The sequence below is a fragment of the Juglans microcarpa x Juglans regia genome, chromosome 4S (genome assembly GCF_004785595.1).
Source record: "Juglans microcarpa x Juglans regia isolate MS1-56 chromosome 4S, Jm3101_v1.0, whole genome shotgun sequence".
Classification (NCBI taxonomy): Eukaryota; Viridiplantae; Streptophyta; class Magnoliopsida; order Fagales; family Juglandaceae; genus Juglans; species Juglans microcarpa x Juglans regia.
The window spans coordinates 6,005,133-6,127,836 of NC_054601.1; the positions used below are offsets into that span (position 1 = coordinate 6,005,133).

General features: G+C 35.1%; 15 protein-coding genes and 1 pseudogene across 22 annotated transcripts; 8 read left to right on the forward strand and 8 right to left on the reverse strand.

Annotated features, from left to right (window-relative positions):
• Nucleotides 1-1,914: 1,914 nt before the first annotated feature.
• Nucleotides 1,915-6,514, forward strand: LOC121262996 (auxin-responsive protein IAA9-like). 2 transcript variants are annotated; one of them, XM_041165750.1, is made up of 7 exons: nucleotides 1,915-2,098; nucleotides 3,096-3,592; nucleotides 3,678-3,904; nucleotides 3,980-4,206; nucleotides 4,351-4,492; nucleotides 5,364-5,425; nucleotides 6,086-6,514. In XM_041165750.1, the coding sequence occupies exons 2-7, from the start codon at nucleotides 3,179-3,181 to the stop codon at nucleotides 6,121-6,123; spliced, it is 1,110 nt and encodes a 369-aa protein (XP_041021684.1). In that variant the 5' UTR covers nucleotides 1,915-2,098; nucleotides 3,096-3,178; the 3' UTR covers nucleotides 6,124-6,514. The 2 variants fall into 2 exon arrangements, with proteins under 2 accessions (XP_041021684.1, XP_041021685.1); XM_041165751.1 differs by lacking the exon at nucleotides 1,915-2,098 and adding an exon at nucleotides 2,120-2,285.
• A 2,938-nt stretch (nucleotides 6,515-9,452) lies between these two features.
• Nucleotides 9,453-12,774, reverse strand: LOC121262905 (glutamyl-tRNA reductase 1, chloroplastic-like). The gene is made up of 3 exons (XM_041165598.1): nucleotides 12,341-12,774; nucleotides 11,456-11,697; nucleotides 9,453-11,013 (listed from the first exon to the last, which is right to left on the reverse strand). The coding sequence occupies exons 1-3, from the start codon at nucleotides 12,573-12,575 to the stop codon at nucleotides 9,886-9,888; spliced, it is 1,605 nt and encodes a 534-aa protein (XP_041021532.1). The 5' UTR covers nucleotides 12,576-12,774; the 3' UTR covers nucleotides 9,453-9,885.
• A 6,299-nt stretch (nucleotides 12,775-19,073) lies between these two features.
• On the forward strand, nucleotides 19,074-23,767 carry LOC121262974 (alpha-(1,4)-fucosyltransferase-like). Its single transcript, XM_041165703.1, has 3 exons — nucleotides 19,074-19,914; nucleotides 22,687-22,860; nucleotides 22,961-23,767. The coding sequence occupies exons 1-3, from the start codon at nucleotides 19,441-19,443 to the stop codon at nucleotides 23,528-23,530; spliced, it is 1,218 nt and encodes a 405-aa protein (XP_041021637.1). The 5' UTR covers nucleotides 19,074-19,440; the 3' UTR covers nucleotides 23,531-23,767.
• Nucleotides 23,768-23,861: 94 nt separating this feature from the next.
• LOC121263192 lies at nucleotides 23,862-25,098 on the reverse strand. The gene is made up of 3 exons (XM_041166019.1): nucleotides 24,774-25,098; nucleotides 24,297-24,404; nucleotides 23,862-24,218 (listed from the first exon to the last, which is right to left on the reverse strand). Exons 1-3 carry the CDS (start codon nucleotides 24,909-24,911, stop codon nucleotides 24,108-24,110), a joined length of 357 nt encoding a protein of 118 aa, XP_041021953.1. The 5' UTR covers nucleotides 24,912-25,098; the 3' UTR covers nucleotides 23,862-24,107.
• Nucleotides 25,099-25,561: 463 nt separating this feature from the next.
• LOC121262952 (protein disulfide-isomerase 5-2-like) lies at nucleotides 25,562-36,482 on the forward strand. The gene is made up of 5 exons (XM_041165664.1): nucleotides 25,562-25,874; nucleotides 27,741-27,844; nucleotides 28,135-28,505; nucleotides 34,395-34,702; nucleotides 35,917-36,482. Exons 1-5 carry the CDS (start codon nucleotides 25,662-25,664, stop codon nucleotides 36,232-36,234), a joined length of 1,314 nt encoding a protein of 437 aa, XP_041021598.1. The 5' UTR covers nucleotides 25,562-25,661; the 3' UTR covers nucleotides 36,235-36,482.
• On the forward strand, nucleotides 27,198-27,336 carry LOC121263906 (annotated as a pseudogene).
• A 298-nt stretch (nucleotides 36,483-36,780) lies between the features above and the next one.
• Nucleotides 36,781-41,333, reverse strand: LOC121262947 (receptor homology region, transmembrane domain- and RING domain-containing protein 2-like). Its single transcript, XM_041165655.1, has 4 exons — nucleotides 40,887-41,333; nucleotides 40,099-40,329; nucleotides 38,571-38,975; nucleotides 36,781-37,675 (listed from the first exon to the last, which is right to left on the reverse strand). Exons 1-4 carry the CDS (start codon nucleotides 41,008-41,010, stop codon nucleotides 37,104-37,106), a joined length of 1,332 nt encoding a protein of 443 aa, XP_041021589.1. The 5' UTR covers nucleotides 41,011-41,333; the 3' UTR covers nucleotides 36,781-37,103.
• A 6,096-nt stretch (nucleotides 41,334-47,429) lies between these two features.
• Nucleotides 47,430-48,560, reverse strand: LOC121263131. The gene has a single exon (XM_041165933.1). The coding sequence runs from the start codon at nucleotides 48,466-48,468 to the stop codon at nucleotides 47,836-47,838; it is 633 nt and encodes a 210-aa protein (XP_041021867.1). The 5' UTR covers nucleotides 48,469-48,560; the 3' UTR covers nucleotides 47,430-47,835.
• A 4,533-nt stretch (nucleotides 48,561-53,093) lies between these two features.
• Nucleotides 53,094-61,676, forward strand: LOC121262801. Its single transcript, XM_041165407.1, is given in 11 exon segments — nucleotides 53,094-53,286; nucleotides 53,329-53,517; nucleotides 53,643-53,764; nucleotides 55,940-56,147; nucleotides 56,571-56,740; nucleotides 56,743-57,095; nucleotides 57,171-57,422; nucleotides 58,036-58,227; nucleotides 58,314-58,388; nucleotides 58,507-61,038; nucleotides 61,139-61,676. Coding segments are annotated over 10 exon segments (4,368 nt in total). The 5' UTR covers nucleotides 53,094-53,286; nucleotides 53,329-53,359; the 3' UTR covers nucleotides 61,445-61,676.
• A 547-nt stretch (nucleotides 61,677-62,223) lies between these two features.
• On the reverse strand, nucleotides 62,224-63,410 carry LOC121263111 (glutathione S-transferase U9-like). The gene is given in 3 exon segments (XM_041165904.1): nucleotides 62,224-62,787; nucleotides 62,955-63,137; nucleotides 63,140-63,410. Coding segments are annotated over 3 exon segments (702 nt in total). The 5' UTR covers nucleotides 63,290-63,410; the 3' UTR covers nucleotides 62,224-62,418.
• A 2,220-nt stretch (nucleotides 63,411-65,630) lies between these two features.
• Nucleotides 65,631-72,945, forward strand: LOC121262921 (calcium-dependent protein kinase 11-like). Of its 2 annotated transcripts, none has more exons than XM_041165622.1 (7): nucleotides 65,631-66,498; nucleotides 68,616-68,759; nucleotides 68,918-69,070; nucleotides 69,190-69,305; nucleotides 70,718-70,885; nucleotides 70,992-71,216; nucleotides 72,309-72,945. In XM_041165622.1, exons 1-7 carry the CDS (start codon nucleotides 65,943-65,945, stop codon nucleotides 72,444-72,446), a joined length of 1,500 nt encoding a protein of 499 aa, XP_041021556.1. In that variant the 5' UTR covers nucleotides 65,631-65,942; the 3' UTR covers nucleotides 72,447-72,945. The 2 variants fall into 2 exon arrangements, with proteins under 2 accessions (XP_041021556.1, XP_041021557.1); XM_041165623.1 differs by having other exon boundaries at nucleotides 66,461-66,593.
• A 2,126-nt stretch (nucleotides 72,946-75,071) lies between these two features.
• LOC121263122 (50S ribosomal protein L21, chloroplastic-like) lies at nucleotides 75,072-77,956 on the forward strand. 4 transcript variants are annotated; one of them, XM_041165918.1, is made up of 6 exons: nucleotides 75,080-75,519; nucleotides 75,876-75,956; nucleotides 76,618-76,719; nucleotides 76,811-76,885; nucleotides 77,403-77,514; nucleotides 77,657-77,685. In XM_041165918.1, exons 1-5 carry the CDS (start codon nucleotides 75,208-75,210, stop codon nucleotides 77,499-77,501), a joined length of 669 nt encoding a protein of 222 aa, XP_041021852.1. In that variant the 5' UTR covers nucleotides 75,080-75,207; the 3' UTR covers nucleotides 77,502-77,514; nucleotides 77,657-77,685. The 4 variants fall into 4 exon arrangements, 3 of the variants coding, with proteins under 3 accessions (XP_041021854.1, XP_041021852.1, XP_041021853.1); XR_005940189.1 differs by having other exon boundaries at nucleotides 75,082-75,519; nucleotides 77,362-77,514; nucleotides 77,657-77,956; XM_041165920.1 differs by lacking the exon at nucleotides 75,876-75,956 and having other exon boundaries at nucleotides 75,072-75,519.
• Nucleotides 77,957-79,639: 1,683 nt separating this feature from the next.
• LOC121263072 (uncharacterized membrane protein At4g09580-like) lies at nucleotides 79,640-83,041 on the reverse strand. Its single transcript, XM_041165860.1, has 4 exons — nucleotides 82,518-83,041; nucleotides 81,539-81,809; nucleotides 81,281-81,451; nucleotides 79,640-80,169 (listed from the first exon to the last, which is right to left on the reverse strand). Exons 1-4 carry the CDS (start codon nucleotides 82,775-82,777, stop codon nucleotides 80,038-80,040), a joined length of 834 nt encoding a protein of 277 aa, XP_041021794.1. The 5' UTR covers nucleotides 82,778-83,041; the 3' UTR covers nucleotides 79,640-80,037.
• Nucleotides 83,042-95,543: 12,502 nt separating this feature from the next.
• Nucleotides 95,544-102,513, forward strand: LOC121263217 (auxilin-like protein 1). The gene is given in 9 exon segments (XM_041166048.1): nucleotides 95,544-96,071; nucleotides 96,829-98,017; nucleotides 98,020-99,912; nucleotides 100,015-100,093; nucleotides 100,225-100,322; nucleotides 100,411-100,476; nucleotides 100,576-100,665; nucleotides 101,193-101,369; nucleotides 101,927-102,513. Coding segments are annotated over 9 exon segments (3,993 nt in total). The 5' UTR covers nucleotides 95,544-95,706; the 3' UTR covers nucleotides 101,963-102,513.
• LOC121262907 (glucose-1-phosphate adenylyltransferase large subunit, chloroplastic/amyloplastic-like) lies at nucleotides 102,391-106,893 on the reverse strand. 3 transcript variants are annotated; one of them, XM_041165601.1, is made up of 14 exons: nucleotides 106,002-106,893; nucleotides 105,772-105,885; nucleotides 105,365-105,538; nucleotides 105,093-105,185; nucleotides 104,928-105,011; nucleotides 104,783-104,838; nucleotides 104,575-104,668; nucleotides 104,284-104,469; nucleotides 104,053-104,139; nucleotides 103,569-103,655; nucleotides 103,388-103,492; nucleotides 103,051-103,157; nucleotides 102,809-102,869; nucleotides 102,391-102,686 (listed from the first exon to the last, which is right to left on the reverse strand). In XM_041165601.1, the coding sequence occupies exons 1-14, from the start codon at nucleotides 106,236-106,238 to the stop codon at nucleotides 102,585-102,587; spliced, it is 1,587 nt and encodes a 528-aa protein (XP_041021535.1). In that variant the 5' UTR covers nucleotides 106,239-106,893; the 3' UTR covers nucleotides 102,391-102,584. The 3 variants fall into 3 exon arrangements, with proteins under 3 accessions (XP_041021535.1, XP_041021536.1, XP_041021534.1); XM_041165602.1 differs by having other exon boundaries at nucleotides 103,388-103,453; nucleotides 105,772-105,894; XM_041165600.1 differs by having other exon boundaries at nucleotides 105,772-105,894; nucleotides 106,002-106,892.
• Nucleotides 106,894-112,887: 5,994 nt separating this feature from the next.
• On the reverse strand, nucleotides 112,888-113,236 carry LOC121263224 (defensin-like protein 19). Its single transcript, XM_041166055.1, has 2 exons — nucleotides 113,158-113,236; nucleotides 112,888-113,054 (listed from the first exon to the last, which is right to left on the reverse strand). Exons 1-2 carry the CDS (start codon nucleotides 113,234-113,236, stop codon nucleotides 112,888-112,890), a joined length of 246 nt encoding a protein of 81 aa, XP_041021989.1.
• Between the last annotated feature and the right edge of the window lie 9,468 nt (nucleotides 113,237-122,704).

A 122,704-nucleotide genomic window follows, 5' to 3' on the forward strand; every position in this document is an offset into this window, starting at 1 on the left:
ATTGATAACATGTTTTCAAATTTCTAAAATTTATTCCACCACAAAAAATAAGAATTTATTGATAAAATTAGGGTCATGCTGTTTTCAAAAATGTAAATTTCTAAATTTTATTCGTTATGAGAGATATTAGAGTTGGATGCTACATAAACATCCTCACTACTTAACACATAATCAAGAATATCCCATTCTTAATATAAACAGTATCTCAAAAAATCTTATATTGAAAATTTTGAATAATATAAGATACAATTTTATAACCTACAAATCTTATGCAAACCTTTTAAAAAAGTACAATCCGACTTAAGAAGTAAAGTTTTTAAAATAGATTTTACTTTTTTCTCAAATGGCTTGTTAGTAATTTGCAAATAATAAATTTAGTTAGAGCACTTCAAGCATTTCATTAGAGGTGCTACGTACACTATTAGGGGTGCCCTTGTCCCGCCTCTTGCCCCCGCATGGGTGCAGGGGACAATATGGACCCATGTACCTCGGCACCATCCTTGGTGGGTGAGTGCCCTTGTCTAATGTTGGGGGTTGGATTGGCCCCCACGACCATTTGTCCCGCCCTGCCCACCGTTTTTTCATGGTGAAAAAATAATTGAAAAATACCAAGACAACTGAAAAATAATAACAAAATCACATATCCATTCACAACAAATAAAAAAATTATAAACAACAACAAATATGAATCAAATAATCGCATTATGGTTGTGGGTCTCTTCTCAAATCCACATTCCACGACCATTTGTGACCATGGTTCCAGATAAGAGTGTACAAGAACCGCGTAAACCGATTAGACCGACCACCAAAGTAAGAAACTAATTGAAACTGACAAGGAACTAGTCGGGGGCCGGCAAGAATTGATGAAAACCGATAGCGGCCGGTTCGGCTTTAGTTTGAACCCTTGAAAAATTGCTGAATCGACTGACCCTATATATATATATATATATATAAAACGACGTCGTTTTGCTGCTGGAAGTTAAAAAAAAGTATGGAAAGGCAGGTATCGTTTCAAAATAGATTAATAAACCCCTGGCCCCTCTTATTCTTCTTCCTCGCGTCTTCTTTTTCCTCAGAACGTCGTTTCCTCCTCTGCAACTTCCTTCTACTCTCTCATGGTAGATGACGCGACATCCCTCTTCTGTCATAGAGACACCAACGACAGACTCAAGAACTGAACCGCGCCATGTCGAGACTGATAATATTGGTTTTCTCTCTCCCAATCGATTGGTTTCGGCCAGTTCTATGCTCTCATGGCAGAAGTCGGTGTGGCGTTGGTTTGGCACTAAAACCGCGATGCGGCGTTGGTTTGGCATTGAAACCGCGCCGAACCCATCTATTTTCAACCCTAGTTCCAAAGTCATTTGTGCTACAAAAAAGAAAAGAAAAAGTGAAAGAGGAGGAAGAGAAGAAGAAGAGGAGAGTAGACTCAAGAGAGAAGGGGGTGATGCCGCGTCGACGGGAGGGGGAGAGTGAGTGATAGTGATGGGGGAGGAGAGAGAGAGAGAGAGAGAGAGAGAGAGAGAGAGAGAGAGGGGGGGGGGTTGTTTCGCGTCCGCCGCCCAGCCCTACACTTCAAGACGAGGTCCTAGGTTTATTTGCCTTCGTGCCCTCGCAAACGTCACTGACCTTCGAAATTCCCACGCAAATAACAAACTTTCGCTTTTAAAAGGGCAGTTTACTTCACTGTCGAACAAAAAATCAACGGCCTGCGTTCAACCATCCATATACATCAGCAGCAGCCATTCATGCGTTCCTTGAAGTCGTTCGGCGGATTAGAAAAGGTGAAAAGAATATAATTTAGTAAAAAATATAATCTTTAATATATTATTATTAAAAAGAAAAAGACTTTTTTTCAGACAAAACTCTCTTTTGTTTGTCTAATTTAATGCATAGAGTTTCACATTGGACAGCAAAGAAGCTTTTGTTACTTTGTGCCAAATGGAGGGTCCTTAGCTCTCTCTCTCTAGACTCTATCCGCCCTCTCACTCTCTCTCTCTCTCTGTGTCTCCGAGCTTCTTCTCTCTCCCAAACCAAACCCAGCAAATCGATTTTTTTTTTCGGTAGCCACTGCCTCACAAATTATAAGTTTCTTCAGGTAAAAAAAATTCAGCTCTACAATTTACAAGACATGCTTCCAATACTTGTTCTTTTTGTTTTCTTTGCCAGTTTTTGTTGTCCTTAATTTTCTAGTGACTCTACTTTCTGTTGTTACATCTCCGGCTTTCGTTTTTGTGCTGCTGAGGAATTGAAGGAATGACAGATGGTTGTAATATAAATTTGAGGTCATATTTATTGTGTTGTTGTTGTTTTTGCTGCTGCTTTTCCTTTTGCTTCCTGTATAATGAACATCGCATTTAGAATGCTGTGGTTAGTGGAAGTTCTCTTTTTCTTTTTTCCTGCCAAGAACCCGCATACCGAAAACTTTTAATAAATTCTTCCTTATTTTTCTGCCTTAAAAAGCATAAAATTTTGATTTTCTTTACTCTCATTTTTGGGTTTTCCCTCTCTCAGATTATATATTTATTTTCCTTTTATGCATTTAAATTTTTTGGCCACATTTAGTTCAAGTACGCCTCTGCTTTTTAGATTTATAGGTTGCGGTTCGATCTGCTGTGTAATTACTTTTTTTTTTTTTTTTTTTGAAATTATTCTCTTACGAATTTTTGGTCAACTTTCTGGACGTAGTTTAGTCCCTGAAGCTCTTTAGAATTTCTGTTCATTCCTCCCTGGATATTACGCAGCTTCTGTGCCCAAGTGGTCGCTATAAACTTCGGTTTCAAGTTATTTTAAACTAGCATTTCCTGTAACTACAGTGGGATCTCAACTACATGCTCAACTTTTTGTTATTAGTATAATATACGTTGAACATGTTGCTTGTACCTAGTTTTTGGGCAAAAAAAAACAGACAATTGTTTGTGATTAAAGGGATGCTTGATTAGATAAAGGAAAGTTTGCAGTTGATCATTGGATTACCTTCTATTTGTTTGCCTATTAAGGGTGCCAGCTGTTGTTTCATGTATTGGTGTTTACTCCTTTATCTGTTCAAAGATTCATGATTTCTCATATTTCTGATACATTTCTTTGATTATCAGATTAAAAAAAGAATTTCGGTATTTTGGGTTTTGCAAAATTTGGCAGGGTAAAATAAAATTGGAGATTTTCAGTGTAAGTTCCAATGTCTCCTCCACTGCTTGGTGTTGGGGAGGAGGAGGGCCGGGGCAATGTCACTTTAATGGCTTCCTCCTCCTCGCTTGACAGCTTATGCCGCAATAGCTATGAATTGAAAGAGCGCAACTACATGGGTTTATCTGATTGTTCCTCAGTGGACAGCTCAGTGGTATCCGCTGTGGCTGATGAGACTAAAAGTAGTAGTCTCAATGTGAAGGCTACAGAACTGAGGCTTGGGCTTCCTGGATCCCCATCTCCTGAAAGAGATCCAGAACACTGCTTGCCGAGTTCAACTCAACTAGATGAGAAACCCCTCTTCCCATTGCATCCTTTGAACGATGGCCACTACTCTTCTACACAGAAGAGTGTTGCTTCAGGCAGCAAAAGAGGGTTCTCCGATGCTATGGATGGATTCTCAGAGGTGAAAGTCACAGCTTTACTGAAGAGAATTGGATCTTGCTTACTGTTGGATCTATCTCTGATTTACCGCCACATGTTTGTTGCAGGGGAAATATCTTGCTAATTCAGAGGTAAAAGTGATGCTGTCTCCAAGGCCTTCTTCAAAATTGGGACTTAAAGCTGGTTCTGTTCTCGAGAACCTTGGGACTCAACCAGCAAACACAAAAGAGGTAGCACCACCAAAAATAGTACAAGAGAGGCCTCACGCTGCTATTGAACCCCGAGCAAGTCATAATGGTTCTGCAAATAGTAATAGCTGTGCTCCTGCTACCAAGTAAGTGCAAAGAGGGTTGTGACCATACTGTTGGGCTTAACCATGAGAATTATATTTCATATCCCCGTGTGGCAGGGCACAGGTTGTGGGTTGGCCACCTATAAGATCATTTAGGAAGAACTCATTGACTATTACTTCAAAGAACAATGATGAAGTAGATGGAAAAGTGGTGCCTGGAGCTCTGTTTATCAAGGTCAGCATGGATGGTGCTCCTTATTTGAGGAAAGTGGACTTAAAAAATTACTCTGCATACCGGGACCTGTCTTCTGCACTTGAAAAGATGTTCAGCTGTTTTACCATTGGTGAGTCGGTCCAAAGTTTTAGTTAATTTCAAAGATCATGGTTGACTTATTATATGATGTAGTTTTTTCGGAGCTTATATATTTTTGCACTTTAATGCTACATACTGTGGTTTGCATGGGCATGCTGCTGTTGTGATGTGTCAGGTCAATATGGATCTCATGGAACTCTGGGCAGGGAGGTGCTGAGTGAGAGCAAACTGAAGGATCTGCTTCATGGCTCCGAATATGTTCTTACATACGAAGATAAAGATGGTGACTGGATGCTTGTGGGTGATGTCCCCTGGGAGTAAGCTCGGATTCTCCTTATTTGTTTTCATTGCTTATCGAACTGTTATATAATGAAACTTTTTTATTTAAAAATTTAAAACTGCTGGGGTTATGATGTTGTTCTAAGGATGCTATTGTGTATTGGAATGATATCTAATGTTAATGATAGTTGAGAATTTGCTGAAAAATACTTAGAAGCCAGTGAAGTGGCAATTTATATGGATAGGTATTGGAACACATGCATGGGATGTGAGTTCATAGTATGCATGGTATACCCTATTGGCATGTCAAACAGTGCAGCAAGCTGTTGGCCTGCAATTGAGCTGACAAGTAGTAGTTAGTTTGGTCCAGTTTTACTTTTATAGATACATATGCTTAATCATTTTTGTAAAATTATGGAAAAGATCTGATATATTCTACTCCTTTGTTTTATATGTAAAGAATAGGCTAGGTGTTCTCTCTTTTATATATCCAGTGTACTTGGTTATGCCTATTGATATTAATAAATTTTTACTTATAAAAAAAAATGTAAAGAATACTTTCTGTTGTCCAGGACTCAGACCTTATTATACTCCTTAAGTTGAATAGCTTTTAATTTAGAAAATGAACTGTCAGCCATAGCAATAGAGAGAAGATTACCGGTATTGGATTGGGCGAAGAAAGGGAAAAAATGATTAAAAGATCTTCTTTTATATATTACTATCGAAGGTTCTGAGATGCTGGCATTTTGGTCAATTAGTTATGAGCTGAACCTTTACTTAAGGAGTAAGATTCTCTACATTGGGGTTCATCTCTAATTAATTGCTGCTTGCATCACACGTTTTATTACCCAGAATAGCTGTCTACTAAATTCCTAGGTGGAATATAATGTAACGTTTTACTTCTTGCAGGATGTTTATTGGTACATGCAAGAGGCTGAGAATCATGAAGAGTTCTGATGCTATTGGCCTAGGTGTGTATATCATGCATCCATAAAACTCTCTTATGTTTGCCCACCTCAGTAAATATTCAAACCACCCGTCCTTATTCAAACAGTTTTACACTCGAACATTGCATAAAGAAGTTGAACCCAGATCAGAGTCAGTGTGACTCTTAACAAAAAGTTGTTCATATTCTATTCATGGCAACTATACAACTGCTTAGCTTTTGAACTGATGCCTTTTCGATACCTTTAAATAATTGCTTTAGTACTTGAAACATTTAATGACAAATGCATTCCGCATGAATGGTTTGTAGTAAAGTTAATGCTGCAATGTAGGAAGTCGCCCAGAAACTTAACCCGGTCTAGCCATGTTAAGACTGCATTTTTTATTTATGGCATGGTGGTTGCTATCCAACCTGATCTCCTGCTTAGTATCTTAAAAAACATAATTTTATTCTTAAAAAATGAGAGCTATGGGATGGAATGGAACCGAGTGATGGGCCTGAAAAGATCTGGGTCCCAAGTTTCACACAAGGTATAACTTGACCATGATTCTTAATGCTGGCTTCTGCCTAAATTACATATGAAGATACTTCGGGCGATACTTGTTCATGAGTTGCATTTTAGCACCCGCATTTTACATGTCAGATTCAGTTCTCATGACCCCCATTTTTTTTTTTTTGTGCACAGCTCCAAGGGCCGTAGAGAAGTGCAGGAACAGGAACTAACTAGCTCTGGACATGATTAATCCTATCCTTCCAGCAGCCCACCAGAAGATGAGAAGGTAAAGAAGCAAATCAAGCAGATTTTAGTTGGAGGATGAGTCAATGAAGAATGGTAGGTTGTTGGACTGGGTAGGAGATCTTGCCTTGGCTGCTTTTACTATGTTACCTTATTTATGTTTTTCTTCGCCATGGAATTAATATTCTTGTGGGCAATTTCAAATTTGTTATATTTGTAGGACTCCCAAGACGTTATGTATGTGGGAGTACGTTTGTTGTTCTTCTATCTGTGCAAGTCCTGTTCCGGTACAGAATGCTTAGTATGTAAAGTGCGTTGGTCTGTGAACTCTACTCTGTTATGTATGCGTGTATGATCAAAGACCTCCAAGTTTTCTTTCGGCCTGACTTCCTTTTCAAGTTGTTTGCGCCTGTGTATGATCATGATTCCCTTAAGTTATAAGAACTTGGGGTCAATAGGAGAAATAGACACACGAAATAGGCCTGATAGCATTTATTGGGCATTTAATACTCTCCTAGTTGAGTTACTTAAAAAAAAAAAAACTCTCCTAGTTGAGTTATTGATAAAAACAAAAAATACTCTCCTAGTTGAGTCTCAAGTTTAGACAAGAATTTGAGAAATTTTTGTTCATGTTAGGGGTGGGCGACTGGTGGCTGGCCACCACATCCGGCCCCTCCGCCCCCACATGGGGCAATCGGGGGCATCTGCCCACACATCGTTGGCATGTGAAAGGACCCCTAAACGGTTTTGGGAGTTGGGGGTCGGGGTTGGGTTGGGCCCAAAAGGTTTCTCGCATTTGCCCAGCCTAAATAAATATATATATTAAAAAAATAATAATAAAACTATGTTTAAACATATGTAATTATTGTCGTCATCCCGTTCAGTTGTTGTAATCTCTCTCTCCCTCTCGTCGTTGCCTCCAGCCTTAGTATCTCTTTCTTTGTGGAAGCGCTCTTACTCTCTGATATTTATCGTGGCTCGTGGGTGGGTGGTGGTGGACGGCCATGGGGTCAATCCGCCCTCGGCATTCAAATGGGGGCACCCGCCCACGGGGTCGGGGCAGGGCCAGTGGTGACCCGTTTGGGGGTGCGGGTAGCAGCCTATTTCACGTATATGCATAACAGACAATTAACATACATTTGGCATTGACATGCGTGCGATATATTATATTGAATTAAAGTCTCAAACTTTCACAATTGAAAAAGGGTTTGTGTAGTCTGTTCTTAAACAAAATGAGAAACTGCCAGCCCTTTGGATATGGTTGTCGGAGAAAACACGAGGCATGCATGTGCTGCTCTGCTCCCTGGTTGCATTATTGATGTCATTGCTCAGTATTTAAGTTATTAGTGCAGTCGGTTGTAGGAAGGGGGCCATACATAGCCAGAACCATTGATCTTGAATTGATTGAGGTACGACATTGTCCTGCGGTCTATATATGCAAGGTAATTGTCAGTAACTTAAGGTAAAATGGCATAAACGAGGTTGATGTTTGTCCACCAATCGAGGAATTTTAAACAGCGTTGCCACTGTAGGGTGTAAAAACTTACAAGTGAACATGATAAAAATCGAGGTAAATATATCTCAATAAAAAATGGAGAGTTTGTTATTTTAATAGAATAAAAATGTCAAAATTAATATTTTAATAGAATAATAATAAATTTAGAGATTTTGTTATTTGATGTTATTGAAAAATAGTTAGTTAAATTTATAAAAGTGGATTTTCTAATTAAAATTTGGCTAAACTTTAGTTAGGCAACTATTGGTGCACTCAGATCTTGTCTTTTTAACTTTCATATTTTACTATCTATTACTAAATATTCATTAAGAATTGTAAGATATATTTTTCAGGTTTAAGTCATAAAATTAAACAAATTCTAAATATTTTAATAAAATTTTGTGATAATTTCTGCTTTAAACTGCCATGATTAATCATCATAGGCTGTCCAAACCCAGTTCTAGATAAATCTTAGTAGATTGGGAGAGAGAAGTGCAAATAAAGTGAAATAAACTGGGAATTACTTTAGTTTAGATGGTGAAAGTATTTTATTTAATATTATCTCATTATTATAATTTTTTTAAATTTTTATATAAAATATAATAAATAATTTAATTTTAAATTTTAAAATAATAATAATATTAAAAAATAATATTTTATTATATTTTTAACTTTTATTTTAATCCATCTCATTTTAATTCAATTCAATTCATCATCCAAACGGACTCGGTATCAGAACGTTCAGTAATAAATCCTGAGGTCAATGGATCGGTTCCTTAAGTATAATCATATATCCTTTACGGTCATTTTTAATGAGCATCTTTAGACGGTTAGATATAGGTAAGACTGGTCTAAAGAATTCTCTCTTCCTTCCTCCAGGTAATGTGTGGGAAAAAAGTGGGCCCCATTTTGAGTTTATTTATTTTTATTTTTTTTATAAACATTTTGAGTTTATTAGTCGGACCTAAATGTATGATTATTCCTTCTTTATCCAACTGCCATTTTTTCCTGCGGCGAGGGAGTTATGTTTTAGATAGGAAAAATAATATTTGTACTTCTTTTGAAATAAATGAATAAACCTAAAATTTAAATGAAATTTTATTTAGTAGTAAATCTTATTTTTTTTAAAAAGAATGCACACTGCTCGGATATCTTAAAATTATATATAATATTATTCTTTAGACAATTGTAAGTGAGACGGCCTTGTCTCTCTCTCAGGTGTATTGAAAATGGTGTATGCATGGGACATAACATATACAAAAATGCTTAATTCGGAACCCAAATAAATAGTGTCTCGAATAAGTTTTTTTTTAACTTAGTGGTTAAGAAAATATTTTTTAATGATGTCGTGATTGTTTTTTCAAAAAAAATGTTTATGATGATTAAAAAAATACATGAAAAAAAAAAGAAAAGAAAAATGAAAAATTGAAATACACTATTCGGTAACTATTCGGGACACAATTTCGGTGACTGTAGCACCGCTCTAACATATAATAGCACGATTAATGATAGAAACAATTTTTTTACAATGCCATTACAAAAGGAGAGCAGGTTTTTTTTTTTTTTTTTTTTCAATCAAATCTTATTACTATTTTATAATTTATTTCAGTAAATAGCCCCCATTTGAAAAAACCAAAAAACAAAAAAGTGAAAAGTATTGTGACTATTGTCTATTCGTCATTTTCCTCAAGAGGGTTGCTATGGAACAAAGAGCGGTAGTTTGGGAATAGCCTTGCTCCTCTCGAGCACACCTTAATTTCAACGACAATAATGAAATGATATTATCATCTGATGAACAACATTTTCTAATCGAGGACCATCTAGTCTAGAAGGCTTAGTTCATTGCGAGGTTATTACAAGATTTATGATTGACCAAAAACCATATGTTTCTAGTCATACATATAACAAGATATAGTCACATACACTGATCATAAGCTAAAAGGAGGAGAAGTCGATCGTTACAGGTATTAAGCTCAATTTATAATCCCTCAATTTGTGTATCCTACAAGCCAAATGGCCACTAAAATCAGGCTGAGACACATGAAGGAAAGACAAAATAAAAGTTAGCCGGAAGTGTCCGACACTGATGAATGAATTGAAAGAAATTCCCCAACAGGAACCAGCACTGATTTATGTATCCGATTGGACATTACGACAGTGCCAGCATTATAATGACAAGGTGAGAAAAATCTCCTCTTATTCAAATTTGAGGAAGAAAAAGATGCGTGCCATGAATGAAATCTGAGAAAGGTGCTTACTTTTGGCTTTCTACTTTGGCTCGAAACTTCTGTTCTAACACAGATATCTCTGTCTCGAGGCTGAACATTCTATTAAGAGCATGCATATTCTCGAGGGTCTCGCTCAGTGTCCGGCTGTCACTCCCATCACATCTCAGATGCTGCATGGGACCATGAAGGAGCTTGTTCACTATACCACGGCTAAGATCCTCCACAGCTTTCCTTGTTTTTTTTGGAATGTCGTCACCCATCTTTGACAAGCATTTTTCTAGCTCCGCCATTCTTATTCTTTCAGCATAAGCCCTCAATTTCTTAATGGTAGGAACAGTCTCCAATGAATCCCTCCACGCTTCAAATTGTTTTGATTCCTCAGCAATAATTGCTTGCGCTTCCATTGCTTTCCGAAGGCGATCCTCTTTATTGGCAGCAACAACCTCCTTTAGGTCATCGACATTGTAAACTCGCACAGTTTCAATATCTGCAACACATGAGCTGACATTTCGAGGAACAGAGATATCAACGAAGAGCCTTAAACCCCCAACTTCTGGGCCAACAGGGGGAAGATCCTCAACATGCTCTTTCAAAAGTAATGGGGCTTTGGACGCGGTGCTGGTGAACACGACATCAGCTTCAGCAGCACAAGTTAGCATTTCTTCAAGGGGTTTGTATGTTATCTCAACATTCGTTAACTCTTCACGGATGGCTGCAACTCTCTCCTCAGTTCTATTTACAACCACCATCTTTGTGCAACCTTTTGCTGCCAAGTGTTTGATCACAAGCTTCCCCATCTTACCTGCTCCAATAACCAACATTTTTGCTGTAGCATGTGAGGATTCAGGAAGCTTCATTAAGGCAAGCTCAACAGCAGCAGAACTAACAGAAACTGCCCCGGCAGCAATGTTAGTTTCAGTCCTAACACGCTTTCCCACTGTTATTGCATGCTTGAACAGCCCACTAATGTTCCTCCCAAATCCAACAACTCCTTGCCCAACTTTGACAACTTGTTTAACCTGAGCAAGAATTTGACCTTCCCCAAGGACAAGAGAGTCGAGACCTGCTGAAACTTCAAAAATATGCTGGGTAGCATCTTTGTTATAAAGCAGAAACTGATGTTGACAGAGCTCTGAAACAGGGATCCCACTGGTCTGCCAAGGAGAAGCAAGAATATTTTTTTCAAATATAATCAAATTCATGATCATGAAAATGCAATAGGGTAGGACACACTCCTTCTAAACAGTGTCACACACCAATCACTGTGTTAACCCTCTATCTCAATCCATGAAAAGTCCGCAAACAACATGGATGAACAGTAAGTCACTAATGGGAAGGTGAAAAAACAGCAGGTCAATAATAAGAGGAAAATCATTGCAAAAAAGAAACCACTGGGACAGATTGATTAAAAAATGGTCCAAAAGTTTTTGCATGACAGATCTTGATCAGAAGGCTATCTACAACACGTTTTTCATTAGCAGCATTTTAAATTGACCAATCCATTTGTGTTTGTCACTACCAAACCAGGATATTTACAATTTCGGTGGTCTTCACTCTATAAACCAATCCTAGTATTGATCAAGAGAGGGATAGGACCTTTGACATCCATTCAGTCACTTCTTTGACACCGCGATGCTGTGAAAGGGCTAAAACATATATCTCCATTCTATTGCAGGTGCTAAGGACAGCAGCTTCTTCTATATGATTTAAACTACACAGCTCCCCAATGGCTCTAGGCCACTCTGCTTCTGGAATGGCAAGTTTCTCACGCATCTCAACTGGGGTAGTGTGAACACTAAGTCCAATTACCACAATGCTACTCCTTTCTTTTGTATATCCTGAAAAAACAATTGCACAGTTCAGAAAAGCCATATTTCTTAAAGCTTTTAACGAATTTTATTCCCAAAAGCACTGCGAAATTCTCAATAGAACATTAAAAAATAAAAGAATAAGCGATCTCATTTCTGGCATAAGTAGAAATCATGCACTGAGAGTTACACACATATCCCGCATTAATCACTGAAAATATATCATATATAAGTTTACATGACACTCGAACTCAACCGATCACATGATCAAAACTTTGTGAATTGAGACCTATATTTACTGAATCTTAATTCTTATCACAAATGCTTGGAAGTGCTTACAAAAAAATTCTTGGATTTTGAAACTTATTTGTGCACAGCCCCCGTCCTGAACGTTTAATGTTACCAGTAACTGAAAAGGATGCAGAAGAAAACTCTATTTAATTGGCTAAGCTATTAACATTTCTCGACATCTAATTAAATCATCCATGACTTAGCAACTGTATCATCAACATTCTGATGATTTCTCCACATGTAATAAAATCATCAATTTCCATATGCAAAGACAGGTGGTTATGTCCTAATAATCGAAAGCTTACAAATCATAAAGGAACATTAAACTCTTTCGAAGCTATTACGGTAAAAAAAGAAGAAAGAGATGAACGGGAGCTATTACTGTCAGCAGCAGAGATCTTGAGCTGTTCAAGAGCGGACAGCTTATCGGTCTGAACAAAAGCATCTGAGGCAGCAACCTCGCACCTAACTCCTCTCTGAATCAAGGTTTTTCTGCTCCAAATGGGCTTACAAAGAATGGGAAGCTTAGAGGAAGGCGAGGCCCTTGAAGACAGCGCAGATTTCAGGAACGGAGCCTCCAATTTGGCACCGGCAAAGCTGGTCGTCGAGAAAGCCATCGCGTCAGCCTCCAAGAGCCAAAACCCAAACCCTAGAACTCTGAACTCAGAGAGAGAGAGCGTGAGATGGAGATAAAAGATTGAGCCCTTCAGAAGAAGAGAATGTGATCGTTGAAACAGGGCGGGGGGCTTTGGTTAGTTGGGGGTAGAAAAAGTGAACATGGGGCGTCTCTGACCATCTTGTCTGGTCCGGAATAATTTATTTATTTACTTATTTATTTAATTTAGGAGAAATTATGATATGGGGTTATATAATTCATTATCTTCTCGTCATATATAATATTAGGCGATAAGTTTATAAATAAAATATAATAAATAATTTTTAATTCTTTAATATCTCGTTATAAAATAATAAAAAAGTAATAATAATTAAAATGATGAATACGCATTACTCGGATTATATCATATGGGAGGTGAATGGCAGCAAGGAGTCTGGGAGTTTGTCGTCTCTTTGACTTCTCATTGATCCATGCACCACACGGTTTTTTCCACACGGCACACTCCTTTCCCACGCTCTCTTTTAAGATTATTAATGTGACAAAAATTATATTCATCTTAATTCTCATAATGTTTCCATCCTTCGGTATAAGATGATAAGTTCATAAATAAAATGTAATAAATAATTTTCAATCACATAATACCATATTATATAATGATAGAAGTTGAGATGATGAGTAACATTACTCTTAATATTATTATGCACTTCATTTATATAATTATTCTATTAATATGTCATTATCGTGGGATTTATTTAAATATATATTCAAAACAAAATATTCCTTTTATATTTGCATTTTTTATTATTTTTTTTAATAAGACGCGTGGTATCACATGGTAGTTCGATATCAATATAACAAAATGAGTGGTATAACTGAGAAGACATAGTATCATTTTTCTTTTCTTAAAATATGTTCCAATTACATATAGGGTGTTGCTGCTCAGCTTGAACATTTTACCTCTTCAAAATTATCACTAGTGCAATTGTATTTTTTTTCAAACATTTTTTAATCATTTTTAAACATTTTAAAAAAAATACACAAATTCACTAATAGTTACTTTCTTAATTATTAAGAAATAAAATACATAAACGGTCAAAATGAGGGAACCACTTAGCATTTTTCTTACATATAACTTGAAAATTTCTATTTTACCTCACATTTATAGAATGAGATGAAAATAAGATGCAGTATAGTATATAACATTAATGGATCTGATATAACGTAGATCTTCTTTTTCGAATAAATGATCTCGAGCATCTGCCCAAAAGCAGTTGGGGTTCATCATCTTCTCACAAATCTTACTTAAAGTTTGTTTGTCTTGTAAATTAAGGTATAACACTTTAGATGATCTTTATTTTTTGGACAAAAAAAAGTCCTTAAAAATATGAAAAATGATATAAGAACAATTATACTATGATTTGTTTACTACTAACTATATAAAAAAAAATTATTATTTTATTTATTTTGAACTGCTGCAAGTACAGAAAATTTTGAATTAAAGTAGAAAATATTAATATTTTAATGTATAGGTGTAAATTAAATTGTAATATAATTAGTGGTATATCATTGTCCTTCTTTTATTTAGACTGGATTAAGGCCGGTAAATCATAAATGTAGTAAAATTTGAAATTCATAGTCGGTGTTCAAAATTCCCTTCCATGGATAGGGACAAACCTCGACAATGATAGGAACTGGTGCTACAACCAAAAGAGAGTATCAAACTATCAATGTTCCTTTGATTCTTCTAACTTGTCCGGATGCCCTTCCTTTTTAAAGGGCATGGACAAACTTTCACACCAAGTTAAATAAAAATAAAAATTATTAGATACAGTAATAAAGTATGTAAAACGTCACTCACTCTCATTTTAAAAAAATAAATAAATATAAAATTTATATAAAAAATTAATTTTTAATAATATTTTTTTTCAAATAAAATATATATTACTTGTACACTATATGATTGTATTTAATATTATTCTTTTAATTTTATAATGAATGATGTCCATTGGATTAGTTGCAGGGATCGAGACAAACCCAAATCTAGTGGTCGTGAGAGGTGCCACGGCTAATATTAGTAAAGAAAGTCAGAGACATCATTTGCAGGGAAATATAGAACACCCAAAAAGTGAAGGAAATCACATAAAAAGATAAGGTGGAAAGAGAAGTGCATGGGGGACATGAGTTTGTGATGGAGATTGGCTGTTAAGATTTCAGGGCTTCTGTTCGCCACAGCTTTAAGGAGATGGTCGTGGAGAATAAATATACCCCACATCTTAGGGCATGTATCTTTATGATCTTTTAGGTACCAATGCAGTATAGTTATTCTATTTTTAAATTAATTTGTAGAAAATATCATCCATATAATTTAAATAGTAAAAATTGATTTATAAGATTTAAATTTTAAAATTTATCTTTCAAATCAAATTATGTCATGTAATCATTTTATTATGTATGTTCTACGCAACGGCATGATAATAGAATTTTTCATAGAGACAACGTGGCATGCAATGTTATCATTCTCAATAGTATAAATTAGTGCGACACACTTTAAGTGCATTTATAGGACAATAATTTATATGAAAAGTCAATCCAAATGCGATGTATCAATTAGTATGATTAACAATGACAAAATTCATGATGCGGAATTTCTACGGTATCATGTGATATAATTCTTATAGAAAAATAAGGACTTCTAGAAATAAAAATGTGATTAACAATAGACAAGTACATGATATGAGACCTGCATGCATGGTACTGTTAATTAGTTATATGACTGAAAGATCATATTTGGAATGTTAATAAGAAATCGATCGAGATGTTCACATACATATATATATATGTAATTGAAAGTGATCAAAGACAATATTATAGTTATAAATACAAGGATTCAAAGAAAGCTGAAACCCCATCTGAACTAATCACATCTAAACTCTAATTATGGTCATAATTAATAGATCAGTTCTTTGAAATCAATATAAATTGTAGGAAATTTTCCTCTCAAATAATATTATATCTCATTCATTGTATAATGGATGATGCTACTGGGACCGATATTTTTACCGATAAGTGCATTCTTTTTTTCTAAAGAATACATAAACTCAATAATATTCACTTACTTAATCACTAAGAAAAAAGATTAAAAAAAAAAAAATCCGTCTCGGTCATCTATCAGTTCAAACAACATCATCCTTGTATAATAGTTCATACTCAATGCAGGGTATTACAATAAAATTATACAAATGATCTGTGTCTATACAAAACGAATTTTCTTATTTTGTATAATAATAAATTACGTATTAAAATTAATATCGATTTTTTCATAACCTTAAAAGCAATTAATATTATCGATCGTTACAATAAAATTAAATAAAATCCCAACATTCTTGCCGTGATGCTGAAGAGTGCATGCATGCATGCCTATCTACAATTACATTCATTAATGTCAGCCTAATTAAGTGCACTTTTAAAATTCAATTTTATGGTACTGCATGCATCTAATCCAATATTGTGATATATCTGAATAGAAAATTTATTTATAAATCTTATTTTTTATGCACTCTCTTGATATAGAAATTTTTAGCATCAGCTATATTAAAATATGACCGGTGTTTTATTTTCTTAAAATTATAACAAATCCCATGTGTGTTAACATATCGACTTATGAATAACAAAACTTATATCTGAATGATGAATAATTCTTACATGTGTCAATGCAATGAAAATTAATTACGGTTTTCAACTTTCAACGCTTATTTAAAACTATTTCATTTCATCTCACCATCCAAACCGCACCTAAAACTTTCCCATTTCCATATCTCAGTACATGAATGGTGCATTCCAAGATAAGTGCACAACTTGCTCCCTACATTAGTTTTGGGCAAATCTTTTCTTTTGTTTCAAACATAAACCATATTCAAGAAAGGAATTATTCATGACTTTCGGGCATAAACCTACTTTTTCCAATTCATCGATCATGGGGACATTGTGTTTGGTGTATAACGTCTGAACATTGGAAAATCTCTACATTTCTGCAAAATGAACATGAAAGATCATTGCCATGTTGTTTTTACTTATACATATATATATATAGAGAGTAATGCTGCATACATTTATCATATATATAACCATACGTACGTGTATTTTAATACTTTCTTTGGGTGACTTTAGGCAGTTCCTCACGTATATGCATGAATATAGCCTTGGAGTATGGATTCAGTCATCTTTAGATTTATTTATTTTTTCAAGGGTTTGATGCATAATTGGCAAAGGACACTCAATATTTATGCTTCGTTTGTTTTCACCGACAATATTAGATGAATTGAGATTAAAGTTAAAAATTGAATAAAATATTATTAGAATTTATATTTTTAATATTATTTTTATTTTAGAATTTAAAAAAATTAAATTATTTATTTTATTTTATATAAAAAATTGAAAACGTTGTAACGACTATACTGTCAATTGTTTTAACTAAGGCTGCTGTTAGGGTTTCATGTGTTCCTAGTTTAGGCTCTTGCAAGGTTGTTGTGTACGTGTCCTCTGTTGGTAGAGGAGTTTGATGTAATTAATTACTAAAAAGACTACTCTATCGCCTCAAATGTACCGCTCGGTTTGATCGTTCGGTATTTTTTTTTTATTTAATGATAAAGGAAGTGATTTTAAATGTATTGATATATTTTTTTATTTTTTAAAAATATTTAAATACATTAAATAAGGGGAATAGAAAAATGAAAAAAAATTGCTTTTGCAACTAATGATAATGTTAAAGAATAATCTCATATTGCCTGTAGATAAGGTCTTGTGCATGTTTATAAGAAATGAACAATCATCTCTTGTAGAACCAGTTTTAATGAGGTGAGTTAAATCCATGAATTTTTTCATGGTATCAGAGCCTGACACAGGACGAATGGGAGCCCACACTACTTACTCCGTGACAAGAACCAGGAAAAATACTGACCTGCACGTGAGGGAGGGTGTTAAAGAATAATCTCACTTGTGGATAAGGTCTTGGACAGGTTTATAAGGAATGGACAATCTTTTCTTGTAGAACCGGTTTTATGAGATGAATTAAACTCATGAATTTCTTTAAGTAACACCGAGTGGTGCTACTCGGGCGACAAAGTAGCACCGCTCAATTAATTACATTGTATTATACTAGTACTATTTTCTGGACTAATACATATATTGTCTTGTCCCAAAAAAAAAAAAAAAAAAAATTCTAACCTCCAAATATATACTGAAAGTAAAATTATGGAGAATAGGTTGAACGAATGTTACAGCTGTTAAATAAGATTTATGTGACACTAATTGTAAATTGACGATACGAGGATTGTGTCTGACTATTGGAAGTCAGAGATTTATCTTGAAAATGGTGGATTCTAAGAGAAAATATACCGTACACACTACTACTATGACAATATTTGATTTTCATACCAAGTTTAAAATTAAATTCTCTTAAAAATAAAATCTTGTCCAGTTAGTAATGTGAAAAGTGTGGCTTACAAATATAAGTTTTCTTAATTCAAACAAACACATACACTCCATTTAATATGTTGTCAAAAAGCGGCCTCATTTGTTTTCAAGAAATTTTTCAACTTATCTCATTTCAATTCATCTTATTATTATAATTTTTTTAAATTCTCATACAAAATAAAATAAATAATTTAATTTTTTCAAATTTTAAATTTCAAATAATATTAAAAAAATATATTTTAATAATATTTTATTCAATTTTTTAATTTTAATTTTAATTCATCTTATCTTATCTCATCTGTAAAAACAAACAATGTAAGTAGTAAAACATCACATAAAGGTGTGTCAAAATAAACACCACACAACTAGAATTCGCCATATTATATTATGAAGTATCGGGCCCAAGCCCAAACATAATTAAAGGCTAGGCTACCACATATCTGACTTGAGCTGGGCCCTTTAGAAGATAGTATGAATATCACTATTGAAGTGGCTCACACGCAACATGAACCCAGCCCAAGCCCAATAAGGTTTCTATTTCTCTATATATATATTTAAAATAAATTATTAACTTATCTCACTCTTTATATATTTTACTAAAAAATTACAAAAAAAAAAAAAGTTATTTCTCTATGTGTCAGTTATTAATATACTAAAAATTATAAAATTTTAAATTTTAAAAAAATCTTTCTCGTTAATCAATTCGCCTCTGCTCTATAAAAAGGTCTCCGTTCCGACTGCGATTTTGTCGACAAACGCGTCTTGGGCCATTAATAAAATAAATTTTATAAATAAAATTATAAATAAAATGTAAATATATGTAACGCACTCTTTACCAATAAGGGTTAGAATTAACTATCATTAAAATGAGTAATATTATAAACTAAGGCATGCTATATTGATATTACTATTAAATCAGACGAACAAAGATTTTGGTTGAGATGCTGATGGAAGAGCGGCGTAGTTTTTATATATTTTTTTAAAATTTTAGAAAATATATAAATTTTGGGATGCGTGTACTTTTTTATGACGTTGGCTTCCTTCGGTGGTGGGCAGAAGAAACCGGTGGGTTGTAGCCAAGTACTGTTCTGTTGGCTTGAGTTTGGGATATTGGTTTGGCGGTGAAAGACGGAGATGGCCGGGTGCTCAGTGACGGAGATTTAGGAAAATTATGGAATTAGGTGGGAGAAATCTACACAGAGTGCGGAGAGAAAAGAAGAGAGAGAGAGATAGATGGTCCCTCTTCTCAATTAGAAGACACCCGAACTAGATCGTTCAAACTTCTAACTTCAAAGTTCAAACCCATTGACTCTCTCTCTCTCTCTCTCTCGGTGTCCTTCTCTCTTCAAAAGATAGAGATAGAGAGCACCCAAACCGTGAGATCAGTGCCCACGATGCCATTCAAGCCCCTCAATACAATCACCGTCGCATTCATGTTGGCCTTCACGTTCTTAATCCTCTTCTTTTCTGGATTTCTTGAATTCCCGTCCGTAGTGAACTCCATTCAACCCATCTCCCAGACCGCTTCGTCGGAGACCAAATCCGAACCCGATCCGTTTACCGATTTGATCAGCGCCTTCCGGAAGTGGGACTCTCAGGTGGGTTGCGCCCTTTTCGAGGAGAAGCACAAAGCGTTGCTCCCAATTCAGTCAAATGGGTCCTCGTCTTTGCAAGATCATGTACTTGAATGCCGTGAGCTGAAAATGGAGCATGTTAGTGTTTTGGTGAAAGGTTGGACGTGGATTCCTGATAATCTTGACGATCTCTACTCCTGCCGATGCGGATTGAGCTGTTTGTGGACTAAATCTTCTGTTCTTGCTGACAGGCCTGATGCCTTGTTGTTCGAGACCACTACTCCTCCCCTTCAGGTAATATTTTGCTCATTTTTAGCGCAATCTATTGGTTTTGGGAACTTCAATTTTTTTATTTTATAATTATAGTCGGCTGATTAGGTTGCTAATAATTTGGTGAATGTGGTATCGTTAAGAAGGGGATCGCCTGCACGTATTTTACATTGAACAGTAGTTACTGTCTTTAGTATTCTTCATTAAAGTGGGCTATGCCTTTTGCCTTTTCAAAGGAAATCTTTGATTACTTCTAAGAAAATCATTGGAAACTGTGTAATCGCTCTCCAAAACATTTGGAGTTTCAAAATATTGCTTAGTTTCTCGAAACATTTGAGATGAACCGGATAAAGGCATTTTAGAGTTTAGATTATGGTAGAGCTAACAGGTGGAATTTGGAAATCAGTCTAAGGAACAGTGTTCATTGAAATCAAACAATTAAAGGGGCACCATATAATAAGTAATCTTTTCTTTTGAACAAGCTGTTTTAAGATATTTCGTATCAATTGTGTCTACAGACTCGTTAAAGTTTTATGTACTAGCTGAGTTCTCTATGTAATAGCTTAAGCTTTTAGGTTGATACTTTAACATGAAATGGGAGTGTGCGTGATGTGTTCGTAGACTCCATGTGTCAAGGTCTTCGTTTGGTTTTCTGTTTGTTTCTGGTGGGTCATTAGGTTTATTTGTCTGTGTTTCTGATTTATTGGGGCTCCTCATCAATATGGTTTTGGACTTGATGAGTATATGTTTTTTTTTTTTTTCGGATTTTATGTACTAGTTGAGCCTCCCTATCTACTTGCTTAAAGCTTTTGGGTTAAGTGTATTAATTCAAGAAAAAATATACTGTTGTTTCTTCATTCTCAATGTATGCTGCGGAAATCAAATTTCAAAGGCAAGAAAGTGGTGGGAGGGTTTAGCTTGGGAAGGAAAGAAGAATAAATGAAGAAGAAATAGAAAAAAATTTGCTTGCATGTTTTTTGGTTGCATTATGTGATGATTCCTAATTAGTAGACTTCTCTGTTTTTCAAATCTGAAATAACTTAGGCCCTGTTTGGATGTTGAGCTGAGTTGAGATGAGTTGAGTTCTTTATGAATAGTAGTGAGTTTTGTAGGGCCCACCTAAGATGAATTTGGATGTTAAGATGAGTTTAGTTGTATTTATGAGAAGTTGAAAAAGGTTGTGGGTCCCGCATGTAGAGAAGTGTTGAGTTGAAAAAGGTTGTGGGTCCCACGTGTAAAGAGGTTTTTGAGTTGAGATGAGTTTAGTGATATCAGAGTTAGGTGTTTGGATATTAGACTCAGTTTAAAATTAGTCTGAATTGAGTCTAAGTTCCAAACGTGGCCTTAAACTGTATATGCACAGTAGCTATGAAAAAACTTAATCATGGGGATATATAATGCAGGTCTCATTATTATCCAGACCTGAAGCCTTTTTTTTTTTTTTACAAGTAGACCTGCAGCCTTTTAAAAGATCTTTATATTGCTACTCATTATGAACAATTCTATTCTAAGGCCTTTATGCCACATACCATCCACATGGCATAATTTGATTTGGAAGATAAGTTTTAAAATTTGAATCTTACAAATCAAATTATGTCATGTGGATGGTGTGAGGTGTAAAGACTTTAGAATAGCAGTACCCATTGCTTATAACACAGTTATAAAACTTGATCACGACCTAGAAACAGAAAAGTTTTGCACTAAAGGACATCCAGAGTTCCATTCTATTCTTTTATCAGTTCTGCCAAACTGATTTAAAGTCATACATAAAATATTTTTAACCTTGACATGGGGGCCACTTTGGGTGCTTTTTGCATTATCTGGTTATAAGAAAAAACAGTGTTGCAATGAATGTTTTTAATATATTCCTTTCATTAACTACTTATTTAATTATGTTAATTTTTATAAACATCTACCATGGTCCATGATGAAACAATGGGTAGGAGAGGGACTTTTTATGTGTAAACCATACTTCTGCCTTGTGTAAATGGGACTGGGAGCAGGATAGAAGAATTGAGTCAATCTTTGGAGATGCTGATTAATGTTGTACTTGCTCGTTAGCAGTCCTTCTGTAAGTATATACCTCAAGTGGACCATCATGGAAGTTTGCTTGCGAAGGATGGTTGTCATACGTGACTGATCACAACATAAGTGGAGATAAAGCAGGATCTGAGATTTTTTATCTTAAAATAAATAAATAAAATTGAGATATACTATTATAATCCTACACAAATTCCAGGTCTCGGTGTTAGAGAGAGCAACAGAGAAATTAAGGTTTTAGGCAAATGTTGACTCCTTGTTTCCTGATAGTTGTCAAGTTGATTGCCTTTGTATCTTTTTTGTTTCATGTGATGGTTGTAGTTATTGTCCTGATGATTTGCAAACTCTGTCTAAAAACATTGTTGCTTGTTTCTGTGCTTAGATATGTTGTTGTGCTTGTTGCCTGGAAACCTTTACTCTATTATTAGTTTTCCTGTTTGATTGTTATTTCTTTATCTTTATCATTTTGGTCACAATGTACAATTTGCTTGTGTAAAATTAGACTCCTCTTTTTTAGATTATAATTGTATAGGTGGACAAGCTAATGATCAGTCTATCTGCATTTTTTACATGAGCATTATCCATGGTAAATTTGGACGCACACACACACACACACATATTAGTGTGCACTTTCAACTCCCTGTTTAGGATCTACTGTTTCATTCTGCAATATTCTTCTTTGCCTCGTTCTTCCCTGTTGGGGGTTTAACACTCATGTTGACCTGCTTCATTGTGACTTTTTCTTATGTTTGTCAGAGACGTGCTGGAGATCCGCTTCGTGTATACATGGATCTTGAGGCTGGCAGAAAGCGGTCAGGGGTAGAGGATTTATTTATAAGTTATCACGCCAAAGATGATGTTCAGTCTACCTATGCCGGTGCGCTCTTTCATAATGGTCGAAATTATCACGTATCTTCTTTGAAGAACAATGTAAGTATATTTTCCTTCCATATAATTTTGTGAAGGGGTAAAAAAAAAAGAAATCATGGTAACTTGACATGGTTTTTTTTTTTTTTTTTTTTGTTTCAAGGATACACTTGTATATTGGTCTTCATCACGTTGTCTTCCTCAAAGAAATTGGCTTGCCAAGCGGCTTCTCAGTTTGCTGCCTCACCATTCATTTGGCAAGTGTTTGAACAATGTTGGCGGCGCAAACATGGCCCTATCTTTCTACCCTAAATGTGCCAATGATGCCAGCGTCATCCCAAAATGGTGGGATCATTTACATTGTGCAATGTCTCACTACAAGTTTGTTCTTGCCATTGAAAACACCATGACAGAGAGTTACGTGACAGAGAAGCTATTTTATGCCCTAGACTCTGGTGCCGTGCCTATCTACTTTGGTGCACCCAACGTCTGGGACTTTGTCCCTCCACATTCAATAATAGATGGCTCTAAATTCAACTCCTTGGAGGAATTGGCTTCTTACATAAAGGCCCTTGCCAATGACCCTGTAGCCTATGCAGAGTACCATGCTTGGAGAAGATGCGGTGTCCTGGGTAACTATGGAAAGACCCGTGCAACGAGCCTTGACACATTGCCGTGCCGGTTGTGTGAGGCTGTCAGCAGAAAAGGTGGGAGGAATGCGAGAGCATATTGAATTTTGGAGGCCGGTATTTTCTGTGTCCGTTCTCATAGTGGTCCTAGTTGATCATAGGATTGAGTCCTAATACGATGTGTTATTCTTAGGTGTGTATAGGGTCAAGAATGAGTTTGACATCTTTTTATTATTAGAATTCGAATACTGATAGATTATACCATTGAAAAACAAAGCTCATGTTAACCCAAAACCAACCAGAATATATTAAATTTTTAGCTCTTTGCTTTCCTCTTTTTAGGCATCCCTTCTATTTCTGAGTTGGATTTTGTTCTTTTATTTACTCCTTGGATTTTTTTCGTTAATATTATAATAATCCTATATTTCCCAACGAAGTGCCTACCAAATGCTCTCTCTACCTCTCCTTTACATCTTCTGGAAAAATGCTAGAAGTTTACATTACAGTGCTACTCCTCTTTGGCTTTAGATCGAAAACTAGTTTAGACAACACAATGAAAAGGAATGCCACAACTAATTCAATGATAGGTTCGGCATTTGTAAGAGGGGATCTGGCTTTTGATAAAGCTACTTACATGCTACAATACCATGCCAAATCAATAGAGCACTACTACTTTAATATTTAGACATTAGACCCACTTTTGAATTCATCATCATCTTCCTTGTGGAACTTCCATACCGAAGCCAAAATGCCATTAGAAGTAGAAGGTTTAGATTTCTCACCTCTTTGGACCTGCACTAGGAACATGACCATCGTTAAAACCATAAAGAACAGGGGAAACTCAAGCCTGTTATTAACTCTGTATCTTACTCTTTGCCTTGGTTTGCCTTTTTGGATCTTCACAGTCTTTAGTTCGTGGGGTCTGTTATATAGATACTCCTTTTTCTGCTCATCATTCATGGAATCCATCATTTCAGCCTGTCAAACAGAGTAAACGAAGTACTGAATTAACCGAGTATCCATAATAATGTTTTAGCCCTTTTTTATTTCAAAAAGAACTTGGGCTCGTTGGGCTCATTTGGATGATGAGATGAGATAGTTTCAGATGAGTTGAATAAACTATTATTAAAATATTATTATTATTTTGATATTTAAAAAAGTTGAATTGTTTATTATATGTTGTATAAAAATTTGATAAAGTTGTAATGATGAGATGAGTTGATATGATTTTTATATCCAAACGAGCCCTAAGTCATTCCCTTCCTTTCATACCCTCTGAGGGTTTGCTTACAAACTTTAGAAGTGCAAAGCTACGAAATGCAATGGGAAGAACTGAAGGGAACTTACCCATATTCCAAGATCTTCTATTTCTTTCTGCAGGACTTCTTCCTCCTTATCTGCAAGGCTTTTCTTCTCTTGCCAAGAAACTGCCTTGGCCTTTGCAGTTCCTTTCTTTTTCTGGTTCCCTTCCCTTGTAGTAGACATTAATATCTCTTCTAATCCACAAAATAACTCACGATAGACAAAATGTGCAATGCAAGTACTGCAGAGAATATGGAGGGAGAGATTTAAGGGGAAAAAAGAAGAAGAAAATATGTAACGGCTGGTCAAATGCAACACATGATAGACAATGGGGTTGCATGATTAATGTTAAAAGGAGTAGCAGAGAGTGGAAACGTTAAAGGGAAAAAACCACCCTATGCAATTCATCGAGAAAAATTCTATTTATAAGTCAGTGTAGATAACATAATAAATGAGAAGTATTTTTATTCTTACCGAAGTGGAAACGTTAGAGAGGAATAGATACATATGCAATTCATAAAGAAAAATTCTATTTATAATCCGGATAATATAATAAAAAATTAAATTTTAATGAGAAATATTCTTCTCTTACCTAATATTATAATTGTCAATCACATCAATTAATATCTCACATTTTATATTTTTTATAGGAACACTTGAATTGTTAATTTATAAAATTAATTAATATGTGATATAATTATTGGAAATGATATTTTTAAAGATAAAAAGTAGTATTGGTGATGTGAATTTAATTTTAAAAACTAAAAAAATATTTTATCAGAATAGCATTATTTAAATTAAAAATAAAACCAAGGTTGACATGGGCCCATTGGGCCGTGGCCAACCCAGCGCCTCGTAGCCCCTTATTTTATAAAGAACAGAGAAACGTATGTCAGATTCTTCAGATCGTCGTCGTCGCAGTCGTAATAAGACATGGCGAATCGCGTTTCAACGATGTTGTTGTGTTCGCTGGTGGCTATAATACCGTTATTGTATTCTGTTGGTGCGGAGCAGTCGCTGTCGGCGAATGGGAAGGTATTGGAACTGGACGAGTCGAACTTCGATTCGGCCATCTCTACCTTCGACTTTATCCTCGTCGACTTCTACGCCCCATGGTGCGGCCACTGCAAGCGTCTCTCTCCCCAGGTCCCTATCTTTCTCTCTCTATAGATTTCCTTTTCGAGAAATTGCTTGGGTAAACGCTAAAATTCATCGGTGGTAATTCTAGAGGTACATTTTTTAATATTAGCCGTGACAATCTTTAACGATCATTCACCAGAAGGCATAGAATTTGAATACCCATATATGAACCTGACAGTATGGTCTAAAATGATTTCAGTAGAAGCCTATTTGTTTAACATTTTTAAAGAAAATCATCTAAGAACAGGAGGATATATCACTTCGTACTGTTGCCAGTCTTATTAATACAGTTGAGTCATGGTATATTTTGGGAAGGTTACCCATGTTGATCTTTCACTTTGCAAACTCTATGGAGAATGAATATATGGTAGATTGCGAATCTTGCCCCATTTTATAAGGATGTTCTTATTTTATTAGATTTCAGAGAAATGATCCGATACTTGTGAAAAGGGGTTCTGGGATTTACTGTTATGATTATTATTTTTTAAGTGAAAAGAACTTTTATTAATACAAATATAGGCATAGCCTATTTACTGTTATGATTCTCGAGCAACTCACACACCCCATGGGACTTGAACTAATGATATCACCCAAGTCCCCAATCTTCTTAGTAATAACCATGATTGAGTCTAGAAGGGTGGTGAATTGGGATCTCACTTTGTTTGGAGGGAGAAATTGTTTCTGTTTATAATGATTCTAAGCGGTTCCAATTGAAATCTCTACTAATCTTTTCAGTATAAGCCCATACGTGACTTGGGCTTTCTTTGGATTGTTACAAATGGTTTTAGTATCAATCATAAATTAGAAATATGAGGCTTGGACCTTGCCACTAAGAATGAAATGGCCTGTCGAGAACATCAGGGAATAAAGGAGTAGATTTTCATACCATAGATGATAGATTGAATATAGAAAACTGGTGAATGAGATCCTACATACATTGCTTGAGAATGAGAAGTTGTGGCAGTTTATAATGATTTTAAGGGCTCCAATTGTAACCTTGACTTAGTCCTTTTGGAGTTTTCTTTGAGTCGTTACAAGTATATAAAAACCAATCAAGTTGTTCTTAGAATGTATTTACGTGTTCTTTTGTATACTTCTTGTGTGCATGGGCTAGGCCTATTTCATTCATATCAATAAATTTACTCTTACTTATAAAAAAAAAAAAAAAACCAATCAAGTTGTTATCATATAAAGTAGTCAGTTTGAAGAAACAAATATGAGATACCATGTATGGAGTACTTGCCCATCATGGCTCGAGATAGGTGTCAGGTTTATTGTGATGCACTCTCAGCTTAGGAATTTGAATTTTTGCTGGCATAAGTTGTTCTTATCTTTGAGCTTGGGGCAATGACGCAGCTAGTGAGGTTCTAACCGAAGCGCCTCTTTTGCTTGTTGAAGACTATTTCAAATCCCCTCTTAGACCCAGGTTTGGCCCTGGCCTTTGAGAAATTCTGGAACCCTTTGGGGGCAAAGCCCTTGAAAAAAAAAAGAAGAAGAAGAAGAAGAAGAAGAAGAAGTTGTTCTTATGTAAAACCCAGTCAGCTTTTGAGTTATGGAGGGAGACCAACTTTGCACTTGCTTTTTCTGTTTTAAATTTGCTCAGGAAATGATCAAATCATGGAGAAGGATATATGTTTTGAATATGCCTCTTCTGTAGTACAGCTCTACCTTTACGGTACAGTTGTTAGAGTCCTTTGTAATTTTCTGTTTATTTGGAGTGGTTAGTTTCAAAATTCAAAGATCTCTTTTAGCTTAGAATGGTTTTTTTACAATTCCTTTCAGCATTATTTTTTTCATTTAGATATTAGAACTTATGTTTCCAACTTGTATATTGAAGTTAGAACACTAACAGATTTAATTGTTACATTACAGTTGGATGAAGCTGCCCCCATACTTTCCAGCTTGAAAGAACCCATAGTCATAGCAAAAGTAAATGCTGACAAATTTACCCGCCTGGCTCGTAAATATGATATTGAGTACGCTTCTGGGGTTTTCATCCCAATCCCTTTTAATGTTAATTACACTTGTCTATTTGTTGGTCTATTTGTTGGATATTTGGGCTTCCTTTTGCGGTTGACTTGAACAAGAATATTAGGACTCAGCTCCAAGACACCATATTGATGGTTTCAGTGTGATCATAATCATAATTCCTACTAAGAATATGTTTCTCAGTGTGTTCTCTAGAATATCATTATTTTCAGAAAGCAAATCTTGCTACTTAATGATTCTGATGGAACTGTGAACTATTTATTTTTCTGTGATGTAGTGGTTATCCCACCCTCAAAGTCTTTATGCATGGCGTCCCTGTGGAGTATAGGGGGCCAAGGAAAGCAGATTTACTTGTTCGTTATATGAAAAAATTTGTCGCTCCTGATGTTTCGGTTCTTGATTCAGACTCTGCTATTAGTAATTTTGTTGAAGCAGTGGGCCTGCACTTCCCTATATTTATAGGCTTTGGCTTGAACGAGTCAATGATATCAAAGTTAGCTGAAAAGTATAAGAAAAAAGCATGGTTTTCTGTGGCAAAGGATTTCTCTGAGGACATCATGGTATCATATGATTTTGACAAGGTTCCTGCTTTAGTATCCCTTCATCCAAGTTACAATGAGCAGAGCATCTTTTATGGTCCATTTGAAGGTAAGTTTTTACTACGATAGCTATCCCCATTCATTTCTAAAACCATGTTAAGTCTGTATTTAGTACCTCATATGAAATGTCTAATTCATAAAAGTGAAAGATATTTTAGACTGCCGTGCTTTTGAGATCTTGTTTCCATAACATTTGATGGCTTGATGATGTAACTTTAATCCTAAAGGGTGGAATAGCGGTCTTGGGGTGAGCTGTATAAAGCAGACTAAGGCTTCGTTTGGATCCTTAACTCCTCTCAACTCATCTCAACTCATCATTACAACTTTTTCAAATTCCAACACAAAATATAATAAACAATTCAATTTTTTCAAATCCTAAAATAATAATAATATTAAAAAATAATATTCTAACAATATTTTATCATCTCAACTCAACTCAACTCACTTCAACATCCAAACGCAACCTTACTGGGTTCGAAATTCCAGCATTCACATTCTTGGGGCCATTGGAGTGGGAGAATTTCCCCTTGAATTATCCGAGGTGTACTTGAGGTAAATTGTTTGCCTAGGGCCTGTGCACTCTCAAGATTAGTCGGCACTTTGTACCAAACACCAAGTGTCAATATTAAAAAAAAAAAAAAAAAAAAAAAAAAAAAAAAAAAAAAAAAAAAAACCTTTCATGTCTCATACACTTGGCAGTTCCTTCCCTCTCTCAAATTAAAATTAAAAATTCCTCCCCCTTCCCCTTGTGAGAATTTGCGTTATATTTAACCCCGTCTGTTCCTATGGAGGATTTCCACTGCAAAAAAAATCTACCTGGTTAGATAGGTGCATATGATTGTGATTGTGTTTCCATCTTCCTTCCATTTGATACCTGGGAATTACTTTTTATATTGGGTAAAACGCACAAGTGTGCACCAACAGAGGATAGACCCTGACCTCAAATCATTTGAATCGGGCTGGCCAAAGTTGATCTAAAATTAGCTAAAAGGTTATTCTTTTTCTGTTTTAGCTACCCACTTTTCCAAAATCACCATACATCCCAATACATTTTTAAGAAATTATCATTTCCTATCAGTTCCTTTTTTTCATAAATTCTTCTCTTACCAATGATTATATTTTCAAAATATTTGTTTTTCCCAAACGGTAATATGCAATATACATAAGACCATTTTCTCTCCAATTTTTATCCACCTCAATCCAAGTTTCTTTTTTTTATTTTAGTGCTTGTTTGGCATTGTAGTAGGAAATAGAGCTTTTCATAGTAGCGCTTTTTATTGTAGAGTTTTACTAAAAAGCTCTGTTATTAAAAAGTTCTTTACTGTTTGGGAAACATGCGCCTAAAGTGTTTTTAAAGTTATTTACGGTGGTTTTGTAAAAATATAGCATTATCTGAATGAGCTTTTCAATAAAAGCTTCAATTTGGTGTTTTTAAAAAAAGTAGATTTTCAGTTTTTTTTAGGTGCTTAAAGCGCTTTTTATAAATTTACCAAACATACTATTTTTTTCTTTAAAAGAGCTTTTAGGCTATTAAAAGCACTTTTTAAACCTCCAAAATCAAACCCAAACATGCACTTAGAGAAAGAAATGAACTGCATTTGAGAGGAGATGGAAGGGGGAGTGGCCTTACAAACTGAAGAGCCGGATGTGATCCTCTTTTTGATGATTTTTTTTGGCTGTAGGTTGAGCTCACTTTAATTTGTCTAGCCCATTGTGAATGCTCTTACCCTTCATCCTTTTTTTTTTTTATAAGTAATAAGTTCATTCATTGATAAGAAGGTAGGCATAGCCCAGGTACATTAGAAGTATACATGTGATTACACCTATTTAAGAACTAAGAACAGTTACGAGGAAATCATGGAAGCTGCGACCATTCCAATCAAGAGCAATGGCCCACAAAAACAAAGTCTTCCAGAAGAAGCTCTTCAACTCTTCCAAGGAGCGTTCATGATCCTCAAAGAGTCTTTCGTTTCTTTCATTCCAAATACACCAGAAAATACAAATAGGAACCATCTTTCACACGGCTGCAATCTGTGGTGTCCCTGTGATCCTTCTCCAGCTTGCTAACAAATCAACCACCCTACCTGACATCACCCATGCTATACCCATTCTATTGAGAAAATAAGTCCAAATATCTCCGGCAAACTCACAGTGTAAAAGTAGATGGTCCGCCGTTTCACCATTCTTTCTGCACAAAAAACACCAGTCCATAATAATAAGGCCGCGTCTTCTAAGATTCTCAATGGTCGTAATCTTCCCTAGAGTTGCCATCCATACAAAAAATGCGGCCTTTGTAGGTGCTTTAGTCCTCCATATATTCTTCCAAGGGAAATTGTGCCTTTGATGCATAGTAATAGAGTCATAAAAAGAGCATACCGAAAATTTCCCTTTTCTAGAATGTCGCCATACCATCATGTCTTCCATTGTGGCAGCAGCAGAAATATTGTACAGCATGTTCAGAAATTCCATTAGCACAGTTACTTCCCAATCTTGTGCATCTCGAGTAAGGCTAATGTTCCACTCCTGTAAACCTTGATTAATTACCCGCAAATCAGCCACCATGGCTTCTTTCTCCCGTGCAATTATGAAAATCATAGGATAAGTATCCTTCAAGGCCGTGTCTCCCACCCACACATCTTGCCAGAAGCTAATCCTACTACCATCCCCCAAACGCAGCCGAGTATTACTAGCAAAAGAGTGCCAACCTTTTCGTATATACTTCCATAGCCCCACTCCATACGTCCCCCTACCCTCTTTAGAACACCAACCCCCCATTTCACTTCCATACTTCATGTCAACCACCACTTTCCATAAAGCTCCCCTCTCATGGTTGTAACGCCACAACCATTTACCTAACAATGCCTTATTGAACGCCCTCACATTCCGAACCCCCAACCCACCGTCTCTCAGAGGAGAGCATACCTTATCCCACCCTACTAAGTGAAACTTGAACTCCTCTCCTATCCCACTCCACAGAAAATCACGTTGGAGCTTCTCTATTCTAGAAGCAATACTAGCAGGTAGGGGAAATAAGGATTAGTAATATGTGGGGAGATTGGATAAGGTACTCTTAATGAGTGTGATTTTCCCCCCTTTAGAAAGATACAACCTTTTCCACCTGGCCAACCTACGCTCAAATTTTTCCAGCACCACCTCCCAAATTCTCTTAGCCTTGAACGAAGCCCCAAACGGGAGTCCAAGGTACTTCAATGGCAATAAAGAAACCCCACATCCCAAAATATTCGCCAACCCTCTTATATTGCTAACATCACCAACTGCAACCATCTCCGTCTTAGCAAGATTAATCTTTAAACCAAATACCGCTTCAAAACAAAGTAGGATGGCCTTCAAAGATTGTATATGTCCTGCATTTGCCTCACAAAATAACAAAGTGTCATCTGCAAACAAAATGTGAGAAATAATGGTGGATCCGTGGATATCTCCCACCGAGAACCCTGAAAAAAATCCTCCTTCTACTGCCGCCGTCACCATTCGACTTAAAGCCTCCATTACTAGGACAAATAAAAGAGGTGATAGTGGGTCACCTTGTCGTAGACCCCGCGAGCTATTAAAGAAATCCACAGGATCGCCATTAACCAGAATCGAAAAGCGAGCCGTTGACACACAATACCTCGTCCACTTCCTCCATTTTTCCCCAAACCCACATCTACTCAACATATATATCAGAAAATCCCAGTTAACATGATCATAGGCCTTCTTCATATCAAGTTTGCATAAAATACCAGGAGCTCCCGACTTGATCCTACTATCCAAGCATTCATTAGCTATAAGAACCGAGTCCAAAATTTGCCTCCCTCTCACAAAGGCATTTTGGGACTTTGAGATAATCTTCTCCATAACCGTGCTCATCCTATTAGCAAGAACTTTGGCGAGTATCTTATACACGCTGCCCACAAGACTAATCGGCCTACCTCTCTTGCACCCGCCTTTTTAGGGACTAATACAATAAAAGTAGCATTTAAGCTTTTCTCGAATCTACCATAAGTGAAGAATTCCTGTAAAACCAGCATTACTTCCTCACGCACCACCTCCCAACACTTCTGAAAAAAAGCCATAGTGAAACCATCCGGTTCTGGAGCCTTATCTTTATTCATTTTCTTGATTACTTGATGTACCTCTTCCTCTTCGAATGGTCTCTCCACCCAAGCCATACCATTTTGATCAATGACCTCAAAGGCTAGTCCATCTACGGAAGGCCTCCATGCATATGGTTCCGACAACAAATGTTCAAAATGCCCAACCACATGCTCCTTTATCTCCACCTGATCTGAGGATACATTTCCATCTATGTTTAAGGACTCTATGGAGTTAAACCTCCTATGTGCGTTGGCAATGCGGTGAAAGAACTTTGTGCTTTTATCCCCCTCCCGAAGCCACAAAGCCCTTGACTTTTGTCTCCATGAAATCTCCTCCATTAGAGTCAGCCTTTCTAAATCAGCAACTACTTGGACTTTTCTATTGTTTTCATCCCCTACACCTTCCAAGCCTTGTAACTCTTGAAACAAACACTTCTTCTGTGAGATTACATTATCAACTACCTGTTCATTCCAAGTCTTCAAATCCTTGTTCAAAGCTTTCAACTTTCCAGCTAATACATAACTCGGATTACCCTCAATAAGGTATGAATTCCACCATTGTCTGACCAAGTCCACAAACCCATCCATCTTTAACCACATATTCTCAAACTTGAACGGCCTTCTACCCCCTTGAACACCACCGCAGTCTAACAGTATAGGAAAATGATCAGAGCATAACCTTGGAAGCCTTGTCTGACTTACATATGGATATTGTATCTCCCACATGGGAGAAATGAGAAATCTATCCAGTCTTGACCATGTTTGATTATTAGACCAAGTGTAATCTCCTCTCATTAACGGTAAGTCCATCAGACCTACCTCAAAAATAAAATCCGAAAAATCCACCATGGCTTGATTTTGTCGTCCCTCCCCTGATCTTTCGCTGGAAAATCTTGTAACGTTAAAATCCCCGCCAATACACCATGGGACCTCCCACCAAGAACATAGGCCAGCAAGTTCATCCCAAAGCAACCTCCTCTCACTATCCAAGTTAGGACCATATACCCCAACAAACGCTCATAAAAAATCATCTTCAGAATTTTTAAAAGAACATCCCACCAAGTATTCTCCCACAAATTCATCAATCTTCTCCACCACCCTCTTATCCCACATGATCAAAATACCACCCGAGGCCCCTTTCGAGGGTAAATGTAACCAGCCTACATATTGACAACTCCATAAGCTCCGAATAATTCTTCTAGTGATAAGCTTCAACTTTGTTTCCTGGAGGCAAATGATGTCCACTTTCCATAGCCTGAATAAAGCTCTTATTCGAAGACGTTTATTTATTTCATTCAGCCCCCTAACATTCCAACACAAAATTCTGGGCTTCATTTATCAACTGTTCCAGCCCTCCCCTTGTTTCTTCCACGACTTGCACTCCCCTCCTTCCCATCATAATTAATGGACCACGTCAACCTCTTCAACTCCCTATCTCTTTTTGCTCCTTGCCCCCTGTTGTCTTGCCTCAATGGCTATAATCAAAGCCTTAAACTGATCTTCATAGCCTTATGGTGTAGGAGATACCATTTCATCCAAAGACCATTGGCTGGTTAACCCCTTTCTTAAGGAAATATTCTATTGAGGCCTCAGTTTTGGATCTGAAGCTAGACAGACTCAGAACTATGCCTGGATGGAAGCCACACATTGCTTGAATTTTTCAAAATATGCTCGATTTTTAGATTGAAAAACTTCATAATTTTTTTTTCTTGTATGGGTCTATTCTACATTATGTCTAATTATAATTGTTAAATGGTTTTAATTTTCATTCATCACCTGTGAATCTATTATCAGTAGTGAAGAAAAAAGGTTGTTTATAGCTTCCTGTTTCCAACATGCAGCGGAATTTTTGGAGGATTTTATCAAACAAAACTTGTTCCCTCTTGTCTTACCAATCAACCAAGACACACTAAAGACACTGAAAGATGATGAGAGGAAAATTGTCCTGACATTTGTGGAGGATGAGACAGAAGAGAACTCAAAGAAAATAATCAAGTTATTGAAGGCTGCTGCATCTGCAAATCGTGACTTAGTATTCGGTTATGTTGGCATCAAACAGTGGGAAGACTTTACCGAAACATTTGAGGCTAACAAAAAGACACCATTGCCAAAAATGGTTATTTGGGATGGAGATGAGGAGTACTTTTCAGTAAGTTTTAGTTTTTTTGGAAGAACTTGTCAGATTCTGGTGCTAATTTTAGCTTGCAGATGATATTTGGGTAAATATTTTTTATAGTAATTATTAACAAATGACAAATTTTAAGTGAAGATATTGCTCATCATGTTTTTACTTATATTGCATGGGCATGAGATTGTAAATGTATTTATAGTATGGAAGTGTGGGTTTGCTCCAGAGTACACAAGAAAATAAAAAGAAATGGAAAAATTCTTTGTACGAGATTGGTGGGGGGGGGGTTGTGTGTGTGTGGCGTACAAGGGTCTACAATACAATATAGAAAGGATCAGGAGTAGAATGGTCGCATGGGGGAAATTAGATTTGTCAAGGGGGGCTGATCATACTTTTTGCTAACTACTCATTTGTAACTTCCTATATTTCTTTTCACTCTTCGCCTTGTGGCAATTAAAACTCCTGGTAGTATGGAACTATGGGTTCATAATAAATTAGGAAGTGGTTTCTTCTCCTATTTTGAGCTTGGTACTTTTAACCATCTTGGGAAGTGATTGTACTGTTAAAGGAGAGGGATCATCTGTGTATGGTGAAGAGTGGGAGTCAGTTGTCTGCATCTATCTTGAGTTCTTTATTGCAGTCTTTTATTCATGATCATATTCTGTATAAGTGCTGCTTTTCCTAGGAATGTATTCTATGTGCTCGGCACATTACCCTTTCCATTTTGCATCTCACATAGAAGTTTGCCGTATTATTGCCTATTGTGGTATTTTTATGCTCTATCATCATCACCACCCTCATTATTTTTATTAAATTAATTCTTTACCACTCACACCCATTTCAGGGGGGAAAATGACAACTTTATGGATATTTTGGATTTTGACATCTTTATTGGTCTTTGTGTTTTTGTTGATGCTAATATTTTCTATTTGCCCAAGACACTTCACCACAACTGTTTGGGTCACTTCTAGAATTTTGACATGTTAGTCATGTCAGTAAGTTCTCTCTACACTTATTTCTAGTGGCTAAAGTGTGAATTTAATAGCTAATGGATTACAATTATTGGATAAATCCTTTTACTACCTGTACTATATAATTTGTTGAACATCTGTGTGACATCATCTGGGATATTTTCATCATCCTTAATAAGTATGTTCATTTCATGTTGCCACTTAGAAGTTGGTTTCTGTCCCTTCATTGCCTTCATAGACACCAATTTTCCATTTTTTCATTAGGTTATTGGTTCCGAAAGGATTGATGAAGAGGATCAGGCAACTCAAATTTCACAATTTCTTGAAGGATATAGGGAGGGAAAAACAATTAAGAAACGAATCAGTGGTCCATCCTTTCTTGGTTTCATCAATTCGTTAATCGGCATCAGAACTGTGTACATGATTGTTTTTATTGTTGCGGTTGTGATGATGATCCAAACCATCAATAAAGGCGACGAGGAACCTCCCAGGATTGGTACTCGAGAACAAGGGGATCATGCTACCAGCTCTGTCTCCGAGGCTGAAAGCAAAGAATACAGATCTGGAGAGAAGGAAGATTGAAGAGTAGGGAATAGGGAATTCGATGCCTTTCTAACTGACAATCTATTCGTGGATGTGCTTATATACAAATCTACAGCATTGAGTATTCACGAAAATATGAGAGTCGAGGTTATGTTACACCTACATGCTTTTGTAGAGAAATCTTATTTATATGCATACCTTGGTCAGTTCATTTTTTCCAGACTTCTTATTAAGCATTGTAAGTTTAGTTACTTTATCAATCTCAGAAGAAAAGCAAGTTTGTTCTCCTTTATATATATAAGTAAAATCCTCTTCATTCAAGAGAGAAGTCTTGAACCACTGCAATTAGTATGTAGAGATTAATAGGGATAGAAGACTTGCAACGCTGCATGGTTAAGTCCTCCCTGAAGAATGTTGAGATAAAACCTTTGCATTCACAATTCTTTGTGAGCCTTGCCATCTTTTTGCCTGTGCCCAAAATATAAAAATACAAACTTCTTCGATTGCCCCATTGTTCTTAGTAAAATACCCAAGTCCCAAGCCTCACAAAAAAGCAATTATAGCAACAGTTCCACATCAATCAACTTTAAGAAATTAGTTCCACTCAAAATCTCAATGAAGGTGTTTGTGAGTCTGACAGACCTCAAATGTAAAAGCCACAACTATCACTTGAAATTTGAAAGAGATGACATAACCTTATACTACAATGTACATGTGAGCAGGTAACAGGTAACGCTCCAGAGATGAAATCTGGAAAGCCACGGTGTAAAAGTAAAACCCAATTATGATGCAGCAACTTTGAGGTTCAAGCCAGAGGTAAAAATGATCCAGGGGTGTCAGTTCAACTCCCTCTGATGAGCTCTCTTGGCCGCACCCAGCTTCCCAGTCATATGCTAAATTATATTGGTTCAGCATTCCGGAAGAGATTGGGCAGAATTAAAGGGAGAAAAACTTGCAGCCGACTCACTGCAATGCAGTGGGTGCTCCTGATAACCAGATGAACTGACAAAGCTCTGTGGCACATAGCTTGAGCTTGGGATAAATGGGGACATGTATCTCGAGTTATGTGGTGAAAAAGATGGGTAACCCAATGAATGTTGTGAAACCAGATAGGAAGCATGCGATCTTAGGGATGATCCATTCCTGAAATCTGCTGAGCTTCGGCTTACACTCAGGGGAGGGGATTGGCGGTAGGATCTGAGAGAATGCTGAACATGAGGAGTGCTAGCAACAGAATGAATTCGAGAAACTGAAGGGGAGTGAGACGACACTGGTGCTATTTGTATGGCTGATGATGATGCTAATGACGATCTAACAGATAACAAAACAGAAGAAGCCACAGAGGCTGGGCTAGATGAAAGCAATGGCGTTGATTCAGAAGCTGGTGGATCACCGGTGTTAGTTCGTGCATCGCGCTTGCAAACTGGACAGAAGGTTCTCCAGGCAGTAAGCCAGGAGTCCACACAGAAGGCATGAAACTCTGTTGAATTTCAAAAATTATCATAATTATATTGCACAAAAGCTGACTAATATATGATAATGTATTTAAAGAATTTAATGAGCAACAACAAAAGAATCACTGAAAATAGTATGCCTGCAACAAACATACATAAACTCGCCCTGAATGACAAAAGCCTGCAGCAACAATCCCACAGGTGCAACCTTCAAATCAACACAAATAATTTCCCTCTCTTACATCCCTATGTCACTATCTCTAATAAATACGTTCTCACTAAAGATAATTTTCTCATCAACAAAATTATAGACAATAAGAAGGACAAGAGCACACAAAACCCTTACTCTTTCCCTTCTCGCTGCAAAACACACGTGCACACAGCACATAATGTCCCTCCTTTTACCCTTCTTGCTACAAAGACACACGTTACTATTTTCCCTCTGTGATTCTTTTTTTATGGCACCGGGTATCTGAGAACAACATCCCGACTAATCCTAGGGGTGCACAGGCCCCTCGGCAAGGAGTTTTCCGCAAGTGCATTCCGGGTAATTCAATGAGAAAATCCCTCCAATACGATGGTCCCTAGAGATTGTTTGCACCAAGATGATTTGAACCTTAGACCTTGGAGGGATCATACCACCAAGACCAAGGCCTTTACCACTTGAGCCAACCCCAATGGGTAAATAGTTTGGTCACCAGCCTCTCTCTCTCTCTCTCTCTCTCTCTCTCTCTCTCTCTCTCTCTCTCTCTCTCCACACAAAGGAACAATAAAGAGATTACTACCTGGAGAGACAATTTCTTCATATTAATTTACAAACAATGTCATGTAAAGGAAAAGCCATTTCGTGGATAAACATACATGCAGTTATTAAATTAATTTACAAATGTCATCATATTTGCTACTGCAAGAAAGACTTACTGTGACGACAAGGTAGAATCCTGAGCTTATCTCCAACACTATAGTCTTCAAGGCATATGGCACATGTTATTGAAGTACAATTATCCTCCAAAACAGTTGTAAATATCAAACTTGGCATTGCTTTCACAAATCGACTACTCATCCCATGGAATTCCCGGGCATGAGAAGCTTGTGGTCTTTCATGTCTTATGCGATGCCTGCGAACGAAGAAACAAGTAGCCAGCACTGCAGACATGGCAAGTAGGGAAAGGAAAGAGATTGCCATGATTGACCATGCCGAGTTTTCAAAACTTGGGACAATCCATAGCTTCTTGTCCCTTAAGCCGGTGTATTTTGTCAGAATTTCTCCAGAAGCTTTAGAAACAAATACAGCATGTATTTTAATGCCAGCTGAATTTCCTGCCACTGCATTGTCCACATGAGTGCAATTAGGGACTCTCACAATAACAAAGTTCCTTGCTATTAACTAAAAGAATAGCACATAAGAAAAAAACCAATTAAAGAGAGACCTATAATATTAATCTAGAAAAACAGACTATACAAGTAAAACAATTAGATTCCAAATATCACGCATTACATTTTAAAACAAACACGAGAATGACCACATGACCTTAACTCTTTTTCAGTGCGCACTATATTCTCTCTCTTATCCTTTGACTCTCTTTTCAAAGTCCTTTTCACATTTCCCTTGAGGTACTTGAATCCTATCAGTCTCAGGCTCATATTTAGCCTTGGATGGGACTTACTGCATAATTGGGGCCACATTCCCTAACAACCTGACTTGCTAACAATGCCTCATGATGCAGCAAGCTCAAGGCACAACGGGGCTCTCATCCTCTCCAATGCCCCCTTCCAAGCAATTTACGTTTGAAGGATGATGAGGGGAGGGGATTGGCAACATGATCAAGGTGGTGGCCTCATTCATAAACAGAGATAGAGAGTAAAGTGGACAATATGGCAGTAAAGCATGTGGACCATGTCAACTAGCTGGAAAGTCATTTCCAGACAATTATTCACTGGTTGTTACTACCAGTACACACAATGTTCTTGATAAAAATATTTCATTTTTATCCAACATTTTTTAAAGAGAAGTAATGATGCTGAAAGTAATCAAAACCTGATCTTACACAATGCTTGTCAATTTCCAACTACAACTTGCAAGCATTCTACCAGACAACTTGAGTTACATTCACAATTTGAACAATTACATGTTTAACAATTTACTTTTTATTTTCTGCATTAAAATATCTTCATTAAGCTTCAAACACAAAGTCCTGGAGACAAACGCATTAAATGTTCACAAATACATAGGAAGTGAATCTAGAATATATCCCTCACTAGACTTATAAAGATGCTTTGCATCATTTGTCTGAGTTCTTGCTTGGTAAGCTGTAAAATCTCCTTTAGTACTCAGTGGAATACATGTGAGAACTCACATTTTCAAAAGTATCAGACTTCGAGTGAAGAGTAATTTAATTAACCATAGGCATGATATAGAAAAAAATGATTATGCAGGAAAAGCTCGTACTTGTGACCAAGATGCCCCTGTCTTCATCGTCATAGACAATTGCAGCTTTGAATCCAGCATTTTGTGCTCTTCTGACTTTATCCTCAAAACTACATCCTCCCCTAATAATTATAACAAATGGGGAATTAGCATATGAAGCTGGTTCGACTTTATTGGTCAATGTTGAGCATGCATCAAGAGGCTCTGCCTCATATAATATCCCACATTCCCCTGAACCTTTAACCGGTGGAGCTGAAAAATACAACATAAGACAAACCACGAAAATGTACAAATAAGTGCACGCTCAAGTTGGCCCAGATGCACACAATCCAAACTTTCAACAATGGCATGTAAACATATGAATATGTAAAAAATGGGCAATATAACATAAACCGTAATCACTGCACAGATTCAGTAAAATAAAAAGTTTTCAGCTTTGTCACCAGAACCAACAACCTAATGCAGTTTTTAATCTTTTCCCAATTATGTCTAGTGAAGTTGCTCTTCTCTGCCAAAAAGAGAAAACGAAACAGCTCAACTCAACTAGGCCAACAAAATTAATAATCTAACCTGAGTGAAAATTGCAAAATACCCAGGCCCCGGATAGTCAAAATTTAAATACCCTTTATATACCCAAAAACAATGTATAATTACCCCGCTGACAAGTCCCTTACTACTTCCCAAATTTTCTCACCACAAACATAAAAGTTTAAGCTAACCCCCCCAAACCCCCCCCCCCCCCCCCCCCCCCCCCCCCCCCCCCCCCCCCCCCAAAAAAAAAAAAAAAGAAAAAGAAAAAGAAATCTCACCGAAATTAGCTTCGATATCATCGAAAGAGAGAGTGACGTTGTCCCCAACGAGCACCACAGTCGCTGCTGTCATCCAACAGGCTGCCAATAGAGAGAGCAACCAGAAAACTAAAGCCAGATTCATGGCCTTCCCCAAGATTAAACTCTAAAATCTCCAGAAAATAAAAAGAAACCCTAGTTCCTCGGCGAGACAAACGTTAGAGATAAAAATTTAGGGTTTTGCAAAAAATATCATGATAGGAGGAATAGACACATCCGCTTCCATTTGAGACCAAGAATAATAAATCAGAATCTTCTTGTTAATTCTTTGATGCTCTTCAAGTTTGGGGGATTTGTATTAGAACGTGAAAATCGAACAATAAAATCTAGATTGCCTGTTTGGCTAAGAATTTCTTTTTGGCAATGATTGTTATTTATGAATGAATGAAATAAAGAGAAGTATTATTATCAATGTTATCTTCTTACGGAGAGTATGGGCCTGGTGCGCATGCGTACGATGACGTGGCCCAATGTGTCGTGCCTCTCTGCTCCTGATCTGATGTGTCTTTTAAATTTTTTTTACATGCTCGTCACTTTTATCAATTCAATATTTTTTTAATACAAAATCTATAATTTTTTTTTAAATTTTTATAAATTTATTTAAACTCATCTTCATATCTAAATTTATTTTAAATAAGTTCTATAAAACTTATTTTATCATTTTAATTTATTATTATTTATAAAAAATTTAATTCATCTCAACTTCACTCAACATTAAACGGACCCTAATCTTTTTGGTGACCGAAACCATTTCAAAATCCACTGCATGTACGTGAATTATTTGTACTCCACGATTCCATCCCAAATCAAAATCTAAACCTTTTTGTCACTTGACTCACAAAATCTATAATGCCCATTTCATATAACTCTCTATTTTTTTGCACTTGTAAACCTTTTTGCAAGCACTCGTATTGGATTAATTAAAAGATAAATTTATTAAAAATTTAGCTATTAAACTATGAAATATGATTACATTAAAATAGCTAAATTTAGTTACAATTATTTCTAAAATTATTTTTAAATTTGAAAGGAACTATTCATTCATCAAATACATTTTATATTAATTATTTCTCTCTTATTTTTATATAAATTATTTCTCTCTTTTAAATGACAATTGAAAAAATATAATTAGAATATGATTACTAATTAATATATAATATTATGAATAATAAAATATGATAAAATAAAATAAATTCATAATTAAAAAATTTAAAATATTTTTAAAATTATTAATTACTCCTTACTATATAATGAAAAGATGAATAATCTAATGTGGAGATTTGATATGAATAGTCAAAGCCAAATTCATCTTATATTATTTTATTGTCATATAATGAAAAAATGACTATTCTAATGTAGAGATTTATATGAATAAAATAGTTAAAAGTTAAATTCATCTTAGTGCATCGTCATTGGCTTGGCCAAATGAGGAGGTTAGCTAAAATTTAGATAATTTATACCAAAAAGACTCTCTATTGGATTGGTCATCTCCAAAATAATTTGGATTTCTGCTATAGTGATTGGCCAAATACAGACAACCACAATTGGTGCACCAAATATTAAAATATTAATTTCTCACTCCAAACAAACATTAAAATATTAGTTTCTCACTCAAAGCAAAAATACTATTTGATTTGTAATTAAGAAATTTAGATATAAATTTAGATGAGTTTAATCAAATATTTTTTATTATTAGCATTAAATGACTTTTGAAAATATGATTTTTTTAATATTAATTTAATTAGAATATAATTATTATTAACATTTAATTGGTAGAGATACAAAATGTGATAAAAATAAATTAAATAAAAAAATTATTAAAATAATAATATTTATTATTATATAGAGAGTGAATGGATAATTCAATATGGTGGTTGAATTTAAATTGAATAGCCAAATGTAAAAAAGTGTGATATTGGTTAAATTTTAAAAATGAATTTGGCCAAGCCAATAAGGATGCTCTTACATTCATAAAAAAAATGTACTTTAGCTTTAGCTAATCCAATGAGAGTGCTCTAAGTTGTTATATTTTGATTTGTGTGATTTTTTGAAAATGAATAAATATCTCAATTTTTGTGAGAATAAAAAAATATAAATAAAGCATGAAAATAGTTTTTTTAATGAAATAGAGATCAATATGAGCGGTTTGGATTCATAGATGAGTGGAAATGGTTTGTGAATAGTAAAATAAAAGTTAAATTGATTATTATATTTTGTGTGGAAATTTAGAAAAGTTGTTTTGGGATTTAAAAAATTTAAATTGTTTATTATATTTTATGTAAAAATTTGAGAAACTTGTAATAATGAGATGAGATAAATTAAGATGAGTTTTGAATTCAAACAAGGCTTAATGAAAAAACTGAATTCTCTTGCTAAAGCTTGATAAAAATTTAGCCACTTTACTGCTAATGCTCATATTACATTAAAATTATAACAAGAAGAGGTGGGATTTTTAAAACAACCCCCCCCCAAAAAAAAAAATTTATGTTAGTAAATAAATTAAGACTTCATTTAGATGTTGAGAAGGTCTCAACCCATTTTAGATTTTCATCTCACCTTAACATCTAAATATTACTCAAATATAAACACTTTTCAAATTTAAATTTTTAGTTTTTTAACTTTTTTATCTAATCATTACCTAATCATTATAATTTTTTAAAACTTTTAAATAAATACAAAAAACAATTTAACTTTATCAAATCCTAAAACAAAAACTAGATTAAAAAATTATATTTTAACAATATTTTAACTTTATAATTTTTTTATTCAATTTTTTTCTCTCATTTCTCAAATTCGCATAAAACATCATAACTCAAACTATTTTACTACTATTCACATATTATTTTACTACTATTTATAAATTTCTCATCTCATCTCAACCTTAGAGTATATTTGGACAATAAGATGATATAATAATTTTTTAAATAGTGATGAAATACTTTAAATTAAGATTTTTTTTTTTTTGTTTTGAGAAATGAGAAAAAAAAATTAAATTAAAAAGTTAAATTTATTTTAAAATTTGAAAAATTTGTATTATTTTTTATATTTTGTCTAAAAGTTAAGAAAATTATAATAATTAAATAAAAAAATAAAAAATTTCAAATTTAAAAGTATTTTATACCTGCGATGGTCGAGAAGGATGGTCATGAAAAATTTTGAGATCGGATTCTCTCAATTCCAGTACTTTCGGGTAAATTAAACACAAGTCCCTTACAAATTAATTTGTAGTACCCTGCGATGAGATCTAAAAAGAGAGGAAAAACAATAAAGCAAGTACCGTCAAAGAAAACGAACACGAACAGGGCAGGAGACATGATCAAATCAAATGACTCTTTCTTTTGTCATGCTGATCATGATGTTCTTGCCAAAAGAAAACATGATATGTGTGACAGCCGCGCGCGAAGGGATGCACGAGTGAGAAGGGGTGAAGAAAGAAAATAGAGTGACGATGATGTATATGCTTTGTCTTCAACGTTAAGCAAACTTAGATGGTCATCATCACCCGGCCATAAGGTCCCATATGTTTCACTCTTTTCCAATACATGCATAGATCCCTGTAATATGCTGTGTCGGCGTCGGCGGTGGAGTTGCTCATGTTGGTGTTTGAGTCGTGATCATGAAATTAATTATGTTAATTACATATAAAATGTTTTCAACTTGCAAGTGGGATACACTTCTCCAAGTAGCACTAATATTGTTAAGAATGATAAAGAGAATAAAATTATAATCAATCACGCACGATATAAAATTTACATAGTTTCATAATATGCTTTCGTCTATAAAATTGTAGAAAATTTTATTTAAATAACAATAAAAAATACAATACGACAATTGTATAAAAATTTATTATAATATAAAATAAATCTTTAAGTAGTAGTCATCAAAAGAAATAATAATTGCAGTCGTGAGTGTGCAAATGTCGTATAATTATTTTAAAAAAATTGAATAAATACGGGACTCATATAAAAAAATAATATTTTTTAATAGTATACATCATTCTTTTTTAAAATGACCGTATAATACTTACACACTCTATAACTATATATAATATTACTCACTCATCAAACTACCACAAAAACAACCAAACTCTACTAAACGTAAAAAATACTTGGGTAGTAATTGATATAATAGAGTTATTAAATTGAGAGCGTTGACTCTCCTACTGTAAACTATATTTTTATGTTTTATTTGTATTATATTGCATGTATGACTAATCCTAGAGCCGGCTCTAACCTGTATTTTTTTATGTTATTTTTATATAGATTTTTTTAATAATTTTAAATATTTTAAAAAAATAAAAAAAAAAGTTTACAATATTATTAAAACATACTTCCTTAATCATGAAATAAAATAAAAAATATTTTTTTATAATTTTTTATTTTACTTCTTGATTAAGAAAGTATTTTTTAATGATTTTATTTTTACTATCTAATTAAGGAAGTGTTTTTAATAATATTCTAAATTTATTTTATTTTTAAAAATTATTAAAAAATTTTATATAAAAAATAATTTAAAAAAACACATAAAAACATATAAAAACACATGCTATAGCTCCAGCGGAAGCTGTAGCATCGTCCTTGCATGTATAGATATCTTGTATCACTTGTCAGAGTGTAATCTAATCAATACTGATAAATATCATTAGTTTGATTTTCCATTAATAAAAATGATATTTGCAGTGCATGCGTAATTTAAAAAATTAAATTTTTAATAATAAATTTAACTCTTTTATAAGATATATGTATTATATTTATATATTTTATGATTATATCTAAAATTATTATTATCGTCAAAATAAATTGTTTATATTTCTCTCTGAATTATTGAATTTTTTTTATATAAAAGTCTTAAATTACATTATTTACTTAATCAATATATGATTTATCATTTTTATTTTTCTATACTAATATTTAAACATGTTATCTGTTAAATAAAAGGATAAAAATAATAAATTATATGTTAATTTTATATTAATTAAATAAATGTGTGTAATATAAGACTTGTCAGAGGTGTCGAGTGCGCATAGTAATATTTTCCGTGTATTATATTGCATGTATAGTTATCTTGTATCACTTGTCAGAGTATAGTCTAATCAATACCGATAAACATCTTTAGTTTGATTTTGCATTAATAAAAAAATAAATCTTCACAACTTCCATACATTTTATATTTTATATTTTTTTAATTTTTTTCTTTTATAAAATATTTATTATATAAATAATGAATAGAAAATTTGAAATAATTTTAAAAAAATAAACTCAAAAATTTTTTTAAAAATATATTTAAAAATTTAAAAATTTAAAAAAATGTGGAGTGTGGAGTGTGGTGAAAATTATATAACAAAACTCTAATAAAAATGATATTTGCATCGCGTAATTTAAAAAATTAAATTTTTAATAATAAATTTAATTCTTTTTTAAGATGTGTGTAATGCACTTTCATATTTTATAATTGTATCTAAAATTATTATTTATAGTCAAAATAAATTGTTTATATTTCTCTCCAAATTATTGAATTTTTTTTATATAAAAGTCTTACAATATACACATTCACTTAATCAACATGTAATTTATTATTTTTATCTTTTAATTTTAATAAAAGGATAAAAATGATAAATTATATATTAATTTTATATTGATTAAGTGAATTTGAGTAGCGTAAGACTTTTTAGCATTTTTCCAAATTATCAAAGAGACGCCACTCGAGCTAGCAGATAGGTCAAACACACACACGTGCCTGTGTGTGGGCCTCTTGTTCATGTGCCATCCCTGCTTTCAGCACTCTCCCACCGGCATAAACTTGACAAAAAGACAATGCCCACAATAGCTTTCATCATATGCAACACACACATAAAACAAAATGGAAAGATGATCGACCCCTATCTATTTAACAGAGAAAGAAACCTCAAGAACACACTCATGAATTTATCAAAAGGATCGACTTCATGATGAGTATAGACATGTACCCATCCAAGGAGATGGAAAAAATGCCCAACTTGAATTTAAGGACAACCTAAAAGACCTCATGATTCTAATGCATGGCGTCCACCATCTTTTGACACTGTCTAATTCAATCGCCTTTGTTTTTCATCTTAAATTTTATCATTTTTAATTATACCGACAAAAATGACGTGATTTCTCAAAATACATTAAACTCTTGCAAAAGTAATTTTTGGGTTGAGAACTATTGCATACACAAAGAGATTACATAAGTAAACTTACAAATTGATGTGGTTTTATGGGATCCGTTAGATCTACTTTACAATAAAAATAACTTAACAATCTGACGTATCACATATAGACGCATCAATTTGTAGATTTACTGTTGTGTAATTTCTTTTGTATCTAAAGTATTTTCTTTTTGGGTTTATCAGAAAACAAAAACACCACCGAAATAAAACGTGAGAGTGCATATATAATTGGGTAGCTCAACGACCTGTAACCCTCGTTCCAGGGCACACAGAACTGTGTAATGGGTCAATAATTGTATAAAAAAAAAAAGATATAAAAAACTCCAATCATCAATACAAGAGCTATCTATTCCCCAGTGCATGTGGTCCTGTCCCTTAGCTTCCTCCCACATGGGTTTTAAGTACATTTCACTCCTCCTGTCCCATACATTACATGAAAAACAGCAAATATCGTATATACTATAAAGATCTCGACATCACATGATACACAAAAACAATAAGATAATTAAACACTGTAACTCTCTTACTAAATAATGCAGACAAACACTGCATGCAGCTTCCTACTTATATTAACATTTTACAATGGCTTATGAAATTCTTGACATAGTTGTCCACTTGTCGTCACATACCATTTAAAAAATAAAAGAGAAGAAAAAAAAGAAGAAGAGATCAACCAATATAGCACAAACCCTGTAGAGGATGACTGAAAGGGAAACAAGTTCATCGGGAACGGGGATGAATCAGATCGTAGGAGTTTCTGCTTGATCTTGGAAGATAGACTATTGACTTTGATATTGCGCAAGTTCTCTTGCAAGAAGCATAAAGATTGATAATCCCAAAACGATCACTCAAGCTCCTAGATACCTTATTAGCTGCATTCCAAAGGTTGCTGCTACTGTTTGATGATTTTTTATCATCAATATCCTTGGAGCACTCCACCATTGCAGCAAAGAATGGATCCCTTTGGAAAATCTGTCTAGAGTAATTCTTCTTCCGATCCCCAACATCTTCGGAGCTGAATCTCTTTGAGGTTGAATTGGTCGGTGGTGGCAATGGCAGAAGCTTTAACGAGGGTCCCCTTTTCATGGAGGCTTGTTTCTTGGGAATTCCTGGTAGTTTTTCCCAAGAAAACGGGACACCTGAATATCTTAGGGGAGTGGCTGGGTTGAGCGGGGAATCATCAAGGAAATAAGAAGAAGCAAAGGAAGAAGAAGATAGTGAAGGTCGTGATGATGATGAGGAGGAAGAGGACGGAGTCCGGCGAGTGGATGTGTGTTTTGTGGCCGGAAATGTGGTGTCACTCTCTTTGCTGACAAGTTGGGAACCGTTACTCAGAGTTGCTAAGGAATCCATCACTTTCTGGCTAGCAAAAGAGAAGAAGACTAGGAGGCTTCGTAAAGTTACTTTTCTTTTTTCTTCTCCATCTTCTTTGCCTGTATATATAGAGATGTGTCACTCATTGCTCATAATCTTTGGACATTAGGAGTGAAAATATGATATTTACTAAACGACCCTACTCATTGATGTCAATTGTCAAGAAGCGAGGGGTTAGGGAGAAAAAACTGGGGATTGAAGGGACATTGTGATTGTACTAGTAGTGGACTCTTCTGCACATTATTATTGTAATTGAGTAACTGGGTCATTCATTGCACGTGTAGACCATATAATGTATACAGACAAAGTTATTCTATTTTTAACATTACGTAAAAAAAAAAAATTAAATTGAGATGAAATTAATAATTTAATAATTAAATATTAAATTAATTTAAAATTAGATTTCAACTCGGTTTTACAAAGGGTGCCTAAATTAAGTTGGATTAGAATCTACAAACAATAAATAAGCTTTTTAAGAGTGTTCACATTGGTGTGTACAAAATTTTAGATAATTTTTAACTAATATGTCACATTTTGTATTTTGACTATCTTACTCAAAAGTTAACCATACGTTAACATCTCGTTTGCTTTCAAGATTAAAATTTAAAATTTTGAAAATTTTGAAAATCTCTCGTCTAATCATTATAATTTTTTCAATTATTATAAAAAATAAAATAAATAATTTAACTTTTTCAAATATCAAAATAAAAATAATATTAAAAAATATTTTATAATAATATTTTATTCAATTTTTTAATTTTAATCTCACTCATTTCATCTTTGAAAACAAACGAGGTCTAAATTAGTTATTTAACTCTTTATAATAATAAATATTATTCATTATTTTATTTTATCTATTTTTTTAATATTGTATTTTCAGATCTAATGATGATACTTTTTTCTTTAATCTAATGATAATTATTTTTTATTTAATTACTATAATTTTACGTAGTTTTTTATTTCAACATGCTTATTTTTTAGAATCTAACGGTCATATATGTCATTCTATCTAATTGTATTTCAATTTTATATTTTGTTCTTTTACCTTGTTTTGTTAATGAAAAATTCTTCAGTCTTAGTGTCATACAATCTTTGCATGCGTTATATATATATTCGAGACTGACTAGAAAAATATGCAAGGACAATAAAAGATGATGTTTATCAGTATGCATTTAAAAGAGTGGATTAAAATTAAAGTAACATAAAAAGATTTAAAAAATAGATATATAGAATGCACATAGACTTTATCTACTATATATATAAGTATGAATAAGCATGCAGGAGTTGTCACATTTCTTTCCAATTTTGCCCCTCCGCTCTCTATATATTTTCCTGCTCTGTCTTTCGCCTCTTGTATGTTTTGGATTTCGGTTCTGCCGAATTATTTTCTAGTGGTTACCCTATTGTGATTTTGTCAAATTATTTTTTCCTTTTTATCCTCTTCATCACCGCTTCCACCGCGATTTATTTTAAGTGTAATTTTTTTTTTTGGCCGCTTCGTATACATGTTCATTACTGCTTTAACCGCGACTGATTTTAGGTATAAAATATACTATTTTTTGCCGCTTCCTAGAAATGTATCGATCTTATCAGATTCTATTCTTAATTTTTTTTCCCACCGCTTTTCTAGTTCTTATTCTATTCTGCTTCTGTCAAATTCTTTTCCAGATGTTATCATTTTCATCACCGCTTGAACTTACTCATTTTGAGTATAAAACCAGATTCATGCACGGTAGCAAGGCCATAAGCAATTGAGAAAATTGTGTCTTTCCCACCCATGCATTGCCACGAGAGTTTGGATAAAAAAGTGAGCCAGCGGTGCAGCTTCGGATGTGGCGATGTAGCCACGAAGGAAGTCCTTGAGCTACGGCCCGATGGTAAACATGGACAGCTCGGTTGCACCAGTAGTTGCTTCATGATCTTGCGTTACGTTGTTCATAGTATTTCTTTGTCAAATGAGATTGAAACCCAGTGGTTTTGCAATGTCTGACCACCCCATGGACTCAAGCCACCGTTGAAGCCTCCACAACAGCCCTATTCTCTCCGCAACTCTCTCTCCCGAATGGGTCTCACACACAGGCTCTCCACCTTAGCACTGCCGTACGTCGTCCCCATGCCACAGCACCACCACCACCGAGCTCTCCTTCTTCCGGCGACCACCCCATGCTCTTCCAGCCACCCCTCCTAGCTCCTCCTCCTTCTCCCACGCACGAACCCATAGGCATGAGAAAAAAAAAAACCAAACACAATTTGTAAAATACGCTTAGATCTAAATTAATTGGTGCCGAGAGGATTTAACAAACACAAGCTGCTGCTTTGAATTTTGTGGAGGGTGGCGTCAGGAGTAGGTGGAATACCAACCAAATAAAGAGGAGCGAATAGAGAGTTCGACAGAGTGACAGAGAGAGAGAGAGAGATGGAAGAAAAAAGTTACCCTAAATTTTCTCAATATTGTTGGCAAATGAGGCAACGGCGATATTTTGTCGCAGTGACTAATTGTGGCGAGACAGGGAAATGATGGTAGGCAACAAAGGGAAGAGAGAAAGAGATGATTTTGACAAATAGAAGATGATTTCGGTGGGAAGGAGAGATAGACAGAAAGAAGAGAAAAAAAAAATTAAGTTTCGGAAACAGGACAGTAGCGTAGAAAGGGAAGAGAGATATGGAAGAAGGGGGCAACGCTTTCGGTATTGTTCACCTCTAGAGGAGATTTTATGAAAAAAAAAAAAAAGGTTTTGTTCACCAGCCAGTTGCACAAATCGAGAGGAGAGGGAGAGAGAGAGTTGATGGCAAAAAGAAAAAAAAAATCAGCTTTTGTCAAGAGAGGAAGAGAGTTGACGGCCCCAAAAAAAAAAAAAAAAAAGGAAACATCAGTTTTTTCAGCCTTCAATCATCCGTCTACACGAAATGAATTCATCGAATTCGTGTTTGGATGGTTGAATCAGTTTAAAGCGGAGGATATCGGGTTCAGCTTTGGCAACCAAAAGAGCCTAACTCTTTATAAAAACTTAATGAAAAATATTATACTCTTGAAAAAATAAACTTTAATGTTGGACAGTATGTTATTTTCTTCCGTTTAAAACTATGTGATTATTAAATTTATCTGTTGCATTTTATTATTAGACATTATATAGCTTTTGCATCAGAGTATTTTACATATAATTAGTTACAAATTTAGAATTTAAGAGTGCTCCTATTTTACTAATGTTTTTTAAAAAAAGTTTTAAAAAATTAACTTATGTAAATCCTTGACTTTTTTAAAAAACTTTGTTACTATACTTCTTCATTTCCTCCTATCTCATTAACTGTCAATTTATTTTCATATTTTTGCAATTGGGCATACGTTATGCCCTTACTAGTATATAATAAAGTGGCAATATATATATATATATATATATATAGAATACATTTTATCAAATGGAAAGAACAAAGTTTGCTAAAAAAAAAAAAATGGTGAGTGTGAGAAATAACATTAAAAAAATAATTGTCCAAGTTACTGTTTACTGTACATTTAGTCCATGTTTGTGATTGCGGTGAAAAATATAACTTATAACTTTATGACTTATAACTTATAGTTTAAGTATACATTTAGTACATGTTTGAGATTGCGGTAAAAAATATAATTTATAACTTTATGACTTATAACTTATAGTTTAAGTAATAAGTTCTGGTATTAAAAAGTTATTTACTGGTTGGTAGCCATATGTTTAAAGCATTTTAAATATGTTATATTTGTTTGGAAGCAAATTAAAAAAATATTCTTTAATGTAGAAAAGGCGATCATTTAATTTTTTAAAAATTATGACCATATTTTAAAAATTTTAAAAATTGTAATTATGCTAAAATTATATGGATATTTTTGTTCATTGATATTTTTTTAAAATTTGAATTACATTTCATATTATCCGAAAACGCATATTTGGAGAAATGATATCTTTTCTCAAACGTACTTTTTAATTTATTCCAAATAAAAAAATATTTTAATATATAACATTAAAACAATTTTATTTTTTCATTAAAGAACCTGTAATGCTATTTAAGCATTTTTTAAAACTCAATATGCAACTCCCTCTGAACATGCCCTTACATTCGAAAGTAAAAATATAATTCTAAGGTTGCGTTTAGATGTTGAATTGAGTTGAGTTGAGATGATAGAATATTATTAGAATATTATTTTTTAATATTATTATTATTTTAGAATTTGAAAAAATTGAATTGTTTATTATTTTTTGTGTTAAGATTTGAAAAAATTGTAATGTTGAGTTGAGATAAGTTGAGAGGAGTTTAAATTCCAAATGTACCAGGTTGCGTTTGGATGTTGAACTGAGTTGAGATGATAAAATATTATTTTTTAATATTATTATTATTTTAAAATTTAAAAAAATTAAATTATTTATTATATTTTATTTTAAAATCTAAAAAAAAATATAATAATAAATTGAAATGAGCCAGTCAAAATATTACCTTATCTATGATTTCTGTGAATCCTAAGATATGTTTCAATATTCGAGAAAGTTCCGCCTGGATAACTATTACAATCTTATTATAGACAGGGAAAAGCAGAACCTCGTACCCAAACGTACGCCCCCATCTATGTTTTAATTCTACTACTAGCAACTGCGCTCGATTTGAAAGAAACGTTGAGAAGATCAGCACCTCACCGCTCCTCGTCGTCGTCGAGCTCAATTGGTTTTTTGACGCGTTTGCTTGCTGTTCATCTTCATTACAGAGGAGAAGAGACCGTGCCAACCAATTTCAAACCAACAAAGTGCAAGAAAGCAAAAGCGATAGAAATCCAACACCCCCCGCCCCCCCCCCCCCCCCCCCCCCCCCCCCCCCCCCCCCCCCCCCCCAAGCCCTCCCGCTCGCCATGGCAAAATTGGAGAGAGACCTCCAGTGCCAGTGCGTCGGAAGACTTGAAGTCGTTAAGCCCAAGCCCGTCGGATTCCTCTGTGGTTCTATCCCCGTTCCCACGGACAAATCCTTCCAGTCTTTCGATTCCTCCGCTCTCATCCCATCACCCCTAGCGTAATCTATCTCCCTCGATTTTCTTTAACTATTTCGGTTGAACTTTTTGCGATTGCAATTTTGTGTTTTTTAGCTCTAACAAGAGAAAAAAAAAAAATTGATTTTTTTTTTTGTTCTAATGAAAGAGTTAGCGCTCCTCGGTATCGGATGCTTCCGACGGAGACGGATCTCAATACGCCTCCGATTTTCTCCAAGTTTCCGGAAAAGTTTATTCCTATTGCTGCTGTGCAGTCCAAGGCTAATGGAGGTGCGCATTGATCCATTTTTTTTTGTTGCAGTTTGTAACGCATTATAGTAGCTTGCATAGAAAAACTCATTCAATAATTTCATTTTTGATACATGTTGCAGTACCTTTTTTTACTTTGAATTTTCGTGCTTCCGGATTTTAGCGATTCTTTGGGGGATACACACAGGGGCCTTTGATCACAAAAATGTCACGTTTTGTGTTCCTTATGGATCTTCTTGCCATTGCACAGCATTAGATTATCTAATTAGATGGATTTTGCTCTTAGTTTCCAGAATGGGTTTTGATATTTCACTACTCAGGATGCATTTATTGTGTTTCTGTTTGTAGATATCTGTTTGCGTAATTTTAAGGCTTGCTACCTTAATGATCACGTTTTTTGCTTGGATGTCCGTTCATAGAGTAATTATTAGATACTCCCGGTCCATCCCGTGATAGGATGTCATCAATTAAAATTACTACTTAAATAAGCATTTTTAATTACATGGCATGTTAATACTCCTTTAAAAGAATCTATAAACTGATGAATATCTAAAAATTAATAAACTCCAGAAACACTTCGCCACTGCATCCATGCAAAGTTTCCGTTTTCCCCTATGTGACCCGAACTTCTCCACTCTCTTTTTGGCTGGACATGTATAAGTATTTGGGATCCTGTTCTTATCTTACCTTTACCAAAACTATAGCCCAATTAGAGTTCACTAGTCTTGTTTACCCTTGATCTTTTGCTTCTTAATTTCCTCCCTTCAGTTTCAATTGCTTTTTTGGTTCCTTTTTCTTTTTCCCCTTACGCCAACCTCAACATTCAAAACAATGTCTTAAATGAAGACATGAAAAATTCATGAGCCAAGGAGGTCTGAGACTTCTATATAGTCGCCTGGTTAATAGCATTTCTGCTATAAATCAATGGAGCTGACAATTTCCATCAATGTACGTATCCTACTGGCTGTGTTTACTGGCCCCCAGTGGGACCCACAAAATGATGATCCTTTGAACTCAACTGATGTATAGTTTATATAGTATATTATGGTATGTGTTTGGGGTTGCTTGGACCTTGCTAAAGTTTTCAGATAAGGAAGACTAGTTTGTAATGCTAAAGAGATTATTTCTTTGGAAATGCCTAGGGGCAATATGTCAACCAGGCCAGAAAGGTAGGAGCAGTTGCATGATCTAGTTTTGTTGTCAATTTAACTCATGCTGTTTGATGTTATGTTTTGAGTGGGTGGAGTCCATGACTCAATATTTCTTTGAGCTTCTTCAACTATTACTCTATATGCTCAAGTTTATCTTCCATGAATCTGGATGCACAGAGCCACGGGCTTCCTAGTTCAGGTAACAACCATCTGGGTGGGCTATTTGAAATGATTATTGTTAGTTGCTAGGTGAGATTTTAATCAATGTCAAACTCAAAGACGGTTAGAAAATCTTAATTCCTCACTTAAGCTCTTGCCACCGAGCCTTACTCTACTAATAGACGCAACACAATCACATTTAGACTTACAAGTTCTAGTTGGACTTTAGCCTGAATCTGTAATGTTCTTGAGAAACATGCACATTCTCTGCCATCAACTTCGGTGTTCTCTATGAAATCAAGGGTCAGACATCAGCTCTAGCTTTTGGCTCAATAACTTTTTCCCCCTTGCAGAAGCTAAATTTATGAGTTACTGTTCTTGTGAACTCAACTATTTCTTGTTGCAGAATTTCTGCTCTTTAATCAATAATCACCCCATACCCTTGTTTTTAACGAAGAGATCCCATGCTCAGGATCAATCAATCACTATCATTATACCATAGTTACAAGCAAATCAATCCAAGATACCTGAGTTGTTACTTGCTCATGCACCGGTTTTGGTCAGGAATGTGCTGATTCACAGAGCCAAGACCGAATATGTTTGAATGATGGGTACTTTCACATCTTATGTTCTGAAAAGGAGAAGGGACCTGTACCCTTTGTTGCAACTATTTGCTAGGGTGATCAATTAAGCAAGGGCCCAATTTAATCCTTCTTAGGTTCTTTATTTTTTTTTTTTTGGGGGGGGGGGGATGGGCTACAATTTGGTATGAGTCCCCTTTTTAGGTCACTGTATTGCCACACTAATGTAAACAAAATTTAGATAATGCTTTACTTCTTATTTGCTTCTTTGCTGAATCATTTGCACTGGTGCTCATGCTTGGCAGATTTACCTTGGGAAGGTGGTGCTGTTACATCAAATTTTTCTAGGAAATGTGAGGCCCTTGCAGTTTCTGGTTTGGTTGAGTATGGGGATGAGATAGATGTGATTGCTCCAGCTGACATTCTGAAGCAAATCTTTAAAATGCCATATTCTAAGGCACGATTATCAATTGCCGTTCATCGTGTTGGACAGACTCTTGTTCTGAATACTGGGTGGGTATTTGTCTACTGCCTTAATTTCATCCCGTTAAATTTTTTCAAGATTTTTTGTTGCAAAGGAATTCTAAGAGTGAATTGTCAGTGGATGGATATGATTGAAGTTTGTCTATCCATTTGACAATTCCTTAGAATTTCCACTCCCATAATTTTTTAAAAATGTTTAAAATGCAAGGCTATCTTTACCAATTGAAATTTGTCTGTACTAGTTGTAATCTATTTGAACCATGTGATCAATCAAATTTTAAGTACATTTAAACAACAATGACGTTAATTCTTGGGATTTCTTGCTCTTTGTGAATTAGATTCTCAAAAATAATAATTGTTGAGCATTGATTTTCTGAGAAATACTTTAACAAAAAAATTCTACTACAAAATGAGCTGAATCTTTATATGTCTATTCTATTTTATCAAGTGCAGGCCAGATGTTGAAGAGGGAGAAAAGTTGATTAGAAGACACAACAATCAGTCAAAATCTGCAGATTCTTTATTTTTGAATTTTGCCATGCATTCAGTTAGAATGGAGGCTTGTGATTGTCCTCCTACTCATCATGTCCCATCACAGAAGCAATCAAATTCTTGTGTTCTTCCTGGGGAAATAGAACTCAATTTGCGGGGAAGTGCGATAGTGTTATTCCAGATGAAGGATCCAATAGTTGTTCCGAGTACCCTCAAGTCAAACAAGATAGCATCTTTTGGGGCAGTAAGAAGAATAAGAGAAATAAGGGGCGGGATCATGTCAAAAAGGCTTCACAAGTTGGCGAGAAGCCCAGGTGCTCAATGCAGGAGTCTGAAAAACATAGAAGAGTTGGAAATGATGGGTTTCGAAGGGTTTTATTTTGGCAGTTTCACAATTTCCGTATGCTTTTGGGCAGTGACTTGCTTCTGTTCAGTAATGAAAAATATGTTGCTGTCAGCTTGCATTTATGGGACGTTACACGACAGGTGGGCATGAACTTTTGAAATTTTCCATGCTTGTGTTTATACTTTTTTTGACTTTTTTCATCCATGTTTTGACAGGTCACTCCATTAACTTGGCTTGAAGCTTGGCTTGACAATGTTATGGCAAGTGTGCCTGAGTTGGCCATCTGTTATCATCAAAATGGCGTTGTTCAAGGTTATGAGCTTCTGAAAACAGATGATATATTTCTATTGAAAGGAATCTCTGAGGATGGAACTCCTGCTTTTTATCCTTATGTAATCCAGCAAAATGGCGTTTCTGTTTTGAGGTTCCTCCAAGATAACTGCAAGCAGGATCCTGGTGCTTATTGGGTACTGTTGTGATTTATATTCACTCTCTTTAAATGTGAACTACCTTCAAATAATGAATGCTAACCATGGATTTGATGCCCCGTAAGTCCAACATGAATTTGCAGAAGCAATGTCTTCTTACATAAAATGATCTGAATCTGAATCAAATCGATCTTTATACTCATCAGTTCTTAAGTGGCATTTAGTTTGTTTATTACTTATAAAAAAAAAAAAGTTCTTAAGTGTTAGGAAAATAAACTTCAAACTAAATTTATTGAACCAACTTTATTTCCCAAGAGTAACAATGAGTAACAATCAACTCAGAAGCTTGAATGATAATTTGATTTTTTTTTATTTGATGCATTTGTAGCTTTTTTTTTATAAGTAAAATTTTCTTATTAATCATGTAATTAGGCAGTCTAGCTGATCCCCCAAGCATGTTTTTTTAAATCTCTCTCTCTCTCTCTCTCTCTCTCTCTTTCGCGCGCACACACACACACACACTTGTTTTGCATACAGGGGTATTCTCTTTTTGAGTTCATAATGTGTATGTTTGATCTCAATTTCTTTTCCACCTATTTACTTTTAAATTGCCAGTGAACCTGTTATTTTTGTCCTACTGCAATTTCTGCAGCTTTATAAAAGTGCGGGGGAAGATGTAATTCAACTTTTTGATCTTTCTGTTATTCCCAAGAACCATTCCTCCGATGATTGTGATGATGCCTCAAGCTCCCTGCCTTCTCTATTGCAAAGGGGACGAAGTGATTCCTTGTATTCATTAGGGACTCTTCTGTACCGAATTGCTCACAGGCTTTCGTTTTCAATGGTGTGGAAGAGATATAACTATTTTCGTTCATATGTTGTCTTGTAGCCTCTAAGTAGCTCTCACTAATTATCTATGGTTTGCTGCAGGCTTCTAACAATAGGGCCAGATGTGTGAGGTTCTTCCAAAAATGTTTGGATTTTCTTGATGAGCCAGATCATCTGGTATGCTTCCTGAATTACTTTTAAGCTAACAATTGAACACTTCTATGTTATCACTTTCATTTTAATTAGTTGAAGTACATGATATGTTTGCTCTTACAATTAATATTGTGCCAAACAGGTTGTACGAGCATGTGCTCATGAACAATTTGCAAGGCTCATTTTAAATTATGATGAAGAGCTGGATTTAACATCTGAATCTCTTCCTGTGGAATGCGAAGTTACAGTTATTGATGCCGAGGAAGAATCTTCGGACTTTGTAGGTGGTAATTCAGAATCAGTTGGGCATGAAAAGGTCTCCTCTTTAGTTGCGGAGGATAAACCATACGACGACGGTCAAAGTTTTCAAGATTTAGCATCAGAGACTTCTGTCAAGATGACGTTGGAGGCATATTTATCTGCTTCTGAAAAATTGATAGAAGCAGGTGACATAGAATTAACAGATCCAGGAGCTGTGACAAGTTCCAGTGGCAATGAAAGCTCTGCTTTGTGCAAGTTGTCACCAACACCAGTTCAAACTGTTGTTGATCCCATATCCTCTAAGTTAGCTGCAGTACATCATGTTTCTCAGGCTATCAAGTCTCTCAGATGGATGCGCCAACTGCAGAGCACTGAGCCACAGCTGGTGGGCAAAAGCAGTGGAACTAATGATGCACTGCCCTCGTCTACAAATTTTTCTGTTTGTGCATGTGGTGATGCTGACTGTATTGAAGTTTGTGACATTCGGGAATGGCTTCCAACATTAAAACTGGATCATAAGTTGTGGAAACTTGTTCTTTTGCTTGGAGAATCTTATTTGGCACTTGGTCAAGCTTATAAGGAGGATGACCAGTTGCATCAGGCATTAAAGGTGGTAGAATTGGCATGTTCTACTTACGGATCAATGCCTCAGCATCTTGAAGATACAAGGTTCATTTCTTCAATGATCAGTTGCTCATCATTGCAGAACAAATTTAGCGAAAGAAATGAAAAGGCCAGATTATATGGTGGTGATGTGATGGATGAGAAATCCAGCTCCTCAGATGATTCTCTTACTTTTGAGCAATACTCTTCCACTTACCTCTTCTGGGCCAGGGTGTGGACACTGGTTGGAGATATTTATGTTGAGTTCCATGTGGTACATGGTAAAGAGATCTCAATGCACGCAGAGAGGAAATCCAATACCAGAGAGTTGAGAATCTCTTCTGAGGTGGTGAAGGAAGTTAAAAGGCTCAAGAAGCAGCTGGGCCAGTGTGGCCAGAATTGCAGCTCATGCTCCTTGGTAAATTGCAGCTGCCAGAGTGACAGGGCAAGCAGTGGTAGCAGTGCAAGCAGTAGCAATGCAAATATGCGCTCTGTAGGTTATGGCAGAAAACAGTCAAAGAAAGTTTATGCAAAGAGCGTATCCTGCTCCCTTTTGGGAGACCCTGAAGATGGGCATGTTCATCACCGGATGGACAATGCTAAGACTTTTGATGGTGGGCATCTACAGCACAACGGAAACGATGAAAGCCTAAAAGAAGTTCCTTATACTGATAATGCTAATCTTGGGCTAAAATCTTTGGGAACTAATACTAAAAAAGTTGAGGGTTTTCTGGAGATGCATGATACAGGCTCCACAGTTGCCTCACAAACTGAAATGGCTTCTAGAGAAACACCCAAAGTGAAAAATGGTGGAATATTTAAGTACCTTGGGGGTCCTGTAGTCAGAGATGCAGAGCATAATCTTTTAACTGCACTAACCTGTTATGAAGAAGCTACAAAGGCGCTGGGTGGATTTCCATCGGATTCAGCAGAACTAAAATCTGTAGTCAAGAAGAAAGGGTGGGTTTTTAATGAACTGGGTCGTAACAGGCTCGAAAGAAGAGAATTGAACAAAGCTGAAGTTGCTTTTGCAGATGCTATAAATGCATTCAGGGAAGTCTCGGATCACACCAACATTATATTAATTAATTGTAATTTGGGCCATGGCAGACGTGCATTGGCTGAAGAGATGGTATCAAAGATTGAAGATCTCAAAGTACATGCACTCTTCCATAATGCATACAACCAAGCATTGGAGACTGCTAAACTAGAATATACTGAATCACTGAGATATTACGGGGCAGCGAAGTCAGAACTGATACTTGTTGCTGAAGGGGATGAATCTGTGACAAGTGCCTTGAGGAATGAGGTACAGACTCAGTTTGCGCATACATATCTGAGGCTTGGCATGCTCCTGGCAAAAGAAGATGTAACTGCAGAAGTTTTTGAAAATGGAGTCTTGGAAGGTAAATCTGTAGGTTATACCAATTCCAGTGACAGGAAAGCGAGGAAAGAATCAAGAAAGCATGAGATTTCAGCTAATGATGCCATAAGGGTGGCACTGTCCGTGTATGAATCGCTAGGTGAATTGCGCAAACAGGAAGCTGCATATGCTTTTTTTCAGCTGGCTTGCTACCAAAGGGATTGTTGTTTGAAATTTTTGGAGTCAGATCAGAAGAATAGCAACTTTTCTAAAGGTGAAAACAGCATTCTTCAACGGGTCAAGCAGTATGCTTACTTGGCCGAGAGAAACTGGCACAGAGCCATAGATTTTTATGGCCCACAAACGCATCCCACCATGTACCTGACTATTCTCATAGAAAGATCGGCTCTTTCATTAACCCTTTTCGACTTTTTTCACTCAAATGCAGTATGTTCTTGGACTTCTCTACTTGTACAAAAATCTTCTTGGACTTCTCTATTTCTGGTCTGCTTAGCACTGTTACTAATATATTGCATTTGTTTTATAGATGCTGGAATCAGCTCTGTCTCGCATGCTTGAAGGACGTTATGTATCAGGTAAGGATTCAGACTCTTTCAGAACAGACCATCCTGATACGCATGCAAAATTTTGGAGACAGTTGCAGATGCTTTTGAAGAAAATGTTGGCCGTGACAATTTCAGGAAGTGCAAACAAATCATCGCCAGTCTCTCAACCAAATCCAGTATCCAATAGGTCTGGAGAAGCTGGAAAGCTCAGGGAGCTTTACAAAATGTCTCTGATGTCCACCGACATGAGTGAATTGCATGCTATGCACACATTGTGGACATCATAATCAGAAATTTGACTCTTCAGTTCCTGGTTTTCGATATTGTCCATCTCAAGGAGAAAGTTCGCATGGGTTGTACACTTGTACTAAATATAGAGTAGAATGCTCTTTTTTCACTGTCTATATCATAGAGGAAATTTTGGGAGATGAATTAACAACACTTGTAGATATTCATATAAATCGACAGACTTCAGTAGCATATGGGGAAGTCATTTTATTTTTCTTCTCTTTTATTTGAGATTGTTGGTTAATTCTTTAATTCAGTCAAGTTTTCCTACTCCAAATTGGCTTTGAAGGTCCAGGGCGAGTATATTTGAAGGAAAAATTCTTCTCATCAGCTACTATTCACTAATCCACACCTCACATCTTAAGGAAAAAAAAAAAAAAAAAAAAAAAAAAAAAAAACAAACTTTAGTGTAGAGTATGAGAATGAATAGTGGCTGATGTTATAGCATTCTTCATTCGCATCAAGATTGGTGGCAAATATTGCTAAATTAAGCCATCTAAATCTAAAGGGTGAAGTTTCTCTTTACTTGCACTATAATATTTTTTAACGGCATTTTGTGAGTGCATGTCTTTATTTCTTCGAACCATACATTAATCTGTTCTCCAAAATGGCTCTAAAGATCATGATTTTGTATGCTAAGAAAATAGGCTACCATCACTCACCTAATTCTTAAACATTGATAATTCTAATCTTTTCCTTTCCATTTGATTATATCTAGTGAATTAGTTATATATATATATATATATATATATATATATATATATATCATCAGGTGAAATGAACATAAACTTGCTAGCAAACGCTGTATTGATATGGAACCCAAATTTATTACACAGAAGTAGCCATGCACGCACCTTATTATAACATAAAGATTATTGGATGAAGAGCAATGACCAGCAAAACCTGACAATCCTACCCAACCCAACATTGCTCTCACTTATTTAATAAGCTTAATACGCCACAGATTCAACTGCTATTTATTGAGGGAAAATTGTCTGATATATTTGAGAGCTTCCACCAGCATTTCATGAGGGGGCGTTGCCTCTTTCACCGCAGGTATCTCACGCAGAGCTTTCAACCAAGAAAATAACAATGGAGTCTTTTCTGTGTCTATAAACTTAAAACCAAGGACTTCTTCCTGAACCTCATGAGGGCCGAAGCAGGTTACAACCATAATGTCCAGGAGTCCTACGGTCTCGTGGTTAATGGAGGATGGAATACCCTCTGGAAAAATCTTCTTAACTCCCTCTTCGAACACCTTTAATTTATCAAGCAGTTCCTTGATGACTTTCTGTTGTGCTTCTCCTTCGGATTTGATTACCGAGATCATTGTCTCAAACAACTGCATGGCATGATGCAGCTACAAGCATTAGTTCTTGAACAGAAAACTTGTAATTAGTATAGTTCGGGTGAGCGGAACTTCGACACAATTTAAATAAAGATGCAAACATCTATATATGTAAAAAGGGCTGGAATTTAAGGTTGCTAGAATATATCAATCAATCTGACCTGTTGCTGGACAAAGCTAGCCCAAAAGCGAACTTGTGCTCTTTCATAGGGATCTCGTAGAAAAAGTGGAGGACCATTTTTCCAGGTTTCATCAATATATTCAAGGATGACAGACGACTCAACAATGGGTTTTCCATTATGAACAAGGATAGGAACCATTTTGTGAACGGGATTGTACTTCAGAAATTGTACTTCAGAAGCTGTGGGGATTTGTTCTTCATGTCTTCTTCCACATACTCATAAGGAATGCCTTTGATTTTGAGGGCCAATTCCACCCTCTTTACGTAGGAACTAAGCCATAATCCATGCAGCGTAACTTTGTTTTCCTCAGCCATATCTCTCTCTTTTTGCTTAATTTCTCTTAATTGGATACTGAAGTCCAACGTCGCACTTGATCAAGCTTTATATCTAGCACTTGCTGGTAAACTTCAACCATGCATTTGATTGTCAAACTTTCTTGGGGACAAAGAAAATCCATGAAAATTAAAATACAAGTTCTTATTCGTCATGGATTACTTCAGCCTACCCATAACTGATGAAAAGGAAATTAATGCAAGTACCCATTCAGTTCTTCAAGTGGTATATATATATATATATATATGTCTTAAAATTTTTCCGTTTATTTGAAGCTATCCCAAATTCTCATTGACCAAACCATGAATCTTGTTTTCCAAGAATGTTTGGGTAATTGGGTCCAACCATGTTCATACACACACACACACACACACACACAATATTATATATACACACATGACACACACATATATCCTTTTGCATTTAAAAAATACTAAATATTAACTGATCATATTATATAGTCTTCTAACACGGCATGCATAGGATAATTAATTAATTAATCCACGTGAGAGTTGAATTCCTTGTTTGGATTCAGAGATGGTTTATCTTATCGTTATAACTTTTTCAAATTTTCACATAAAATATAATAAATAATTGAACTTTTTCAAATCTCAAAGTAATAATAATATTTTAATAATATTTTATTTAATTCATCTAAAATTATTTCATCTCATCTCACTATCTAAACCAATAATCCAATTATCAAAGTTAATTCATTATTTATTCAAGAGTAATGTTACATACAGTCGTGGAATACACAAACGTTGTGCAGTCGCTTTGAAAAAGAGTAGGATTCACTGTTAAAAAATTAATTTTTTTTATGTGAATCTCATATTTATTTATTTTTTTCAAAACGACTGTACAGTACTTGTACACTCATGACTATAATTAACACTTCTCTTTATTCAAAGAGAAGAAAACGCAATAAGATAGCATGAATCATGATCCTAACAAAAAAGGCTTTATGCAAAGGGTAGTGCTACGGTTCGACACAATGTACCGATAGTGGTCCCGATAAGTGTAGTTTTTCTTTATTTTTCATGCAATTTTTTTATTCTTCTAAACAATTTTTTTTAAATCATAAAATCATTGAAAAAATACTTCTTTTTTAATATTAAACATTTCCTTAAATATTAAGTAAGAAAACATTCAGATCCATTGTCGGGACCCATAGCATTTTCCTTATGCAAAATTACGTGAATAATTGCTTTTTTTCCATACTCAATTATATAAGAAATTACCTAAAACGCATCGTATTAAAAGTAAAATAAAAAACTCTTTACTTTTTGTTTTAAAAATGTTTTAACTTGAAGACGTCAACCGTCATGTATTTATGCAATAGTTTTATTTTATATGTATAGATAAATGAATAATTCTACGTATAATCATAAAGTACGTAAATATCGCATAATTATTTTGAAAAATTATAGGATCTATTATTAATAAATTAATATTTTTCATGTAATTTTATGTTTTATTTATTTTTTTAAGTGATTACGAGACGGTTGTACAACTTACGATAATAAATATATTTTTTCTAGATAAATATATATTACTTTTAGATCAAAATTCATTATAATTATTTATCTTAATTTATTTTTGTAATTAAAAGAAATAAAGAATCTCACTATTTAAGGTTAAAGACTACTTTCCAAAAACAATATTATATTAAACACTTTCAAATCGAATATTATGGATATATCTCTCCTAAATCCTATTTATAAAAATACTTGGAGATAAATAATCATAAAAAAGTCTTTAATCGATTTTTCTAAGCAAATATTTCGTATTTAAAATATATATATAGATAATAATAGATTTATTACTTCTTACCAGTTATTTACTATTCTTTTTATGTTCTTTTTAAGTTTTTAATTTTTTTATTTAATAGTTAAAGAAGTAATTATTGATGAAGTTGTATATTTTTTTTAATTTTTTCTTAATGATTAAACATGTTAAAAATAATTAAAATAAAATAATAAAAAATAAAAATTTCAAGTAAGCTGGTTTGGGACACAAGATAAAACATAAAATTCTCATCTCATTTTATTATTATATTTTTTTCAAATTTTTATATAAAATATAATAAATAATTTAATTTTTTCAAATTTTAATTTAATTTATTTAAATTTTAAAATAATAATATTAAAATATAATATTTTAAACTTTATAAAAAAAAAAAAAAAAAATTCTTATCCCGCACTCCAAAAACCTGCTGCATAATCATTATTTTCTATATGTGTGTGTGATAATGGGGTTGGCCCACTCTATCTTTCATCCTGGATATGTCCTGTCCTCCGCCCCTCCCCCCACCAATAAAACCAGCCCCCAGATTTACGTCTCAAATTCCCACCATCTTCCTTCTTTTTGACTAAAAAATTCAAAGTCTTTTTATAAAGAAGAATGACTGAGGTAGGAAATGCAGTACTTTAGTCGGGATAGCGACCGACGCCATTAGAGAAAACTGGTGTAAACAACAGTCTTTTTCTTTTCACCTTTTCTTTGATTCAGAATCAAGAATTTCAAAAAAGAAAGAGCGAATCCAAGAAACTACCTCACGAAAATAGAGAGAGGTGGAGGATCCAAGTCTGAGAGAAGTAGAAAATAAAGAGACAAAAATAAGAGGCTGGGGCCATGAAGAAGCAGAGCACGGCATCGCAATCGACGACTACAAAGCCTACGACCACGGTGTTGCCTTATCAGACCCCAAGGCTGAGAGAACATTACCTTATTGGGAAGAAGCTGGGCCAAGGTCAATTTGGGACCACCTACCTCTGTACCCACAAGTCCACGGATGCCCACTACGCCTGTAAGTCTATCCCCAAGAGAAAACTCCTATGCAAGGAAGACTACGACGATGTTTGGAGGGAGATTCAGATCATGCACCACCTCTCTGAGCACCCACATGTGGTACGGATCGAAGGGACTTATGAGGACTCGGTGTTCGTTCACTTAGTTATGGAGTTGTGCGCTGGGGGAGAGTTGTTTGATAGAATTGTGCAGAAAGGGCATTACAGTGAGAGAGAGGCGGTGAAGCTCATAAAGACTATTGTTGGAGTGGTGGAGTCTTGTCACTCCCTTGGGGTCATGCATAGGGATCTCAAGCCCGAGAATTTCTTGTTTGATAGTCCTGGTGACGATGCCAAGCTCAAGACAACCGATTTCGGCTTGTCTATATTCTACAAGCCAGGTTGGTTTCTGGGTTTCCTTCGTTTTTCTTGGTTTTCGTTGGAAATGGTGGTTTGTATTTCTTTGCCTTTCTTTGGCCACCCCGGCGGTTGATGGGTACTTTTCAGTTTGCGTTCTCTCTTCATTGTTTATGAATTTGGTGGATTTTTAAACTATTCTGTCGTGGTTCCGATGGATGTTGAAGTGGACATGTAGATTTTTATTAAATGTAGTAGTTAAACGTTTCTTGATTGCTTACTGAGATGATATCTGTGCTAATTGACTGTCCACATCTGGAAGCTGTTTCGATATTTCTCCTATATAATTTTTTTTTTTTTTTTTGGGGGGGGGGGGGGGGGGGGGGGGGGGGGGGGGGGGATCTTCGGCCGGGGGTTTGCTAAACTTGTTAAACTGGACTATGGCCATTGGCATGAGTACATGTGGCGGAAATAAACAGTCTGGCGAATAGTATAATGATGCCAAAACCAATGGGTTACCCCACTGATTTAAGTCCTCAATTTTTTATTTTTTTTTTGATTGGTAGTAAGAGAATTTTTATTAATAAGTAAATAGGCATAGCCCAAGTAGTATACAAGAGAAAGCACCTAAATACATGCTAGGAACTAGAGAAGGGTAAAGGCAAATCATGAAGATTATCTCCATTCAATGCAAGAGCCTTAGCCCAAATGCACAAAGTACCAAAGGAAAACTCTCTAAGTTCTCCCATCGAGCATTCTCTATCTTCAAAGCACCACCCATTTCTTTCCAACCATAAGCACCACATCAAACACGAATGAATCATCTTCCATATGGCAACGATGCGATGTCTCCCCTTAAAACCTTGCCAACATGCAAAAAGATGCACCACTTGCTTAGGCATCACCTAAGCAATACCCGTCCTACCAAAAATCTCATTCCACAAAGTCTTAGCCACCTCACAATGAAGAAATAGATGGTCAATAGATTCACCATCTTTCTTACACATTAAGCACCAATCTGTGACAAATAATCCACTCTTTCTCAAATTATCCGTGGTCAAAATTTTTCCAGGGGATACCAGCCAACAGAAAAATGCCACCTTACTAGGTACCTTAGATCTCCAAATGCATTTCCAGGGGTATTTATTGACAATGACACGCTAACACCTTATAAAAGGTGCTAACCGAAAATCTGGAATTTCCAGCATGAATCCACAGCAGACTATCCCTCCCTTCCCTGAACAATCTTTATGGACAACATTCACTTCTCAGTAATGCACATCTCTAATAAATTGACATTCCATTGAAGATTGTTATTACAAAAAATAAAGGAATCAGCCACTGCAGCGTCTTGATCTCTAGCAATCCTAAAGAGGGAGGGATAAACGTTCTTTAGAGCCGAGTTCCCACACCCAAATATCATGCCAAAAATTAATCCTTGTCCCATCACCCACCTTGTATTTAAAATGATTGACAAATTCCCCTCAACCCATCCAAATAGACTTCCACAAACCCACCCCATACACTCCTCTAACTTTGTTAGAACACCAACTCCCCCACATCCTTTCACATTTAACATTAACGATATTTCTCCATAATGCATCCCTCTAAAGATGATACCTCCAAAGCCATTTCCCAAGAAGAGCTTTGTTGAAGAGCCTCAAATTTTGCACCCCTAATCCTTCACAAGAAATCGGTGAGCAAACCTTATTACAATTAAGCAAGTGAAACTTTCTTTCCTACCCATAAAAATTCCGAAAAATCCTCTCAATTCTATTAGCCACCCCTGCAGGCAAAGGAAAAAGAGAAAGGAAATACGTAGGAAGATCAGACAAATATAGATTTTTCAAACTAGTCAATCTCCTCTCAATCTTCTCGATCACACCCTCCCAAATCATCAAAGATTTGTGAGGAGCGTTCAAAGGAAGGCCAAGATATCTCATAGGTAACAAGGCTACCTTACACCCCAAGATATTAACCAAATCCAAAATATTCAAAACAGAGCCTACTGGAACAATTTCAGACTTAAGTCTTCAATTTTATGTACTTCTATGCAACATTTTGATTTTCCACGATTCTCAGATGGCAGGTCAGTCTTCAAATGGTCTTGTTTCGATGTGAATTGCTGGTTACTTTCACTAATGTTACTGTTTTCTTCCAGGAGAAGCTTTTCATGATGTAGTTGGAAGTCCCTATTACGTTGCACCTGAGGTTTTGAAAAAGCATTATGGACCTGAAGCAGATGTATGGAGTGCTGGTGTTATCCTTTACATCTTACTAAGTGGAGTTCCACCTTTTTGGGCTGGTAGTCATCTTGATGAGCTAAGATATTTTATACTTTTAGTTGTGGCTATATTGCTGACAGTTGTACTCTACTTTGCATCCATAGTGCAACACCCCGTTCCCTGGTCCTAATGTGACAATTATACCTGAGTTGTACCTATTTTGTCCAATTACTTGCAGAAACTGAAACTGGAATCTTTAGACAGATTTTACAAGGAAAGTTAGACTTTGAATCTGCACCATGGCCTAGCATTTCAGAAAGTGCAAAAGATTTGATCAGAAAGATGCTTGAGAGGGACCCAACAAAAAGAATCTCTGCCCATGAAGTACTATGTGAGTTTTTCATTCCTGATATACTTGGTGCGCTGCTTGTAGAAATAGAAATATCTGATGTCCTAGATTTTTAGTGCTTTTGTATCTGAGTAAGCAATAACGACAAAGTTTGTGCACAGGTCACCCATGGATTGTAGATGACACAGTTGCTCCAGACAAACCTCTGGGTTCTGCAGTTTTGTCACGGCTGAAGCAGTTCTCAGCAATGAATAAACTTAAAAAGATGGCTTTGCGGGTATATTTCCTTTTCCCCACAATACTTATTCCATTTACATTTTCAAATGGATTTCTGTCTCAAAATATATTATCAAAATGATCAAAAACTGAACTTTCTTTCTTTAAGTAATCAAGAGTTTTATTAGTGAAAGCAGTAAGCATAGCCCATGCATACAGGACATATACAAAAGATACATTTAAGTAGGATTAACTTCTGATGCAAGAAAATCATGAGCACTTAGTCCGTTAAAGTCTATCACAATTGCCTAGAGGAGCCAAGAGTTAAAAAAAGAAAGTTTTAAGTTCGTCTATTCCCCACTCATGATCTTTGAAACTTGTATTTTTCTTTCCCTCCAAATGCTCCACAATATGTAAATAAGAACCATCTTCTATAATGTTACAATTTTTTTATCGTACCCTTCTTGCTAGCTAGAAAGTCAACCAACCTTCTAGGCCTCACCCATGCTAAGCCTACTCTACCACATAAGTCATTCCATAAGGTCCTTTGCAATCTGCCTAGTAGACTATAGTAGTAGATGATATATAGTTTCACCATCCTTTTTGCACATACAACACCAGCCTACCTCAATGATCCAATGTTTCTTTAGGTTATCAATGATAAGGATCTTTCCTAAGAAAACAGTCCAAACAAAGAAAGCTGCTTTTAGGTGCCTTTATCTTCCAATATATTTCTCCAAGGAAATGGGTTAATGTCTTGGATAGTGTGGACTTGGTAGAATGAATGAACAGTGAGTTTCCCTTTTTGAGAAGGGCACCAAAGGACCTGATCACCTTCTCCAGTTCTCACTCTTGTGGAGTAAAATAGACTAAGAAACTTTGAGAAGACATCAACATACCATTCTTGTACTGCTCTGGAAAAGCTGACCTTCCGTTGGGGAGAGCCACTGGAAAACAAAAGATCAACTATTGAGGCATCCTATGCCCGTGCAATCCCATACACTTCTGGAAAGACTTCTCTTTCAACCTGCATAACATCAAAATTGGATGACCAAATCTAAGTATCGCAGAAAAAGTATCATAATACACATGTCAAAGTATGTAATTTAGTCCCAACTTATGAGGTCTGCTGAATGAGTCTTTTTGTGCCACTTGTTGCTCCCTATCAGGAGCCCGTATCTCCATTTATCTATCCAGCATTCATTTTTACCATATAATTTTTTCTCACTGAAATATAGATGAGTTAGATATTAACTTGTTTCCTTTGGGACTGACGTGTGTCAAAGTTATGAAAATGCTCTTGTTTATTTTTCTGTGTCCAGTGACATGAATATGAAGGCAGTTTCCACACTTTGCACCGCCCTTTGTATTATTAATATTTACAATTCTGTTTCTTAGCGGCCACTTCTTATTTGTCCCAGTATCTATGTAAGCAATTCGATCATTTTTTGATTTGGAAAATCTCATTTTCAGGTCATAGCAGAAAGACTTTCAGAGGAAGAAATTGGTGGTCTGAAAGAGTTGTTCAAAATGATTGACACAGACAATAGTGGGACTATAACATTTGAGGAGCTTAAAGAGGGTTTGAAAAGAGTGGGCACTGAACTAATGGAATCTGAGATCAAGTCTCTGATGGAAGCGGTAAATTGATTGTCATAAACCCTGACTAGACAATAATTTAGTTTCACCCTTATTCCACTTTATTTAATATATTATTTGTTATAATGTAAATGAATTGGTTCGGCAGGCTGATATAGACAACAGTGGATCAATAGACTATGGTGAGTTTCTGGCTGCTACTTTGCACGTGAATAAGATGGAAAGAGAGGAAAATCTGATAGCAGCCTTCTCCTATTTTGACAAAGATAGTAGTGGTTACATCACCATTGATGAGCTTCAACAAGCTTGCAAAGAGTTTGGTCTAGGTGATGTCCATCTAGATGACATGATCAAAGAAATTGATCAAGACAACGTAAGCATCTCTGGTTACATTCATTCTTCATATTAAAACTTTCTGTTTTCCCATTAAAAATTCTTAGGCCGTTCATGGTTAAGCATGTGTATCCTCAATAAAGATCATCATCATTACTTATCTATTATTTCATGCCTCTTTAAAGTATGAAATCTCTCACTTCACTTTGATTTTTCAATTCCAGAGTTTCTTTTGCTCATAGAAATTATCTTGGCATCATTAAAAAAAATATATGTTATTGCAGTTTCTTGTGGGATCAACGGCTGTGCCCTTACTAGTAGAAATCTTCACCTGATCTAACATTCCAGGATTGCTTCATATGCTTAGAGTTGTTTTATTAAATCAGCAAGGATGCAATTTGATATTAGCAGATTTTTTTTCTAGAAAACAGCATAGGAAGGGGTATCCGGAGAGTCTCTTTACCTATCTAGGTGTAACCAGAGTGCCACCTTACCTGCTGGGCTATCCAGCAAGTGCCTAGACAAGCCCTTGACGTGGGAATGAGTGCAGGATATCTGCATGCTCTCCCTTAAAACAGTTCAAGTTGTAGTCTAGCCTAGCCTCAGAAGGGCATAATGGTAGCAAACCAATGCGCAGGTGTAATGCATGCAGGTCTCATCCCCCTTGCATTATTGTCCATGAAGACACAAACCCAAGATATCGAGTTAAAAGGCAGTAGAAGTATTTCTAAATTATTTGCACTGTGCACTGTGCATTGTGCATGAGAATATATATATATATTTTGTGTTACACATTTTCTTATAGAAAATAGTTGGAATTGAATTTTTTTTTTTTTTTTTTTCCAGTGACTTGTTGCTTTCTCACCAGCAGTAAGTATTTCTGTCACTAGAGGCCACAGCACTGTTGAAGTAGATTAATGATTCCTTTTTTCCTTGCAACCATGGTGTTGATGTAAATTTAACGTGAAGTATCCCCACTTGATGATATTTTTACAACGACTACCCTACCTTGAACTCTTTACATTATTACATTATATTCATGACTCCTAATTTATATTAAATTGAATAGATCAGAACATAAAATACTCATATTACATAAAAACTTTTATACTAACCTTTATCACTTTTCCAGGATGGCCGTATAGATTATGGGGAGTTTGCAGCAATGATGAGGACGGGAGATGGAGGAATTGGGAGCAGAACAATGAGAAGCAATTTGACCTTTAATTTGGCTGATGCCTTTGGTGTAAAAGCGACAACCCAAGATTAACCAAAATCAATTTACCTTTGTAGTTTCAACAGGAATTATCTATGTTAACTGTAGTCTGCAGCAGCAGCTCCCTTTTTTTTTCTCTTTGGGTGAGAAGAATTTTCTATGGAAAAGCCAAGCGACTGAGTAGACAGAACAGCAGGTTTAACTAATACCCAAACCGAAAGTCATTTGGAATCTTGTTTACAACATAACCAAGAGTTACATGAACAACAAAAAGCTATCAGGATCTGGTAGTCCTCCAGTTTTCTGATCATTTTTTACCTGCAGTCAGAGATCAAAGTGCTACTACATACATGGTTGACTGCTGAAATTCAAGAAGCAGCTTCTTCGAAATTGATGTTCAACGTATGTACCAACATGGATTTTGATGCTACGTTGTTGTGTAACCTCAGGCTCTGTTTTTTTTTTTTTTTTTTGACAATTTTTTTTTTTTTTACAACATTAGTTTGTCTTTTAGAACTCAACAATGGTTTTAACAAAACCTATCTTTTTTTAACATCCATCCATTGATCGGTGAAATGTACGAATTATTTGCGACCCAAAACCAGTTTTTGAAAAGGTGAGCTGTGTGGCAAAGTAAGTTTCTGTAGCAACGATTATGATTAATGACATGGACAACCATTTTAATGCATAAGTGGTTACTTGAACTACCACCAGGGTGGTAGTCCAGTTGGCAAAAGTTAGGGAATCATTCTTCTCTCTCTTGTCCGAGGTCACAGGTTCGAAACTGATTGTATCAGTAAAATTTGTGAACCAAAGTCTTGGAGACCTTTGCATGCTACTAGTATCTTGGTGGGATTGCAATGACGGGCTACTCCACGCAAGATCAGTAATTATGGCTCAAATCGAATATGCTGCAAGGAGTGGGTGCCCTTATGGTCACGCTCAGAGGAGAAGCTACATTGGCCCCCCTCCTCCCTAAAAAGTGATTACTTGAGCAAGGAGTGGGTGCCCTTATGGTCACGCTCAGAGGAGAAGCTACATTGCCCCCCCTCCTCCCTAAAAAGTGATTACTTGAACTCTGCACTCACAATATTGATGCAATGTATCTTTAGGCGCCGCACCCTTTATCCTTAGAATTCACACCCTTCCACGCCTGTAATCCTTTTGGCTGGGACTGGCTTATCCTTTAATCTCGCATGATCCCTTATGGTCACGCTCAGAGGAGAAGCTACATTGGCCCCCCTCCTCCCTAAAAAGTGATTACTTGAGCAAGGAGTGGGTGCCCTTATGGTCACGCTCAGAGGAGAAGCTACATTGGCCCCCTCCTCCCTAAAAAGTGATTACTTGAACTCTGCACTCACAATATTGATGCAATGTATCTTTAGGCGCCGCACCCTTTATCCTTAGAATTCACACCCTTCCACGCCTGTAATCCTTTTGGCTGGGACTGGCTTATCCTTTAATCTCGCATGATCACTTATTTTATGCGTGAATTTGTCTTTTTATCAATGCATGTGGCACCAATGCCTTTGTTGCTAGATGCAGCTCCACATTACATTGCTACGTTATCCAAGAGGCCCACCACCATTCATTATTGAAAACATATGCTAATTAACTAGTTTTTTCTTATGTTAGTGTGTGTACATATATATATATATATATATATATATGTACATATGTCTATAAAATATTGAGAAGTGCTACAACAATTTCACGGGAGTAAATTTATAAGCTGTCGTGATTTTATGTGATCCGTTAAATCAGTTTTACAATAAAAATAATTTTATAATCTGATGCACTTCATCAAATTACGTCAGTTTCTAAGTTTACTTTTATAAAATCTTTTTGTGATTAAAATATTTCTCTAAAATATTTTTTAGAGGAGTTCATTCTCTTTTTATGTTAAAAAGAAATGGAGACATGCAAATTAAGCTGTGTTTGGATACTGAAGTGATTTTAAATTATCTGAATTGATATGTGAATAATAATATTTTGTGGATCACATTGAGATATGTTCGGATGTAAATATGTTGATTTATATATATATGTTCGAATGTATGAAATAAGTTAAGATGAATTTAATTTTTTTATAGGAAGTTAAAAAAGTAGTGGATTACATAAATAATTAGTTTGGAATGGATTAAGTTCATTCAAACAACCAAACACAACCTTAAACTAGACTAGGAATCATTCAGATTAATGATCATTGGTTACATAATGAAGGTTTCGAGAAAGATACCTATGTTAAGAATTTAGGGAATGTTTGGAAATAATTAATAAATTATCATCATATCACATCTCATCTCATTTTATTTCATCACATTACATCTTATTTCATTTTCAAATATTACTCTAACACAAACACTTTCAACGAATCATTATAACTTTTTCAAACTAATAATTACTATTTTTCCAAATTTAAAAAAATAAAATAAAAAATAATTTAACTTTATCAAATTTTAAAATAAAAATTATATTAAAAAAATTATATTCTAATAATATTTTAATTTTGTAATAGTTTTTATTCAATTCTTTTCTCATTTTTCAAAACTAAAAAAATACTTAATTTAAACTACCCCACTATTATTTACAAATCATATCAATGATATTCATAAAATTCTATCTCAAACCAATACAAAATTCTTTTTACTATTCACAAACAAATACAATTTGAAGGGTGTATTGGTCATTAATGAAAGGAAACGGATAGGATAGACCTAATTCCCAGGAAGGGCATGGTGACGAGCACAGTGAGAAAGAAAAGTGGCAGAGCTGTGTGAAGAAGAAAGTGCCAGCAATTTGTATTTTTCGAGCAATGGCCTCTGCAACCCTTTCCTTATGTCCCTCTTTCCCAACCCACTGCAGAATCTCTACAAAGCAATACCCTTCCCCGACTTTCTCTTTCTCTTTCTCTAACAATTCCAATCTCAGGTCTCTCTCCCTCTCTTCCCTCAACCTCTCTCTCTCTTCTTCTTCGCGTACATTTCCACTTCTCTCCAAGTTCTCAGAATCTGAGGCAGCCGTGCTTGAGTCTGAATCCGGTTCACCGGAGCCCGAAGCTGCGGAATTCGTCCAAACCTCCCCAGTTCAAGTCCCCAAGCGAGAGGAAGTGTTCGCTGTGGTTATGGTGAGTTAATGCAAAACCAAGACACAAGCTCTTTGCATACTTCGAGCGTTTTGAGGTGATCCATTTAATGGTTTCCGCTGATATTTATGATTTTTGGAGTAATTCTGTGTTTATCCAGATAATGCTCACCGTTTCACATATTTCTCGGTGTTATATCGTGTTCTCCTAGTGATAATTTCGATAGCTTGTATGCGTCTGAACACTTGTTTTATATTTTCTTTACTATAATTTTGGAATTGCCGGTGATATTCTGATTATTATTCATGTCTTTAAAATACTTTAAGGCTGTTCATATCACACAAACTAATGCTATCTATATTCTTTGGTCGTGGATGTTGTTTTTCCACCTTGTTTAGATAGGATCACGCCAATACATTGTTTTTCCTGGGCGGTTTATCTATACTCAAAGGCTTAAAGGCGCTAATGTCAACGATAAGGCATGTATTCCATTTTTTCCCTTTCTTTCTGTAAGTTATTCCAGTATGTTCTTGATTATTATTGTTTATTTTTTGAAATCGTTATGTCTGTGCACTTGTCGAAAAGCTATATCACTCATCAACCTATTTTCTTATATGAAGGCCGTGAACTCAACGGTCCCCCTTTGTGCGGATTGTCCTTTATCTCTGAATTTACTTATTTCTTTTAGAAGAGTTTGGTGATTTTGTTGGCTAAACTTTCGTTCCAATATCAAAGTTTCTTTCTTATCCGAAAAGGGTAAATTCTCAGCTACGGTTTCAATTCACCATTTGATTTATTACCTTGCCAATACAATCTCAATGATGTGGATGCTCTAGCATCAAACAACATATTATTTACATCCCTAATCAACAGATATCTGGGTAATTTTAAATAGTAAATATTAATTGAGTGTGCATAAGTACATAAGATAATTTTACACAAAGCAAAGTTTTCATTTGAAATGTGGAGTTGTCTAAAATAGGGCACAAATTCAAATTCTAAGCGCATACAAATAAGAATAATTTTAACTCTTTGGAAATTTAGTTATTCTGAGTCAGTACTTAATAAAAACACTTAACAAACCGTAACTACTCTTAAGATTGCCTAAATTAAGCTGTTTGAACTTTGATGCTTGCGCAGATTATCTTGAACAAGGTGTTGCTCATCGGAACCAGAACAAGTACCTACATTGGAAAACCAGTGGTGACTAATGCTGCTGTGCATGCTGTAGTTGAAGAGCAGGTTGTTCACTACCTCCTGATATATATTTTTTTGGCATTATGATTATTTTCATCTACTTCCTCTGTATGTGACCTCCACGTTTTTAATGCAGGGTTTAGATCCCAAAGTGATTGTCTTCAAGTATAAGAAGAAGAAAAACTATCGAAGAAACATTGGTCATCGACAAGTATGTTTCATGGTTTACCCATATCATTAATGATAAACTGACCACTCTAAATGGTTAAGTGCATGGATGCAATTCTGGTGAATGCATAAAGCAACTACTTTTGTTTTTTTAAGTGTTTGGCACAAAAAAAAAAGTTTTAAAAGAAAGTTACTGCATGGTATATCATTACGCATACAGGGTTGTAGGCTTCGCTCTTTCCCAAAATATTACCCTTTCTATTTCTTTCTATCCCTTCATAAAAGAATAAACAACTTTAATGTTTCTTTCTAAGCTCAGAGTCTCCTCCTTGAACAATTTTCCTGTCTATCTGAATCTGCTTCTTCAGCCAAGCGATGAGGGTGATTATAAAATCCTCTCGCTCAATAATATGGAACCACTTAGCCTTCAGATGCTTTACATGGAGACGGCACTTGCACATTTCTGACTTCTAAAGCTGGATTGCATTTTTCTTTGCTTTTCCTTTTTTGTGGCTTTAGTTGACAGAATTGACCCACAATTTCTGCTCCAAGGTGGTTAGCATACATCCAGGTGGAGATTTATGTGGTCAGCTCGAGTAATGTTGCCTGCTAGAAAGATTTGTTCCTTTAACCTACCCATTTTGGTACTTCCATCCTAGCTACAATCCACAGATAGAGAGCAATAGTCCAACTCTTATGACTCGTCTGTGTAATTTTAGATCTGTACTTCCCAAAAATAATAATAATACAATTTGACTCATTTTTTGTGTTTGCTAATCCTGTTATGCTGATTTCATTGTTACTTATAATGCAGCCAAATACAAGGATACGCATAACAGGCATCACAGGCTATCAGGACTATCCAGCTGTTACACTTGAATCTTAGGATTTCTTGGCGAGTACAGTACTGATTATTGACATCTGAATGCTTTTGTGAAGGTTTTGTTCTCCAATTTGTATGTAATTTCCTCGGTAGGGAACTAACTCCAGCAATGGATTATAAAAGTTACTTTGTGCCAAAATGAATTGCTCAATTAGAATGCATTGTGAAAATCCTGTCTGATTCATTGTTTTTTGTTATATAGTCATTTACCACACCATTCATTATTTACCATTTTTTATTTATGCCACGGACCCTTTGTAAATTAATATGCAAGCAGGGATGGCCAAGACTCAAGAGTTCCATCTACACTGTCAACTACGAAGGCAAGAGTGTCCCCCAGTGGCGACATTGAACCAAGCATGGAGCAAGACCCATGTTAAGTGAAATTTCCTCCAATCTGCTAGTGACATGCTAAGGTTTCCATTAAACCTGCCCTCGAATCAACATTCTAAAAACCCTTTATTAAGATATGCTGATTTTACTTCAATAAAGAAGTCAGGACAACTATCCTTCACGGAGGAATTGGAATAGGTATCAATGGGCATACTTTCCAAGTTTTATCTCCTTATAATGTTGTCTCATTATCAGATTGCCCCTAGTGTGGTGCGCAACAGATTGTAAACAGGAACCAGGGGTTCTGGAGCACATAAATTGAAGCAGCTTGTTGAACCAACAAAGAATTAGGCCTTGTTTGGTTACGCAGTTTAGATGAGATGAAATGCTATATTTTTTTGAAAGTTGAATAAAATATTATTAGAATATAATTTTTAAAATAATTTTTATTTTGTGATTTGAAAAAGTTGTAATGATGAGATGAGATGAGATGGTTTTGTATATCCAAACCGGGCCTAAAGTCTCACCAATTCAATATTGTTGGAATCACACCAATATCAAGCAGTCTCTCTGCACAAAAAGTGCAATGTTTTGACGATGTAGATATAGAAACTAAACCAAAACAAGCCAAAACTCCAACTCCTAAACAGTCTAGGACTCCCAACTCCTACTTATGATAAACAGAGCACTCCAAAGCTAACTCAAAAACAAAACAACTCAGAGAAATATTATTCAAATTTTTTTGGTTAGTTTACTGCTATCTTTTTGTGCAGAGAGACTATGTGCTTGATATTGATGTGACTCCAACAATATTGAATTGGTGAGAGACTAAATTCTTTGTTGGTGAGACGTCAACAAAATGCTTCTACTTTAAATTTTCTGTGTTCTTGGTTCCTATCTCCAATCTGCTCTGCACCATCATGGCTGTAGAAGAGAGAGATTTGATATCAAAATGACACTCATGTACCTCATAAAGTCCCCCACACCCGACTCCCAGGCTGAGGCTGGCTTACATGGTTGACCGCAAAGAGTAACTCAACTTCCTTTTTTTTCTTTTAGAAAGTTCAAAACTAAACATGTGTTTGGATATTAAGATATGTTTATATATATTTATAAAAAGTTGAAAAAAATTGTAAATCTTACATGTAAAAATGTATTAAATTGGAAAAGTTACGTGTCTTACGTGTTAAGAGATTTTGAATTGAGATAAGTTTAGTAATTTAAGAGTTGAATATTTAGATGTTAGACTTAATTTAAAATTAAGTTAAACTCAGTCCAAGTTCCAAACGGGGGCTTAAATGTTAAACTCATGTCGAGCATCTCAATGCACGAGTCTTGTTCAAAAAAGGAGGTAGATGCTAGAATCTCAACTCCAGATCACTCTATTGATTTTGGTTTGGCTTCTGAATTTATTGCTTTTGTCCAACTCTCCTCGGTGATTTGCACTTTAATAGTCAATTTGATTTTGGGAAAGTGAAACTACCAATTCCCAGAATTTTTTGTGGGACGATTTCGCTTCACTTCCAAATGTTTCTGCACTTGGTATTCTGCTTGATTACATTTGACAATGCTTACAGTGGCTAACTGTGAACTGTAGTATTTTGTTACTGAAACAAAAATCAACGATACAGGACCATTTCAATTCCCTTCGTCTGTGCAAATTACATGCTCTTAAGCACTAGAAGAATAGTTTACACACATCTTTCCAAACGCTAAATGACTCCATAATGACTAATCCTGTGGGAAAAAAACTGAACTTTTTGGAGCCTATACCAAATTCCCTTTTCATTTAACATTTTTCACTTTGGATGTCAAGTTATTGCCCTAATCATCCTAATTCATTGTTAGAGTTCACAATATCATCTAAATGCTAACAAAATGCCTTAGAAAAGAAGATGGGAGGGGCCCACCAACATTCTCAGGTTTGCTTCCTCTTCAAACTTGAATCAAAGAATGGGAGGAGGCCTTGTAAGGGAACTTCACTCATAGATTTTCTTCCTTTTCAGAAGGGTAGGACAAATGAAGATGAAACCAATCAGAAAAAGAACAGATAGGGTTTTGAAATCATAAAGATCCTTGACTGACTTTAGATCCCCAAGTGCTAGGCCAGCCTATATAAAAATGAGCAGCAAACGTAAGGTAATTGATAAAATGACAAAAAAACACAATTTTATTGATTAGTTTAATGATAAAAGTATTGATTATATGTAAACAATTTAATCTACGGGAAGAACTAATAAAATATATACAGAATCTACCAAGCCCGTAGCAATGGAGAGAAATACCAAGAAATAAGATCAATTATAAAATTCCAAAAATAGATCAATTGACGAAAACAGTTAAAAAAAAAAAAAAAAAACATAGTAATCCAACGATGCATCAAAAAAGAAAAGAAAAAATGACTGACAACAGAGTGTAGGAAAAAGCTTCAGATTACAAGTATATTCATCCCTTCCTTGATGTGGGGAGGATGCGGGGAGCACGTAGAGCAAAAGGAAAATTTCAACTGAATGTAATGTCCTCCATTCCATTCTTAAATAGTTATCCCCTTATGTATAAGGTTCAAGTTCAAAAAAATCTTATTTGCTGATAAAAAAAGATCCAGCCACTTCGGCATGTGGTTTTGTTTGTAGGAGTCGAGGCAAAAATAGATTGAGAATAATGAACAATGAAAAGGAGTGTTATTAGCTACCCTAATTCCAGGTTTACATATTCAGCACTTGTTACGCAACAACTGGTCCACTAAAAGACTTCTTAATCAGAACAGTATAAACTTAAAGAGACATCCCCAATAGTTCAAATTTAAAGAGGTGCCTCACAATAGAGAAGTCTAGGCCAACGTGTGTATAAAAAGCACCCTCCCAACTCTAGACAATGGATATAAAACAAAAATAGAGAACTCTCCATGCCACTACCAAATCATGCCTATTTCTCTAAACCTCTAAAAATATAGCTTAATCGTGAGATGCAGCAAAGGTTTTCTTCTCAGTTCATAAAGGGGAGCCGTTTTCTGTGTGTTCTTTAAATCTAACCGATATGTCCAGCATTGCATGACTGTAACACCAACCAGAAAGAAGCAAATAACACAAGAACGAAAAAATGACAAATAATCAATACAAAGGCAACAGTAAAAAGTTCACATACATTAAATAATCAGAAGCAAACGACATGTGCCGTCTCAAATAATAACTCCAATCTAAGAGGGGGAAGAAAGGGACTTACTCTGACTATGATATAGGATGCCGGAATAAGACCAATCAAAGTAGCCAGAAAGAAAACATGAAATGGTATATCAACAATCGGAGATGCCAAATTGATGAAAAGGTTGGGCAATGTTGGAGTTATCCTCAGAAAAAGCATGTAATTCAGCAGCTTATCTCTACGCTTAGCTATCTGATTCCATGAAAGTACAGGTTAACGGTAATTTTAGGATATGACAAATTAACTTATCACAAACAAAAAAACCACAAGAAGATATACCTCTGATTGGAAGAATCTCAACCTTTCATCCCACAACCAACTAACAATAGGCTTGCCAATTAACTTGGACAAAAAGAAGCAGCACGATGCTCCAGCTGTAGCATTAAAAACAACTAAGAGAAGACCTCTGATAACACCAAAAAGAGCTCCAGCTAGCAAAGACAGGAAAATTGTTCCAGGAATCATGAATGTCTGCATGAATATGTATATGGAGCAGTAACCCAGCATGAATTGAGCCGGGTAATCCTTAGCATACGATGCCAGATGATCTCTGAAGAAAAATTCGAAATAAGTATAGTTCAAAAAATGCATAATGCGGTTAAAACATGAAAGCAAACAAAGACGCCCAAATGATATAGCAAGCCGGTAATACCAAAAGTTGACGTTTACAGAGAATAGAGTCCATACAACTATTTTTGGATCATAATGCGGTATATATGAAAGAAATGTAACGAAATTAAATGAATGGAATTTGCTTCACAGAAGCCATGATTTCTCGGGGCCAACGCACAAACACTTACGTGATGGCAGCGAGTAAAGATGGTATACATACCCATAGGAACCACTGATGGGCAGCTGAGTAGAGATAGTATACATAAATCTACCCCTAGGAACTACCTTCTAGAGATCTACACGATATAACGTCATAATCAAATTCAACTCCGAACCCCAATTTACCACGTAACTAGAAGGGATTGTAATCTATTATGAAACAAATGGGGATAATCATTTAATGGCGTTCTCGCATTCCCCAAACGGTTCCCAAACAAGAAAATTGATCACTAGCGTGCCACCATATGCACGAGCCCTATCCCACTTATACGTTGTAACAGGTCATGCAACACATCTCAGTATGTATGTCTATAGAATGCGAGTTACCTAAAAAAAACTCGAGGAAAAAGAAAAATTACATGAACAAAAAGCTAATATTGTCAAAAGAAAAGATAAATGAAAGGAACAAATCGAAAAGGGAACGCACTTGAGCAAACGAAGATCCGAAACGCTGCGAGGCAGCTTGAGTTTGCCGTATTCTGCGGCGGGCATGGTCAAGTAGATGCAGAATAAGCCGGTGGAAAAGATGACGAAGATGCCGATGGCGGCGACGAACTCCCAGCGAGACAAGGTGAATCTCTCCGATTTGGGCTTCTTGCCGGTGGGCGAATCGTCCTCTCCGAGGCCGTTCTCTTCGTCTCTCGAAAGCCGCCCGTTGTCGCCCATCAGATTCCGAGGAGCCGCCATTGAAACTTTCAGTGCGTTCCTCCGAACGGGAAGAACTGCACCGCCACCGCAACCACTACCGTAGACCGAGAGGACTGTGAGGTTTTGGCGTAAGAAGGGCTGGAGAAACGCATCAAATCGAGATCAAAGTTGAAAATTCAGGTATACAATTTACTACTAAAATTCAAAGAAATTTGGGGGAAAAACGCTAATTAATGTTAGTGCCGCGTTTCTGTGCAGGTTTGACCGAGAACGAGGAACCGGAAGAGAAAGTTCTATTTAGTTCTTTTTTCTTTTCTTTTTTTGTTTTATTCTTGTCGGAGAGCCTCAAAACTAATTATATTTGTCCATGAATTGGAAAACAACCTCCGCACTTCAAAAAACAAAAAACCTTCCTTACATAATTAGTTATTACTTATTATGTTATAAACTAGATTATTTAATTTAAAATTTAAATTTTATATATTAAATTATTTCATATAAAAAATATAAAAAAATTTAAATAATACTACTCTTTTATTTTATTGCAACGAAATCTTATATTTATTCTTATTTTTTTAAAAAACTTAATAAATAATATCACCTCAATCGCAATAAAAATGAGAAGGTAGTGAAAAGATATGTATATAATATTTAACATAGCTTTTACTTTTAAGATTTTTAGTTGTGGAGTTTAAATAATAAATTTTATTATTAAAAATTTACTTAGTATCTGGTAACCATTTGTCTAAAATATTTTTAAATATGTTATATTTGTTTAAAAATAATATAAAAGTTATTTTTCAAAATATAAATTATATAAAAAACTATTTGAAACGTATTTTTTTTAAACTAAAAAGCTTTAATATATAATAATAAGATAACTTAATTTCATCATTTAAGAGTTTTTGAAATTATTACAAACTTCTTACTACCGTAATGCAACCGCAAACAAGCTGACAAGATTAACTTACTATATATCCTTTAGCTCTTTGCCTCCAAATTTAATGGCAAGATTATAGTTGAAAGGCCAACTCTATTTAGCAACAAGAGAATACTGGGGAGCGGCACGGCTGCTCCACCCTCGTTAAACAGTCGTCCAAATAGCCATTCACCACGTAAGCTATTTATTGTGTTTATTATACATTTACATACACTCGATCTCCATACACCCTTCTCATGCCTCCCTCACTCATTCGTTTTCCATGCTTCCCCTCACTTCTTTCATTCCATCCTAACCCAAACGAAGATCTCGACCCCACACTCATCCGTGACAGTGTTTGATTCAGATAATCGAACCAGATAGAAATGGGTGGGAAGAGATTTGTCATTCTTTTGTGTGCAAAGGACTCGAACTACATGAAGAAGATGTACAAAGGGTACTTTGGGGTGTTCGTGAGAATGCTAGCTAAGGAAGGCGAGACGTGAAAAATGTATCGCTTGGCCTGCGGCGAGTTCCCAGAAGACGAAGAGATCTGTGTTTTTTTATGGGTTCGTGATCACTGGAAGCTACAACGATGCACATGGAAACAACATTTGGATCTGTAAACTGTTGAATCTGTTGAAGAAATTGGACTCCTAATTCGGCCAGTAGTGGTTTGTTTTTCTGTTTTTGTGTGCTTTAAAATACTCCAGTTGCGATTTGGTGACAACCTATTGATTCTCCACCTTCCACCCATGTATGTTGCACTAGAAACCGGTAGATGCCACATTGAATATCCAAGCACTCTCGATCTAAAGGGAAACTCAAGTTGTTTCTTTATCCATTTCAAAAGTTTTCTTTCATTTTTTATTTGTAATGAAAATGTAAAGACTAGCGTAATGATACATTTACCATTAAAATTGTATTTATCTGCCAGTGTGAGATAAATGATACATTTATCTACCCTTTCGCCACCATCGTGAGCCATGTACGATGCATGCATGCACAACCTGCACAACACAACTGCACCTTCACGTAAACCTCTGCCAGTTCCTCCATCTTCAAGTAGACCTCCACCCAGTTCATCCACTGCCACCGTATGTTAAGCCTCTGCACAACTCACATGCATGGCCAACCACCTTTGTTTTTCTTCCATAAAACAGAGCAAATGTACGCAAACACAGTGGGCCTCAATTCATCCACCTTGCACCATCAGTCCTCCATGAAGCCACTGCCCAACCTCTCCGTGAGCCTCGTCATGCACCTCATCCACTGCAGCACCCTCTATACAACCCACATGCACAGCAAGCCACCTCTGTTTTTCTTCCATAAAACAAAGCAAATTTACGTAGCCACAAAGAAATTTTTTTTTCTTCTTTTTTAGCTGAAGGCACAACGTGAATGTTGCTTTCAGCGTCTAGCCTTTCTTCATGCAGAGTCCATGTCCGTGTGTTCCCCTCAACTGAAAGTTTTCCTTTTATTTTTCTTTCTTTTTGTCTTAAGTTGTTTCTTGATTTTTCTTCCAAGCGTGCGTGAGTTTTCTTCCGTCTTTTCTTTCCATCATTGGCCTCTTCTTTCTTTCTTTTTTCTCCTTTTGTTTTCTATCGTCTCCTTCCATTTCATTTTCTACGTGCTTCTTCTTCCTTTTTATTTCTTCTCCTTTTTAGCCCAGTGTTTTTCTTCTGAATGAGAGTGAGGCTGGGCGGGCTTGGTGGAGGTGCAAAGAAACGAGCTTGAAAGCTTGGAGACGAAGATGAAAAGAGGAAGAGAGCTTGGAGGACAATAATTTCTGCCTTTGCATGCAGTGATTCTGTGTAGTGAGGTCTAACTAGCTTAGTGTGTCTTTTCCTACGTGACAATATTTGAATGGAGGGCTGCTCTTCTATCATTAATAGCCCGACCGTCTCGCAATGGCTTTGTGGCAACAATACCAAAACAAAAAACCTGGGGAGCAGTATGGCTGCTCCCCCTCATTAAGCAGCCCTCCAATGATTGTGGGCCATGTAAGCCATTTATAGTGTTTAGTCTACACTTGCATACACCTGATCAGAGACTCATGCAGCCCCTTCCTCACTCCTTCGTCTTCCATCTCCGTCACCCACAACCTCCATCACCTGTGTGTCTTCTTTGATTTGTGATCAAATGTTGTGGGGGAAAAAAAAAACCCAAGCAGTGCTCATTGATATCCATACCCATGGAGGACGATGAGTTTGGCTTTCGTAGAGAGCATGGGTATTTACTGGGAGTGGCCTTGTCGGCGAAGGGGGCATTGCTATGAACCTTCAAATTTTTCCTCTCTTCTTAAAGTATTAAATGCTCACAAAACTAATTCATTTTGGAAGCATAACACAAAAGGGTTTCAAAGCAAAAAGAATCATACTCAATTTTGCAAGCTGATCGAAAACGTTTCTTTTTGAGTTCATAAGTGGCTGATCATATATTTCAGTCTTCTATTTTTTTTCTTCATGCATGGATCATTGATGTTAAGTATTATTAGATCCTTGTCTGGCCACAGATTTTCACCTTTTTCCTTAGAATATTTTTTTTTCTTTTTCTTTTTACCAGAAACACATGATACATTTCTTTCTTACCTGAAGAATTCCATCATCACCAGTCACCAAACCATATATATTGCATGAGAGTCTGACAAATATGAGCAAGTGGCCTGCCATTTGGAAGCACGCTCTTGTAGTTTTGGTCAGATGGTGGCTATGTGAAAGTGGGTTATGGTTCGCAATATTTCTTGGTGACTCGCGAGTTTTTTTATTTCTTTTTCAATCCAGTCAATTCATTCCATGGCCATGAAGGTCTCGCAGGATCATTTAACCCGGAAGAGATTTCTTTTCATGTGAGGGGGCCGAATCGATTTGGGTTTCGTAAGTGGAGAGGGGGGCATTGCCGTGGATTGTGGTATGTTATTTGTGGGTTTTCGTCAAGGGAAGGGAGGGTCAATGCCGGTGTAAGGGTTCCAAGGATCAGACTTGCCCATATGGTATAGCTTGACCGGAGTTTTCCGCATTTGGTCTTGGGCGGCGGGCTTGGTGGTGGTGCAAAGAAACCCAGACGGCGCTCCCAAATAACAATTTCTGCCTCTTTTGCGTGTGGTGATTCTGTGTGTTGTTATCTAACTAGTCTAGGGGTGATACCTGCCCCCTACGGGGCGGGGCCACCCCGCCCCCCGCCCCCGCATATGCGGGGGTGGGGAATTTCTCCCCGGACCCCGCCCCCGCATGGCGGGGGCGGGGTCCCCCGTCCGTTGGGCCGGGGTGCGGGGGTGGACCCCCACCCGTCCGCACCCCCCGCCCCCATACTGGGCCTTGGGCCCAGTACATTTTTCTGGGCCCTAATTGGCCCAGAATCGGTTTTTGGGCCACTTTGGGCCCAGAATTCGTTTTTGGGCCATTTAAGCCCATTATTTAGATTAAAAAGTATATAGATTTAAAAACAGGAAAAAAAAAATATATATATAAGGGATATATAGAATCATACATTGAACTATTACGTTATTAACTAATTAAGTAGTAATCATCACTAAGGCAGTAAGGCACTATGCTAAAATATTTTGTTCACAATTATACAAATTAAGAGAACTAATAAACTATTACACTATTACAAACTCCTCTAAAAGAAATAAATATTACAAATTATACAATTAACTATTGTAGCAACATTACAATTAATTATAAATGAATAAAATCATAATTTTTCAATTTGATCAATTTGATTTTAGGGTGGAGCCGTAGCGGTGAGTTCACTGAGTGGTGAGTTATGTCGATTGCTGTGAGACTGAAAATCAAGATCATAAAAGTCAATAAGTTATAAAACCTGAAATATTAATAAGTTAAAAATAAAACAAATTAGAATTAAAAAGTTATAAAGATGAAACAAAATTTTAAATGCAAAAAACAATTATGAAAGAAATTGTGCAAACCATGACAATGGTAGGTCCAATACAAAGTCATACTGCATCGGAGGTAGCCGTAGACGTCGTCTCATGTATCACTATAAGTATTAAATTTGAAATCAAATTAATGAATACCAATTAAATGAAAATAAATAAATTAAAATAAGAAATTATAAAATTTAATTAAAATAAATACCAGATCCAAACTGATCATCACTATCCTCCTCGACGTCGGCCTTCTCATACTCAAGAACATCCGGAACATGAATTGGAGTTCCCTTGATCCAATTCTGCGTGCAAATCAAAGCCTCCACAGTGGCAGGAGCTAATGAACTCCGAAATGAATCTAATACACGTCATCCCGTGCTAAAGGCCGATTCTGAGGCTACTGTGCTAACAGGGATGGCCAAAAGTGTGCGGGCTATCTCTCCAAGGATGGGATACTTCACGGCATTCACCTTCCACCAACTTAATATATCAAAATCTCGTGAAAATGATAGAATCTCTGCTGCTAAGTATCTGTCTATCTCTGGCTGAGCCTCTATAGAACTCCGAAGGAAGGGGGTCTGCTCATACCTCTCACCCCACTCCAATCTACGTCTTTTCCCAACCTCGACTTCAGGAAACTGTGAGCTTGAGGCTGAGGGGGTAGGTGTAGGTGCCGCAATATTACCACCCCGCAGGGTGGAAAACTCATCAAATAATCTAGTAAGGGTTTCCCGAACCCTTGCTGCAATAAGCTCTGCCCATACTTGCCCGTACGCAAGGCCCAATCCAAATATCATGCCATCCAACTTATACCTCGGGTCAAAGACGACAGTTACATATAACAAAATATTAGCCTTCGTTAAATCTCCCCAATACTTGTCGTACTTTGTCCTCATAATCAATGACATCTCCCGCATCCTAATGTGACCACCCGCGACCATGTCATCTAATTCTTCTTTTACCCTACATATTTGCTGACATACAATATTGGATGTAGGGTACAAAATTCCAGATAGCCTCATGGTGACATCATAAAAAAGCCTCAAAAACTCTACAAAATTAGTTACAATTTCCCAATCATCCTCTACGGATTTCCCCAATCCCCCATGATCATCAAAATATTTAACATATTGGATGTCTTTGTCACCCAATAATGTAAATGCCAGCTTATATTCTTGGGCCACCTCCAACATCAGAAATGTTGAGTTCCATCGTGTAGGCATATCAGTACAAAGGCCCCTCTTAGATGTTAGGCCCGCAGATCTCGCAGCAACCTTGAATTTGTCCAACCTCGAAGGAGAAGATCTCACCCATCTCACAGCAGTCCTAACCCGAGCAATCGAGTCATGAAGATCTCTTAAACCATCAGTGACAATCAGATTCAAAATATGTGCCGCACATCTCACATGCAGACACTCACCAACCATGAGTGTCTTATTTGCCTCTCTAAGATAGGTCTTTAGATGTCCCAATGCAACATCGTTAGACGAGGCATTATCGACTGTGACTGTAACCACTCGGGTCAACCCCCACTCCTTTATTGCGGCCTCCAAGGCCTTTCCAATTGTCTCACCCTTATGATCGGTGATTTTACAAAATTTTATAATTTTCTTTTGCAATGTCCAATGACAATCAATAAAATGCACAGTCAAAGACATATAATTAAAATTTTGGATCGATGTCCAAGTGTCAGTGGTGAGACAAACAAATTGATCCGCCAATTGACCCCTCAACTTCTCCTTTTCAATGTAATAATGTTTTTTTACATCCTTTGCCACCGTGTGGCGAGAAGGAATGTTAAACCTTGGTTCCAAGTAGCGAGAATACGCTTGGAACCCTTTCCCATCAACAATTTGAAAAGGTAACTCGTCCATTATGACCATACGAGCTAGGTGTCTCCTACACTCATCGGGATCATACTTAGTATACCCCTTCAAAGTTGCACCCCCACTAGTCTCATCCGCCATTTTTTTAAGTCCAATTTCTAGCCTAGATTGGCTTTTGTCTTGTAATGATTTTAAGATTGGACTTTTTTTGCATTGCTCTTCTAAGTGCACCTTTAATTGTGAGGTGCCATGTTTCCTATAGTGACATCCATAAATTTTTCCACAATAGTTACACTTGGCTTGGGGGTTACTTGAGTCACCACCCTCTAGTTTGGTGAAATGACTCCAAACTATTGAAGCAGGTTTCTTGTTGAGCTTGGGGGCGGGGCAAGGTGCCGTAGGGCTAGGGGTAGGGGTTTGACTAGGAGGGGTAGGTGTAGGTGTAGGGGTAGGGTAGGGGTGCCCTCGGCCTGGAAAGGAGAGCTCGCACTAGAATCTGCTGGCATATCCATGAACTCAAGCAAACAACAAATCTGAAATTATAGAAAACATAGCAAATATATAATGAACATAAAAAAAAATTAGAATAAAAAATTAGACCATATAATTCATCAAACAATTGTAAAAAATTTAAAGTCATAAATTTTAGGCATTAAAAAGACACATTAATTATTCAAGTTATAAAAAGACTTATAATGGTTTTAGTTATTTTTATTGTACTATTTTAATTATTTCTCCGAACTCAAAATAAGGGATGAGATGTTGATATGAATGGATAATAATGATTATGGTCGCTTTACAAAAGGATGGATGTCCAATTGTCCATATCGATAATGGGCATGCACCATAATTATTGTGTTAGTATGAATGTTCCAAATTTGTTGAGGGCTTTGTCTTGTCACCCTAAATGCTTTCTTTTTACTAAAACAACATGTTTATGCAAATTCTCTTTTGTGTTCAAATGAATTTGACATTCATAATATATATATATATATATATATATATATATATATTTATAACTTGAAAGACTATAAGGCATAAGCATAGCAACTATATAAATTATAATGAACATAAAAAAAAAAAAAGTAGAATAAAAAAAAGTACCACTTCAAAGATTAAAACCCCTAAATTAATTTAGGGTATTTCGAAACCCTAAATTAATTTAGGGGTTTCAAAGATTAAAACCCCTAAATTAATTTAGGGTTTCGGATTGGAGCCCTAGACACAATAATATTGAAATTCAGTGATTTAAACACATTATATAATGCAAAAAAAAAAAAAATCACAGCACACAATTCACGGGTCACATTCAAAATTTCAAAGATCAAACCACATGCACAATCTAAACTCCACAGCACACAATTCACAAAATCCCATCCTCCATCTCCGATAAACCCCATCCTTCCTCCAATCTCCATTAAATATGTAAATAAATAAAAAATTGAAGTGTCGAATTTGGGTTTCTTACATTCAGAGATGAAGAGAGAGGAATCGGGTGCGAGTCCGAGTCGTGCGACGGGGATGGCGATGCAGATAGATGGACCGGGCGGCGGCTCACGGCTGCGAGAAGTAACTCAGAGAGAGAGAGAGGCGAGAGCGAGGCTGCGCCGCTGCGAGCGAGAGTGAGAACTGAGAAGTAGGGGGGCTGCGTAAGGGTTTCGGTTTTAATTTTAAACCCAGGCACGAAACGACGTCGTTTCATGCCTGGGTTTTTTTTTTTTTTTTTTTTTTTTAAATATATGTAAATAACGTATAATATATAATATAATTATATATAATTATAATTATATATATAATAATATCCGGCGGGGCGGGGCGGGGTATATCCGGGGCGGGGTCACCCCAGCCCGCCCCCGCCCCCGCCCCCGGATGTTGCCCCAGATGCGGGCGGGTGGCCCCGCCGCCCGCATCTGACTGGCGGGGTGATCCGCCCCGCCTAACGGAGACGGGGCGGAAGCGGGTCGGGGTAGCGGGGGCGGGGCCCCGCTGCCCACCCCTAAACTAGTCTATTATATTTTTTTCTACGTGTCACTGTCTTAATGGAGAGTTGCTCTTTTATCTACAATAGCCGGACCGCCCTGCAGCGCTTCTCATGACTCATCTCCTTTCGAGGTACCTTCTACTGATGAGAAATGGTTCCCAAATATCTACGAAGGGCGATGGAGGAAGGTTCTCCGTCTCCCATGCCTTCTTGGTGGGTGAGAGAGATTCTCCTAACCGAGTTATAAACTGCTAAAGTATGGATTTTTAGAATACAGTTAAATGATTTGAATTAAGATATTTTATTTAGATTTTGGGAGATAATTGAAAAAAGTTAAATAAAAATATTATAAATTTTAAAAATATTGTTATACTATAATTTTTATTTTAAAATTTGAAAAAGTATTATTATTATTATTGTTAATTTGGAGTTTGGAAATATTTTAATGATGAGGTGATATTTAGATGAAAATATTAAAGATTTAAGATTGAAAAGTATTTGTATTTAATTGATGTTTTGGAAAGAAATATCTAAAAATATTTGAGAATACTTGATAATACTTATGTTGCCAAACAAATCCTTAAACAACACGCGATAGCTTGAGGGAAGAAAATCTAATAATAATAATAATAATATCTCTTTTTATTGGATTTATATTTGAGATGGAGAGGTCCTAATCTCATTAATTTTCAGTTCAACAAATTCGGAATCTGTGTCTATTTACAATGAGAAGACTTCCATACAACTTTTCTATGTTTTTTTTTTCTTTCTTTCTTTCTTTCTTTCTTTCTGTTTTGTCGGTGCTCCTTATTTAGTTTATTGGTTATGGAGAGGCAGAAAGAATGGGCTTTTGTAGCTGAAGATATTTCTTTTCTGTAGCTGAAGATATTTCTTTTCTGAGGTAGATAAATTAATCAAGTTGGGCTTTTGAAAAACCGATCATGGTCGAGGGCTTATGAAACATGCCCTAAGTACTAATGTCACCGACAACAATTTTATTTGAAAATTTTTACACTACATATTATTTATATAATATAATTTAATTTAAAATTTAAATTTTACAAATCAAATTATATCATTAGAATGATACGTAGTGTAAAGACCGTCAAATAATACTATTAATGCCACCAATATGTTTTGTTTCAAGTATACATAGATAGCTAGAAATATTTTGCTTTAATATATATGGGAAGTGCTATATCTATAAAGATATTTCATAAAAATAAATTTACAAACTGACGTAATTTGATATGCTTAGCCAAATTTGCTTTACAATTAAAAAAAAATTAAAATTTTTATAATATAACATATCACATCAAACAATATTAGTTTATTAATTTATTTTTGTGAGATCTATCTGTGGATTACATATTTCTCAATATATGTAATATATAAACACACTTCATACGGTGTTCTCAAGAGAAAAACATAAAAAATAGAGAATGAAACGATATTAAATAAATTATCATTTTTCCTAACTGATGATCTTGAAAAATGGAATATGAATCTCTCCAATAAATATCTCAAGGCAATAAATTGCAATGCATACATAGCTTCCACCGCCTTCAACGGTAGTTCCACAGTTCGCATAACCATGCGAACTGTTAAAAACTGTCTTTTAAGACGGTGCCCTCTTTGTAGAGCATAAGTGGGGACCAAGAAATTGGTTCTAAAATCTTTTTTTTTTCTCCACATTTGCAATGTGGTTATTGTACTGGGGCATTCATTGAGAACCTCACTCCCTCCACATGTATCATATTTTCCTTATCTAAATGAAAACTTGCTTGCTTAGAGAGAAAAAAAGAAACGATATTTAATAAAAACTTGGCCGTTTGGATTGGGCATGCACTAGTCAATATGCAGTGAAATATGGTCTCGTCTGGAACTCAGACTAAACTGAGTTGAGTCTAATTTTAAGTTGAGTTTGAAATTCAAATATCCAACTCTCAAATTATTAAACTCATATCAACTCAAAATTTATTTACACATGGGATCCACAACCTTTTTCTACTCAACATCTCTTTACATGTAAGACTCACAACCTTTTTCAACTCAATACTTATTTACACGTGAGACTCACAACCTTTTTCAACTTTTCATAAATACATCTAAATTCATCTTAACATCCAAACACATCTAAACTCATCTGAAGTGGGTCTCACAAAATTCACTTCAACATCTCAACTCACTGCTATTTATAAAGAACTCAATTTATTTTAACTCAACTCAACATCCAAACGGACTAATTTTTCTATTGGGAGGCTATTTGAGTTGTTTGTAAGGAGATATGGTTTTATCCCATCTCGTCTCATCTTAAAATTCTTCATCTTATTTTATTTTCAAATATCACTTAAATATAAATATTTTCCAATTTTAAACTTTCAAATTTTTTATATAATTATTACCTATTCATTATAATTTTCTAAACTTCCAAATAAAATATAAAAAACAACTCAACTTTTTTAAATTTCAAAACAAAAACTATATTAAAAAATTATATTAAAATAATATTTTATCTTTATAATATTTTTTATTTAATTTTCTTTCTCTCATTTCTCAAAATCTAATAAAATATATTAACTAAAACTATTTTATTACTATTCACAAATAATTCACTATTATTCATAGAATTCTCATATCATCTCGTTTCATTTCTCAAATATCCCCTTAATCTCATTACTGTTTGAGTTTCGATTGGTTTAAAGGTTTGAATAATATTAGAGATAAATCTCAAATATATAGTTGACAAGAATGAGATGCAATTTACTTTTTTATTAAAAAAAAATAGAATATGTAAGAGACTCAACATTTGAGACTTATAAATATAATTATTACATCTCATTCTAGTCAACCATGCATTTAAGTACCAGGTGTAACTACTAAAAAAAAAAATGGTTCTGCGACTTAATACTTTATAAGAAGGTATATTATTTTTTAATTATTGATTTCATTATTTTTAATTATAGAAATTTAAATAAGAATAATGGATTAGACATGGTCACATGAGGGATCAATAATGGTAGGTGGAAAATTGATAATAATTTGGAATGTGACGTCAGTTTTCATAGAAGAGGAGGGAGTAGTTAGAGTGTGTTTGGGTAATGAGATTATTTAAAATATTTTTATTATTATTTTTTATTTTATTATTATTATTTATTTATTTATTTAATATTTTATTAATATTTTATTATTATTATTTATAAATATTCACAATACTTTTCAGAGTCATTACCTAAATCTAAGAGAAAACAATGTTTAAGAAGCGACGGGCCCCACCCCAGGGCACGATCCTTTTTGATGCTGCTCTTCCCTTCATAATTATGCTTTTGATGCGACAAATACTTCCAAATTTAATTAGTTTCATCGATGTAGCCAAAACCCAATCATTATATGCAACTGATTTGTCGCTATATAATAAGAAGTAACACAAAATATTATATAAAAATAAATTTATAAATTAATAAATGCAATCAAAATATTGTATTTAAAATTTTAAGATTGTCTCGAATTGAGTTGAATTAAAATAATAAAATATTATTAAAATATTATTTTTTAATATTATTATTATTTTAAAATTTAAAAAAGTTGAATTATTTATTATATTTTATGTTAAAATTTAAAAAATTATAATGATTAGTTGAGATGAGTTGATAAGAGTTTAAATTCTAAACGTATCCTAAAAGTATACTATTATTGATATTTTTTATAGATAAATATTTAAGAGATAATATTTTCTATCTAAATAGAAATTCATCCTTTCTTATTCTTTGAGTCTTTATAGAAAGAAAAGATTTAACTTCTACATACAAATATTTGAAAGCCGAACTATTTTTTTATTTTAATTAATAATAAATAAATAAATAAATAAATAGTAAGATAGATAAAAAAATAACGAATTATAAATTATTATTAAATATTATGAATGTGTCTTGTGTACTTCAACTATAAACTTAGTGTGATTATTAAATATTATAAAATAATGACTATATGTTAAAAAAAAACTTTTAAATAAATTTGGTGTTATTATTTCACAGGTAATGTTATATGTAATTGTGAAATGTATAAATATTATGTAATTATTTTAAAAAAAAAAATTATTATTAAAAAATTAATTTTTTTCGTATAAATCCCTACCCTTACCGACTCACCGACTATCATTTTTCTTTTATTTTATTTATTTTCAAATCCGGTTACGTAGGTGTTCGATCTCTTTCCCCTCACTTTCTTTCACATTTTTCTTGGCATTCTTTCTTCGTGTCTGATTCTGCAGAGAAATTTCTGCAGTGGAAGAACACAGAGAAGAGGAAGAGGAACAAAGTGCGTAAACCTTTACGTACGTGGACCCTGATAATGGACTACCAAGCCTCCTCTTCTACTCTCTCCAATAAAGTCTCCAATGCCCACAGCGTTGGCTTAAAAACTGTGTACGACGGCGCTTTCTCTGCTCCGACCTCACAGTTTGGGGCTACAAATTTATCGTCCCGGGTTCTAGACTACGGTGAGATATTCACTTGCTCCGAAGCCTCGCGAGGTTCTTCGATTCCGTTTCTTGACGTTCCTGCGCCGAATGACAGCAACGTTTCGGTGGATGTTCCAAGTTCAAAACTCGATTACTCAAAGGTTTTCGGTTCCTTTGGGGAATCAGATTTTTCCCTATCATTTGAGGAGCTTATTTCTGAGCCAAAGACAAGAAATGGTTTTTCTGATAAAGAGCGGTATAAACCCGCTCTTCGCCTTTTAGTTGACGGTATTTTTGTCTGAGTGTGAAACTTCAAGCTTTCTTTAGTTGCTGAGTTATTCTCTGAAATGGAAGTTCTGAGAAAATAAGCTCTGCAAATTTTGGAATGCACAAATTGGAAAACATACTTTTTTGTGTTACTAAATTGATGTCGGTTTTAGAAGTTCAAGATCTTTATCCTAGATTTTATTATCTATTATTTACCTAACAAAATTAAGTATGGAATTCGGTCTTTGAGTTATGAAGAAGCGTTTGAGGTCCAGTAGGTAATTCGTAAGTAGTCGAGAATGTGAAGGGACTTCGTCGTATAGATATTCGAGTTCCAACAACTTTTCGTACAGTTCGCCAGGGGATTGGATTAATGTTAGGGAACTTTATTAGTTTGTAATTGTTTAGGAGGAATCTGAGAGAGGAAAATTCAGTTTCTTTTATGGCATATGTTATACTACTCGTAATTCTGAGAGAGCCTCCCTTGTTTTGGAACCAAACCCATACCATCATGGAAGCAGTTATTCTCAGAAAATCTTATGGATGTCGTATCTGGCTTTTTGGGATTGCCGGTCTGTTGATATTGTCTGGTGTTAAATAAGAATAAGAATTTTATTGATGAGAACTAGGCATAGCCCAAGGCCTTGGCATTGAAAGGAATTAAACAGTTTTCTTTAAAATCAATTGAACTTTTAGAGGTTGAGCATTGAGCTTATGTTATTGTCATATCTATTTTTATCATGTAGGAATCCAGCTGAAAGAGGATCCCCTTTTGAAGGGGCAGATCCTTCTGATTGTCAAGAAAGAAATCAGATGTACTCACATGAAGCATCTTATCATTCATTTGATGCTGTGGAGAAGCTCAGCAAGTCACGCATTAAAATCAGACATGGAGGCAAAAATGGAATAAATAAGACAACCCAAGTGGCTCAGCTTCATGGTGCTCCTGGTTATACGTGCATAATCAATGAAATGACTACCTTGCAGATGAATGAAAGCCACAAGCCGGTACCTTCTGCAGTAAATGATGCTTATCTGAAGAATGATTTAACCGATGGGCTAATAGATAGTGTTCCTCCCACAAAAATTGTGACAGAGCTTCCTGCTTATGGTGCTAGCGAACAGAACTGTGAAGTTGGTGTTGCACTTCAAAATAAATATGGTATGTGTGGGTCCAATTCAATTGATATGCCATTTGGTGCGTGTGAATACGGCCATGGACATTTTTTGAAAGTTTCACCATCTTCAAGCCCACTGTCCAATTCATGTGGTAGCAAGGGTGATTCTGAGAAATTGATGGCTCCAAAGTTTGGGGCTTCTGGAATTCTTTTTGAAGGTACTGGACATGTCTCTTCGCCAACATACTCTGATGAGGACATAGATTCAAACTCATTTTTCGTCGCCTCTGTGGTTGCTTTGAGGAAAGCAATAAAGGAGGCACAAGACAAGATGGCATTTGCAAAAGAATCAATGGCAAGAAAGAAGGAAGGCCTTCAAAATCATGCCAATTTGAGTTCTAATTATGGCCTCAAAACTGAGCTGAGAAGGGAGGGTAAAGCTACAGACAAGGCAAAGGGGTATAAAGAGAAGAAGGATTCAGAGATGTATGAGATGGAGGATGCTCCAGAGCAAGCTTTTGCAGGTACGGGGGAGCAAAATATGATGAGAACGGGCCGCACAGTAGGCTTTGGGATCAGGAAGTCACCTTTGGGAACTGAAGCAGCTTTAGAAGAACAATTTTATGAACCTGTTACCACAGGTAAACATGAAGTAATGCTAGAGTTTAAACAGACTGACAGCACAAAGAAAGAAGGCTTTCAGAAGCCAGAAGAAAGTAGTGAGAGATCAAATGCAGTTGAAGAGGCTCATAAGCAGGAAATTGAAAGGAATGTAAGAACAGTTGAAGCTGCAGTCAAAACTGAAGAACACAAGGGCAGATGAAGCCTCAGGAGTGGGTAGAAAATGGAAAGCAAGGAAAAGATGATTGTGAGGAGGAAGACATTCAGAAGGAACAAGAATATGCCCACTGGGAAAAAGACACTGAAAAGAGGCTAGACAAAGTTCATGAGAAATTAGTAATTGAGACGAGATTTAATGACATCCACAATGAGAAAGAAAATGGGAAGAGTCTTGAAGTGAATGGTGATTTGGAAGGAAATAAGAAGCTGCAAGAGGCTGGAGAAAATGAGATGTTACATAAAGGGGTTGTTTATAGGATTGAAGATAAAGACAAAAGACTAAAGGGGACTTGCAAATGGATAGAAGCTGAGAAGATACAAACAGACATTGATCAGACTGCAGTAGACGAGAAAAGATTGAAAGTGGCCCAAGAAGCTCTTAGTTGCAAGGAAAACAATCTTGACACTGCTGATGATCAATATAAGCAGGATGAAAGTAAAGACCTAAATGAAAATCAAAAAGTGAGTAGACATATTGAAAATGATAGAAATGTGGATGTAACGTTTGAGGTACCTGCACATGATGAGAATGGAAGTAAAATTGAAGGAAATAAGGATTCCATTAAACTGGAGGAGAATGTAAAAAGGGCAGAAGGTGTTAAAGTTGAAATTGAGGTAAGAATGACCGAAGAATCCCTTTATGATGAGGACAAGCATGAGACAATTGATGATGGATTTAAGCAGGATGGAAGTGAGAAGCTAAGCAAAAATCATGAAGCCAGCAGACAAAAAGACAATGATACGGATGTGGAAGTAACTTCAGAGGCACCTGCACATGAAGAAAATGGAAGTACAATGGAAGTAAATACATCTTCCTTTGAACACAAAGAGAATGGGGAAGATTTAGCAGCAGTTAAAGAGGAAAATGACACGGAAGATAAGGAGATACTTGAAACAGTTGGTTTTACTCGAGATGCCTGCAGACTAGCTGAGATAAAGCAGCAAATGGAAGATGTGATAGATACAGTTGGTTTTGACTCAGAAAGGGTAAACTTTGTTAAAACTGACATGAGTGGGCTACAGCAAAACTACCAACATGAAGAAGAACACAAAATAGCCTTCAATCTGGCAGGGAACATTGAAGAATCGGCTCCTGAACTGGGGAATATGACTGTCAAGGAAGTTGAATTTGCTAGATGTCAGGAAGAAGATGGGAATTGTACCATGTCTTCTCACAAGGAAAAATGTATTTATGGGAACAAGGTGAAAGCAGATCCCGAAGAAGATGGAAATAATTCTACCTCTTCTCATGAGGGGAGATGGGTTGATGATGGGAACAAGATGAAAGCAGTTCAGCTTCCCAGCATGTTCCAAGGGGAAGGAAATAGGCTGGAAACAGCTCAAGAGATCAAAATAGCCCAGATCACAGAAAAAAATGGGACTCATCAATCGACCCTGACAATGGAAGAGAAGGAAAGCAATACTACCGAGCAAAAGGATGTGGAAACGGAAGAGGAACACTTTAAAAACATAGATGAAGCGCAAGAGAGAGAAAGAGAAAGAGAGAAGATTGCTGTTGAAAGAGCCATCCACGAGGCTCGTGAAAGGGCATTTGCTGAGGTTAGAGAGAGGGCTGAAAGGGCTGCTGCTGAAGCTCGTCAAAAGGTGACAGCAGAGGCACGAGAAAAGTTAGCAAAGACTTCTGCGGTTAATGAAAAGTCGCCAGCTGAGAAAGCTGCTATCAAAGCCAGACTTAAAGCTGAACGTGCTGCTGTAGAGAGAGCAACTGTAGAGGCTCGAGTACGTGCCCTAGAAAGAGCAATTTTCAAGAAGGCTGCCTTCAAGGCAAGACACCAGGCTGAAAAGTACGTTGATGAGAAACTGTCTGGTGCATCAAAAGATAATGGAAGGAGGCAGAGCTTTTCACCACATGTGCGTTTGTCTGTTAAACATGTTTCTCACTTGACCTTTCCCATGAAGCTTGTCCAATGGCTTATTGCATGGAAAATTAATAGTTAACTGAAATTCCTGCAGGATCCACATCATAAAGGCTCGAGTTCTACCAGCAATACGAAATACCCCAACTCTTCAAGTCATGGTGATGTGTCATACTGTGAGTGCTTGCCCCCTTGCCCCACCACCCTTTTAGAGCATTTGATATATCTTTACTTATTAATCAAAATGAGGATTAAACTCTACTTGCTGATGGCCGATTTCTGAGCAATTTATATTTGTTTAATGAAGCTCCCCACTCCACTGAGAGATTTGATGGAACTAATGATGAATCAGCTCAGAGGTGTATAGCAAGGTCTGAGATGCATGAAAGAGTAGCGGAACGTGTGGTATGCGTCCTATTTTTGTTTAGGTTTACACATACAGGTGCTCTAGCATGTAACAAGCTTGGTTCATGCTTTTTCTGGTTTCCTTCAGGCAAAAGCTCTTGCAGAGAAGAATATGCGGGATGTTCTTGCACAGAAGGAGCAAGCAGAAAGAAATGTACGATCAGTTCTATTAAGTTAAAGAAGTTCATGCATTTACAGCCCAGGACAACACCTGGGGTCTCGTCTTACTATCTGAACATCATTTTTGTGACAGAGATTAGCAGTGTCACTTGATGCTGATGTCAAAAGGTGGTCAAGCGGGAAGGAATGGAACCTGAGGGCACTGCTTTCGACACTACAATATGTATGTGTGAGCCTTGTACTTATGTTTTATAAGAAATTCATATCTCTATGCTTTGTACTTCTATAATCTTGACTTTTTTGTAGGATGGCATAACTTTGGATCTTGTGGACTTATTGACTGGGCATCTGCCCGCCGTTAATAAATCCATAGTCTAATAGATATATAAAACCTTTTCCTATTGAAGTATTACATTTTTTTTCCTTGGAGAATGCCGATAAGATGGAAAAGTTAAAATTCCCTTGGACATCAACACCATCGATTGGAGATGTCTTCATAACCAACAAGCCGGAAAAAAAAATCATAACTAGGAAATATACGGGGAAGAGACGAAGAGACACATAAATTATTCTATGTTGTACAAATCCTATATAGTGCATTGATAAAGCTATGGATGCTATATTGCAGTGATAATTGACTGTTTTTATATATAGATTTGATACTGAGAATAAAGTCCAAGGTTTACTTCAGTTGCCATTAACTCGATCACTTCTATCTGTACAATTTAACTGGATGTTTTGTACTGGCAGATCCTTGGGCCCGACAGTGGTTGGCAGCCAATACCTCTTACAGATATCACTACAACTAGTGCTGTAAAGAAAGCTTACCGTAAAGCTACTCTTTTTGTTCATCCTGACAAGTTGCAGCAGCGGGGTGCAAATATCGAGCAAAAGTACATTTGTGAAAAGGTTTTTGATCTTCTAAAGGTGCGTCCCTGATATTGTCCGTGCATTATTATTCGGTGTAGGAACTAAGCTTGGACCAGTTCGCCCTGGAGGAGGGTTTGCGCTTAGTCCTTGATTAGGTGTAAGAACTGGATCAAAACTACCATTAACATAAAATTCAAGTGGAAAAGAAACTGCCAAAATGTGTTGGTTGTCATTTGCCTTCATTGACTGATGCTCAACAGTGTACCCCAAAAATGATCATGATTAGTGCCTCGCATCCTTTCACCCCATCCACTAGGGATGGTGCAATCAGTAGTTTAATCTCATATCAAATCATATTTTCATGTAATTATGTACTTGAGCACTCCGAGCTGTGAACTGTAAGAAGATATAAATGTTGCTATAGATATGCCTTTTGATCTAATATTTCAATTCTTCCATGTCTCATTTACACTTCATACTTTTTAGACCAGATTATGAGATTGGGACATGAGCCTTGCATGGACATCTTTCTCTTCATTTTGTTCTCTTATTTATCCAGATCCTCCTAATAAGCCTGATGCTAACCCATATTATTTTGTCTTTTTTATCTCCAGGAAGCTTGGAATAGATTCAATGTGGAAGAATGGTAGATAGGGACTGGTGTATTTTTTTGGCCACCTAAGCCAAGTAATACAATAAATAAACAAATAGTATCCATTTTTGCCCATCCGGCCAAATTATGGACACAAGCTTTAAAGCTGGAACACCTTGAAATAGCATCAAATGTGAAGTAGTTGAGAAAACATTTGCTGTTCACAGAATGCAGACAAGTCAGGACCGTTCAGGCAGCCAAAGCCAAAAATGCAAGTGAAGGATGCAACTGAAAACATGCCATGAACCAAAAGTCACTTTGAGAAGAGAGGAAGTGCAGGCCACAAACTATCTCGTTCAGTAGCTAAAAGGTGAAATTCAAGTTGTAAGATGAATAATCTCTTTGAAACGAGTTTTGTTCATCCAAGAGAGTATAAATGAAAACAGCATGAGGCTTATTTATTAAGCCGAGAAATTAACTAATTAATAAACCGAAAAGCAATTTCTTTTATTCAGGAACTAGCTGGCCTTCTTACATACATATATTAAACTTGTAATTTACATATATAGGAGTATTCCTGCTAATGTTTATTGCCGAGTATTAAACTTACTGTCTGTCTGCTCTTGCTCATGCAACACCGGCTCAAAATCTGATAAAGAAGCCCTTCGATCTGAAAATTGTTAAATTAATGTTCCATCCTTTATTGTTGCATTCTTCAGTATGACTGTGATCCCTGATCGTATGTAAAATCCTTCATTCGGTCTATCTGCTTCTTGAACACCCTGAGAAGTCAGAGAACATCCTTTAATAGTGTGTTGATGAACAGTTTAAAACACCATTCTCCAATAAGTTGGATGGCTTGATGTTTTTCTATAATTTGAAGATCTTAGAAATCTGCACTTACATCACCATTTGCTATGACCACATTTCTTCCTATCTTGGCATTCTTATCAATTATGCAATTCCTTCAAGAAGTTTGACATCAGATATTAGGTAACTGGTTAGGCATATTGTTCTAAACTTTAGGACAAAGCATTAAATGTTTGGATATCAATCAACACAAGTTTTAAGGAGGGGGGGGGGGGGGGGGAGAGAGAGAGAGAGAGAGAGAGAGAGAGAGAGGTTTACACCCCCATAAGACCTCACCTGATTTTGGTGTTCTGTCCAACACCAATTGGAACCTTTCCCTCCGCGAGCAGAGATGCAATTTCAGATTCTGTTTGGTAGTAATCTGCACCCATCATCATGGTATCCTGGAAACCAATACGTAACCAGATATAATCATTGTTCAGTCAGAAAATGAAGTTAGTCAAGCTCCTAAATCACACCATCTTGAAGTCTGAGGGAGCCGTTAACTGACCAATCTCACTTGAATATGCATGAGTATAATCAGAATCCAAATATTTTGAAGCCAATTGCACAACAGACCACAAAACCTACGACTTCAAAGAGGTGGAATTGGGCATAAAATATGTTTCCTCACCTTAAGTTCTACACCGTACTCTAAACGTGAGCGCACACCGACTATGGAGTGCTGAATGCTGCATTCCTGCAAGAAGCAACCGTGGGAAACAATTGCATCCTGAATCTGGAAGAACCAATTTAAGCTATGAGACACAAGAAGCAAGCCAATCTCAGATACCAATTTAAGCTTATGATCATACCCTGCATTTGTCAACTTTGGTAGGAGGCAAGAATCTAGGAGATGTGTAGAAAGGTGTCTTTGGATCATAGAATTCAAACTTTGGAGGCTGCAAGGAGGAACCATATGATTATGATCAGTTCAGAGTCATTTTCTCATTTGTGGGGACTAAAGAAACAATTTCCAAATCCCAAATTTCTAGCCCGGGTGTGATATGCAGAACTTCTTGTTAATAATGAACACATGATACTTTTTCCCTATGCATATATACTTTTTATTTTTTAATGGATCATTACTGAAGTTCTTGCCTACCTTTTAACAGGATATTCTCTAGATCACTCCAATTTGTCAGACAGAATCCTTTTACTGTATATTCCGAGCACACAACAATGACCAAACAATCCGAATATAGTGTTTCATGATATCCAACAGTGATTCATCTATAATATTTATTGTTGCGAAGAATATATATCGAAATATGTCACTTGGGAGAAACTCGCACCAACCTGTTCTGTCAATGTCATGGCCAAGTTGGCATCAAAAAAAGACTTTATAGTTCCGATGTCCTCCCAATAATCATTGAATAAATATGCCTGACAATGAAAATGCACCAAGAAAATCAGGGATTACCATGCTAAAATATTGCTTACATGGATCACGAATGTTAGCACAGGAAATTCAAAACCATAAAAATGACATAAAAAATACAGAAACTCAGCTAGTTAGTTCTATCCTACTTGGACATTGTGCTCCATCACAGCTGATGGAATAATTTCAGAGCCAAAGTCGTTGCATGAAGGATATCTCCATCTCAACAGCTTTAGTAGGACATCGGTTTTAAATACATAGACACCCATTGATGCAATGTATGGGTATTTCCCGGCATCTTGCTCAGAAAGCCCTAGAAGAGTGGTGTTAACTTGCTGCAGCACAAATGTGTGAGAGAAAATAACCAATTAAAGAGAATGGAAAGGTAGAAAGAAAGCTAAAATAAGGTCAAACAACAAAAGTGAAGTAGATTTTCTTACCATTGCTTTTAGGTCAGGGCCCTTTGGTTTCTCAGAGAATTGAATAATACGTCCTGTGCTGTCAATTTTCATGAGTCCATAATCTGATGCACGGCTGCAATACAACATTAAAGGATAAATATCTAACCAGGAACTGAATCTGTAGATCTGGTGTGTTAGTGTGTTGTGTGTGTAGATTAAACTGTGACAGATAATGCATCAGAGATACCTCTCATCCATGGGCACACATGAAACTGTAATATCAGCGTTTGTGTCAATATGTTTCTGCAGGAGCTCCATCAATAAGCAGAATTGTTAAAAGATGCAACCAAGTATTAGATGAAGTATTCCACCAGTAGGTAGTTAAATATTACCTGCACAAAATCCATATAGTCCATCCGATAGAGGTGATCACCAGACAGTATCAATATATGCTCTATACTCTTGTTCTTTGCATCCTGCACAATCAAACAAAAGACAAAAAAGTATTATTATGGGTGTTTAATGTTGAGCATTAAAGCAAAATCATAATCACTCACCTCAAAGACCCATATAAATTGCCTCACGGCATCTGCTGTTCCTTGGAACCATCTCTTCCCTGCTTCTCCTGGTGTTTGAGTGGCAGCCAAAACCTGTTTGTCCATTTACATTAGCCTTAATTTATTGAAGGACATTTAGTAGTCACTATAATTCCTGTTGTACTTTGTCGAATGATTCTGATTTCTAAATGACAAATTGAAGGTATCAGGTTGTATGCATTTCCATAGAACATGACAACTCTCAAGGATTTTATTTGCCTTGATCATCTTACCTCCACAAACCCATCTCCAAAACTACCACCATTCCCAAAATTATATGTGCGGGCAAGGTGACGGTTGAGGGAAAACGAGTTAAACTGCGTTAATATGAATATCTTCTTTATGCCACTGTTGATGCAATTACTCATCGGGATATCGATTAGCCTGTAATACCCTCCAATCGGAACCTAAAGATCATAACAGATTATCATAAATCCCATCATGAGATCATATTCAACTTCATAATCAGCACTCAAAAATTATTATCATCTTGCTCTTAGTTACTGCTACCATACAATCTGTTCCATAGCAGCCGAATCATAAAACAAGAAAAAGAGAAATAAATAAAATATGGAGTGGTAATTTGTGATATTGACATCTCAAAATCACAAAGTGCTGCCTCCTAGAAGCGATATCTCACCGCCGGCTTGGCTCTTTTGCTTGTGAGAGGAAATAAGCGAGTTCCAGCACCTCCACCCAGTATGATAGAAGCTACACTTTTCGGGTCTGCTCTTGGCATCTCAAAAATCGGTGCCTGAAATGACTGAGATCATAATTTTAATGCTACAGTGAGAGTCTAGTAACACTGCCACTTAAAAAATGAACTAGCTCACAATTTGATTTGAGTGAAATTGCATGGAATTCGCTTACCATGGCCTCTTTATTGATATCTGAAGCGAGAGCAGAGCAGACAACAACCGGCTTAAGTTTAGTAACCCTGCTGCTTTCACTTTTCGAGCTCTTTAAGAATTGTGCACTCAAGTCCCTGCTCTTTAGGCTCCCCAGAATACTCTCACCCCAAAAACCCGTACCTATATTCCTAACTCCTCTTCTGCCAACTTTGACAGGATGAGCATTGGTCTTCAGTGTCGCACAGCAAGAATCCATGGCGGACCCAGCTAGAAACCAAGATGACTATTTATTTAGGACAGCGGTCTAGGGTGCAAAGTCCAGGAATGCTGAAGCTAAGGAAATACCAAAACCACTGTCTTAAGGAAAATCGAAACCACTCTCACTGAGGTCCCAACTCCCAACCTTTGACCACCACAAACCACATCAAAAGTAACGAACCCAACACTGACCGGATCAAGAAGAAGCAGCCTGAAAACGAAGAATCGGAAGCACCCAGAAGCCAAAAAGAACGAAATTTTGATAGAGGCCGCTCGGACCACCAAATGGGCAGTAAAGAAATGTGATCGAATCGAGGGCTTATTTTGGCAAAGCTCAGAGAGTGTTAAGTGCGTGATCAATGGCGGATCAGATCACAAAATACAGAGAACATTTTCTTTTCAACGCTAACAAGGAATGATGTTGAAGCGAAGCAGGAAAAGAATCACACACAGAATAGAGATTTTTTTTCTAATGCCGATGATGATGGGGAAGATAAGTAGTGAAACTAGCTTTATTGGCTCGTAGGCAGTCACGAGAAAACCGGGAAGAGTCGCAATCTTTTAATATTTCCACTCTCCTCTGTATTTTTTCCAACTCTTAACTCCACTGATTCCAAATCCTACGGTTGCTATGGACTTCTCTGCAGTGGCATTCTGAAAAGACTTTCTTTACAAAGGTGAAACTCCTTCTACCTCGCCGTACGACTGTTCTGTAATTTTCTTTTTCCTGACATAAGTTATAAATCATGTGCATTTCTTTAAGTCCCCTTTGGAAGTTAGAAGTTAGAACATATGATCAACTAGTTAAATTTAATTTTCAGTTGGGTTTAATATCTAAATAATTAATTTATAAATCATTAAGTATTATTTAATTTAAAATTTCTTTATATAAAATTTATAACTTTTTTCAAATCAACACTTCACATACGAGACCAACAATTTTTTTTAATTTTCTATAAATATATTTAAATCTATCTTAATATCTAAACACATTTAAAATTATCTTAAGTGGATCTTACAAAATTCATTTCAATATCTAAACTCTATCTATTATTAGTAAAGAATTCAACTCATCTCAACATCTAAACGGGAGTTAGAAAAAAATTGTAATTTTTTATTTAATTTATTTAAAACTATATATTTGTTTGCCATTGAAAGATTAGCGCGGAGATCAGGTACGAATTTCAAGACACGCCCCACGTGAAGCAAGATAGATATGATTTAGGAGGCCGGAGCTAGCTTCCAAAGCCAATGGACGGCAATCACATTAACGTGGGATTTGGGAAGAGGTTATAAACTATTAGGTGCGTATTACTACTAAGATTCACATTATATAATATATTATATCTGATATTATGATATTCATTTCGTATTTTATATTTAATTTCTATTATTTTAAGTCTTAAGATTAGAAAATAAACACTAGATAATCTGTTAAGGCAATTGGATTATCATGTTACTTTTATCAAATATGTATAATGATCCTCCTTCATATAAATCCCGAAACCAAAGCTCTTGCAAAAACACTAAATTCTAAGAAATTCTAACATACAATAATTGTTTTAAGCCATCTATTATAATAGATAAGTATAAAACTAGTGTTTAGAGTGAGGAAGTCCTGTTTTATCTAAGCGTTTTGGTTTTGGTAAGTGAAAACTTGAGGGAAAAAAAAAAATCTATACCAATAGATCCACAGTTTAGTTGTCTGATTAGATGTGAATTAATTTATGTTTTTAATGCTTCATCTATGTCATATTTTTAAGAAAAACAAAGTATAAAGTTCACATATAAGGTTTCATAATATTGCAAGGTCATGACATAGCTCCACAGAAACGTGGCATGTGTCCATTGCCCAATATGAATAAAACTTAGGTTCCGTTTGGATTCAAAGATAAGTTGAAATGATTTTAGATAAAAAATATTGTTAAAATATTATTTTTTATTATTATTATTTTAAAATTTGAAAAAATAAAATTATTTTTTATATTTTATATAAAAATTTTAAAAAATTATAATAATAAAATGAGATAAATTGATATAAATCAGGAATTAATTTTTCATTAATTTTAGCCATTTAGAATTTTAACAGTGAGTGTGTGTGAGTATGCTATTAATTTATTTTTATTAAAAATCACAAGTCACAGTTGTAAAATCGAAGGATGTTACTGCAGATTCTCTAAAAACAATAAAAAAAAAATAATAATTTGACTCTGGGACGGACAATGATGGAGACGTACGGCTAAAAACAAACAAAGTTTGGTCGATCTGTACGGTTGTGTTCCGTAGATTTCTTTATGATTTTCTTTGAAGTGCCACGCTGCGACGACATTTCTTTGGTTGTCCGTTGTCGTTCTAAAGAGAAAGCGACCTGTGATGAAATGGAAAAGAAGAAGATACTTGGGATGGAACCAGGTGGCCCATGGAGACTTGGGAAGGTTCAGGTTGAGGCTGATATTTTCGACGGCTACTCTCAATAACATGACAAACCACGTGGATCGTCAATGTTCTTTGTTAACGTCGGCCCACCCTCCTAGATTTTTGTTAAATCATTTGGGTGACAACAACAGCTCAAAAAATAAACAACAAATAATAATAATAGAAGAAGTCTATTTGCACCTTGCAGAGGACCCTCGCGTACCCGTTATTTCATATGTACAAATGAAACGCTACGTTTTATACACTTTATCTCGGTCTTTGCTTTCTCCATCCCTACGAGCAATCCTCCCTTACTTTCGGACAACCCACAGACAGAGCAACATCACATATTTGTAGAAGGATGAATCTGATTATCACAGATCATGAAAACATGAGGTTCCGCTTCTCCCTTCGTCTAATGTGATTGAGCATTTGAACACCATTTCTAAGCATTGAAAGTATGATATTATGCAAACAACATATAGTTATAGTTCATCAAGGAAATATAGTATACATCGGAAAAAAAAAGTCTAAAATAAATAACACCCAAACTGCCTATCAATTAATGTTCTTAATTCAATTTAAAATAAAAAAATTCCCCCAAGCCAAAGTGCTTGAACATGATGGCCTTTATAGTCAAGTTGTAGACATATTTGTGGAAAAAAAATCCTAGCAGAAAGAATGTCTCATATGATATAAACTAATAAATGATACCCATAGTCACTAATTTACTACACGCAGAGACAACAAAAAGAATTATGAGAGGCTTATCAGACTGCACTTTTTATTCACTTCAAGCCCTAGATCAAAATGTCTAATGCTTCTTCCACGAACAAAAGCTTGAAACTTGACAGTACGTTCTCCTTCAAAGCTCAAATAAAAGCAAATGGAAATGCTGCACCTAAGGCACTAAAAATGTTGGTAAAGGCAAGAAATTTGACTTCTAAAATAACAGATTTAAAAAGCATCTGGGACCTATTAAAACGAAAAAACCTCAACTAAGTTGAACCAAAATAAACAATGCTCATACCCAGGCACTATTCTGAGTAATTTAAAAAGCACCTGTACATGTGATCAGAGTAATTTTATTAGAAATATTTTAAAAAATTCTTCTCATCAACTACTATTCACTATCTTATAAAAAATATCACACATTTTATAAAAAATATCCCCACATTTTATAAAAATAAATTATAAATGTGAGGTGTGAAAATAAATAGTGATTGATACATAAAATTCTCCAGAAAATGGCGCCTATCCTGTTGGATCCAACCTTGTTTTGCATAAAATTTTTCACGACACATTTCTTGGGACAAATTAAAGTAGTATAGTCGAGAGGGCAAAATGTTCTAAAATACTTGAGGACAAAGGGAAAAGATCATTGTCAATCATGTATGAGCAGTGCTATTATGCTATCCAAGTTTATCCACTCGTGTGCCTCTAATTCAAATTATATATTTTTTTTTTTACTTTTTAGTTTTAACAATTTTTAAATATGTGTGAATAAAAAAAAAAAAATAATATATTAATAATCACTTTCTTAATTATTATATAAAAAAATATTAAAATATAAAATAAAATATATAAACGGTCAAATTAAAGAAATAAACTCAAATAGTATAATTTTCCATGTATATGCTACATTTGAGGGTGGCCAGAATGACGCATGTTTGCGGTACAGAATTTGAAACAACATGTGATACGTCTTATTCAGTCTGCAACAGAACTCTCTGTCTCTCTCTCAGTGAATATAGCCACAAATATATATAATATGTACGTAGGAGGGCGTAGGTTGGATATGTGAATTTATGAGAGAGAGTGGGTGGGGTGGGCCTCTAGCTGATCAAAGGTTTTGTTTCACAAACGCATGGATGAGAATGCCTGCCTGCCAAATCGCATGGAACTCCGTGGTATCAGAGATTCAGAACCACAAAAAATAGGACACGGATCGAAGTGTCATCAAATGGAAAGAGTTCCAAGTTGCCAAAAGAAGATAATAACTAAAAACCAAGTGCATAATAATAAATAATTGGGGACAAAGAACAGAACGCCTAGAAGACAAATTACACATGGGGACGTTGTATACATGTCGTTCCTACTTATGACATTGGTTTTTTGTGCCTTTCTTTTACCATTTATAATCCGAGTTAGATGAACTTGGCTTTATGTCAATTCCATGACCTGTATATATATATATATACACACACTAAAACTTAATTTGTCGTCTAAATCCATATAAGTCTTTCTACTTGTAAGTCAGTGTAGAAGAGGGAGAACACAACAGCCACTTCGCTAACATAATAAGAGTTTTTTTTTTGACATCGCTAACATAACAGGAGTTAATTTGCCATAGTGGTTAAAATTTAAAATTTTGAGTTTTTTTTTTTAATATTATATGTCGACTGTGGTTATCACTTGCAATTTGCAAATCACATTTTCAAAGCATATAGACAGACGCCCACAAGTCCTTTAAGTATATAAAGTAACAGAAGTGGTCCGCCTAATAAAAGCTCATGGCCCAAAAGAACAGAATAGGTCCAAAGCATGGATTGCTTACTTGTTGGTTTTGAAACTTGGAACCCATTTGACCTAAAACCCTGAGCCCACCGCTTTCGACATCTCCCATTTCCACAGTAAACACAGACCAGAAAATGGCGCTGATCCTAAACAACCCACTCCTCCTGGTAAAGCCCTGCCCTTCTTCACACCTCTGTCATCAAGGCTGCTTCAAAACTTACCATAGCACTCGTTTGCTTCAGTTTTGTCGTTGAATTAACCCTTTTCTCCTTATTTTTTTTTCCTTTCAGGAGAGTATTAGATAATTACCGGTCTGTTATGACGTGCAGGAAGAAGGACATACTGTCATACACCCGGAGTTCCACGAGGACGCCAAGGTGTACTGCAACGGTGCGCTAGTGATGACCACTGTCGGGACCCAGAAGGACCACACCGTCTACGTGTGGTCCAGCAACCACCCCTTCTACCAGGTAGAGAAGTTCCGCAAGAAGTATGGAGAGCTCTCTCAGATCATGGAGATCCCCGTGCTCAAAGGTGAGATTGTGCTCCCTACTAAGCGCAAACCCATTTCGGTTAAAGGACGCAAGCCGCAAGAAGAAGTATATAAACAACTCGCAGTACTTACCTTTTCGCTGTAACCTGGAGAATTGCAAAAGAAATCTTTTTTTTTTTTTTTTTTTTTTTTTTTTTTTATTTTTTTTTTTTTTCTAAATAGCATTTCCCGGCATACGAAATAGGAAATATTGTTGATGGTTGATACCCATTATGTACTGAGTGAATTGCATTTAATCTGTTCGTGGAAATGTATGGGTTTTACCTACGGTGTCGAACTACATTTTAGTTTTCTTGTCTTGCTGATGAATAATTGCAGTTATCTTTATTAGGGTCGTTTCCTTCCTCATCCTTACTCGTACAATCTGATGGTCCGTTTATTAAGTTGTGAAACAGCTAAGAGATGGAGCATGCGGATAATTTTAGATGGGGGTTGCTCCGACGTTACAATGCGGTTTCAACCTCTCATTAACTTTTGAAAAATAGCCAATTAATTCTTTGTTCTCAAATCTGAGTTATATTCTTCTGAGAGCATGAACAAGATTTTGACATGGACTTCAAACTTCAAAGGCATCACTTTACCCGTTACTCAATTTGCAAATTGCTTCCTCTCTTTATTTATTCTTTTAAGTAGATGCAGCTTCTGTTAGGAAAGCCTTTCTCTTTAGACATTTTGGATATTTGGCAGGGCAAGACATAAGCGGCAGTGGCAGTAGTGGTATATATCATGCTCATGATGAGTTAACAGGGTTTTACAAGACCCTAGGATTTGTACCTGTTAAGTGACAAAATCCTTGCATCACCCTAGCTAGCTCCTTTGCTGTGACAGTACTCACTGTTACCGGAGATTTCACAAAACCCTGACCAATTGAGGATCCACACCTCTGCATCTCATTGTATTTTCTGGGTTTATTTATTAAGAATACATTTGTGAATTATATACTTCCAAGCTTGCATTTATATCCTAACATTTATTTTTGTAGTGGAGTAGTACTCACTTCTGAATCTTTCTTTAACTTGAAAATATCTTTTTTTCGCACTCTTCATGAACCGAGGATCACCTAACTTTAATAGGCATATTGATCAAGTGAGCAGCATAATATACAATCAGTTTATTATGGAACTTGAAGCTAAAGAGCAGACTTTACTGCATGAAACTTAGATCAACATTTGAAGTAACAGAAGCAAGCAAATCCTGGGAATTGGGCATGACAAGCTCCGTGTTGTGCACGCTCCGAATTGACGCCTGCGGTTTCTGGAGTTGGCGCACAGAACCCTGACCACGTTTTGCTACGCTTCTCACACAGTTTTGCTTCCACCATTGCTATCTCTGCATGCCCAAACACAAGTAAGTTATGATCAGGATCTGTAATTCATCCCAAATAAAATGATTACAGGGTGCATCATGAAAAATCTATAGAGATGACGATGACTACCACTGGATAGAAGGAGAAGAAGTAGAAGGAAGATGAGAACATAAGATAGTAATTGGCGACCAAGCTGCTTAGCCATATCTGGTTTTGTTTTTTCTAGATAGTGGAAAGAAGGCCGGGGTCGATGAAGTACTCCTTGGTCATGTAGTTAGCTGATATTTATAGCATTTTTGTGTCTAAATATCCTTCCTTTTTTCCCTACTAGTTTCATGAGGATAATCTTCACTTCGTTTATATGAATGCGAGCAAACTTAGCTAAAAATGGAAACCATAGAAGAGCTGTGTAGGTTTCATGTGGCTGTGTAGGTTTCATGAACTTTGTCATCCCAAGCCAGTTAAGAACCTGTATTTCTTTGTGGGTGTTGACGCAATTTTTGCATTGTCTAAAGAGCTCCTCCTTCAAAATATTGAAATACAATATACATATGTGTGTATATATGTATATCTTATATATAATAAACGTCAATAAGCAGACAGCTCTTCGTTCATTATTTTTTCCCTTTTTGCCCCTCCTTTTACATTTGTTTTCCCTTTGTGTCCCACCTCTTGGTTTATTTTTTTCCATTTTTATTCCTGCTTTTTATATTTGTTCTCGTTTATGTCATTTCTTTGATTTTTTTCACCCTTTTTACCCCTGCTTTTCTGTTCATTTTCCGTTGATGTCCTCCTTTTTTCGTGCAATACTTTTTTTCCAGAATTACCCCTACTTTTATATTTGTCTTCCCCTTCTATCATTGGATTCTGCAGTCACATATTACTATTTCCATTTTTGCCCTTACTTTTATATTTATTTCCCCTTTCTATCCAAGATTTTTGTTTTCTTCTGTTTCCAATTTTATAATTTTATCTCTTTTTTTTTTTTTGGCCTTCCATATCTTTCGCATAGCTTCTGTAAGATTCTGGATTTTTTCTCTCCCATCTTCTCACCGTTTCTTTTTTTCTCTTATCTTGCCGCCGCTTCCATCTAGATTTTTTTCTTCTAGATTTTTCTTCTCTGATCTTTTCCCACCGCTCGTATGAGAATAATTTTTTCCTCTTAATTTTAACAGCATTTTTTTTTTTTTTGCAGATTGTGATTTTTGCTTTTAGTGTTTTCCACCGCTTCCACCGCTTTCTGCTACGAATAAAAATAATATTCATCTTCTTTATTTGCTACAGTTTTACTCTTATCAGATTCAGATTTTTTTTCTAATTCGCTGCTTTCACCATTTGTCACTTGGTTATTTACTATAAATAGACTCATCGCATTACAACGTTACTCACAAATATGTCTCTCTGCTCTGGGTTTTAAATTTGCCTCTCAGTTTTTCGGTTTCACAAGTAAGTCTTCTTATGTTGATTATTCCCTTCTTTTATGTTCATTATTCTAAACTAAATATTTCTGACTATTTATTCAGTTATTTATTTATATGTAATAATTAATTGTTAGAAATAAATAAATAAAAAATAGTCAAAACGAAAGAACAACAATAAAAAGTTACATTAATATTTGGAATAACAAATCTAAATTTAGTTGTGAATTTCGAAATCAACTAGGTATCTTTCAGTTTGTATTTGTGCTCGGTTGACTATGAACTTTTCTATGCTTTAATGAAATAGTACACATGTAATTAAATTTCAAACTAAAAAAGAAAATAGCTTGGATTATTTTAGACCAAATACTTACAATTTAAAATTATAACGTAAATTCATAACATAGTAAACATTTACGTGACAAAGAAAGCAGAAATTGGAAGTAAAAAAAAAATCTAGGTACGACTAATAATGTAAAAACTAGAAATTACAGCTATAAAAAACAAAAACAATATCTGTAAACAGAGTGGGTCATTTTTTATATGCAATATATAGATGAAATGTTATATAATATATATAGATGCACTCACTCTGTTTATATATAGCACTCAATATTTATAAACAGATGAATAATTACCTAAAACGTATAAAATAAAGTTCTCATCTAAACAGATGTGTTAAAATCCAAACCACAAACTTCCAAATTAAAAAGTTACAAGCTGCAAACTACCTAAACTACAAACCGTATAGTATTTATCAGATAGTTGCTACACATGCACATTAAAACTTTACAAACTACAAACTAAAAGAATAAAACTTCATACGATCATCTCTAAAACTTATAAAATAAAATTCTCATATAGACAGATGCTAAAATGCAAACTATGAAGTGTTTATGAGATAGTTGCTACACATGCAACTTAAAAAATTATAAACTACAAACTAAAAGAATAAAACTACATATGGCCATCCCTAAAATGCAAACTACAAACCATTTATCAGATAGTTGCTACATATGCAAGTTAAAGAAATATTAAGGAAATATTAACGACAAAAGGGCCTTCAACGAAAGAAATCATCACTACAACCCAAAATAAGACGAAAACGATAGTTGTTAAAAATACAGCTATTAAAAAATATATAAAAACAAAATAAGGAAATATTAACATTTTTAAATGAGCAGAACAGATCTACAAATTTGTAGGAATTTGGAAAAAAAACTCTTCAACAAAAAAAAAAAAAAAACACTGCAACCCAAAACACAAAAATAAAACAAAATAGCAAATAAAAAAAAGAAAATCAAAGGAATACATTATTATGTCTATTGAGAAAAAAAATACCTGCCAACAAAAAACGATCGCAGCGATAGATTCGAAGAACAGATCTAGAGATCTTCATACATTTCAAAAAAAAAAAAAAAAATAGACCTGCAACCAAAATAAAAATCAGAAGATAGAATCTAAAATTTGTGTCGGTCGAGAAAAAACTATTTACACGAAGTGAAGTAACGATCACAAAAAAAGAGAGAAAACAAACCAAGAAGAACAAACCAGCACACATCAAGCGAAAGAACAAAATTATTAAAAAAAAAAAGAAAAAAAAACCCCAATCTGAAAGATGGAGCTTCAAATTAGTAGAGTTTCAGAAACTTGGAAAAAATCAGAAAATAAAAAGGAAAACAGAGATGACAATTTTTACAAATCTAGAGATCTATATAAGCATCTGTAAAAAAAAAAAAATGCTTCTGCACAAAATATTCGCCACAGCAACCCATGGGACAAAAAAAAAATGAAATGTGAGAAAAAAAATCTCAGATCTATGCGTTCTCAAAAAAAAAATTATGTGAAATAAATAAACCACCACAGAGAAAGAAAAAACAGATCAAACCAATACATATCAAAGAAAAGAAACAAGAAGAAAATTCCTTAGATCTGAAAGATGGAGTTTCAGATTCCTAAGATTTCGGAAAACAAAGGTGGTGATTTTGTTTCTCTGTTGAGAGAAGATGTAGAGATCGACAGGAACAAGAGAGAGGAGCTGTGAGAGATATTAGACGGAGAGAGAAGAGGCGAGAGAAAGAAAAGAAAAAGATGAGAAATAAAAGAAACGCTGAGAGAGAGATGCAAGAAGAAGAGAGACGAGTTGCGAGAGAGAGATTAGACGTAGAGGAAAGAGGCGAGAGGAGGAAAAGAAGAAAGATGAGAAAAAGAAAGAAAGGGAGAGAAGTGGACGGGAAGAACACTCTGGAATGGACGAAATGGAGGCAGACTCGAGTAAGGATGTATTTATAGTAGTGAATGTAGAATTAGGGTTTCCTCTTAATGAAAACGGTACCATTTTTGAATTGGGATGGAATGAATTGGGCGGCTTTTTGCTCATAACAGTGCCGTTTTCAATGATTCTGTGAGTTTAATAATAATAGTTTTATTAATATAATTATAAATTTTCGTAAAGTAAAAATATATATTTTATTAATATAAATATAATATTTTCTAATGTATTTTTTTTTTTTTTTACAAATTTGCTACTTTTGTTCTTACTTAACTGTTCCTTGTTTCAGTTGTTGTCAATTTGCTCTATTTCCACTGTTCTTTTACTCCTTGTCTACTTGCTGGTATGTTCTCTTCTACATCATTTAAGAAAATGTTATTCAATTTTTTATTTATTTATATAAATGCACCTATAGTCAAAATAAATTGTTCACATTGTATTCTTGTTGTATGAATATTTCTTTTTCTGATCATATTAATTTCTTTTAATATATTTGTTTTATTTTAAGATATACCATCTCATTTAATTCATTTAATATAATCTGTATAAAATTATTTGTGTATAATTAAATTAGTTAGCACTTAGCAATGTACTTTTGTTTGTCCTCTACTTTACTTTCTGGTACTCTTGTTTTTTTTATAGTTTTTATTTAAAGTATGTTTTTTATATTTATTATGTAATATTTATTTTATTTATTCATATGCCATATTTATATGTCTAATACATTATTGGTTAATTCTTAGATTTGTCTGTTAAATTCATGCAATGTCAATAATTTGCCATAACAAATGACAAATGATGAAACGATATGGAGATTAGAGGTTGGTTGGGATGAAATGAAGATGAAGGATATGAACTTTTGAGTTGTGTTGTGACTTTAGAACAATGCATGTTGTTAAATTTAAAATGTTGATTGTTTGTTGCGGTTCAGTTTTTATTTTTTTTGGAACAATTTTAATTTTTTTTGTGTTTTTTAAATCTGTAGATCTATTATTTTACTCATTACATTTGTTATTATTTCAAAACATCTAAGATTTCAGGTTTAAGACAATAAACATATATGTCACAAACAAATAAATCTCCACATCTCATGAAAAAATAATATTAACATCTCATAATTCAACTTAGGATTCAGATTGGCTACTTAATAACCATAACATAAAAATTTTAACTATAAAATGACAAATTTATGTCTATATTTTTAGAATTTTTTTATTTTTTACAATACATATTACACATGATTTGTATAATGTTTACAACTATAATACAATAATTTAAAAGAACTAAGTCACAACTTTAATATGTATATGATCGACTTTTATAATAGTCAAGCATCCCAACCTAGGTATCAAAGCAGCTGAATGAGTTTTACTCTTGATTTTCGCCATGTTTATTCACACCAAAGTTCCACAGGTTGACTGAATGAATAGCTATATAATCATATCATACACTTCAAAATACACTTTAGATCTAAAATGTATATAGCTATTCATTCAACCAACGTGTCGAACTCTGGTATGAATAGACACGGCAAAGATCAGGAGCAAAATCCATTCAGCTACTTTGATAGCTCGGTTGGGATGCTAGACGATTATAAAAGTCGGTTGCATACATCTCAAAGTTGTAACTTGGTTCTTGTAAGTTGTTGTATTATAGTTATAAACATTATGCAAATCATGTATATAATATGTATTGTAAACAATAAAAAATTTAAAAAATATAGAGATAAATCTGTCCATTTATAGTTGCAAAAAGAAAAATAGAAGAAAAAAAAAGTGATTTAAAAATAAGATGATAAATATTATTTTTATAAGAAAAGATCATGATGCATACACTCAAAGTTTTATGTCGTGCATACATGTCCATACATTTATTTGTGTTTATATGCCTATGATATCTGTGGTATGTTGTTTGTTTACTTATTAAAATTTCTCGAAATCTCACTGTGGTAGTTTTCACTACTATTTCCTCCCATCCGGAATAATAAAAGTTATAACAGGATTAAAAAATCTCGATAGAAAATTACAAAATGACAGCAAGTCCTCCGGAAAGGATTGTGCCTAAAATGATTATAAGCTCGCCCAAGCCCTCCATCTTGGAATGTTTTGAAACAATTGACCAGAGTATCACAGAGATACTCAACGATATAAAGGATTTCAAACGTCGTCACAATCGAGATAAAGATTATAATCTAGAGAAAAGAGTGAAGCCCAAATCTTAAGATATTTTGTCGTATTTACTTTTTGAAGAACAATATTTTGATAAATCTTGTGTTTGTGTTTTAGATTTTAGACTGTGCATATACTTAAATTTTATTACATCAACTATTTTATTACATGTCATGTAAAAATTGCAACAAAAGAACTGAATATGGAAAAATGAGAATGTTTTATGTTATAATTAATATATTAATTGTTAATATCAATAAGTAATAATTTATTTACTATTATTAGATATCAAGTTTATTTAGAAACTTATGGTGATAGCACATTAACTCCAATAGTCGCTTTTAGATCTGCAGTCATGAATATTTTACGGATGGTATATGTGATATTTTTTATGATCAATGAGAAAATCTTAAAATATAGATAAGACTATTACATTTCATAATTATATATATTAATCTATTTTTTTTATTACATATTTTTACAAAAAAATCTTATTTTTAAAAATATTTTTTATATTTATGCAATTGGGCACACGTGCAATGCACGTGTTTGCCCTTTACTGGTATATATATATATATATATATATATATATATATATATATATATATATAAAAGTACAATACTTTTTACAATTATTATACAATCCATTTTACAATCAGCCAATGCAAGTATGCTTTCCACGTTGAGCTCGGTAGTAAATTATTGTTGCGTTTGGATGTTAAAATGAGTTGAGTTGAGTTGAGTTAAAAAGATAAAATATTATTAAAATATTATTTTTTAATATTATTATTATTTTGGGATTTGAAAAGTTGAATTGTTTATTATATTTTGTATTGAAATTTAAAAAAATTATAATGATGAATTGAGATGAATTGAGAGGAATTAAGGATCCAAACGATTGTAAATGCACCTTTTTCAAACGGCTGCGAGACTCTAAAATTGGAATACTACCCAATTCTTTGTTCTTGATCTTTTATGTGCTTGTGTAATATCCAAATTGTCCATAAATAATAGAGGATTGCTATAATCATATAGAGATTACACAAAAGTAATTTTACAAATTGACGTAGTTTTATATGATTCGTTAGATCTATTTTATAAAAAAAATAATTTTATAATCTAATAAATTATATAAAATTATTTTAATTTATGAGATTACTTTTATGTAATATAAAGTATTTTTTAAAACAATATTAACTTTGAAGCCTATCCATTGCTAGAAGCTTGTTAGTTCTTACTGGGAGAGATACTTTAGAGTCAATCAGAGTGTTGAATGTTGACAGATGTCAATGTGTGCAGCAGAGTAGTACTTGAGTAACACTATCTGTGCTCACTTTTAAAAGAGACCTTTTTTTTTTTTTTTTTTTTTTTTTTTTTCTTTTTTTTATATATATTAAGTTTGAGTACGGCTAGGGTGTCACTCAGCAGTGATTATTAAGTAGGGGTGTATTTGTATTGTGTCAAGATATGTATATTATACTATATAGGTCAATCCTAACTCGACCCGTTAAGCTTATCGTGTCAAAATGTCAAATCCTAACACAATCCATTAACATAACGGATTGTATCGTGTCAACCCGTTTTGATCCGTTTATATAAATAGATTGAAACAGACTCAAAATTAACCCATTTTATCTAGTTAAGTTTAGCATAATTTTATATAAATATTAAAATCACAATATCTATAAAAAATATAAAACTAACTATAAGTCCAAAATTACAATCCAAATAATAAAAATATCGAAATTAAAATCCCAACAATTTTATTTTTTAGGTATAAGGGTATAATTGTAACTTTAACTTTCTTAACGGGTCATAACGGGTTGACCCGTTATCAACCTGTTTTGACCCGAATTCGTTAAGAGTAAACTCTAACCTATTTTTATCGTGTCGTGTTCATATTGGGTTAACGGGTCGTGTCACATATTGCTACTCCTACTATTGAGTGTGCTATTAGGCTAAATTCTATTTATTTATTTAAATATTTTTTAAACATCTTTAAATATTTTAAAAAAATAAAAAAAATATCAATACATTAATAATCACTTTCTTAATTATTTAACAAAAAAAATTAAATATATAAACAGTTAAAATGTTAGACAAAATAAGGAAGGTATACTATCATTTTCCATTGAGATTAGTTTAGCCTTGCTTTTTTCTCTAAAAAAAGTTTGTATCGCGCCCATCATTTTATCCACCTTAAATATACCTTTTGATTTCATTAATCTAATTTGTCCATAAAAAAAAAAGGAAAATTATGCTTATAAACAAGAGGATCTTTGTAATATTGATTTTAAAATTTTGTAGATATATATTTAGTGGAGGAGTACTACGTCTACAAAAAGAATTACATAAATTATTATAGTTTCATTTGATCTGTTATATTTACTTTATAATAAAAATAAATTTAAAATCTGACGAGCCACATCAACCCACGTCAATTTATAAAATTAATTTTATATAATCCATTTGGAACTAGAGTATTTTCCTATTTAGTCAGGAAACTTAAAATGAAAAACTACTAATACAATATTAAAGGAAATAAAAAGATAGATAGTCGAGATAGTGATGTATAACAACAACAAGACCAAGATGCATACATATATAGTTAAGAGTAATGTTTCATGCAGTCGTGGAGAGCATAAGCGCCGTATAGTTGCTTTGAAAAAGAGTGAAGTCTATTATTAAAAAATTAAAATTTTTTTTTTCATGTGAATCCCTTATATATTTATTTTTTTTAAAGTAATTGTACAATATTTGTAAACTCACAACTGTAATTATCATTTCTTTATAGTAAAATAAATTAGATACAATGACTGATTCTCTTTCGAAAATTTGATTATCTCATCCTTATGGCCTACTTGATCTACAACGTCGCGGCCGCTTGCTTTTTTTTTTTTTTTTTTTTTTGGGTGGGGTTGGGGTTTTATGTAAGGTAAATTAGATAAAAAAGAAATTATACAAAAATATTAAAATTATAAAATGACATGATTTGATATTATAAATTAGATTATAAAATTATTTTTATTATAAATTAAATGAATTAAATATATTGGCTCTTATCCCTTCACTTTCAATCTTCCTCAAGAGAACATTAATTAGTTGCAATATTGATCATAGCCAAGTCCTGCAAATAATTCTTCTTCTGTCGTCAATTCATGACTTCACCCAAAATTCTTCTGATCCAATAAAAACATTTCTATTATAATAATCGTCAAAAAATCTTTTGAAAATGTTAGCTTCGAAAAGAGGATCGTCGTAATATTATTAATTATATATATACAGCATCCCAGAGATCGATGATGATGCATATATAATTAATTAATTAATTAATTAATTACCTTTTCTTTGTTTTCTGGGACTCATCCAATTCTGGTTTTTTTTTTTTTTTTTTTTTTTTTTTTTTTTTTTTTTAATTTCTTCCAAAGTAGCCTATTATTTTCAACAATCATACGTCATCTTTTCCTAAACCCTAATCAGAAATCTTTCCCTCAATCATGAAGCTAAAAAAGGAAAAAAAAAAAGAAAAAAAAGAAAACAACACTTACATCCTAAGTGGGAAGATCAAAATAAAAGACTTTCAATGACAAAACATCGATCCTGTTATTTCGTACTTTCAAGTATTTAATAATTTTTACTTACCACAACTAAAAATAGCCGAAGGATTATCTGCATGTAACCAAGAATTATTTCTTACTGGGAGAGGAAAAGGCACGGCTATATATGACGTGTATATAATGCTCGGGAGAACGAACATGGACAGAAAAAAGAGTTTTGAAACATCTACCGATGTATGGGAAGATAACAAATGGGCC

Coding starts and splice junctions, on each gene's coding strand:
- LOC121262996 (XM_041165750.1), top strand. CDS start 3,179: ATGTCTCCTCCACTGCTTGGTGTTGGGGAGGAGGAGGGCCGGGGCAAT. Junction 4,207..4,350: donor GTTCAGCTGTTTTACCATTG/GTGAGTCGGTCC, acceptor GTGATGTGTCAG/GTCAATATGGATCTCATGGA. Junction 5,426..6,085: donor TTCTGATGCTATTGGCCTAG/GTGTGTATATCA, acceptor TTTTGTGCACAG/CTCCAAGGGCCGTAGAGAAG.
- LOC121262905 (XM_041165598.1), bottom strand. CDS start 12,575: ATGGCTTTCTCGACGACCAGCTTTGCCGGTGCCAAATTGGAGGCTCCG. Junction 11,698..12,340: donor CAAGATCTCTGCTGCTGACA/GTAATAGCTCCC, acceptor TTGTTTTTTCAG/GATATACAAAAGAAAGGAGT. Junction 11,014..11,455: donor TGACTGAATGGATGTCAAAG/GTCCTATCCCTC, acceptor TCTCCTTGGCAG/ACCAGTGGGATCCCTGTTTC.
- LOC121262974 (XM_041165703.1), top strand. CDS start 19,441: ATGCCATTCAAGCCCCTCAATACAATCACCGTCGCATTCATGTTGGCC. Junction 19,915..22,686: donor CCACTACTCCTCCCCTTCAG/GTAATATTTTGC, acceptor TATGTTTGTCAG/AGACGTGCTGGAGATCCGCT. Junction 22,861..22,960: donor TATCTTCTTTGAAGAACAAT/GTAAGTATATTT, acceptor TTTTGTTTCAAG/GATACACTTGTATATTGGTC.
- LOC121263192 (XM_041166019.1), bottom strand. CDS start 24,911: ATGTCTACTACAAGGGAAGGGAACCAGAAAAAGAAAGGAACTGCAAAG. Junction 24,405..24,773: donor TAGAAGATCTTGGAATATGG/GTAAGTTCCCTT, acceptor TCTGTTTGACAG/GCTGAAATGATGGATTCCAT. Junction 24,219..24,296: donor AAGGCAAACCAAGGCAAAGA/GTAAGATACAGA, acceptor TTCCTAGTGCAG/GTCCAAAGAGGTGAGAAATC.
- LOC121262952 (XM_041165664.1), top strand. CDS start 25,662: ATGGCGAATCGCGTTTCAACGATGTTGTTGTGTTCGCTGGTGGCTATA. Junction 27,845..28,134: donor GCTCGTAAATATGATATTGA/GTACGCTTCTGG, acceptor TCTGTGATGTAG/TGGTTATCCCACCCTCAAAG. Junction 28,506..34,394: donor CTTTTATGGTCCATTTGAAG/GTAAGTTTTTAC, acceptor TCCAACATGCAG/CGGAATTTTTGGAGGATTTT.
- LOC121262947 (XM_041165655.1), bottom strand. CDS start 41,010: ATGAATCTGGCTTTAGTTTTCTGGTTGCTCTCTCTATTGGCAGCCTGT. Junction 40,330..40,886: donor TGATATCGAAGCTAATTTCG/GTGAGATTTCTT, acceptor TGTATTTTTCAG/CTCCACCGGTTAAAGGTTCA. Junction 37,676..38,570: donor GATTCTACCTTGTCGTCACA/GTAAGTCTTTCT, acceptor GAAATTCAACAG/AGTTTCATGCCTTCTGTGTG.
- LOC121263131 (XM_041165933.1), bottom strand. CDS start 48,468: ATGGATTCCTTAGCAACTCTGAGTAACGGTTCCCAACTTGTCAGCAAA.
- LOC121262921 (XM_041165622.1), top strand. CDS start 65,943: ATGAAGAAGCAGAGCACGGCATCGCAATCGACGACTACAAAGCCTACG. Junction 68,760..68,917: donor AGTTCCACCTTTTTGGGCTG/GTAGTCATCTTG, acceptor AATTACTTGCAG/AAACTGAAACTGGAATCTTT. Junction 71,217..72,308: donor AAGAAATTGATCAAGACAAC/GTAAGCATCTCT, acceptor TCACTTTTCCAG/GATGGCCGTATAGATTATGG.
- LOC121263122 (XM_041165918.1), top strand. CDS start 75,208: ATGGCCTCTGCAACCCTTTCCTTATGTCCCTCTTTCCCAACCCACTGC. Junction 75,520..75,875: donor AAGTGTTCGCTGTGGTTATG/GTGAGTTAATGC, acceptor CACCTTGTTTAG/ATAGGATCACGCCAATACAT. Junction 76,886..77,402: donor GAAACATTGGTCATCGACAA/GTATGTTTCATG, acceptor CAAGGTGGTTAG/CATACATCCAGGTGGAGATT.
- LOC121263072 (XM_041165860.1), bottom strand. CDS start 82,777: ATGGCGGCTCCTCGGAATCTGATGGGCGACAACGGGCGGCTTTCGAGA. Junction 81,452..81,538: donor TGAGATTCTTCCAATCAGAG/GTATATCTTCTT, acceptor TCATGGAATCAG/ATAGCTAAGCGTAGAGATAA. Junction 80,170..81,280: donor CATCCTATATCATAGTCAGA/GTAAGTCCCTTT, acceptor ATTTTTATATAG/GCTGGCCTAGCACTTGGGGA.
- LOC121262907 (XM_041165600.1), bottom strand. CDS start 106,238: ATGGATTCTTGCTGTGCGACACTGAAGACCAATGCTCATCCTGTCAAA. Junction 104,470..104,574: donor GCCCTGACCTAAAAGCAATG/GTAAGAAAATCT, acceptor TTTGTGCTGCAG/CAAGTTAACACCACTCTTCT. Junction 103,656..104,052: donor CCATGACATTGACAGAACAG/GTTGGTGCGAGT, acceptor TCCTCCTTGCAG/CCTCCAAAGTTTGAATTCTA.
- LOC121263224 (XM_041166055.1), bottom strand. CDS start 113,236: ATGGCTAAGCAGCTTGGTCGCCAATTACTATCTTATGTTCTCATCTTC. Junction 113,055..113,157: donor TCTCCTTCTATCCAGTGGTA/GTCATCGTCATC, acceptor TTGGGCATGCAG/AGATAGCAATGGTGGAAGCA.